Source organism: Pomacea canaliculata, linkage group LG8 (genome assembly GCF_003073045.1).
Source record: "Pomacea canaliculata isolate SZHN2017 linkage group LG8, ASM307304v1, whole genome shotgun sequence".
NCBI lineage: Eukaryota > Metazoa > Mollusca > Gastropoda > Architaenioglossa > Ampullariidae > Pomacea > Pomacea canaliculata.
Window position 1 is genome coordinate 4515225 of NC_037597.1, and position 120394 is coordinate 4635618.

The following is a 120394-nucleotide window of genomic DNA, read 5'->3' on the forward strand; positions in this document are numbered from 1 at the left end:
AAAGCACAGTTACATCTGGACTTAACAGGCCTACCACAGAGACGTTAATATTCCGAATACCACTTCTACCTACCACAGCGTTCTCATGGCAACATCTACTATTTCTAACCTACGCATCTGGTTTCGTAACATCATTTTCTCATCTCCATCTCTTCCCCAGAAGCACATTTTCCCGAGTTCCTCGACCATCTCTCACCGGAACATGGAGATGAAAGCTGAGTTTGTAAGGTGGCCAGTGACAAAATCACTGTCATGTGACCCCAGCTTTCATGCTCGTTGACCAACGGTGAACCTTCGCCACCAGTTCTGTCCATTTTTTTCACGGTTCCTCAAAGCCCCATGGGGAGTTAATCACACCAGCGCTGTCCACACTTTCCATGTATCCTCTCCCTGTATCTTTCCTCTTCTTCTGTCTTCTCTTCTCCACTTTCCTTATTGTTTGGCATTCGTGGTGTTGATTCCCTCTCCGATTTAAAACAAATGATATCACAGATGGTTGGCCTCTTCGAAAGTGAGACGTTTGCGATTTCTTTGTGGCTGTCGAACCTTTGCAGTCAGATGTTCCGAAATGTTTGTAAAGGAGACATATACCCACGGAGCTGGCGCAATCACAAAGACATTTCTCAGCGAGAAAATCGCTCTTGGTGGAGATCAGTGGCGGGCAAACAGTTGAAAATGCGCTCTGGGAGAGACAGGTTGCATCAATTCGGCATTAATGTCCTCCGCCGTCTTAACTACAAAGACAGGCTGGAAGATGTGTATGTGTGTGATGGAGGAAATGTGTATTTTTGATCACCTTTCAGAGACTGCTGGACACAGGATCTGTTTGTCATGTGAAGTATGCCTTTGCTGTGAATGTGATTTGTGAACGCTCAGGTTGTTACAGTTTCTGGGCGTGTATCTGCATGCGGTGCGTGTGTGGTGTGAGTGTGCTCTTCTTTCTCTTTTTCTTCTCTTGCTTCTGTCGTCAAGGAAGAGTTTTGATAACTGTGGCGTTAGCTTAAGAAGTGAGAGAGAAGGGTTGTCTGAGGAAGGGTTGTATAAAGGAGGACATTGACTGTATGACGCATTGTGCTATCGCCAAAAACCAAACAAAAATAAGCAGCAGCAGCAGCAGCAACAACAACAAAATACATTTAGACATCATCCCTCGTCCTCGCAAGCACAATTGAATTGCTGGACATATCATGAGAAAAAAATTTCTGTTATTTCGAACGTTTTTAAAATTTAAAGGTATAAACACTTTGAACTTTTCACCTTTTGTTTTACATGACTTTAAAGAAAGCAAATTAAATAAGGAAGAGTTTATTTTAAAGAAAACAATTTGATCAAATCTGATGTTTTGTCCATGTCAGAAGGCTTCAGAAATTTTCTGTTTTGTGTCGTTGTCGCGTCGAGAAAGTCAATGAAAATAGAAAGATTCGTTTGTTCAAGGTAGCACAGTTGGTAGACATCTTGCCTTCTGGTTACAATGGTGCCACAGCTTCAAGCATTCGTCTTCACTAGTTTTGAAACTTTATCCTCGGGCTTTTCGGCAGTCGGCTTAATTTGTTGTCAGCGACTGTTAGTATATACATTCTGGGGCCGCCTCATTTCATTTCTTAAACAACATTCCGTGAAACACGTCTCCAACATCATTCTTTGGCAGAAGTGAGCTGTATGCTTGCCAGCCCATGCTTTTGGCACAGATATCTGCGAAAAAAAAACAGTGCTAGCTGCCTGGCAAATGTCTTAAAGGCGCAAAAGTTTTCGTGAAAATGATGATTTTTCTTTTAAAAAAAAGTTTCCTGTAGAAAGCTTTCTACACAGTTTTTTTTCAGGGCTGTTCCAAATGGTTTTTAAACTTGGGAATCTCCAACCGTAGGACAGGACCATCGAGTTGTGTCTTTCGGAGCTTGGTGAGTATCCCCTCAAACTGTGTCTATCAACATGGAAATAGTTTTGTGTGAGCTGCACACCTTGTCCCTCACCTGTACAAGTGAGACACCCAGAGAATGACTGGCATCGTTACATCACAGAGCCTGGCGTCTACCATTACAAGAACAGTTGAAACTATTGGTTTTTTTTGTCCAACTTTTCTTTAACTTTTATATTTATTCTAGTAAAAAATTAAAACATTTTTCACTCTTGTATATGACGTGTGTGTGCTAAGTTTTTAATTGTTTTTTTTTTTTTTTAAATCTGTATTCTTATTTTTTTGAAACATCAGTGTTGCTTTTACGGGAAGGTGATTGATACATTGCTTTTGAAGTCTGGTTTTGTTTTCTCTCGTTTGCCCTAACCACCAACTTCACGTGCTAATGAACTGCTGAGGTCATATGACGGCGAGAAAGACATTGTATTTGATTTGCCCAACGTTGATTGGATTCCAGTGCAACTACCATTTTCTTTGAACTTAAATTGTCATGTATAAATGTGTGTACCTTGCGTGGTATAACTGGTATATAGAAGGTATGTTCCCCATAGCACAAAGAGGGATGTTGGGTCGAGATGTTTCTAAATACCTGCGGTAACGTTCAGTTAAACTACTACTTTCACTCCTTCTGTTCTCAAGAAAAATTCCTACAAACATCTGTGACGTAGGCCTGAGACAGGAAGTGTCGGTCACTGCGAGTATTTCAACACAATGAATGGTTTAGCAATGAATTAGATATCTATGAATAAGATTCAGCCATATCCATCAATGGGACAACTGGGTCATATATGTGAATGAGGCTCTTCTGTGTACACATATGACGTCACGACCAGATTGTGGGAAATAGTACCCTGTACTGAGTCTTACCCAGGCATCAGGAAAAAATGTACACCCAACTAGACCTTTGAACTTGTTTTGTTTGACTTTGGCTGGTCTCTAAGACTGAGAAGAGATAGAATCAGAGGCTTCCCAGTATGCTGCGCGTTTGCTTCCGTTGCACAGTGCCCGGATGTCGGCTTCTTCATTTCATCTGCTTCTAGTATATCCAGACACGGAGACTACGGGTTGGATGGGTCGACATACAATGGAAACGGAAACTGATGTTGGGTTCGAAAACGGGAATGGTTGTAAGCAAGGAAGCCCAAACGAGTAAACAAAAACAAAAGGCGAAAAGGCAAAAGTGCAGGGTATACTGTACACAGGGTCGTGGAATGTGCACACTTCCGACGTCAGATGGGTCAAGGATGCCGATTAGTCAAATGTCAAGTTCATGTTTCTGGTTTGTAGGCGTCAGCACATGTTGCAAGGTTCAGTGCACAGAACCCTTGACAAGCGACAGGAACAGGTGTGTCTGCCAAAAGGTGTGAAATTTACGCTGTCATCTACACTCGGAAGCAGCCTACCGCACCCCATCCACCCACTCTCTAGCTCCTTCTTTCTATTTTTTCTGATCGTCAATCTCTGTTTTTCTCTACCTGCTCATATTGAGGATATTATGTGTGAAAACCTTTTGTTTTAGAGTTCGCTCCGGTCTCTGACACCTTTCTATCTACCTTTACCAGACAGAGATAGCGAAAAAAAGAAAGAGATACACTGACAGACGCACGAATGTACGGTAAGAAGAAAGGAGGAAAGGAATAAAGAAAAAAGAAAAGAATAAGAGAAAAAAAAAAGGAAGATTCAAAGAGAAAGAAGAAAGACGTAATAGTAAAAACAACAAAGGATGACGGCAGAGGTATACACGAGTGAGCAGGTAGATAAGCCGCGCGTCGTGCCAGCACTAAATCTCAGGTCACAAGACGTGGCAAGTGACAGAGGCTCAAGGGGAGGCAAGTGACAGAGGCTCAAGGGGAGGCAAGGACAGAGGCTCAAGGGGAGGCAAGCGTGACGACAGCGCACCACATACCGCGCATCACGTGCCGCTCGAGCTGCAGCACGCTTCCTGACCTTGACTCTATTACTTTTGACGCTGCAAGAGTACATTACGTCATTCTGTGTTGGTGACGTCATTCCTTCTGTCGAACGAACCTTGTGCTGACGTCGCGTGACCCACAGCCCTGTCCGTGTACAAAAGTCATTCAAACTGTCACGTGGCAGTTGTTTCCTTTATATTTAACCTTGGTTTTCGGTGTTTGTTTACATGAAGTATCACGTGGTCATTTCGCAGACAAAAGAGAAAAGGATAATCTTTAAGGAGTGAATAAAACTTACATTTGAGAAACACCTCCAAGAAAAGACAAACGTATAGTTCAGAATAAACGCAAAAATAAAAACGGTATCTTGAGAGAATGTCGATGCCAGATATCAGATATCAGATATAAATTATAGCAAATTGTATTGAAACAGATTTTCCAATGGTGTGAAGAGACACGCTGGGTCATTAGTGTCAAAGTGTCAAATGATACAGTAAATTATTTAACACCTACATACAGCAAGGTACACGACAGTAAACCCAGACATTATTGTGACTGTCTGTGGTAAAGTTTTGTTTTAAATATACATTATTTTTTCATAAAATAAGTAAACTATAAAGCTAAACTACATCGTCCTCGTCATGTTGTCATTTTAAAATTTGGACTGACATGTAGATGTTAAATTGTTACATATTTTTAAAAAGTTTGATTTTGTCAGAGCTTTCTAGCATCAATGCTGTTAAATTACAATAGATAAGTTGATGTGTTTGGCAAAAATATGTCGGACTTCTCTATTATATTTATGTGAGATATGTTTGCCACATTCCACAGCTGGTCCATGCACAAAAAACAAATTCCAAATTTCCGAACCCACAGTCCGAACACTTCCACTGTCACAACACATCTTATGTTCCTTCCGACCATTCAATTCCCCCCCCCCTAAAAAAAAATCTCCAGTTGAAAAATGACACCAAGTCTCCACTTGAATATAACACAAAGTTTCCACTTCTAGGTAACACAAATATGTCCACTTGAAAGTAACACAAAGTTTTCACTGACACCTATGCTCTTCCTGAAGTTATTTCTAATTCAGCTCTGGTTGGTGAGCCCGATGCGGATACGATGAATAAGCGAAGATCAAACAACAAAAGTGAGAAAAAAAAACCCCACAAAAACCTGGAGAAAAAAAGTCTTTAGCTAAATGGCAAGTTCAAAACTTAACTAACATTCTTCAAACATTAAACACACGCTCACCGAACAATCAACAAAGATACACACTCACCTCAACAGATACAAATCTGTTCAGGATGTGCCCAGTCCAGTCAAGGCTAACTTCCAATTCTGTTCAGGACTTGTTAAATAACACAATTCTGGTCAGGATGTGCCCAGTCCAGTCAAGGCTAACTTTCAATTCTGTTCAGGACTTGTTAAATAACACAAATCTGGTCAGGATGTGCACAGTCCGGTCAGGACTACAACACCAAGTCGGTTCAAGACTTGTTGCAAACAAAACGTCCGGACACACTGATGACACCGAGGAGACTGTTACTTCTCCCCGCCCCCGTCAAGGAAAACTCACACAACAACATCCCAAACACTCAAACACTCTTTCCTTTGTTCTTCGAACAAAACAACCTATCAACACCAGTTGATTAAAAAAAAACAACAACAAAAAAAACAAAGCCCGGCCGGCCATCCCTGTGTGACGCGCACTCAGACAGTAATTGCTGTCTTTCAACCTCCCCCTTCCAGTTACTTTTTCCCTGTCTCCTTCCTAGCTCAAAAAAAAAAAAAAAAAAAAAAAAAACATTAAAAAATATAGCGCAGCAGGTTTGTGACATACCTCAATCTCATTTATTATTACTTTCTTTGTTTAAACGTCTGGTCAAACAGATTTCTCAAATCATGAAGTGGAGTCATGTCTGGCGTCCTGTCGGTAGAGGTTGTTGCTACTAATCCACTGAAAGACTTTGCAACTTACATATCTTGTATTATTTTAATTTTAACATAATGATTATTTAAAATTGGAACTTTTCTAGTTAAAAATAATTTTTTGTGCGTCAACACTCTTGGCCAAACAGACAACAACAACAACAAAAAAGGAAGAAAAAGAAAACAATGTCTAAACTTTTGACATAAAGGCACGAGAGTGATTAGTGTTCATGGAGTGGTGAAATACTAAATTAAGGATGAATGAAAACGGTCCAGCTGATATTTAGTCTGCATCAAACCTTTAAATGTCATGTCAACATCATCTTGTGTGATAATGTCTGTGGACTGCCACTTGTTTGGCAGTAACAAGTTGGTTATTTAACTAATAAGCTTTGTCCGTCAATGGAGAAGCAGCCAGAGACATTGGTGTGGAAGGAATGTGCCATGTCGCATTATGTAAAAAAATACTGTCATGTTTGAAATGAGTGTAATGGCGAAGCCTGCAAGGAAAAATAACTTTGGTACACGGGAAATGGCCAAAAGCAGCTTGACATGTACGATCATCGAAACACAAATCATTTCCGGTCAGTAGGTCGCGCACGATTCTCGATTGGGTATGGGAGCCCCTCACAGGGTGCAAACGTACCCACTCTTTGGTTTGAGATCATAAAGCATTCTTGTAGTGACGATCATATAATAAATCGTGCTCGAAAGGCAAGTTAATGGATGAGTTTCTCATGACAATGGCCAACATGCAAATTTCTCTGTTAGGATCAAGTTAATTATACATCTTCAGAGGTTTCTCTCAGTGATTCTTTAATTGTGTGGAGGACAAGACCACTCTACCACGCCTAGCTGGATGTTTCAGTCTACATTAACTGACTGATTACATTTGTCACACAAGGAATCAAAAGAAGAGCAAGAAGACCAAGGTTCGTAACCGCCAGGCTGGCAGCATTCTTGTCTCGGCAATATTACCAAACGGTTGTTGCTCGGCAAGAAACACATTTTTCACTCTTGACTGTAGAACAGCGCCTCCACCGTCCACAAGCGTTGAAGTGGAAACATAACAAGAATACTGTAAGCGTGGTAAATTTAATTGCTTCCGTCGTGCAGATTTTTTGAGTAATCGTTTGGAACAAAACTGATTACATCCGGGGCTGCGATTCCGTCGTCCACTCCGTCTGCCTGAGGAGGCCATGTTGTGCTGCTGAGTAATGTCCAGGGATGCGTGCCAGACTTTTGTTTGGCGTGAAGTAGCGTCAGATGTGGGGAATGATTTGTTGTCATTACGACAAGCACGATGACTCAAAGATTAACACGATTACATCCATCTGAAAGTCATCACTCAATATGTCGCGGGCTAAATATAGCAAGACATTGGGCAACGGCCCGCGCGTGCTTCATTCAGCGTTAGCGTGTGTGTGTGCGTGCGTGTGCTTTATGTGTGATGCATGTGAATAATAAAAACAACACTAATAGCAATAAGGAAAAAAACATCGAATGGTATTCATGTATTGATATAGCGTGTGTATGTAGAAAACAAAAATGTCTTCGTGCATGCTTGAGAGGATCAGAGAAAGAGAGGGTGAGGAATTACGTCTCAAATATTGGGGGGGGGCAAAAGGATATTCCTGCCCCCCCTGTATTTTCCTTGGGTGGGGCTGCCCCCGCTGCCCCCCTGGTTCCCACGCCACTGGGTTGTTGGGAGAAGGAAAGAAGAGAGCAGCTTGAAAGAAGGGTAGTGCCATGGGTACCCGGCAGCGCTGGCTATGCTGGACCCAAAACAAAGCAGCGCGCCAATCCCGTCCGCCTTCAGCTGGCATCTTAGCCAGCCTCTACCACATAATTGAGATGCGCACTTAGTCTAGGTGTTCCGCATTGCTTGTATCTGTATGTTGTTAAAGTTGGACTGTCAGGAGGAAACAAGCAATGTTTCTATTGAATCCAAACAAAGTGATAATGTCATGCACGTCGACGAACAGCTTGCGCCATGATCAATACTGAGAGTCCTGACGTCACGTTCAGTGCCGCAGACCCGCTTCCTACAACAAATACCTCTGCTATAAACCTTGCTGCCAGCTAGAAAAACTCAATCATATCAACTAATGATTTCTTTTACCGAAAATAGCCAGAAAGAAATGTGTTTCAGTTTGTTTCAGGACCACTCACTGACACGAGACTGCGTAAGTGCGGTCCGTCTCTGCGTGTTGTCAAAAGCAAAATGGCGACAGTTGTAATATTTATTTTCCTGTCTGTTGTCGGCGTTTCAGCAGTTCCAGAAGAAGGCCACTGGAGTATAGATGTTCGGCAGGTAGTCCTCCATTTATGTTTCATGATTTAATTAATTATACTACGAATTTCCGATTTTTTTTAATGACTAATTTCTGCTTTGTGACAACACGCGCAGTGAGATTCACTTAATGGTCCAAGTATTCAAAGGGTCACCAAGATGAAAAAGCAAAATTAAAATGTACATTCATAGAAGTGTTTTATTTTTCAACAACCTATCATTCTTAAAGTTCTCGAAGAGGAAAAATGTAGACATTTTTGATCGATTTGCACCAGTATAAACGAGCGAGGAAAGACTACACAACTGATGTAAAATGGTTTTTACTGTATTCTACAACAAACTTAAAAAGCCATTTTGTGCCCAGATGTGCCGTGAATGTTGTTACTCATTTTTCTCAGTTATATTGTTAGTGCATGAGTATAGATATGTTTCTCCAGAAAATGCTGATTTTTCTCAATTTGTTTCTGACATTGCTATGTCCCATTTTAACATCATTATTATAAGCACGAATGTGTGTTTTTCTGTGTGTGCACATACAAGCATGTGCAGAGAGAGTGTAAATAAGAAAAGCATGCTTTAAATAACTTTTGTATAGATGGTAATGCAAAATTTTCATTTCAGTCCCTTAGTTGTAATGAATTCACAAGAAGTTAACACTTTGAAGTTTCTTTTAATGTTAACATTTAAATGTTTATTTTGTATCCAGCTTGTGTGTGCGTATATATATTGAGAGATTTTATTTTATTTTTGTGGCAGGACAGCCCCTATGTATTTCTTCAAAAGCACATGTTTGCTCACAGTCAGATTACAGTGTCAGGTATGTGCAATAAGAGATATTTACTGATAATAGGATTATAATAATACCCAGGTTTTCCTATTCACAAAATGCAAGAGGTTTCCAGATGCGAAGAATATAGATCAGATAAAAATATATTGGGGTAGAAAACGTTCATAGTAGTTGCATTTTTTAATATTATCTTTGCCTTTAAACTTAATGTTATCTTTTTATGCATGCAAAAGTTTGTCATTGATGTTTGACGGCAGTGACAAATCTCATCATAATATAAACAATGTCTAGCTTATTACAAGATTAGCCAGGGTACCTGACTTTGTCCAAGTTACCTTTTCCTGATAATTCTTCCAGCTGTAATTTTATTGTCCAATTACAATTAATGACTTTGTTTGAGACAAACTAATTCATGCATAGTGATGGTATGATGAAAGACTCATTATCTTATTGTCCTCTAACTTGACCGGCTCACAGTTCATGTTTAGTAGACATGACTTTTTGAATGAAAGAGGATATAATTATTGTGTTGCCAGGCACTCTGGCCACCTAATCCCTTTTTCTCACTCTGTGAAACTGTTATTCTCACTTGCTGTTTGCATCCCTACTACCTCTTTCTCTTTCCCTTGCCTCACAGAAGATGTACATCAATATTTCTGTAGTCTAGCATTTTTTATTATTTGGAACCAACAGAAACGTGTAATGGATACAAAACTGTAAAAAATAAACATGCTTGTAGAATTCAATCTACCTGTAGATGAAATGAATAATCCTGCCAGATTTTGTGAAGATCATCCAGATGTACATAATATGCAACCCTCCCCCCCACCCCCCAGCTCCACAACATTTGCACAGTAAAAAAACATCAGATAATAACATAATCTATTTATTCTAACGCTTTTGCATGCATACACTATATAGCCTAAACTCTGTGGCTGCATATGTGTAAGTAAAATGACTTAAAGAAGTTTTGGAAATACAACACTTCTTTTTGTATGGCCAAAAGGTCACAGAAAAAGCATCAAGCTGCAGAAGCCTGTATCTGTGAAACGCAGCATTAGTTATCACCTTGAGTAATGTTTATTTGTTTCTACTTTTTGTGTGACTATTTAAAGTCTACTGCCATAGTCTGCATAACTCTGTAATCTTGTAGACAGGCCTCATACCTTTTAAACTTATTTAAAAAATGCACTTTTTAGATAGAATCGTTGATTTGTACTTTTCTTACGTGTCTGTTTTGTCCATCTATCTTGTTTAGTTCATTCTAAAGGGTTTTTTTTTTTTGTGCATTCCAGGGTAACTAGCTTCATCTCATCTGGGAAATTATTAAATGCCATTGTATATAGATTCAAGATTTACCGTGTTGTGCCACATGGTGATATTACAATCTGTTTATAATTGTTGAGCTTGACAGACATCATCTTAAATCTTTGGATTTTGCTATGTTGTCAGTTTCATTACCATGTGAGAAAGAAGATTTCAACATGACTTTCTCTTGGGTGCTTCGAACTGCATCTTGTACCGTTTCTTTTCAATATGATGATAAATTAAAGGTGAGTTAAGGATTGATCGCTCATCTTTCGCAATCTTCTTCTTCCATTTTTAAGATTCATGACAATAAACATTACTATGCCCCAAAATGAGGTTAACAATACAGAGATTTGAATTGTATATGTTAACTAGAAGGTATGTAGATATAACATGATGAGTTTGACCTCTCTCTGTGCATATTGTTTGTATTTTGTATCTTGAGAGAAGGAGTTAGGGGTAAGGCATCTTATTTACCCAGATTTTGAAAAACTGTCTTGCACGGAATTTAACCTTATCAAAAACTAGATAATACTTGGATTCAGGGGAGATAATTACATACAGAGAAGAGATTTGGTTTGCATGATCGTCTAGTTTATAAAATATCTGTCAAATACTGTATGTGCACTTTCATGACGATATATTTCAGTGTGTACATATTAACTTTGAATTGGTTTTTTTTTTTTTTGTTAATCTTTTTCTTATTGCTAGCAGTGCTTTAATTTATCTTTTAATGGCAAGTTTATAAATAAATACAAGGAGTGAATTTCAAATGTTCACTGAAAATGTGCTAGACAACAGCAGATCATGTTTAACAGAAGTGACCTTTAAAATCTGTACGATGGGATAGAAAATCTCTGTCTACTATGTCATATTTCCAAGATCTCTTGCCTAAGATTTTAACTTCCATCATTCTGTTCTTCAACAAATGATTTATATTTTTGAACATAGGAAGAACATGAAATTGGCTTCCAACCATATACTGATTCCAGAGATCTATATTTTTTATTCAAATGGAAGAAATATGCCTACCATAGTATACTGTTACATGAATGTTGCCATAATGGTACTTTCATCATCACTTATGGTATTTTAATTGGACCCCACTGACATCTCAGCAATTATATGTTGGAATATTTACTTAGTATTTCTAATTTTGCCTGCTTTGGTTTATTTGGTGCTTCTAACTTTGTGTGTATATCTATATTGTCTGTTGATACTGGTGCACAATTTTTATTCCTGCTTTAAATGTTGTTTTAGAAAATGTTTAAGCAGCTTGGTCTTATTTCTTTCACTGAGGTTCTCTTATAAGTATTGTTGATACTTAAAAACAACATAGGAACTACAAAAACAGCAAAAATTCTAATGATTTAGAAACTAATAGAAAGAGAAATAGATTTACTGTTAATCTGGTTTGATATATATTTGCAGGATTTTTAATATATATTTTTAATATTTATTTGCAGGAGAACATTGCCCTTTATGTGAATCGTCCATTCCTGGACTTTGATAAACCATTAGATGCTGTAAGTGTCTTAAAAAACAGTACCCAGCAGCAGTGTCAACCACATCCATTCCAGCTACCTGTGAGTAAATTTCCATAAATGTGTGCATGTATGTGCTTACATTCTTTCGCATAATATTTTGCATTAAAAAATGTACAAATGCAAGATTTGTTTCGATGTTTATTCTTGTGTTTAGTGTATTATTTTGTTGCTGGAAACATTTTTTCCTAGTTATATTCAAATCAAGTTTTCAGTGCAGTAATCGTATGGAGAAGTTAACTATAGCTTATAAGGATTGATAAAAATATTTTTGCCATGTAATGTTGCTTTAGATGTCGGTTTGTTTTTGTTTTTGTTTTTTTCTTCATAGGACCATGGACATGATGTGCCTGTCAGACTGAATGTTTCCAGTTTCTCACAGGTAGTAGCTTTGGCATGTATATGAAAATGACATGGGATTGTAAGTAAAAATATATAAATACAGGTGTATGCAAGCAGGCTAGTGTAGTTGTCCATAAATGAATCTGTTCAAATGTAAATGCGTAAATGTAGAATATTCACTTAGGGTTTATACTTCACAAGCAGTGAATTTAGCAGCTGTAAAAATCTGCACATTTGCTGGAAACTGGGGTTTCATTATCAACTGTATAGTTCTCACTGCCTCAGGCACTGAGGAGAAGAAACTAAACACAGAAGTGCACAGTAGAGCAAGCAAAATTTTCTGCATCTTTTTAATATATTTATCTGTTTACAATGCATTACTTGCAAATCTTAACACATGTAAGTCATGAGATTCATGTATATTATTGTTACAAATCTATGATTTAACAGTAAGAGACATGTTGACAAACAGGATTCTGAAGCGCTGTCACAAAAGGACAATGAATATGACTTAGAAAGCCAAGAATCTGTGGGTGGTGCTTTACTAGACAAAGAAAGGGGAAAAACTACACAACGACCTGCTGGCAGTCTGTCAACTGCAAGTTCTCCACCAGCAAGCACCTCTCCACAGCCCCTTGTGAAAGACAATTCAGAACAAGTGAAGGGTGCAAAGCAAGAAAAAGCAGCAAAGACTGTGAAACGAGCAGCAGACACAAAGCCTGAGGAGAAAAAAGTGGAGGTAAACTGCTTAGACATCTCTCCATATTTGTCATGTTATAAATGACAGTCTCACAGTTGATGTCTATGGATTTCTTTACATGCATCATATGGAACATACCTTTTAAATGTAAAATTCACTCTCACTTCAAGTGTTTCTTTTCATTTTTTCTTGTTGAAAGTCAGAAAATGGTGATGTATTTAAGGCCAAACTTTTAGCTTATGGTGGGAAAGAATAGTTCGACCCAAAGGAGGGAGGTAAGAAGAGTATACAGTGCTGGCAACCCTAGTGGTTAGTCTTCTATTCATGGTCATTCTGTGGTTATTGCTTCTATCTGGCTTGAGAAGTATCCTCACTGGATTGAATCCATTCTTTCCTTCTAGACAGTGAAAGTCTGGCCTTTAAGACATAAAAGTGTTCAAGAAATTACAGACATTTCTTCACATGAATATAACCGACAATTCATCAGTGTTAATTTTTGCAGGCACAGCTCCTGAAATCTGGTGCCAATGTAAGTTTTGTTGTTGGGTTTTTTCCCTGTATGTTACCTTTTTTTTTATTTACATTTTTAAAAAATGGAAACAATTGTTCCGTTTATGTATAAACTTCTTGGTCTGTTAGAAAAGGGGTTTATACATTAGTGGAGTTAATTTAGTGTGATAAAAGAATATTATTATACTTGTTAGCTAGTTTTCTTCAGTGTGTTTACAACAAACACACAAAAATTTATTTCCTTTGGGAGAAGATAAGAATAAGAATGAACCTCATTTTTATTTTTTTTCAGTTGGACCATCCAGTTGTAGGGAGAACATGGATTGATGGCAACTATCTTTTTGTTATCAAGCTTACTCCAGAACCAAAAGGAGCACAATTTAATGCCCTTGGTGATTATTTAATTAAATTACTTGAGCTTTAGAATAATAACTTGAAAAAACTTTTGGCTATGGTTCCTGACATATTTTAGAGCTGAAAATAAACAGTTTAATGTATAGCACCTAGAATTACTAAAAACAGCTGCATATTGTGATTATTTGTTTGATGTGTAAATTTGTTGCTTTTGTGTATGATATAGTGGAAGTACGGATGACGTGGGGTAATGGGAACTACATCTCGGCAGTAGATTATCCCCTCCTAGTATTCTATGGTGTGTTGGGGCTGCTGTACATGGTCTATGGCCTGGTCTGGCTTGTGCTTCTTGCCTGCAATTGGCGAGACCTTCTGAGAGTGCAGTTTTGGATTGGAGGAGTTATTGTGCTCGGTAAGTAACTGTTGGTGATAAAAGTTTTGTGCTTTTCTTTCCAAGGTGTTGATGTTCCAGCTTTGCTGGCTAGGGTTGTGTACTATTTTAAAAAAATTTTTTATTTAATTTAAGCTAGTTTGATTGCTTTGGTATGCAGATGACTTGAGCTCAGTATTATTTTCAGGTTTTGCTTTATTTCAGTTTTTCCCTAAAAATATTTTTGCATGGAAATCTAATTAGCTGTGTAACCTTTATGCAAGCCATTTAGCCAGAAAATGAGTACTTTTAAAATAGTTAAATTCTTTGCTCTGAGGGGTTTGAATTGTCTGTCCCACTGTCTCCTGTGTGTTTGCAGTATTAAAAATATAGATGTTAAAGATCATGATGGTGTCTACATGTCAGCCATGAAAGTGTAGGAACATCTAGATTGGAGAGATGTTTGATACATTTCAAGACCATGCCAGATGCTGAACTCTTATTGAAATAGAATGTTCAAGTTTGGTGGCTATTTCTGTTTCAGGTATGCTGGAAAAGGCAGTGTTTTTTGCTGAATATGAAAATATTAACAACACTGGTGTTTCAGGTATGTATATTGATTTTTTTTCTTACTTTGAAAATGGATCTATTCATATTTAAGACAAATGGAAAACAAAGCCATCAAAGCCTAGTACACTAGAGATGGCTGAAGTACATTGTATTCAAATATATACATGCTTACTGATAGACACAAGAAGCGCATGAAAATATTTCTGGAAGATACATGCGCTTGTGTTACTGATTACTTTCGTAATCAAATTACACCAAAGAATGGCTTTCAGGTCTTGCAATTATTATTACTTAGATTTCTAGAAAACTTGGAACATTAACTGTGCATGTGATCAGCGCGCTAAAGAGACTTTTTCAGTTATCTATATATGGCAGATAGGCATCAAAATTAACTCTTTGATTATTTATTACTAGAATAGTAATACAGGTATTTCAGAACATAGAGAAGACCAAAGATTCATAAATAATACCTCTTTCCAACCGTATATGAGAAAAACTTAAGCATTGATGACTGTCACTTAGGTCCTTACAAATGCATAAAAGGTCCTTATAAGTTTCTTACTTGGCACCATCCCTGAACCCTGGGAACCCTGTTAATAGCATCTTTGTCTGCCATAGTATATGTGTATCGATTGGTCTTACCTGTAGATCTAGTTCCCCTATAATTCTTCAGTAAAGCCTACCAATGCATGACTAAGTAAAAGCAAAAAGGACAAAAAAGCATCATGATATGGTTGTTTAATAGTATTATTTCAACACTTAAATAAATGAACTTGATAGGTGTTTAAAGTCATGGGTTATGGAATGAAAACAGACTGGTTGATCTTCCTGCTATGTCACCTCTCAGTTACAACCCCATTTTGATGGAAGCGAGTCTTAATAGGAATGTTTTACTGTATCACAATAATAGTTTTGCTAATGTCACTGCTCTTCAGCTTCATTTAATGCACCTTCTTGCAGTGCGTGGGGCAGTTATCTTTGCAGAGCTTGTGTCGTGCCTGAAGCGAACTCTGGCACGAATGCTGGTCATCATTGTCAGCTTAGGATTTGGCATAGTCAAGTAAGTGCTATTTTCTTCAGGTGTTTTTTTTCTGTATTTTGTTTTTATTTTTGTTTTAAACTTTATAGTTATTTAGAAACCAGGGAGGCTTCATAGTCTAGTGATAAGTGTGTCATAGGAGCAGAAAGTTGATGGCTAGACACCTAAATGCATATTTGTAAAGCATATTCAACATGCTGCCAGAGGATACAGCAGCTTCCAATAACTTTTCTAATATCACAGTTGACATGGTAACCTATTTTATTTCTTTTGGTCATTTTGTTTTTGAATTAAAATAAATTTTGTTTTTTCCATCTAATGCTTTCTTAAGGAAAATCTATTTGTCAGAATAAATACATTTGGCTTTCTGCAGCTTTTTTTTTTTTTCTTTAAGTATTGTCTTAGTAATTGTAGTCTTCCAGTCTCACTCTCTGACAGAACAATGTATTATTGCACCTTTTTGTGGGATACCCACTACACTGATCTGTAGGTAACTTTGCCTACTTTGTGGTTTATGGAGTGGGACATAGGTCTTCCATTAACTTAACGAGTAGGTCCCTACTTAGCAGAGTTTTACTAATGGATATGAATACAGTTCCAGCTGTTGCCTGAGACTGGGTAAGTCTTCATACCCATCAGAAACATGTACTGTTCTATCATGTGAAGACAGCAGAAAAAGTTGGGTTTTTTCCTTTTTACACGTGCTATTCCCTAAACATAAGGAAACATTTATATTTCCAAATCCTACTACCACTAGGCTTCATCTTTACCTGTTTACTTAAAAGTATTTTAGTTCACAGATTTTCAGTTTGATTCATTAAGACTTGAAAAGCTATGGCAGAAAGGATAAAGCAGTGTTTTAATAATGATGTGTCTTTTGTTAAACTGTGTGTAATACCAGTCAGATCTGTCTGAAGTAGTTTGCTTTCGTGCATAGACCAAGGCTTGGGCAAGCTTTCCACAAAGTTTTATTTGTTGGAGCCCTCTACTTTATTCTGGCAGCAATTGAAGGATGCATGCGTGCTACCTCTGTAAGTTGAAAAAAAAAAAAAAGGGTTGCGTGTATTCCATATTGCTTTTTATGTACCTTTGTCTATAGAAGTCAGAACTGATAATCACAAAATGTGTCTTTTGCGGATTTTAATGCCTTGTAATGATCTTTCTGACATCTTTGTTAGCACTAGACAGAAGTGGACATGAAATTGTTTAGAGGTTAATATAGATAATAATATAGATATATAGATAATATAAGCTGACTTTTGACTTTCAATTCAGACTAGAGCAAATTAATGTTTTTTCTATTTCTGCATTAAATTTATTTAAGGTATTTTGCAGGTGATTCATATTGTTGGTTTCTATTTCAGCCAGACATTCAGACCAAAAACCAGTATTTCTTGGCTGCAGTTCCTCTCGCCGTTGTAGATGCAGTAATTTGCTGGTGGATATCCTTATTGTACATAAATTTGTTTAGGACTGTAAGGAAAAACTTGGCCCTATAATTGGCTCTACAAATTGAGTGAAATTGAAGCTTGAAATATCTTCAGAAGTTACCTATCTGCCTTCTTTTATTTAAGTAAAGCATCCATCAAGAATATTTTAAACATGCTTTATAGTCTTTGTGTAAATCCTTGACTTAGCCACATCTTTACTAGCTTAGTACAGACCATGCGCACATTGCGGCTGCGTCGCAATGTGGTAAAGCTTTCTCTGTATCGTCACTTCACCAACACCCTCATCTTTGCTGTCTTGGGTATGTACCTCTTTATAATTCTCTATGTATGCAGTCTGCCACAGAAATAGCCAGCCAGAATGTACTTCAGTTTACTCTTGACTCTTTAAAGCTGGTTGGTTTGTTTTGTAAATACTGATTTATCTTTTAAGTGTCATTTCATGGACGTCATGTCGATTCCATATGATTGCAGTAAGGGCAGAAAAACTTGGTAAAAAGCATGTTAAAGAAAAACAGCCTAAAATGATTAACATGTATACAGGAGACCCACATTCAGGTGGTGGTTGTGTGTGTTTGGTTTTTTTTGTTTTTGTTTTTGCTGTGTTCTTCTGGTCATAGTCCAGTGGGAAGAGTTCCTCTAACGAATGGTGATTTAGCACTGTGGAAGAGCGGAACATGGGGTATGTTGAGTAAAGGGGTGATAAAAGGAAAGGGTTAAGATGGATGTGTGTAGTGGCTTGCTGCTCTGTGATGCTGCAGGTGTTGGTTACTGCTGTTAGCAAGCTCTTCCTTTTATGTTTAAAATAATACGAATTTTCACTTTTTCTCCTTTTAGCATCAGTGGGCTATATCATCTGGTTTATGACACAGCGAACAAATGGAAACTGTATGAAGGTAATCTGTATTATCTGCAGGTATCAGCTGAATACCCATTGTTTCAGAAACATTTTTTTATGTAGAACAGTTTATAGCTTAATGCACCTGTGCTATTTCTTTCTCAAATACGAGTGAGGAAACACACAGCACATTATAGATAATATAAATAATCACGTCTTTTGATGTATTGTGATTGCTATGAGTTTTGATGAATAGCTCCTTAAAGAGGAACTCAATCAAGTCTTCTCACAAAAATAATTAGAAATTGGCCTTGCTTCTTTGCATAGTCCTTTCACTGATATTTTTTATGTTAATCTTTGTGGTAGGACTGGAAACAGATGTGGGTGGATGAAGCATTTTGGCATGTTCTTTTCGTGCTTCTGTTGTTTATCATCATGTTGCTGTGGCGACCAACTGCTAACAATCAAAGGTGGATACCCAAGCTGCATTGTAGATTTCCTTTATTTATTTGTAGTAAAAAGAGCCTTGGATTTTTGGTCACGGATATATTAAAAATTGTCCACAGATTTCATGATGATTAATTCATTACCTTTCTACATTTAGAATATGCTCTCCGTCAGTTTATAGATGTGTATGCTGTATTACTCATTCTGGATCCTCAGTTATCATTTAGCAATTGTCAATATTGTAGAATACTAGAGGATGGAAATTCCAGACTAGAGGAACTTAGTTTGGACTTCAAAATCAGTTTGCTAAGAGTATGAGGATCTAGATGACATGCTTAACATATTTTTTTAAATAATTTACTAACAGACCTTTTATGCCTTCTTTAGATATGCTTTCTCCCCACTGTTGGATGCAGCAGATGATGAAGATGAAGATGATTCTGTGCTTAATGATGCTTTTGGTGAGTCTGAGATAATTGCTTGTTTTGGGTTGTTTTTTTTTTAATTCGAAGACTTTAAAGTTTATTCCGTTTGGTTATTAAAGCTTAAAATGTGTGCAATTGCCATTTCATATTTTGGCCACAGAACACTGCTTTGCTGTGCTTACTCTTTGAAGAAAGGACATTTGGGATATACAGCTGGTGGAGGAAAGGCTATAATTTTTCATATGTCTCAAGATGTTTAAATTTAACAGAACAAATTTCCTTTCATGCTTTTTTTATTCTCTTCAGAGGGCATGAAGATGCGGAGCACAAAGCAAGTAAATGGTTCTCCTAAACAACGTGATAGCAAGAAAATGGTAAATTTCTTACATCTTTGTTTACATATCTGCAAAGAAAATGAAAATAAAAATTTATTTTAAAACAGAATCAGGAATCTGAAATGAGATTTCCTTATCTACTATGTATTAAAATCTTCTGAAAACCTGCTGCAAACCATGTAGTCAGAAAATTAGGTATCGGCACACAAAATTAATTTTTTGTTAAATGAATATTTTTTGCATTCAATGATATTACTAGAAAATATAAGAAAAAAATACCATCTCTATCTTCGTTAATTTTGAAGATATTGCTGTTTAAAGTTCGGGATTTGCATCACAGCTATATTTATTTATATGTAGCATCATGAAATCTTAGAAGATCCCAAGGACTTTGCATGAGAAGTCTCTGATTTTCTACTCAAGTAACTGAAAAACTAAGTTGCAAAAAAAGACATACTGGAAAAAACATCCAAATTTGGAAAGAAAAGTTTTGCACTTGGTCATTTTGCATGAAGACATCATATTTCAAGTACTCCATTTCAAATAGTAATTTACTAAATGCACCTAAAGCATATTTTTTCAAAGTAACCACTATATACAGTTCTAATTTTTTCTACAAACTTTTAAGGTCTCTTTTGTGAAATGTCCAGCTTCCAATATTACAAAATCATCAATTTTGAAGTGGAAAATGACAAAGTTGACAGGTATTTTGCGTCATCTTTTATTGTGCTTTAGAACTGTTCAAGTTCATTAAAAAATACAGTCATAGCCATCAATCTTTGCTGATTTAATTCAATATGCATGCATCAACATCCATTGCAAAAAACTGAATGCAAGCAAGCTCTGATTCTGACCCAGCCATCAAAGCGCATTACATTGCGCACAGAAAATGGTTACTTCGTGGCTTTCTGATTTTTGTGTTGGGTACCATTTATCCCCACAAAATACATATTGTTCTCCACGTCACATAAAACAAAGACATGGACTCTGAACACATGGGAAAAAGTTTTCCTTATTGTGATTTGAAATTGATATTTCTGCTCCTGATATTCCATGAAATGAATTGTATTAAAAAGGACCAATTTTTGCACAATCACCCAACTTTCGACTAGGAAGGTGTGTGTGCCGGTACCTAATGAAATGGAGCAGATAAGCGAGCCCAATAAACTTTACGACATGAGTAAACATGGCTGCTTGTAAATGGTAAAATTAATTTTCCATATTAGGCATTGAGCACAAATATTGAATCCTCTGAAATATAAATCACTACCTTTTAACTGAATTTTTTTTTTTCCTCATTATCAGGAGGATGACCTCAAGTGGGTGGAAGAACATATTCCATCTTCAGTAGCAGACAAGTGAGTTAATATAAGTTGTCCCTTTATATTTACTGCTCTACCAACAACCCCAACCCCCCTTATTTTTTATTTTTTTAAGATATTCACATTTCCAAATTTTCTTCTCTTCATTAACTTGCAAAAGTTCTATATTGAGGAGCTACATAACTGATGAATTATAGAAATGGTTGTTGGATTAGCCAGATTGGGATATGATTAAAAGTTTATTTTCCTTTATGTACTGTTGCATTCAAGAATATTTTTACTAGTGCTGATTTTCTGGAGCTGTGCACAATCCACTTCGGTTTGTATCTTTTCTATGCGTGTTCAGTCATTTCAGTTGTTTTCCTAATTCTTTGTTATACTTCTTGTTTATTCATTGTGTTTACTATGTCAAACAAATAATTCACATTTTCAGAGCATTGCCAAGTCTTCTGGATTCTGATGAAGAAATAATGACCACCAAGTTTGAGATGTCAAAAATGGAGTAACAGATGAGGCTGACTGAAACTTTACTTGCTGATGTATAACCTGCAAAGAGGTCACCAGATCCTGGTGACTAGTGGTGCCCTACTGCCGTCTTCCTTGGATGCCATATGATCAGACTATTCTTAGCAGGGACAACTGTGTCAGCATGCAAAAAGCTACCCAAAAGAAAGCAATCTGGTGATATAGGTCAACTAAAGCAGCCATTATCAGTTTTTTTATAGTTTTTTTTTTATTGTTTATTATTGTTATGTGTAGGAAGTCCAACAGAGAGGGTGTGGGGTACTGTGTAGGCTGTAAGTTTGTGGTTTTTATTTGTGATGGTGTGCTAATGTATGCAAGCATGTGGGAAGCAATGATTGCTTTTTTTTTTTTTAAAAGAATCATCAGAGAACACTTGTGTGTAATATTTATTTTACATTATACTTATAAGGAGGGTTTGCAATCTGTGTTGCATTTAGGGGAATTCTGCAGCATGTAAACACATGTCCATATCAACACTTTATTACCCTTAATTCAGTGCTAGAGCCTTATAATCTGTTTACTCATACTAGCTTTGGGAGCTGGCGAGGCTGGAAAAGTCATGAATAACTTATGGCTGTTGCCGTCCACCAGAGTACAGGAAACATTGATAGATATCAAAGCACAACTGGATGAGTTTACACAGGTGCTGGCATAATAGGAGGGAAGATTGAGAAGAACTTTTGACACATGCTTTCTCCGTAAATGCCACTATAAATCTGCATTACAAACTACTTGTTGGGAAGTGCCAACATGAAAATTTGCAAGATTAACTGGATTGTTGGTTGGTTGATTTGTTCTCTATTGTAATGGTTGATGTAGGCTTTAACTGAATTATATTGTAGCATGAGGCATATGCTTTCTTTTCTGCTCACTCATTGAATATTCATAGTAAGTGGGACTGTTTTACAACGGGTTAGGGGAGGGAACTGAAAAGCAAATAATATGTGAACGTACATTGCTAAAATGTGTTGTCCACCTCAAAAACAAGTTAATGAAATGTGCATGTAAGTTAATACAAAGTGCAATTTTTGCAACACAGCAAGGATGAAGCCTTAACAACCATTGAATGAAACTCTTTTCTTTGTTTTGTTATTGACACTTGCATCGATAAACTAAGTATGATATAGAAGTATTTAAGAAAAGTGAAACTATGGAGTATATGTGGCAGGAACTTTGTTACTTTAAGCCATCGCATCATCATTTACATTGAGTTTGATGCATTGTATTACCCAGTTAAAAGAACAACAAGTGTTGCTAGCAGACAGCAAAGAAAGTTACTGTTATTTACTTAGTAGCAATGTGATGTTTCCATCATGTGTTGACATTTGTGACAGAAATTAAAAGCAACAGAGAGCATGACCAAAAGAAAAAATCTGGCAGGCCAGTCCAACGTTTGCTTTAGTATATTTAGTTTTAGCTAACATAGCTTTACAGAGTTGAAGGCCAATCAATGAGGTGTGCAACACCCAATTACATATTTCACAATGCTGTTGTTTAATCCACCTCCATACTACAACTTTCCACTGATTCCACTTTGATACAAATTCAGTATCAAACAGGATGTTTTGCTGTTTTGGATGTGCTTGAGATAAAGTCACAGAAATGTTGGTCAAGACATTACTTGAAATTAAACTTCCATGTCTGTTCTGTTCTCGCTGTTTATAGATGGGTATTTGTGATAGTGAGGTATTTTGTGACTGCAGTTTTATGAAAATTTTAAGCAGAAGTCTTTAGTAAATCTTCTCTTGGCAGTCTTTGGTGTCTGTTTCCACCCCTACCCCTCATCCTCAAGATTCTTAAACATTTTGAAAAAAGATGCCAAGAGGATTACATGATTGTGTAGGTAGATACTGTTCTTTTCATTTGGCATACAAGAGGAAAGGTCACTGTCATGCTAACATTTTAGGGCAGGAAATTTCAGCACCAGTTTGACCAAGGAACAAATAGCAAAGCAGTTGTGTCAGAATCTGTGATTCTTGCATGCATTCAAGCAGGAACTAGGTATCACTCATAAAAACATAAATATCCAACAGTGCTCAAGATAATATTTACTGTTTGATTTGTAAGTTGTTGATATTATCCTCCGTTCTATATGTTTCATTCATAGCGAGCAAATGGTGTTATTGTATTATTTACACTTGAACATTTGATGGTACCATTCCTGTCCCTTCATGTTATGAAGACCCAGTCCCCTATTACATATTTGATAAGTATAATTAAAAACGTTTAACCAAGGTGCTAAATTTTTTTCACATGAATGGATTCAGTTGATTGTAAATAGTGACTCCTCAAATCTGAGCAAATGTTTTTATTCCATGTTCTACAAGTCTTTAAACTTAATAATTCTGTTTTGGAAAAGAACTCATTTTCTTCAGGACTTGTTATGGTAGTATCTTAGAAGCATGCACTTGGTTATCAGATTGGCTGCATCTTTCAGGAGTTTCAGAACCTAGCCAGCCCATAGTATGCTGCTTCTAATAAATTTGATGTATTAGTGCAAAATTAATAAAACTTTTTTTGTCTCTTAACTTGCCAGCAATTTTGACTTAGGTCAACCTTTAAAACTTCTGTTACAAACAAGTGTGCCATTAGCTCCCCTCTGTCACCTATGAGGCATTTCAAATGATTGCTAAAAATATGCTGAGCTAAATTCTTCAGGGAAGAATATTTCACAAACCATTGTTTTTGTATCATTATATAGGGAAAAAAAAATAAAAGGCAGTATCTGCAGCAAGAATACAGCAACTACTCACAAGAATGTAAGTGGAGAGTGTGAGTGGTGGTTGTCAAATACTACGATCCCATTTCCTTTTGCTTGCATATGTTTTTGACTTGGGAACTGTTTGCTATTTCTCCCTGTAAATAGGTAATTATGTACATATTTTTATTATTAAAGAACTTTTTTTGTTGTTTTTAACAAGCCATGTTCTGCTGTGTATTTAATTTTCAAACTGGGATATGTCTGCTCTTGTGGCTGCATCAATAAACAACAAGAAAACTTTGCATTTGTATTGGAAGAAAGGAAGAAATGCTTCCATGTTCTCATAGCTTATCGCCCCAGAATTCATAGAAAAAATTGTATCAAGAGGAATAAAAATAGTTTAATGCATGGTCACACAATCTGTTATTCTAAAAGAACAAGTTACATAATGTGTTGTATATTATGTACACATGTCCCTCAATGGAAAATTATTTCTGCCACCCAAAGTTAAAATCTTGTATTCACTTTGAGGCAGAAAAGGATTCACAAACACTCTACGATGTTATAACTGAATCATAAATCTGTCACAGCACATAAAAACAGGCAAACCAACACTTCATATTATTTATTAAATCTGTTGCAGCACACAAAGCAAAGGCATTAATGCTGACTGCCACTTTGTATTCAAACAGCTTTTGGCAGCAATTCACAAAAGTCAGCAAAGATTAGTTTCAAATATAAGCAAATATGCACTCTGCACAATTTTTGTTTGCTTGTCTTTGTTGGGTTTTTTTTTTGTTTTTTGTATTTTGGTAAGAAAACTTAAGTTACCACTGAAGAGATCGATACAGCCTGTAGCTTTTGAAATAGAATTTTCTCTTAATTTTATCCTAATGGTAGCCTTTCAACAATGTGATTATATTATGTCATGTTGGAGAATTTGGGCCATTAAGAATGGAGTTTACAGAATGTTTTATGAAAGCACCATTCCAATGAAAAATAGAAATTACAGCTCCGATACCCATATTGCATGCTTTATTTATACTGAGTGAAAAAAAATGACGAAAACTTTTAGACCAATAGTTATGCTGTCTGTACATGCCACACTTTAGCATGGAGTACACAGTTGCACAACCTACGTCATTCTGTTAAGTCATCAGCTTATTTTGATTTTACACCACCTACTGTGAAGCACCTTGAGCATTCCCAACAGGCAGGGATGGAGCACTATATCAGCCAACTTTTACTTTATATACAGCTGAGAACCAATGCAATCTTCTCCAACGTGCTTTGTGTGCAGGTTTTTCTGTCTTTTGATCTGTCTTGTCTTATTTGCAAGCTGTGTCCATCTGTGTGTTATGTGCATTTTGTATCCGTCTTACTTTGTGTGTTAGCCTTTTTCATTTAAAATGCATCGAATCTTTTGCTAATTAGGGAAATGTGGTATACAATGTATTTTATTGTTATTATTAGTTAAATGCTATTTATGTACCTCATAGATTTTATATACATAAACAGAGATCTTCATGGTTTATGTCAAGAAATCTAAGATTATCCAGTGATTCATTTGGCAACAGTCTGGGCACCAGAAAGCATACATTGAATATTTTATGATGGTTTGATTCAGTATTGTTGGCTTTAAGCAAATGTATCTAGCAACTAAAATAAGTTGTTATGCTTGCAAAGTTTTCTGCTTTATTGATGTTTTGTGTAGCGGATAAGTACGTAGTAGAGGGGGTATGGCGGGAAGGTAGACAACCGTGGTTGACCTGGTAGTGGGCTGGATGTTATTTGGGAAGTCCTTGAGCAAATGACATAAGTTGTGAGGTCAAAATAACGTGAAGGCAAAAAGGAGACTACCAGTAGAGAGGAAGAACGCTAAGCGGCGAGTGGACGGCTGAAGACAATTTGGTGGATTTGTGGTTTTCTTCTGCACCAACTCACTGCTGCTGTATTACCGTGGGAGTAATACTGTGTATGTACTACAGTGGATGTACATCACTGGTCGTGTTTTTCTGTAGTCCGAGTCATCGCCGTGAGAGCTCTGTGGTTTGAGCAATAAGCCGTGCAAAATTCTTGGGGGCCAAGAAACTGTACCCCGACTTTGGCGAGCAGGAGCAGTGGACCTGGAGTGAGCAGGGAGGGGGCTACCCTGCCCTTCCTTACGCTGAAGCACCGACCACCACCAGGGAGGGCACCAGGACAGCCGAGACTAACCCGCCGGAGGAGGGGAGGCTTCCTCTTAGTTTCGTCTCAGCTACATCTCGTGCTACTCACCCACCTGACAGCATTCACAGCAACTTATCGGTATCGTAAAAACACTCTTTTTTCCCATTTATTGAACTATAGGAAAGAGGATTAGAGTTGACTACATAAAACCGGGGACTGGAGAGCTGCAGGGACTAGACGGGTATTAACTTGTTGGATTTCGTCAAAGACGTACATGTGTTATGTATGATGATAACACTGTGGATATAAATTGTCGGACTGCGTCAAGGATTATTATTGTAACTCTCTGATTGATGCCGTGTGGATTCCGGCAGAGTGACATGTTAAACTTTGTTGGTGTGAACGTGATGGAGTGTTGTTTCTATTGACGGGTGGATTACTGTTGATACTTTGTCCCCTTTTTAAACTTGTGTTTGATCTTAATAATTATTGGTGCCTCTAAAGGAGGGACGCCGACCCTCTAGCGACCTCTTTACTTCTTTTTGTGGAACGAATGCGCGTGTCAGCGGACGGTCCGTGACATTGGTGACCCCCGACGTGTTCACGTAATAGTCAAACGTGATGCTGTACGAGGCGAGGCAGGTTTACATACATTTATTGTTACAAGAGTTTTTATCGTGCATCTTGGGTTTTGTTTTTCTTCCCGTCTCCGATTACACGGGTCTGCCGGCGTTTATAGTTCTGCCGACAGAGAGGGCAAGTAGGACTGGTCTTGTGGAACGAATGCGCGTGTCAGCGGACGGTCCGTGACATATTGGTGACCCCCGACGTGATCACCTTAATGGTCGAGGGTGATGCTGTACGAGGCGAGGCAGGTTTACATACATTTATTGTTACAAGAGTTTTTATCGTGCATCTTGGGTTTGATCTTAATAATTATTGGTGTCTCTAAGGAGGGACGCCGACCCTCTAGCGACCTCTTTACTTCTTTTTGTGGAACGAATGCGCGTGTCCAAACGGTGCACGACATCATATTAATCGAAAGCATTTTAACATTCAATATACCTATGTGGTTTAGCGTTCTCTTTGTCAAAGATAAAGCTTGTTTGACGAGGGTGGTCAAGAGTGCCAGTAAGATCATTGGTTCTCCACAAAGACCTTTAGGTGAACTACACATCAGGGCTGTGAGGTTAAAAGCGGTCAGCATCATCACAGACCCTTCTCACCCACTACATCGCCATTTCCAAATGCTACCCTCTGGCCTTAGATGGAAGCAAGTGGTCGCCAAGAAGAGTGCCTTTGCCAAGTCATTTTTACCAACCGCAATAGCACTCTTAAACAGGTCTAACAAATATACCTAGTCTGAATGTGTGTGTGTGTAAGAGAGTAAGATCGAGGAAATGCATCTGACAATTGTGACATATGGTTAAGCATGAGTATAACTGCCTGAGTGTATGAGGTGTAATAGTAATCTCTTCAGTTTATTATTTTCAGTTGACTGTGGGAGCTCCCAGCAACAAAGGAAAATTTCTATCTCTGTTACGACCAGACATAGACAATAAAGACATATTGTATTGTATAACCGACCGAGCATCAGTTCGCATACACTACTGTGTTAACAGCTGCCTTGGATATAATTCACCGAGCCTCCGTGACATCCGTGACGACGATTCGTCGACGTGGAGATAATTCTACGATCGTCTGTTCGGCAGACTTCTGTACCGACAGTGTGTGTGTGTGGACACTGAATCATCGGACTGCTGGCATCAGATGACCTGAAAGAGCGGAGTGTCAAGTGTCGGGAGGATTATTAACTTTCTACGGACGGTAGACAGTAGGCGGTAGAAGTATTTCATCGTTTTCTTTCTCATTCCATTGCCATTTATTTTTAAAACATTAAATGTGTTAATTGTTGGCCGGACCTTTTTGTTTGAAAAAGGTTGAAGAGTGCGGCGAGCGACTTGTTACATGCAGATGTTTATACACGCTCGCATACATTTGTAACGCACTCTCCACGAAACGTTACAATTCCCATTAACTTTACAGAGTCACAGGAATTTTGTCTGTCTTGTGTTTTTGTGTTGGTAATGCGCGAACATCCTGGCTATAGCTGGGATACTTATCAACCCAGTACATCGACAGGCTCCAAGTCGGCGGGCAGTCGGTAACGGCGAAGGGGAAGAGGATGAAGAAGTGAGGATTTCACGTCGGCGGCGACGGAAAGGCAAACAGAAAGAACGACAACGCGGGCGACGAAACACCACCTCGATTCGTTTTATCTTTCAAATCTCTCCATCTTCGTCGTCTTCTGCGGGGGCTCGTCGAGTGTTGTGTGTGTGTAATACGTCGTGCGTACGCAAGCTAAGTCCTATTACAAATCGCCCGCAGACGCTTTTAGCGCGGTGCTGAGCTTTGTGCGAGTGTTTGGTAGCTTGTTGGATTTTTGGGCTCTTTGTTTATGTTTTTCTCTCTTTTAGATCGTTTTTTCTCCGTTTTTTCTTTTGACATTAATAAGCGTACATTTTGTACTGTTCCCGTGTTTGTGCATCAATTTGTGCACTGAGGAGCGGGAGCGGAGGCTGAAAGACATAATGGAGAGTATAGTGTCCTCTCGTCTAACAGGCTTGAGGGAGCCAGCTCTTCGCATTTTCGTTTTCTTCTTGGATTTGTTGTGCTTATAGTGCCTGTTGTACTTATCTGCACTTTTTCTATCCACCCAGTACATCGACAAGTACCGAGTCGGCGGGCAGTCGCAAGCGGCGAAGGCGCAGTGGCTGTGAAGGCGAAACTTGCAAAAAGATTCGGCTACGGAAATGTCAAAAGCAACAACGACAATGCGGGCGGCGAAACACCACTTCGATTCATTTTATCTTTCAAATCTCTACATCTTTTACTATTTTACCAGTCCATTGACTGTCGATCTGTCCCACTGACATCTTGATCTATGACTGTCATCAGGCAGAAGAAGGACCTGTTAATCCGCTGGACGCGCTGGCTTTAACAGCGGGTAGGTAATAGCGCCTGAAGGTTTTATTCGGGGTAAGTGAAGCGCTGGATATTAAATCCACCCCTGGCATTCCCATTAACTTTACAGAGCCACAAGAATTTTGTCTGTCCTGTGTTTTTGTGTTTGTAATACGCGGGCATCCTGGCTATAGCTGGGATACTTATCAACCCAGTACATCGACAGGTAACGAGTCGGCGCTCAGTCGCAAACTGCGAAGGAGAAGCAGCTGAAGAAGAGGATATAACGTCGGCGGCGACGGAAAGGCAAAAAGAAAGAACGACAACGCGAGCGACGAAACACCACCTCGATTCGTTTTATCTTTCAAACCTCTCCATCTTCGTCGTCTTCTGCGGGGGCTCGTCGAGTGTTGTGTGTGTGTGAGTGTGTAATACGTCGTGCGTACGCAAGCTAAGTCCTATTACAAATCGCCCGCAGACGCGTTTAGCGCGGTGCTGAGCTTTGTGCGAGTGTTTGGTAGCTTGTTGGATTGTTGGGCTCTTTGTTTATGTTTTGCTCTCTTTTAGATCCTTTTTTCTCCATTTTTTCTTTTGACATTAATAAGCGTACATTTTGTACTGTTCCCATGTTTGTGCATCAATTTGTGCACTGAGGAGCGTTGAGTTGTGACTGTGAGCGTGCTTGCGTGGGTAGGACGTGTGGCGCCCGATTGCATAATGCAACACGCCCCAGTTCTGTTCATTTTGTATATGAATCCACTTTCATCTTGCATCAAGTTTTACCATGTTTCTCATCAATCATATGCTGAAGACACACAACTGTACTGTTCCACTCCACCTGCTGGGTTACACTCTGCTACCAAGACCATAGAAACGACTTCAGAGACTGGATGGTAACAAACAAACTTAAACTCAACGATGATAAAACGGAAGGTCTGCTATGTTCGAGAAGAAATCCATCTTCACTCGTTTGTCCATCAAATCACATCAAGGTGACCGAAACGAACATCACCTTTGCGTCCTTTGTCAGGAATCTGGGATGTATTGTCACTGCAGACATGACTGTTACTAAACAAGTGACAGCTGTCTGTCAGTCTGCCTATTATGATAAACAAGTGACAGCTGTCTGTCAGTCTGCCTATTATGATAAACAAGTGACAGCTGTCTGTCAGTCTGCCTATTATGATAAACAAGTGACAGCTGTCTGTCAGTCTGCCTATTATCATAAACAAGTGACAGCTGTCTGTCAGTCTGCCTATTGTGAGCTATTCAAGATCAGCGCCATCCGTCACATTCTCTCTACGCGCGCTGCCAACACTCTTGTCTGTGTGTTTGTTTTATCCAGACCTAATTACTGTAATTCCTTGCTTGGTGTCCTGCATACCTTCTTCACAAACTCCAGAAAGTACAGAACTCCGCCACACGTCTGGTGCTTACAGCCAATGACTGTCCGACACGGGTAATGCACCCAAAAGAATTTTAATTAAAAAATGTGCCCATGACGTGGGATTCCACAACTAGGACTGACGTGACGGCTGATGTTTTGAAATGGTGCTTCCCTGTTGGGAGTCTTCATGTCAAAGACACTGAAAATCAGTACTAGACATGTGGTAGCTACATTCCTTAGGTTTCGCAATGTGTTTAGTAAAATACGGACGGCTAAGTGATTCTTGGTAACAGAACTCTTTCTGGAAAGAAAAGCCTTGAGCGTTTAAGTATTTCTTTATTGACATCGGTGCTGGGAGCGGAGGCTGAAAGAGGGAGCCAGCTCTTCGCATTTTCGTTTTCTTCTTGGATTTGTTGTGCTTGTAGTGCCTGTTGTACTTATCTGCACTTTTTCTGATGCTTCGGCATTAGGTTTGACTAAGTGTCCGTGGTTTTTATTCGTTCTTTTGTTAATTTCAACTTTCCCATCGAAATTAATCCTCTTTTGCTAACGCCATCAAGTCGTGCCTGTGATAGACTTTGCATCGGTGCCAAATAGTCATGAGTTTCAACATTGTACTGCAATTTCTGCTTTGTGATCATTTGGATTTTCTCTTGACGATTTGATCGACGTGTTTAATTATTACTCTATTCTGCTCCAGTCCATTGACTGTCGATCTGTCCCATTGACATCTTGATCTATGACTGTCATCAGGCAGAAGAAGGACGTGGCATTCCCATTAACTTTACAGAGTCACAGGAATTTTGTCTGTCCTGTGTTTTTGTGTTTGTAATGCGCGGACATCCTGGCTATAGCTGGGATACTTATCCACCCAGTACATCGACAGGTAACGAGTCGGCGGGAAGACGCAAGCGGCGAAAGCGCAGTGGCTGTGAAGGCGAAACCTGCAAAAAGATTCGGCTACGGAAATGTCAAAAGCAACAACGACAATGCGGGCGGCGAAACACCACTTCGATTCATTTTATCTTTCAAATCTCTCCATCTTTTACTATTTTACCAGTCCATTGACTGTCGATCTGTCCCATTGACATCTTGATCTATGATTGTCATCAGGCAGAAGAAGGACCTGTTAATCCGCGGGATGCGCTGGATTTAACAGCGGGTAGGTAATAGCGCCTGAAGGTTTTATTCGGGGTAAGTTAAGCGCTGGACATGAAATCCACCCCTGGCATCCATATTAACTTTACAGAGTCACAGGAATTTTGTCTGTCTTGTGTTTTTGTGTTTGTAATGTGCGGACATCCTGGCTATAGCTAGGATACTTATCAACCCAGTACATCGACAGGTAACGAGTCGGCTCTCAGTCGCAAACTGCGAAGGAGAAGCAGCTGAAGAAGAAGATGATATAGCGTCGGCGGCGACGGAAAGGCAAAAAGAAAGAACGACAACGCGAGCGCCAAAACACGACCTCGATTCGTTTTATCTTTCAAACCTCTCCATCTTCGTCGTCTTCTGCGGGGGCTCGTCGAGTGTTGTGTGTGTGTGTGAGTGTGTAATACGTCGTGCGTACGCAAGCTAAGTCCTATTACAAATCGCCCGCAGACGCGTTTAGCGCGGTGCTGAGCTTTGTGCGAGTGTTTGGTAGCTTGTTGGATTGTTGGGCTCTTTGTTTAGGTTTTGCTCTCTTTTAGATCCTTTTTTCTCCATTTTTTTCTTTTGACATTAATAAGCGTACATTTTGTACTGTTCCCATGTTTGTGCATCAATTTGTGCACTGAGGAGCGTTTGAGTTGTGACTGTGAGCGTGCTCGCGTGGGTAGGACGTGTGGCGCCCGATTGCATAACGCAACACGCCCCAGTTCTGTTCATTTTGTATATGAATCCACTTTCATCTTGCATTAAGTCTCACCATGTTTCTCATCAATCATATGCTGAAGACACAACTGTACTGTTCCACTCCACCTGCTGAGTTACACTTTGCTACCAAGACCATAGAAGCCTGTATTAACGACTTCAGAGACCGGATGGTAACAAACAAACTTAAACTCAACGATGATAAAACGGAAGACCTCCTATGTTTGAGAAGAAGAAAAATCCATCTTCACTCGTTTGTCCATCAAATCGCATCAAGATCAACGCCATCCGTCACATTCTCTCTACACGCGCTACCAACACTCTTGTCTGTGCTTTTGTTCTATCCAGACTTGATTACTGTAACTCCTCGCTTGGTGTCCTGCATACCTTGTTCACAAACTCCAGAAAGTACAGAACTTCGCTACACGTCTGGTGCTTAGAGCTAGGAAACGGGACTATGCCATCCCTCTCATTCGTTTTCTACACTGGCTACCCATCCGTTCTGGCTATCGTGTGTAGCAACGAATCCGATCGCTCTCCAGTGCAAAACAAACTACAACCACACGCGAGAACACCACAAATACACAATAAAAAAAAAAAAAGCGAAAAAAACAAAACAGATTCCTCACAGCTCAATATTGCTCCGTTCACACAACCGATTTCTTTTCCAGCTTCACCCCCTGGTGACCGCTCTTTTTTCTTTCCCTTCCAAACGTGCCAAAGCGTCAAAAAAGAAAATTGCGTCAGATTAGAGTGACGCAGCAGGCCCCTCCTCCTCTCTAGAACTAAGGCTCGGGCTGAGCCAGCATGCGACACGCGACACTGGCATCCAGTACAAACTGTCCGTGCTGTGTTTTTTGATTTCTTTGCTGGCACCTGCCTTGATTATTTCTCTGAGCTGCTCTTCCCTTGCACCTCAGCTAGACAAATCTGCACCTTGTCTGATGATCGTCTCCTTACTCTTCCTTTCATCAGAACAACAACATATGGCCACAATGTCGATTTGTAATGCGCAGGTATCCATTCCGAAGAATGCTCATTGCGCAGAAAAAAGAACAAATGAAGAACAAAAAAAGTGAACAAATATATAAAACTCTTTGGAGCCGATCCAACTGAGTAGCAGGTATACCCCACAATGCACTGTTACAATAGTCCAATCGTGATGTGATGGTGGCCACAGCAAGTGAGTTGGCAGCAGCTTGAGTCAGCATGGGCCATAGTCTACCTAAAGTCCTCAAAAAGTAGTAGGACTTAGCCACAACAGAACTGACATGGTTGCACATGGAGAGCTCTGCATCAATAAACAGCCCTAGGTCCCGTACACAGTCAGCAAAGGCTATGGAGGCATCACCGACCTGCACGGCACTAATGCCAATCTGCTCCCGTCTGGCCCTGGGGCCACACAGTAACGCTTCTGTCTTGTCGTCATTGAGTTTAAGACGATTCCTGGTCATCCACGCCTTCACCGCAACACAACAAGATTCAAGTCGTTGAAGCGCAACCCTAGCCACTGCCGGGTCGGGGGGAAACTGTTCAGAATCTGCGCACTAGGGTAACAGACAGCAACTTCGAGGCCAAAGTTCTGGTCAAATTCAATTCTATGAAGGACTAAAAGAATGTAGATTTGTTTTAAGGTTACCGGTACACTCCAAAAATTAAAATCCATATTTTAAATATCTTTAAGGGTTTTTAAATATAGAGTAACAAAATAACATAAATATAGCACTTTAAAACTGTTTTTGAGTACCTAAAGTGAAAATTGTGACTTTAATCAACGTTTTTGTTTTCAAAACGTACAAGCATTTTAAAAACAAATTTACACAATACCATAAGTCATATACCAAAGGTTTTGGATTTTTTGTAAACTAGAGGCACCGATAAGAAAACTTATGCATAAGCCATTTTGATATCTCAAGATTTCTAGGAGATATAAAAAATCAGATATGGTACCCCCCGACTCAGTGTGAATGTGGCAATTAAATATTTAGAAAAATGTTAATTTTATCAAAAGTAATGTTTATACCATATTCTCAAATTCATCACTTTGTAGCTTATGCATTTCTAAACAAAATTGCAAAATTTTACTGTTGTAGCACAAGCCAATCTTGAGAAATATGTTTTTATAGTTTATGACTGGATGTCAAAAACGACAAACAGAAATTCAAGCTTAAAGATTTAAAATAAATATATCTTGTATCGGATCATTTTTGAAAAATTTATTTCAGTGTTTATATGCTACACTTGACATCCTACTATATAATTAAAGTCTATTCTAGTATGCCAGGACTATACTTTTCATCCTATCAGCTTTTGGAAACAATTAGTTTGTGTTCTTTTCTTTGTTTTCAGTGTCAGTGTTAGAAAAATATGCCTTATGATCTGCTTGCCTAAATTAGATTAAGCAGTGTTTTACTTATATTTCATGCAAACTCATTTATTTCAATGGTCTGTTGTTTATTGTCACAGCATTGATAAGAGGTTGACATTTTTCATCACCACATAACCTAACTTATTGAAAATTCCAGCAGGTACCTGATACTTAAGCATCTGTTTAGTTTTCATTTCTAAGTAATAGGGAACAAATAGTTATAGAAAACAAATGTTTATCGGAAAACTTATATAATTTCTTTTGTCACTAAAACAGGATGAGGAAGAAGATCCAGAAATGTTTAATATAATCGTAAAATACGTGTACTTATTGTGTGAAAAAGGCCGAGGGAGGAAGGGGGCAAGGAATGAATGAAAGCATTTATGGATTCACTAAATAAAATTGTCGGTATATCGCAGTTCTCCGTTTCATTATTATAATAAAAACTTTGTAAAGCAAGTAATAGTGTTTTGTATGTATGTTTGATGTTTGTGTATGTTGCTACAGCCAGCTGGCTACAGCTAACTTGTTATAACATCAAGCTTTTAAAAGTAGCCAAAAGAAGCTGGCTACATTTTAAAAGTAGCTGGCTACGTTTTGGAAAATTGTAGCTGTAGTGTAGCTGGCTACGTTTTGAAAAAAAGTAGCTGTAGCCTAGCCGGCTACAAATTAAAAGTAGCTTGCCCTTCCCTGCTCTCGTCTCGGCATACACACATGTGCCCCTAACAAATTGAGAAAAGTCGCTGATGTTGGCACGTGTTTCCATTGCCATAGCAATATCATCAACGGCCAAATGAACAACAATGGCGGCGACGTTCTAGGCAAAATCGTTCCAATAGCGCCTATCATGCCGCTCGAATGAAGTGGGCGAAGTATAAAGCATGGCATAACGATATCTACCAATCTACATTCACCTACCGGCAAATTCTCACCATACTACGCTCAGTGAAGTGTCGCGTTTGCGCCGCAGGACGGGTTGAAATCCTCAACTGGCAAGGAAATCAACACGACTTCACCATACAGTGTACACTTTGTAGTTTTACAACAAAATTATAAAAACACGAAAAGGTATGCAAAGGCTGTGATTTTGTTGCTTTCTTGTGCAACGTCTTTGCTCTTCCATATTCTTAGATTTCTTTTAGTTACAAGTTGTATTTGTTTCTCTTAAATTTTACTTTGTTGCTGTTTTAACTGCTTGTGATTGCCTTGCTTTCTGTTTCTTTGGATTTTACTGCAACGGTTACGCTCTCCGCCATTACCTTAGATCTGATTCCTACTGCTCGTACTGTTTTCTTTTTTCTAAAACTTAGTCTCACTTTAAATTCTCACATGGCGGACCTCCACTATGTTGTATAGCCGTGAGTACCTTCTCGCACTCTCTCTTACTTCGGCGACCCTCCATTATGATACTTCCACCTTTCCAACTAATATCCTACCTCAAGACTCGACCGTCCATCAGAAAAAAAAGCGAAAGAGAGGTAGGAGAGGAGTTCAGCGCCGGCTCTAAACGACAAATGTAAATCTCCACCACTACTACACCTTAGCACCAAACGAGGTACAAATGGTGGGAAAAAGAAAGGTGACCTAAATTTTAATGTGAATTTTCCTTTGTCAAAGAGCGGGCGACTTTCAATAGAAACGAAAAATGTGACAAGTCTATGTGTTGGTCACTTAAATGTGCAGTCAGTCTGCAACAAGGCTGTGGACATTCATGATTTAGTGTTGGATAATGACTTTGATGTATTTTTCTTGTCAGAGACATGGTTAAAAGAGATAGGTGATGAGTCAGTAATCAAAGACCTTACGCCACAGGGCTATACATTTGCACAAAATCCCAGGAGTGGTAGGAGTGGGGTGGAGTTGGAGTTTTATTTAAAGTACATTTGAAATTTACCGTGTTGAAGAGACAAACACAGTACAGGTCCTTTGAGTACATAACAGCAAGACTGACATTAGCCAAGCAGACATTAGAGATCATTTGTTTGTATAGACCTCCTCCATCTAACAAGAATCAGCTTTCCGATTCTCTGTTTCATGAGGAATTTACTATGCTGCTGACAGTTTATTCACAAAGGAGAAGATTCTTATTTTGGGGGATGTAAATTTTCACTTTGATAGACCTCAAGATAGTGATGTGAAGCGGTTGATTGAATGGATACCTGCGCCTTACAAATAGACATCATCATCATCATATAAAATGACGCAAGGGAAGGGACCGGAGGAATTCTGGGGAATAACGTTCGAGGAAAGGAACGGGTCGGGAGTTAACTGGTTATAACGAGTTGGTAGGACAACCCTGCTACATTGTTTTCGTGGGTTAGATTTACAGGCACGTGTTTGTAATTATAATTATTTTTTAGATTGTTAAATAACATAAATATATTTTAGACTTTATGGCTGTCAGAATCTTAAATATATATATAATCAAGAACGTTCACTCGCGCAAATCTTCGCACGTATTTTTGTTTGTGCCATATATAGATAAATAGAGCAAAATTAATTGAGTCAGTCTCTCTCTCTCTTTTCTTCTTCAGTTACAGATTTTCAGGTTTCATCAAAAGTTGTCAAGGTACTAGTATCCAGATTTTAAATATTCATCGATCAGCAAATAAATAAAAGTTGGCTTGTATAGCTCTTTATCCTCCCCTTTGGACAAGCTAAGGTGCTTCACGAATGACAGGTGTTATGACGTATAAATAAGATGACGTCAGAACAAAATGACGGCACTCCACGCCAAAGGGTGGCGTCTACACACAGCACGAAAACAATGGTTAGTCCTATCAGCAACGGCATTAGGCTTGGGATTAATACAAGTTCTCTTCAGCAGTCAAAGGGCTACAATCCTAGAGAGTTTTTTTTAGGCAATGTGGTCTTAATAAAATTGAAAGGTGGAAAGAAACAGAATTCAGGCAGTTGCTATACTTTGTAGTGGTATTGTAGCTTTCAAAGAAACATCTCACGGCTTTTGTGTTATCCTTTTCTTCTTTTTTATAGACATATATTACCTAGCAAGTTAGACTTTTGGCAAACTTATGCTGCTTATGCTCATAGTCGTTTATGTATGTTTGAATGTATGAATATACAAAGATATATAGCCCAGGATTTTTAACATAAAATGTTCATGGTCATCTTGCTAACATTTGTGCATTTATAGTTGCCGGTACAATAGCAGTAACACCGAGTCAGATCATCGTGTATCAAACTCCACAAAGGGTGGTATATGCTACATCAACCACCCGTGCAACACTTGGGGATCGAACCATCTTCAACTTCCAACAACCTGCCACCGTCATCTCCATAACACAGCCAGGAGTGGTTAGTTGGTTTTTCATCTGTTAGCATAAGTGCACCTAATATAGACACAGATTCATCTTTGCGTCCATACAGACCTGCTTGTCCATGCATGCTTACACATATTTGCAGTTGTCTAATTCTGAGTCAGTTGAAAGAAATGAGTAATTGCACTTTCGAGATCACTTTTGAAATATATTCACACTAAGAAGTTTTGAACATTCGGGGTGCACTGAAACTTTTCACCAAACAAATTTCTACAATTTCCACACAAAAATTATTTTTCAATATATTCCTGCAAAAAATTAATACGATCTGAAGTCATCTGACGGGCGTCATGGTACTTCGTCCCGAAATCCCGGAAACTTTGATCATAATTACTTTTATCTAATAGATAACGAAAGTCGTGCGTAAAAAAATGGTTGTCCGAACGTTACTTTTAAATAATTGCTGAGAATATTTACAGCAATATATAATCGTGATGACCTGTGTTCCGTGTCGACTTTTTACACACATAAAAACCAGAAGAGCAGTTAGCTTTTAACTACATTTAAGGACACTTCATGCACATATTTTCAACAAATACAGCACACACACACAAAAAAAAAATAAATAAATCCAAGAAAAGAAGCAGAAAACTTACCTGGTTGTATACTTCGCGAAGCAGAAAGTTTCCTCTGTCCATCCACCAGAAGAAGGTTCTTTATTTTTCACGGTTGATAATTGCAGCTGTCGGTTTCTGTGACCCATAAAGTCGTGTGTAAAAAACAAGTGCATGGTTGTCTGAAAGCTAATTTTATGAAATATCTGCTAATGATCTCAGAAACATAGACAAATTTACAGCAGTTATTTACATTTTGCTTGAAACGGAATTTGTCCAGTCGTGATGACCGTTGTAATAGGACGAACGTACGTACACTTACCTCGCACACGTACGACGTATTATAAACACAAAACGACGAAGCCACGCAGATGAAGATGATGATGAGATTTGTAGTTGATGTAGAAGCCGGATAAACGTAGAAGCTTGGAGAAATGGTAGGAAGAAGATGGCGGAGGAAGACCGTTATGTTGTCGCTGCTCACTCGGCCGTAGAACTCTGCTTTCTTCAGGCAGCGCAAAGCAGACGATCAGTTTTGACGTCATTTCAAGGCTATTTTTATCCACACCTCTTTCGCTGATTCGCGCGGAGCTTGACGTCATTCCCATTGAATGACATCATGGGTTAAAATTTTCTTCACGTAAGCAAAAAATGTTTTTTCCATTTAGCCTTTGTATAAAATAAGCTAAGTAATTTAAAAGAATTAATAGTAATAAAGTAAGATATCAAAGGAGAGTGGAAGGTGAATATGTACAAAAGTGGTGGTTAAAACAGGTATGTACAGGTGTCCTAGAGTTGGGGAGTATCTCTAGAGACCTCATCTAGTTTTCATGCATGTATTTTGGTAATTGGCCTCAAAGCAGTTCAGGGAGTTCAATTGTTCAAGATGGAGAGGAAGGCTATTCCACAGCACACCCCTTGTTTCAGACTTGATTTGAAAAGGTATATTTTAGGGATGGGAATATTAAATTTTAGAGAAGTTCCAGCATTATTTTAGGAAAGTACTATAGGGTTCATCTGTACCTGTTTACTTAAAGTATTCAAGTTGACAGATGTTTAGCTGGATTCATTAAGACTAGGATATGTTGACCAATTTTATAATGCGGGCTTTCAATTTCTTTTTTAGGAAGTTTGAAAAACAAAGAAGCATGTAAACTTTCATGAAAGTTTAATAAGGTAACATTTGACTTTCAATTCAGACTAGAGCAAATTAATGTTTTTATTTCTGCATTAAATTTATTTATGGTATTTTGCAGGTGATTCATATTGTTGGTTTCTATTTCATTCCTGACATTTAGACCAAAAACCAATATTTCTTGGCCGCAGTTTCTGCAATTACTGCAGTAATTTTCTGGTGGATATCCTTAGCCTAGATAAATTTGTTTAGGACTTCAAGAAGAAACTTTGTAAAAATGAAGAGAGGCCTTTAGAAGCGTTAACTGATCAGTGAGTGGTATAACTGGCACTATAAATTAAGTAAAATTGAAACTGGAGATATCTTCAGCCATCTGCCTTCTTTTATTTAAATAAAGCATCCATCATAATGGTAGCCAGTTAATACGTTTGTTTCTGATGTACAGTTAAATAGACATTTTGCTTAGGTAAAGAATATTTTAAACATGTTTTACATTCTTTGTGTAAATCCTTGACTTTACTAACTAAATACAGACCATGCACACATTGCCTCTTTGTTGCAATGTGGTGAAGCTTTCCCTTCACCAACACCCTCTTCTTCGCTGTGTTGGGTATGTACCTCTTTAGAATTCTCTCTATATATGTAGTTTGCCACAAAATAGCCAGCCATCTGGTTTATGACACAGTGAATGGACACTGTATAAAGGTAATGATCTGTATTACCTGCAGGTATTGAATGCATGTTGTTTTAGAACAATTTAGTAGCATCTGAACAGTGGATAGCCCTGAAAAAAATTAAGAATATCTTCACAATTACGATTAATGCTGATGTGGATGGATTTGATGAACTTCTGCACTTGACATCTTTTGTTAGGGATGTTTGTATGAAACTGATATTGATTTATTAACATATTTGCAAATATGCTTGTGCATTTTCTTTCAGGAGGGTATTGTATGTGCAAAAAAAGTAATTTTGTGCAGTAACCTCTCAAGTGAGAGACTGTTATTTGATTTTCAATGGCAGGAGGGCAGCAGATTATTACCATACCTGTTCCTTTCTCACTTGTTAATTCCCAATAGGTAAGTTGTTAAAACACCAACATGACGCTTTTGTATGCTGCACATATATAAATAATAGAGCTATGAGGCTGTGACAAGATTGTGTGCTTGACATCTTTTTCTGAGGGGTGTTTGTAATATAATCTTACCGTTTCAAGTATATAAAAATAAGTTGGTAGCATCTGAACATACAGCCTTTCTCTGAATATAAATCTTACCTTTTCAAAATATGTAGGAAATATCTGAATAATCAGTGCAGTGTTTGCTTGACATTTTTTTGTGAAGGTGTGCAGATAGAACACAGTAATTTTGTGCTGTAACCTCTCAGAACATCTCAAGTGAGAGAATGTTATTTGACTTTCATTGGCAGGAGTGCAGCAGATTACTATGTGAGTATAACCTAATTCTAAACAGGTAAGCTCTCAAAACACCAAGATTCCATATAAACGGTTTGTATATTCAGACTATTAGAAGTACCATTTTTTGTTATGTTCATATCAAGAGATTTATTTGTATTAAATGTATTACAAGCTTATTTTGTTTGGTTATTAAAGCTTAAAATGCGTGCAATTGCCATTTCATATTTGGGCCACAAAACACAGCTTTGCTATACTTACAATCATCTTTGAAGAGTTTGGTAGAACATTTGGGATATGCTGGCAGTGGGGGAGAGGCTATTAGTTTTTATATTGTCTCAAGATGTGTAAATTTAACAGAGAACAAATTTTCTGTCATTTTTTTTATTCCCCTCCAGAGGGTATGAAGATATGGAGCATAAAGCAAAGTCAATGGTTCTCCTAAACAACGTATTAGCAAGAAAATGGTAAATTTCTGACACCTTTTTCTGCATAGCCACAAAGAACACAAGAATAAAAATTGTATTTTAAAATATTATGTAATCTGGAATCTGAAAAGAGATTGCCTTACCTTTATATTAAATCTTCTAAAACATAAATGCTGACTCTGCCATTTTATTCAAACAACTTTTGGCAAAAATTCACAGAAGTCAGCAAATACTGTTAGCAAAGTTTAGTTTCAAATATAAGCAAATAATTATGCACTCTGCTCAGACAATTTTTGTTTGCTTGTTTTGGGTTTTTGTTTTGTTTTATAAGAAAACTTTAGCTACCACTGAAGAGATTAATATAACCTGTAGTTTCTGAAATAGAATTTTATCTTATTGGTAGCCTTTTAACTAAGTAATTATTTTATATCATATCGGAAAATTTGGGCCATTATAAATGGAGTTTGCACAATTCCAAAGAAAGAAAATGCTGATACTCATATTGCAAGCTTCATTTACACTAAATCATACCAAGCCAAAAAAAAAAATTACACAGTTTTAGACCAAATAAAGAGATGCAAATGTAAGAAAGCCTGTGTGACCTTGCCTAACTAATGAAGGAGCAGAGACTCTAAACTCATGCCTTTTGAGATCAGATCTGCCTTCTTGTCTCTTCACAGATCTGCTTCCTGCATCTGATTGTGGATCACTGTTCTTCGAATGTTCTTTTGGAGGAGCATCCACACCAGCATTCAAATTTCCGGTGGTGTTGCCTTTAATCTCATCATGCTCTCCATGATCTGTCTTCAGCTCTTCCTTGAACTCTGCACTTTCCAGTTTCGCCATTTTATGTGGTCTGGTTTCACTACCATTACCGGTAACTTTAGCATTTCCAAAATCCACTTCTTGCAGGTGAATAGTTTGCACTGAATATGGTTGTGCCAGGCACTCAACGGTTATCAAGTCTTCAAACCCATGTTCCCGAAGAGTGTCACAGGTACGCTGAACTTGCTCGATGCACGGTGAAAAAGTGCAAATGCGGCCACCTGTAACAAGAGACAAAAATTCTGTACAATGCTGGCTTCTGACCAGTCTCTGGGATGGAAATAACAAAATGCAAGGAAACACTGCTTCTAAACTTATTAATCTCAGCCACTAAAATAAAAGATATATATATATACAAACACAGATTTTGACTTTAAAGCAAAGTTGAATCTGACACTGAGTTTTCTTGTTCTCCTTAGATTATTTTGCTTTACAGAATTTAAATTGAATTGTTTGGTTGTATGGTGCCTTCCATTTTTCTGTCCAGTTTTCTATTCTTTTTGCTGAATGATCATTTTGCCCATCCTGTTCATTTTTTATTCTTTTCAAGAGGTGCCACTCTCCACCATGACACAGATTCTTGATCACAGCTCTACTTTTCTCTTTATAAAGCCAAATTTAAGTTTTATTATCTACTCTAGTTTTTAATACCTTTTAGTTCTATTCAACAGTTCCATCTAAATTATCTTCATAACTTAGATCTTGGTTATTATTACTCTGATAAATTTGTTCTAAGCCTCCTGCCTGTGTAGTCAACACTCAGTTTGTCACCATTTTTCCGGTTCTGTGACTTATAATGTTGAACAAAGAAAACAGACTTATTTTCTAGTGTCTGGAGATGGACAGCAGCATGATCCCCCGCCAGTTGTTGCACTGAGAAAGGTCTCCTTTCTTTGGTAACTTGACCAGGTAGTCTAGTTTCCAGTCTGTTGGTACTAGCTCTTGTTCCCAGATCTTGTGTAGGAGGGGCTGTAAAATTTTTGTTGCTGTTGTTTCTGGGTCTGCCTTTAGTGCTTCTGGGGGTATGTCATTCTGGCCTGCTGCTTTGCCACTTTTTATGCTTTTGATAGCTTTGATGAATTTGTAACCTCATTGTGTCATCAGTAAGAATGTAGAATAGATTAATAAAGATTTGTGTCAACAGAGCTGAAATCACCAGAAGACTGCTGGCATCGATGCAATCTCAAAGCAGAGGAAAACTGCATGAAAACTACACAAATTAGTATTGCTAAATTACTTTCACTTCTCAAATCTTTGACATGACTGTAATTGCTCTTTAAGATGAATAAAGTTTTACGTAATTTAAATATTCATATTGCACTCCACAAACCATGATACTGATTTTTGTGCTGTATACTGGACATTGTACACTGAAGTGATAGTTGAAGTAAGTTTTTAAAAAATATATGACCAGCATACTGGTATCTACAGCTTATGCCAACATTAGCATACCTGTTTGCAACACCTGTTTAGCACTTTTGACACATTCCCATGGTGATGGAAGATCTAAGAACACAGCATCTGCTGCACAATCCAAAGGAAAGCCCTTGTCACACACATCATGATGTTTCACTGTTACAAAGTTGCTCAAGCCATGATGTTCAAATTCTTTCTGAACTGCTGAACACCTTTCTGCATGAAACTCATATGTGTAAAGATGGCCAGTGGGCATCACACTTCTTATTAACGCATGAGACAAGGATCCACTGCCAGTCCCTATGAAACGGATACAAAATTTGAAGAAGCATTTTCATAAATCTGTTTGTCAAAGTCCATCGATTTAATAATCTGTGAGCAAAGCAAATTTAAATGTAATAATAAAACAGCAGAAGATACCATTTATTTCTTATTAATGCAAGCTGCTGATAAAAATGAAAGGAGGTTAAAAGGCATTCCTATGTGTCCTATAACTGTTATCTCTGAATCCTGCGCTTTAATAATTTAAGAATAATTGCGTCGTAGTGACAAACTCACCAGCCTCGACCACTACAGAACCAGGTCTCAAATGAAGCTGTAGAATAATGAGGCTGATATCAGTGGAATAGAGAATTTGAGTCCTGTGAGGAAGAGCTAGAGTCCACAATTCCGCTGTAGGTTGAAGAGGATGTAACCATCCTTTCGGGCACTGTATTTTCCGACCGTAAGGTGTGTTCATTAAATTGTCGTGCCTGATGGCGCCGTATTTAGTTTGATCTACCCGGCCACGAGTTAATCGTATGGGCAAGATATTATCGTATCCCAGATGGAGGAGCACCGTATCCCCTTCTTCCATATTTTTCTTACTCTTTGTGAAACTCATGATGCCAAAATTACAAACAACCGACTATCAAAAGATTGTATTTTCACTCCAGCGTGCTTTTCTGTGGCCGGAAGCGAAAGTTGCGAAGGGAGACACCTCTTGTCGGCTTGTGTCGCGTTGTATCCCTTTACCCGCAAATGCGCAAATATCTACAGTCGTCATAATTCCTAACCCCGTTTTCCCCTTGCTACAGAACTGGGTCAGAAATAGGTTGAAGTTTTTAAAAAAAATTTATTTACAGCATTTTTTTAATCCGAGCGAATGAAAAAAAAAAAAAAAAAAGAGTAAATGTCTACGGAAAGTTATCGGATGACAAGATCAGTATATATATATATACGCGTATTAAATTAAGTATAACTTTTCTTTGTACGTGTTGTAAAGCCAATTAAACGATGTGTAGTAACGGATCGAAAGTAACATTTTCATAAACAACAAACAATTAGAGCAAACAAAAGCACAAAAACGTTATTGCATTATCGGTATATTGACCATTGCACAAAATCTGGATTTCGCAACAATTATCCCTTAATATAGTCAAATTTCATGTTGCAATCCTTATAGAAGCTTAATTATCTGTTGATGTGAGCTATTGCACAGAACTGATATTTTAGTGATGCTTTGTTTGGACTTTCTTTTATATCATGAGGTAAAAGTCGTCCCTTAAACTTTTTTTTTTTTTTTGAGGTGGGGGGGGGGGTGAAATTAATTAGAGATCTCACTTTTCTCGGCGCCAACTTGCATGCGAAGGCGATGCCATAGATATATGCTCTTCCTCGATCGTTGGTTTACCTTCCCCAAACCGCTTTTTCATAACGAGTGAGCCGGTGCGCGCCTTTGCCGTTCCAGTACAAATTTTCTCTATACGCGTCGCGAATCTTAAACTATTAATTACTATCTATACACTGAACGGCAAGCAAAATTTTCACCAACAGCAACAATTAACAAGTATCTAGTGTAATACTGTAGTAACCATGCATATGTGGTTACAACATGAACAGCGACAGAAATAATGATTATAACAACGACGACAAAGAAGAATTAACTTTCAATGGCACCTGCATGATCGCCTTTGCACGGTGTCCATGCTATTTTGTACATGCACGGGCCACTGTCATGTAAATGACGAATGACAAGTATTGCCTCTTTTAAAAGCCAGTGAAGCTGGGTATTGAAACCATGCAGGTTGCGTGGCTCAGTTGTCTGGCATTCTATGTGTGTCACTTTGTTTTCGTTCATGATGTCTTTGATTGATGGTCAAGAGCCCATATTTGGCCTTGGAAACCTTATATAGGACAAGGCACCCGAAACTAAACTTTGTAGCTCTTTCCTGGTAGCTCCGCCCCATGACGTCACAGCAATATGTACACGCTTTGTGTATTTGTGGATAAAATATAAATAAATTCATCATTTTAGAAGAAAAAATTTAAACAGCCTCTTAATTCTTGTCACACAGTACAGGTGGGATTATGAACAACAAGAGAATTTAATAATAAAACCTCATACTCAGGGAAGATCGATAGCTATATGTGCCTACAGAAGTATAGTATATATCGGTTTGAACAATATTACAAACAAAAATAGTAAGTAGAGAGTACAGTATAATGAACCTATGATACAAATGCGACGTGTGGTCATTATTATTCTTTCAATCAAATCACGAACTAATATCCATTAAAGCGACTACTGGGAGAGTGCGCGTGTGTTTAATTTTTTGGGGTTGGGGAGGTAATTAAGTTGGCGATGCGTGTTTTTTAACGAGGAAATGTTTCGTTCTGCGGTTGATTCTGTTACATGTTTCTTTTTTCTTACCCAACAGCCTTTTGTAGAGTGTTGTTACTCCAAAGTTTTGACAGAGTATGTGTTTGTGTTGCATTGTTTGGTTGCGTCTGACATTTTCCCACGAAGGTCAAAAACTGTCAATCAATGTAAATAAGGGTCACGCACAACCTCATTCGGAACGCCATTTCTCCAAACATGGCTCGCACCATGGAAGGAAATATCACGGTATTCCTGCGCCTGCATTTTGAAACTGGCGATGTTTGTACTGTAAAGTTCAGTTTGGTGGAAAATAACTCATTTATTTCTAAAATTCCATAACGACTCAATACCATTATGAAATATCATGAAACGAGCATCTCTGTTGTAGATCTATGTTTCATGCGGCCGAATATATCTAATCGTAGCACACGGTTCCCGTGTAAGGCAGAAGTCACGTAAAATAAGGTAGTAACTCTTGGATATTTTCCTTTGGCGATAAGAATGCAGACAAGTAACCATTCCGGTGCAGTTACTACAGTTTCCGATTTGAACAGCGCCACAGGTTTGAATGGATGCTCCGGTTTTGCTACTGCAAATGGGCCCGGAGTGACACACGTTCCGCCTGATAACTTCATCTTCGAGCAAGTGGACCCCACGCGTTCAGACGGAGATGATGACTCTGACAGCGAACTGCCCACTGGCCACTGCGGCCAGGGACAACAGTCCACGCCCACCTCTGGCCTCAAGCCTGGAAAAAAGACAAAGGGTAGAGTCAAGATTAAAATGGAGTTTATTGAGAACAAGTTGAGGCGATACACAACCTTCAGTAAACGTAAGACTGGAATCATGAAGAAGGTAAGTAAACTGTTGTTAGGCGCAAATATTTTTACTTACAGTGCTCGGTTATTGTTTTCAGCTTATTTACACTTAATTGTAAATCTAAAAAGATAACTTCAAATCATATGCCCAGTATTCAGCTAGTAGGTTTATCTGAATTTACATAGATACATAGAGTTTGCATCAAGATAGGAAAGTAATGGATCATATACATAAAGGTATAAAAAGACAAAATAAGTTAGATCCCTTTTTGAGAGGGGTTCTGCTATTCCATATTTCAAATCAAAAACCATTCAATGCCTTTTTCTATTCTAGTACAGTAGCATTTACAAAATTACATTAACAAAAATTAATCAGTCTATATTGTCTGTATAAGGCACAAGTCCAAAACAGAAATTTTTCTTTAGCTCACATGAACATTTAGAGGACATGTTGCAGGTTAATACACATATGCACATGCACAGACACACCTCACTTCCCCAAACACATAGCACCCACTAACCAAAATAGTGCTAAAATACAACAAAATAACCCCAAGAGACAGAATAATCTTAAGAGTGTTTCTCATTAAGGATGGTGATGGCTGCCGGCATGAAGGATCTTTGGTGTGCATTTCTTTGTGCAAGTGACACTTTGTATCACCTGCCAGAAATTAGTACTTGAAAGTTGGGTTGAGAGGGTGGGTAAGGTCTGCAATAATGTGATTCTCCATCTTCTGACATCATGGAGATACATATCAGAGAGCAAGTTTTTTGGGGGTGTTTTTTGTTGGTTTTTTTTTTTTTTTTTGAAAATTATCTTGCTTGCCTGGTTGAGAACTCTGGCCAGCCTTTCCTTGTCTTTGATGAGTATGTGGCTGTACCAGTGCTTATTTATACATAGTTTACATGACCACAAAATAGATCTATCCTTGACTGTGCCAAGGGTCTTAACTCTGGCATCCTTCTGCATCTGCTGACTGTTGATGTCCTGTGATGGGGAGAGGTGCTTGGTGCCATCTCTTCCCTCACATCCTATATCAAAGGCCATCACCTCTGTTTTTTAATATTCTGCTCCAAAAAGCTATGTTCAAACCATTCCTCTAGCTCCTCAGTGCAGGCAAGGTACTGTGACAGGGACTGTTTATTCTTGAGATAGGCCACTAGGGCTATATTGTCACACGTTTTAGAGTAGCATTGTTAAAAGTGAGCTTATTAGTGTACACAGGGAACAAGATGGAGGGAAGCACCACACCCTAGGGGGATTCCCACATTGAGGATCTGCTTGTCTGACAGAATCATTCACTGAGAAATTCACTCAAAATTTTGCTGAGAATGTTGTCATAGGATTATTTATTCTCCTGCATGTAATAAGATATTAGCCACACTCTATTTTGCATCATGCTAGGCTTATTTCACATTTAACATATTCTAGTATTTTCAACCCAAACAGTACATCTATTCTTAAATTTTGTTGTTGCAAGGATGTCTGTGCACTTAATTGCTTCATAGTGCTGTTGTATGATTAATGATATTAATGATATATATGTATTTTTTTGGTCATGGTAATTTTGCATCATATTGTTATGGTACTTTTCCATATGTTATGAGCATGAGTGTATTTAATAAGTTATTATATAGGGACCATGTATATTTTCACAATTCTGTGATATCCCCATGCCCATGCTAATCTTAGTTGCCATGACATTTACCATCAGCACCACCAGTGCTAGTTTGCAGATCATGAGACTTAAACAGAAGTCTTCAGTATGTTAAACAAAAACTTTTGCAAGAGTGACCAGGTAGTAAACTTCTTTAACTGATGTCTAAGACTGGAAGATTATTACACTCTTTCTCAAATGAAGAGAGCAAGATGTTTTTCAGTTAATGTTATGTCAGAAGGTTATACATCTAGAAATAAAATAAAACTAAGAGACCAAGAATAAATTTGATCCTTGCTCATTTCCAGTAAACCATAACCATTTTTAGAATTTTGAATAATAGGTTATTTGTAAATAATCAAAGAAAATAGTCTTGTAGGGCAGAAATGTTAGTAAACTGCATGGTAACTATAAAATATTCCAGCTGTTCTTACATTCCATTTGCCTTGTATTTCAACAGGCTTATGAGTTGTCAACACTGACTGGTACACAAGTGATGCTGCTTGTAGCTAGTGAGACAGGACATGTGTACACATTTGCTACACGCAAGCTGCAGCCAATGATCACCAAGTGACAGTGGAAAAGCACTCATACAGACCTGTCTGAATTCTCCGGACCCTCCACCAGGCTCCTCTGCCCATACTACACAGGAGCAGCGCATGAACCCTTCAGGCTTTGAGGAAACGGAGTTAACGTACAGTGTTGGAGAAGATGACAGCAAGGTGTGCCATATGTTTCTTACAAAAATCAGTACTTTTGCTTTTTTGGGGCTTTTAATTTTTTTTATTAAGAGCAAACTCTTATGGACACTTTTAGTCCAGGCCTTGACCTTTGATTATGATACCCAGGTATGCACAAATTTGAAATATTAAAAAAAAAATCAAAAGCTGTAAACATGACAAAAAGATGTATCAAAATTATAATTAAAATTCAAAGTTAGGAGGAAAAACCAATTTCTGTCACATTCCATCTTGAAATAGCACTTTCCTGTAAAAACTGTGTTTCCAAAATGAAAATTTTGATCCAGGCTTACAACTGATGATTACTGCCTTGTTTCATCCTGTTTTTAATGGATTTGAATAATCACACATGGTGAAAAATTGCTAGCTGTCGTCATGTATGCACTTGTGTCACCATCACCGTTCAAACAAAAGGTAATTGTGGAAAAGTTCAAATCTTCAAATTAGCATCATCCTGTTCCCATGTTAAGAGATGTAGCCCTATTCAAATGCTATTCACCTAGCTAAATACCAAAACTTTTGGATATAACACACACAGGTGGGCCTGAACTTAATACTTGCTGAAGAAGCCCAGATTTGAAGAGTTAATATGTGCCAGCATAATTTTGTTTCAGTGTAGCAGTGCTATTCCTAATGTTACATCTTGTAGAAATTAAATGATGTTTGATCTGTTTGTCTTTACATCTCTTGCAGTTATTTTTTCATGCAGTTGTCAAAAGTATTTGAAGCTGTGTAATTATCAGGGCAGAGTTTAAAAAACCCTTTGCAAGTACTTTAGTCACACAGTAGAAATAGCTAGAGAGCTATTATCTGAAGTGGGTATGCCCAATTTTTAAGGTTTTCTGTTTTCTTAACACATCCAAGTGGTGCTATTTAATTTGGTATCAGCTGGCTCTGGGCATTCAATGTCCCCTCACTCCATAGGACTAAAAATTGTAATTCTGTCATTAACTTTTTAAAATATCTATTTTTGTTTATCTCTTGAAGGAAATCTATAATTCATGCTCTCACAATTTCCGTCATTACCCTTTGATCACAAGGACTAATAATCATTCTGGTCCACTATGGTAAACACTCCCTATCCCCTTTTATACCATCTCATTGTGTATTTCATTTTTTTAATAGACCTGTATCATGTTCGCTGCCTAACTGAGCTGTGGCAAAGGCCACACTAAACATTGGCAGTTATGGGACCTACTTATTGGCTTATTGGTGATGTGATCTGCTTATAATTTCCTGAAGGGATTAATAAAGTTGTTTTGTATTTGTATTTTATTTGATTAAGTCTCATATACTTGCTGCAGCTTTTGTATCATCTGCAACACAAAAAGTAGGATTCAGATAGTTATTTACCAAGCAAGAGGCTGTCACATTAAGCATGCATGGTATGACTTGAATACCTCTGTGCTGACAGTTGATGACAGGGAATGGAGTGATTAAAAAAGCACATTTATGTTTCAGATGGCCACAGCTACCCTGCAGTCATCTCTGGACTCTCAGAGTCAGACTCCACCTGCCACGGTGAGTTGCCCATCACTGCAGTGCTCTTCACTGCAGCTTATACTGCTGCATCAAGATCTTACAGACCAACCCGGATGATTTGCGCTTTATGCAGATATCGGTAGATATCAGAGGTATAAATGTAACCTGTAAATTTCAGCCTCCAAAACCCATAGGTGCAGTCTTTTCACATCCAAATAATCTGAAATGTCGCTCATTCTCTCTTTGTGTTTAGTGTTGACTGCTGGCAACATTGAGAATGCTGCACTAGCATGATGTAGTACACTGTTAGCGGCGCTCATTGATCGCAGGTGCGAATCATGTACTTTGCTAGCGAATAATTAATTGATGGTTGGGTTTTGGAGGCTGAAATTTACAGATTACGTTTATATCACCATCTTCTTCTTGTTCCTAATCACACCCAATGGAGTATAGTACCGCAACTACACCACACAAACTTGTGTTGTCTTTGCGGTTTCTGTAGCAGAGGTCTTTTGTGGGTGGTGTTGCTAGCCCCATGCCCAACCCTCCTCCTTCATCCTGGCTTGGGTCCAGCAGGTTATCCGGGGGTTGCCAGGTGGAGTTTTATATCACCTATATCTACCAATATCTTCACAAAAACAAAAAAACAACAACACACAAACCATTCGGGTTGGTCTTTAACAATAGCATTAGCACCTCTGTTGGGTGTTACTAGCTTCATTCTGAGTTCTTATATTTCATGATTTACAAATTGGGTTCCAGTGCTTATCCTTATTTTTCTCACACTTTATGCAACTGTTACTTTGCTACAATTAGCAAAACTGAATAGAAGATTTGGTAGTTGGAGTATTTTACAGATTGTTTCCTGTATAGTGATGTTGACATTCTTACCTGTTGTTTGGTATACAACCTACATTTATCCCTTAGGCTGTGAGCATTATTTCAATATTATAGCATGTAACTTACCTACTTGGTGTGCTCTGTGGGACAGAAAGTTTCCTCTGCCCACCCACCAGAAATGGGTTCCTGATTTTTCAGGGGAGATAATGGCTACAGGAGGAGAGGGTTGGCTCCAACTTTCATGTGTTGTGTCCTTGACACAGTCTATGATGCTATGTACACTACCTTTACAGCTACTTGTCTCTGGAATCCTATGGTTTTACCTTAGGGACTGGTAGCAGCCTAATGTTACCTGTCATATTATTTGTTCCAACATATAAGCTGTCATAAGAAAATTGCATGCATTTTAAAAGCTTTATTGTTGGAATCTTTCCAGCATGTTCCTGTTTATACTGTTCAGCAGCAAGCAGTGGGCGGATCATCCTCTGCTAGTCATGTTGTTCCTATATCCACGACAGTTCCACAGCTAACTGCCTACGCAAGCCAGCCCATCACAGTTGCAGCACCACCTGTGGTAACAGCTCCTGCAACAGGTGAAAGTGGAGGAGGAGGTGGTGGTGGCAAAGTGACAGGCATTCCTCTCCAGCTCCCTGGCCTTATATTGCAGACAGGTGTGCATGTGTGTCTGCATGCATCGTTCTTTATTTTTCCTAACTGTCGAATGGGATTGTTATTTATATATGTTGCCTTAGTATTGCTTCTGTCTAGAAAATTGCAACAAGAAAGGATCTGTGACCTAAAAACATTGTTCTGCCATTGTTCTCAGAACTTCTAAGATGATATTTATCATGGGTGTATTCAAAGTTGGATACATCTACTTCTTTAGTATTGCATTCTGTTGTGCAAGGGTATGTTTGTCATACATTTGGGGGCGGCTCGGTGGCGCAACAGTTAGCGACCGTCACAATACAGTGAAGGTTGGCTGTCCTGGGTTCAGATCTTGTCTCAGGCACACTGTTCTCTCTCTGCTTGTGGCATCTGTTTACAGAGCTTGCTGCCTTGCCTTGAAATAGTCTCTTAGTTGCTGGCTCAGCGTAAAACACCAATTTCCCTCCCCTTTGTTGTACTTTTGGGGCACAAGTATAATGTATAGTTTTGAACATTTATTGAATGTCACTATCCTGCTCTCAAAGTTCTTAAACATCTGAACACTGTAATATGGTTGAAAACTTCAAGGTTTATAATAAATGCAGTGCTTTAGATAGGGAAGAGTTTAAATCATGACAAAGGAAAACATACACTGTTGATTCTTTATAGCATTGTTATTATGAGCATCTTTTTTTCTGATAATTGTGAAAATAGTTGTTAACAGTTGCATGTGAATGTGGCTTGCTTATGTTTTCATGTGCATGTTCATTCATGCACTGTTTTTTGTTGGGGTGTAGGAAGTGGGCAGCCCTTGACCTTTTCACCTGGACAGCTTAGTGTTTCCACTTCCACCACACAGCCACAGACAGTTTATCGTACAGTATCAGGTCAGCTGGTCACTGCCATGACAAGTGAGTGACAGTACCACCCATTCAATTTCTTTTTTAAGCATTTCTATCTTTGAGAAGAATAAGTGTTTATAAATAAAAATTCATAAGGCATTTTTCACCAGTTGAAATAAGTAAATTTAATGAAAGAAAAAATATTCAGAAAAAATATTCACAAATTGCCTGAACATGCAGTTTGGGTAAACTGTCAGTTGTTCACAACAATGTAATGATGCCAGAGATTGTAAAGATCAAGACAGCAGCTATGCTCGCTTTCTTTATCTTGGAATTCATTGTCCAGTTTAAAGAAGCCCGTTAATGTAAGGATTGGATAAGTTGGCTAGAATCATGACATTAAAAATAAAATTATGTTGCGTCTGCGTAAAATGAGTGGGCCGTAGGTTGGGCACCCCCGTATTATGTCATCAGCTTATTTTGATTTTACATCTCCTACCATGAAGCACCTTTCGCTTTCCTGACAGCTATATCAGCTAACTTTTACTTTACTTTATATAAAGCTGAGAACCCATTCTTCTCAGACATGCTTTGTATGTGGGTTTCACTGTCTTGTTTCTCCAATGATCTGCCTATCTTGTTTGCAAACTGTATCTATCTGTGTGTTATGTGCCATTTGTGTCCGTCTTACTTTGTGTGTTAGCCATTCTCATGTAAAACATATTGAACCTTCTGCTAACTGGGGAAATGTGCTATATAAATACTTATTATTATTATTAGTTGAATGCTGTTTACGTACTTTATAGATTATATATATATAAACAGAGATCTTGATGATTTGTCAGGAAAATTAGGTTTATTCGGTGATTCATTTGGCAACAGTCTGGCTTCCTCAAAGCATACATACATCCAATATTTTAAGGTGACTTGATTCTGTATTGTTGGTTTTAAGCAAATGTATCTAACAACTAAAATAAGTTGTTGTTATGCTTGCAAAGTTTTCTGCTTTATTGGTGTTTATTTGAATACCTTATCTCATTCAGTCATTTTATCTGTTCCTTTTTTTTTTTTAACTTTTAGATCAGCCCATTACAACAGCTGCATCTGAAACCTCATCAGTAGCGACTCCCTCAACACTTAGCTTTTTATCCAGTAAGTCTATGGTTGTGTATAGGTGTAACTGTGTATTCTTCAAACCTGGTTACCTGTATGATTTTGGCATATTTCCTATGATTTGGGAATGGCTAGAATGCCAGTGCATTTTTAAAACAAAAAACCTCTAAAACATTAATTCTCTCAAAAATACTATTTTATACATATGCATTGATAGGTGCTGGTACAACAGCAGTAACACCAAGTCAGATCATCATGTATCAAACTCCACAAGGGGTGGTATATGCTACACCAACGCCCAGTGCAACACTTGGGGATCGAACCATCTTCAACTTCCAGCAACCTGCCACCGCCATCTCCATACCACAGTCAGAGAGTGGTTAGTTGGTTTTTCACCTCTTAGCACAAGTGCACCAAATATAGACATAGATTCATCCTTACATCCATACAAACCTGCTTGTCCATGCATGTTTACACATATATTTGCAGTTGTCCCTTGAAAGAAATGAGTAATGGCACTTTCACTTTAGGATCTATATAAATTTTGTGCGAAGAAACAAATTATATTTTTTGATGCAGGGAAGTTGGCAAATATTTATGTTTTTATAAACTCTGAATAATGTGGGCAAATAATGATGTTTCTATAAACTCTGAATGATGTAGACATTAGCCTTACTTCAGGGCTGCACACTTTCACAAGATTATTTTCCGATCAATCGTAATAAGTCCACTGTCAGTCAGTAGCAGTTTTGATGTGGGTTGTACAGATTGCAGTAGATGTATAACATAGAAGGTGTTTTACCTGATCAGACTGGAATGATAGGAAGAAATGGAAGGAGAGAGTATTCAACGTGCAGAAAGATGCATGCATGAAGGTGTGCTGTGTGTGCAGATAGAACAGAGAGAGTAATTTTGTGCAGTAACCCCTCAGATCATCTCAAGTAAGAGACTGTTATTTGATTTTCATTGGCAGGAGGACAGCAGATTATTACCATACCTGTTCCTGTCTCACTTGCTAATTCTCAACAGGTAAGCTCTCAAAACACCGACGTGACCTTTTTGCATGCTGTTAATATTATATATCCTTCAGCAGTAAGACCCGCATCTTCAACACCAATGTGAAGGCAGTCCTACTGTATGGTTCTGAAACCTGGTGAGGGACAAATGCCATCAACAACAAGCTCCAGACCTTTATCAACCGATGCCTACGCCATATTCTGAGAATAAGATGACCTGAAAAGATCTCCAACAGCAGACTGTGGAAAAGAACTAACCAGAATGCCACTAGTCAAGACATCAAAAAGTGCAAATGGGGCTGGATAGGACACACCCTGTGCAAACTAGCTGACACCATTGCCAAACAGGCACTTGAATGGAACCCTCAGGGGAAGAGGAGAGTTGGAAGACCAAAGCAGACTTGGAAAAGAACAGTAGAGAGCTAGGCAAAGGACATGGGAACCACATAGGCACAACTGAAGGGAGCCGCCCAAAACCAGGTCCACTGGCGATTTGTTGTTGCAGCCCTATGCTCCTCCAGGTAGCAATATATCCTTCAGGGGCAGTAGGATTGGATTTCAGTGAGACTGTATTAGAGAGATTTAGCCAGCCAGCATGTGTGTTAAATCTGGAACTACGTTTGCATGACAGTATTATGTTATTGGCCAAATTTATGAATAGTGAGAAGCATATCATTTTTTACAAAAAATATACTTTAAACATCTCATGACAGCAAAAGATCTTATGTATGCAGCAGATCAGTTTTGAATTTGGTAAGAGTTTGGGTGACATTTTGGAGGGTTGAATAATCGTGTCAGAGCTTTTTCGGGGTTGACTACTTGCCTGTTTACTTTGTTTGGTCTGGGATACATGATCTTTAATTTCTTATTGATGTTGTTTTGCATACTAGAGTGGATGCCAGGAAGTGCTCGTGACAGTGAAATGGGTGTAGCTGTTGTTGGCGTGTTTAATGTTATTGGTGAAGCAGATGCTGAAACCACATGGTTTAATACTTTGAGGGTTTGCTAGCATAGTTTCAGCATAGAAAAGCACTACTTGTACAATTACTGACTTTATTTCTTAATTTGTTTTAGGAGTGTAGGTCTTAGTACTGTTAATTTGTATATTTTGGCAGCAGTGGTGAAACAAAGACATGGGACATAGAGAAAATTGTTTTCATTAAAAAGCTTATTTTGATCAAAGATTTTTGTTTGCAGGTGCTGCAGCTGTCAACTGTACCTCCAGGGGAGACAATAATGTCAGATATGTCGGGACATGTTACACCATCAAAGAAATCAAGAAAGTGAAAGTTGTAGATACAGCTAATGACTATATGCAATCTTGGAGGTGAAAGGATGGAAATATTTCATATGTTGTTACTTTTGGTGCCAAAGAGAAGGGGTACAGTGGAAAGAGTGGTTTAGTAAATATAAAACAGTTGAAGAGTTCAAAACAAAGGTGGTCTGTTTCTGTGCTGTCATTTGTAGGCAGTGTACAGAACCTTTCAGGATATAAAATATTTGCAGCCACCTTAAACAGTGATCTTTGTTAGCTCCAAGAAGGCTGTAATTGTGTCTACAGCTGTTCTTAACTGCAGCAGCAGCATCTCGTGCATATCACAGGACTGACACAAACCTGGAATGTGAGAAAACATGAGAATACAAACTCGCGGATTAGGTAATGATGAAAGCGTGTGTGCTGTGGTTGAGTCTGAACCCTTTGTGTAGATGGCACCATGGTGATGTAGGCTGCATGTAGATGCGGGTTTTTTTCTAAAGTGCTTCTCTTCTTTGACTGAAACTTTAGCAAATTGTGGTTTTGGTTTTGTTCTAGATTTGAAAGATGCAAATACAGGCGGTCCTCAAGTTACGTCAGCCCCGAGTTACAATGTTTCGTGGTTACGACACATCTCCCATTTACTGTATAAAGCCTTGTTTCGACTTACAGTGGTTTTGCATTGTAAACGTCGTAACGCCAACTTCGTGTTTGGTGTGCATTTCATTTCATTATTAAACATATTTTACATATGTTTTTTGATAATTACTGTGTTAGGATAGGATAATTGCTTACAGTATGTTATTTACGTACACTATGAGCGTATGTTCCGACTTACATCGAAAATCGATTTACGACGCGACGTAGGAACAAAACATCGTAAGTCGAGGACCGCCTGTACAATCCTCGCAGAAATGGTAGAGCAGTGGCCCTTGAAGAAAAACCTGTCAGTGAAATATATGTTGTGGGGTTAAAACCAATATGAAAAGTGCTTCAACAGTTTCATTAATGATGCATCTTGTTTATTCCCTGAATCATTAACAGATGGTTCATTGTAATCTTAGGGACAGAGTGTCCCAGAAGCTTATAGCAGAACTAAGCCAGAAGCTTGAAAATGTACATTGCAGACCAATGTGGTTTTCAGGGATTGTATTAAAGCAGGTATTTTCAGAAAAAAAAAACAAAAACAGGTAAGTCTGAACACCTATTCACAAGATACTGAAAACCTGCAAAATCCTATAAATTTGGAAACAAAAAAGCCACCCCCACCAAAAAAAAAAAAAAAACAAAGAAAAAAAAAACTACAGAGTCCTTTGCACAAATGAAATATATTTGTTGCTCAAGTAAACGATTTGGCCATCAACAGAATTGCTCTGATTTTGTTGAATGCAATTTTCATAGCCCCCCCCTTTTTTTTTTTTTGACAGCAGGTGATGTAGATACAGGATATCAGTCTGAAATGATGTTTTCACATTTGTGTGGCTTGAAGCTTTGTAGTGGGGACTGCAGTTATGTTTCGGTATTACAGACTTATTGTGAAGCTGTATCATATTGAGATCATGGTATACCATGGCAGCATAATGTATTTGGAACTGTTGTTTTTGTGGTCAGTACTATAAGTAATGTGCAAATCTGAGTTCAAAGATGTACATATCCATATATTATGCAGGCACACACACATTTCACGCTTAAACTCAAAACTGTTTCCATCTGGACTAAGAGTTGTATCATTACTTGTGTTGTTTGATGTACATAATTGGGACTGGCATTTTCCTTCTAGTTGTGGACTAACTATAAAAAGGTAGAAGACTGCACTTGCAGTGCCCGTAGATTTTAAAGCAAATCATATTTTAGTTAATGTACAGTTGTGCCTTGCCATTGATGTTTTTCGTTAGACAGATGCAAGCATGTGGTGAATTTTAACTGTGCTGAAAAGTCCAACATTGTGTGATAATATATAAATATAATGTACAAATTTGAATAAGGACATAGGACAGTTGATTTTTGTATACTCTTTTAATCAACAAAATATTTTGATTGCATTCTTGGTCAAATGTTTAGTAAATATGTCTATAGTAATCTCGCAATGCTGGACCCTTAGTTTCAAGGGGATGTACAAAACAACTATTTTTATACATTTTTAACTGAAACGTCTGACTGTAAAAATTCATAAGCCAGTGCACTTTAAGTATCTTTTCATGCTGATTATGGCAGCAAGCTATTTAAAACCCATCACTTATGCCATTAAAAGAAAAAAATTGATACAGAGGGTAAATATGGAGGGTTTCTGTGTACCCAAATATAGAAGGGGTGAGATATTCTTGTGCAGAGAGTTTTCAAGAATTATAAAGCCGATGTTTTCATCTCCATTTGTGTCTTGCATTTTTTTGTATGCCCACATCTTCCAGATGAAATTTTCTAGTGCAGACATTTTGGAGAGTGTTGCAACTACCATGCTTAGAAGCATCTGATTTCTCTGGTTTCTAGTAACTGTCATCCTAAGCAATCACAGCAGGACACTTTTAGTCTGTAGCATGTGCTACAGGGTTTTTTTTTTCAAAAGGAGTCAGTGAAAAGCTAGCAAAATGCCAAACCTGCTTTTGTACTGTGTGTTTCCTCCTCATTTAACCATTCATATTTTTAAACTATAATTGAGAGGCAGAGATAAGAAACAGTCAGGTAAAATGAACATAAATATATATATTGATAAAATAAATTTGTCTTGTTTAAAATTTCTTCCACTCAAGTAAAAAAAAAAATGGAAAAGCATGTTAATTGTAGCTCGCGAAACCTAACTAAACCATAGAAATAAGGGATGAACCCCAAAACTGACAAAGAGTGTTAAGAAAAATAGATTTGTTTCCTTAAGTCTGGTGGGAAAAGAAAAGAACTGCTTGTACCAGCTGGTCATTATCTAGAAACCCTGTATCTGAAAAATTGTATTCATGTTTGTAAAGTAAGTTTCAGTGGCAGCTGTTATTTTTTGCATATAATAATTATTCACAGACTTTCCATTTTATAAACAAAGCTACATGGTAAAATTTGTTTTCACGAAGATGTCTAGCATGACTGATTTCTATCACTGCATACCATTGCCTAATTCCAACAAGAGATACCCTTTTATAATACTAACAGCTTTAACTGGACAAGCTCAGTGCACACTGTGGCTGTCACAGAGCTACTTCACAGTTCCACCTCGTACTCAGTGAGTTAACTAGACAACTAGACAATGCCCTGCAGCAGCTGCATTTTAAAGAAGTACCAGCTACGTTCAATTCACATTCTACTGTGCAAATCTGTTTTGTAAACATGATAACACTGAGACTAAAAAAACTCACTTCTTACAAAGGCTTCAAAAATACCAAAAGCAATTTTAAAATACAAATTGACACAATATAAGTTCTTTGTCATAAGTTTCTAACCTTTACAGATAATAAAAAAATAATAGTGGTAATTATATCACAATGTTGTCTGGACAGCCCGTCTTTCTCAACTATCAGCTGGCTGGCAATCACACGGTCCATCTGTAAAAACTATCCATCTATATGCATATGGAATGTACATCAGGCTGAACTTATAGTGCATAGTCTGCTTCTACAAGCTAAATGTAAATTCTGGAGAAAAAAAAAATGTTGTCAAAGGGCAGATACTTTTATAAGACATCGTAATGGGTGATATTCAGTCATGTTAGCGGTAACTAAAGACATGACTTGTTATATCCTCACAGCTTTGAGTCTAATGGAAAACCTTTTCATCACAAAAATAAAAATATTAATATGATCTCCCTTTATAGCAAGTTCTTGCAAAACCTATACCAGTAACTATCAAACAAAATGTCAAAAATACATAAAATAGTAAAAACAAACTTGAGGTCTGCGATCCCACATATTCAAATGCTTGTGAAAATAATCTGCATTACATAAAACATGTATTAAACAATTACACAGTGCAACATAATAAGACTTCAAGTCTAATCTTCATGATAATGCCTTGGTTGAATACAGCACCAATCTTTTTTAGCCAGATATCATTGATTTAGTTAAATCTGTGTGGTCTCAAATGAGGGGGACTTCCCTCAACACTCCCAGTCCAAACTAGACATCAAAGATCACTTACAACAGTACTGTAAATCCCTGTGCCATTTTCTAACTGGCAGAACATTGTAAAATCTACTGGCAGCTTTACCTGAGAAGACATATGTCAGAGTAGGTGATGGAAGAACGCAGTAAGGCACTGTAGGTCTTGCATACAGTTAAAAGTACATGAGAGGCAATGTTAAAATATATATAAATATAAGACAGTTCTTGTTTTTACTAATTGCAATTTTTACACCTATAGAATTCAAACTGGACTTGTGCCACTGTAAAAGTTCTTCTCTAGCACCTGCCACCTACAGACAACCTTTTTATCAGTGATTATGGAAAGTTAAACAATGATGGTTTCAAATAAACTTGGTCTAGCTAAATAATAATTTTTGTAAATCACAATTCAAGATTTTCTACAATCCACATTTTCTGAACTAAAAATGCCCCTGGGCTTATAGCCATTAAATAAAATGTTCAAATTTCAATGAACATTCATCTCCCCACTCCCTCTTTTTTTTTTTTTTTTTTGCTTGAAATGATAATTGAGCTTTAGTCACATTAGGATTTATCATTGTTTTATCACTAGGCAAAAAAATGGTTTAGAAAGAAATCATTTAATAAGTAGCACCCCAATGTCTCTACCTGCCACATCAACATATTGCACTAGTAACAAAGTATAAATTTTATTTTTGACCCACAAAGTTCAGCAGCAAAACATTAAAATATACTTCTATGTTCTACCAAATCAGATTTAAAACATTCAGTTAACTGCTAAATTTTTTTTTGAGGATGTGGGAGGAAGGAGAGGTAATTGTAAAGCAGAATTCAGAAATCTCTGAGGGAATCAACATCATAACAAAATCATAGAGATGAAACCAAACTGCCACCAATTTCTTAATAATATAGGTTGTGGAAAACAATGCACATAACTGTTTTTAGCAACTTGTTTTCAGATCAACAATAAAAACACCCATTTACCACATAAAAGTCCGAACAAAAGTATGTTTTAAATTCCCACACCCACTTGATAATTTTTAGCAATCAAGCAGCAGTGATAGAATATTAATAATCCTCAGACTTGAATAAACTCTAAAGACACGAACTGGTGTACACTTCATGTACACACATTACCCAGTGAACAACTATAAATAACAATAACGTATTTTAACATACAAATCATTATGCTGAAATGACACTGAATCACACAAACATGAAAACAATGATCACAGACTTCCTTCGTTAGTTCCATACTGGGAACAGTAGGCATGCTCTGCACAATGTTACTATGCAGTCCTCAACTCTCCAGAAGAGAGGGAGGATATCATAATCTCTTGTAAACACTCTATAAAGTGTCAGTTAGGCTGACATTTCTTAATTTCTGACATTTCCAGATAAAATGAATTAAACTGATTATTTACTTTCCTGTTGGTAAGAAAATGCATGAAAATTCAACACACCTTTGCAATTTGGGTTGTGCCACAGCAATGAATTGTGGTATACAATGTCTTATTATTATGTAACTTCTTGCGACTACTTTCAAAAAAATGAACACAGCTTAAAAGTAACTCCCAGTTTCGGAACAATCTGTATGTAACCAAACATTTGCCATAAAAAGTTTACTTACAGATAAAAAAAAACTAAAAGGTATGTGATTTTTTTTCTAATTTTAAAGATATTTATACCTGTCAGTATTTTATTTTTTAATATTTGTATTGGATTGAGAAAAAAATCATTACTCCGGAGTAATAAAATATATGCAACCTGACCAATAACCCCTTCCACTCTGACATCAAAAACTGTAACAACTACTTCTTACGACATCCAATATTTTCAGGCTCAAGGTGGAGCAGATTTGCTAGAAAAACACGGAAAATGCGGCTGAAATCACCAATAAGATCAAAGTCTAGATGATCAGCATCATCTGTCATCTTGTGCCAAACTGATGGAAAAGGAGTAGATATTAGATGCAGAACATCAACACCTGTAGACAGAAGAAATCCACATTTTTCTTGATTTTTTTTTCCATTCTGCAGACATTGAAATGTTGATTGTTTATTAAACATTTGTCTTACCAAGCATCATACACCTTTTACAAATGCAAGACCTCCTTTGTATCTCCTCTGACCAGATTAAGATAATAACATTTTAGACAGCATGCAGGCAGTTGATGCACAGTGATACTGCCTTGTACTGTTGCTGGATGTTGGTGCATGAGGAATTTTGGAATGTTTTCAAGGGAAGGTTATTCATGACCGGCATGCTTCATTATTTAAAAATTTTTTGATCCTAGAGTTATTCTTGTAACTATATGGTATCTTCTTTTTCTTGTTCCTATTCGCCCCCAGTGGAGCATAGGGCCACAACCACACCCCGCCATCGGACCCAGTTCTGGGCGTCCCTTTCCAGTTGGGACCATGTCATGCCAGCTGTCTCTGCCTCTCTGTGGACATCTCCTCCACATCTGTCTGGGGGACTGATCTCCACGTCTGTCAGGGAACTATATGGTATGCCATAGACTTTTTGAAGGCTAAGCATGCATATATTTTATTATTATCATTGAAGCATTGTTTTAAAAGACACAATACTTATCTCTGGACTGTTTGGGCTAAACCTCAAACACTGGGAAATACACAGATCTCTGTTTTGCTGAATGAAGAATGTGCACTTGTAGTGTGCTGTCTCTGTGACAATAGCCATCTGTAGTGAACACACAAACCTACCTCTTTTTAGAAAAGGAATGTGGTCATCTTCTACTCCACCAGCTGCACGCATACTGGTAAAAATACGCTGCGAACGGCGGTTTGACAACATCGCATTATCACTCAAGTGTTTTTCTGCCGAAGAAAGCAAGCAAGTGCATCATGCAAGCGTTTACCATGGATTGATATTTAATGCAAATGTTTTAGTTCTCTGAAGAGTGGGAAGCCAATTTTTATTTTAAAAATGCCTGAAGAATAAAGCAATTTGATAAACATAAACCCTGGTCAACTGGTGCTAGGCTATGTTGCTATCAACTTCTGAAGAAACTATGGAAAGCCTTAAACTGCAGCATGTATGCTGGCAAATAAAACTGCAACTAATGGTAATAGTATTAGGTAAGCCTACATACATTGTTTCAATTATCATTGAGGAAATAGCTAAGACTAAACCTATCACTATTTCAATACTTGTAGATAAATGGATAAATGACTGACCTGAATAACCTTTTCCATAACAAAATTCGGTGTTTTAAAAAAAAAAAAAAAAAAAAACCCAGACCACGTCTGTGGCCCTCTCAGTGCTTGAACTCTAGACAACTGCCAAGTTCGCCTAATGGTAGAACTAGTTCTATATCTTACAAAAAGAATAGTTTTTTATGTTTTTATGTTATGTACCTCTTTGAAGAGAAGAAATGGAATGAAAACTTATCACAAGGAATGCAACTTTTTAAACCTCTGTATGGTATGTTAGGTGTGTGTGTTGGCATGGTGATTTTAACCCTCTTACGGCCACGATTGTGGCTTTGCTGGCAGAGTACAATGAGCCACGAACATGGCAATGCTCACATGACCCAAGAATAGTAAACTGTCAATTTCTTGGATTACTGCTGTCACCAGAGTGAAAGTAGGCAATTTTTTTTATTACTTTTATTGCAAAGTTAAAATCTTCTCCTTTCCAAAAATTTATGTTTCTTGGTCTAATGTTTACCTGAGAATAGTAAAGTATAAAAACAAACATCACCCACTGTTGTCTTTGGTGTCTTAAGTTATCCACCATTGTTTCATTGCGCAATTGTATTTTTATGCTGTGCTAAGAGGGTTAAGAAATTTACTGGTGGACTCACTTGTTGTGCTCTGAGCCTACTGATTTGACACAAAGCAGGTGTCCCACCCCCAATTTCAACATACCTGGCTCTAGACACCAGACAATTTTGATAAATGTCCTCACCTATCTTCATCAGAAGTTCATACAGGCTGTTGGTGGAAGAGAAGTGGCTGATGAAACGTGTATCTGATGTACCAATTAGGTCCAAGAGAATGAATTCCCGCTGCAAGAAACATGTGACAGTACTGAAAACTTGAAGCATGCCCCAGACTATTATCATAACCCATAAGTTAGGAAGATACTATTATCTTATTAAAAAGAAAATTGCGAAATGGCATACAGGAGCTTCTTGCTTCACTCATTTCAATCTCCTCTTATTCTTACTAATTTACTTCTGTTTACCCCAAATTTCTTTGAAAGAAGATTAATAAAACCTTAAAAAAAATCTTTTGACAGCTCAAATTTATTATATATTTTAATTTTTTAAACAAGAACTTGTGAAAATAGTGTTACTAATTTTTTTTTTAAAATAAATTTTTAGCACTTTGGTAACAACACAGTCCATGGTTGATACACTAAAAAATAATGTGTAACAAAAACTAATGCATTAGCAGCTAGACTGATTTAGCAGCGCTACTCACAACAGGGCTAAGAAGGGAGTGCTCCTCCCATTTGGCTGCAAGATGCCGTGCTCCATACAGAGAATCAGTTGCTGTCCACTGCTGAAAAGCTTCCTCTCCATCAAAAAACACCAGCTGCAGAGCCAAGTCTTCACCCTGCACGGTATTTACCAGGAACAGTCAAAACAATGTGCAGAAAATACCCCACATGAACATTACTTCTTTACACCAATCAACAAAATGCTAGTTCATTTTCTAACCTTTTCGTTCACTTTTTTAATCTATTGATTAGTTGTCAATAGTTGTGATTACAGTCTATTGTCTAGTCTGCCTGCTCGCATTCCTCTGCAGATTTATGATACTCTCTATCTTTACTGTTTGTTCCCTGATCCCTCTTTGTGTCTTCTATGTTTGTCTTTTATTACTTGTCTACATGGTTGTTTCTCCTTCCGTCCTTCCTATGCTGTCCGTGTCTCCTTCTTGTCTCAAGCACTAGGAGAATGCTCCTTCGTGAGAATGATCATGCGTTATATAAATATCACACATTTTTATTATTATCATTATAAAGAGATAATGACACCTATGATGTATAGGTTGATTGGTTATACATATTTAAAAATAATATAAATACTAGATTTCCATGATTTGGTTATGAACAGCAAGAAAATAATATGCAGAATTTATGGGTGATCCCAGTGATTTTAAACTTACAGCTAAAGCTCCAAAGTTCTTCAGTATTCATGAAAGGGAAGCTAACAATGTAACGTGAATAATGCCTGCTACTCATGTCACATAACTACTCACTGCACTGTTTCCTTTGGACCTTTACGCAGAAGACAATCCAGCTGCTTTACAGTCTCTATAAGAATGGCACAGGGAACAGCAGAATCGGTTGCACCAATGAAATCTTGCCCTTCCATTGTTTTAAAATCTTTAGAGTCATAATGGCACGCCAGCACAATGCGCCGTGCTCGGTTAACATCCTGAGTTGCAATTACATTGGTGAATTTTTTCCGTCCAAAGGGTGTATCATCTTCAAAAGTGTCTTCTTCAATTTTCCATCCCAAGTTTTTCATTTGTGTCACAATATGCTAAAATATGAAACAACAGCAAAAATGAGAAAGACGCATTTTAAAATAGTATGACAATGACTTTTGTCATTGGTGAGAAATTACAGACCACCAGATGCACCAAACAAGTAATCTTAGAAGACTTTAATACATTATACATACGCTGATCCATTTACACAATTCTAATGTAGAACAACTTGGTACCATTACCCTATATCACTAATGTTGATGCAGTAATGCTAGTTTGTGTTTACTTAAGTGATCATCACAAAAAAAAAAAAAAAGGCAAACAAATACTTGGGATAGGTATCTGAATATTTCTGCAAATGTCATTATATGTCTAAGTTAGTGTCTGATAGCCTCCTACTAAGTCAGCTGTTAATTTTTTTCATTATAGGCATGATCACGACAATAAACTTAAACTATTCTTACCTCTTTCACCAACGTATTGTTGTCTGTGCCAGAGACACGAGGAATTAACATTGGATTTAACCGCTCTTCACGAAACCCTTTCATGTCCTCCATCTGAACTGTGAGATATTTCAGTGCCTCCTTTTTGGAAATCCATCGAGTTGGTCTTCCTTGCCCTTTCTGATAAAAGAAATTTTGTTTTAAACAAATACAAATACTGAACTCCACTTTGGACTGATGTATTTGCTAAGTATTCCTTTAAGGGTTTGTTTAAAGAGAAAAAAACTTGTAAAATGTGCAGCGTAAGAAGCCATTCCTGGGATTTTGTTTCTTTAATTTGTAGTATATGCTTGGTCAGTCTGCAGCAAAGTTTGTTTCCTTAATAATAATAAATATGTGGTTTATATAGAACATGATCAAGTTTATGAAAAAGCATGCTCTCAGTCCTTGAGATTAGAATGTGAGACATGCACATCACATGAAGAATGTAAAGAGAATGCAATCATGCAGACAAGTAACAATTAAAAGTAAAACAGAAGACAAAAGTAGTAACAAGGGTACAAACAGTAAGGATTGCATGTCATAAAGTAACAGAGGAAGATGAGCAAGTAGACTAGTAATAAATTTTAAAAAGTGAAAAGAAAGGGTTAGAAAAGGAACTAGCATTTTGTGGATTGATATGAAAGAAATTGATAGGGGGTAAATGGCAGATATGGACCGAGAGAGGGTTCCACTGTTTTGCAACACTGTAACTTAAAATTCACAAGTTTCAGTAAGGCTCACCTAGTTGTTGAAAGGTCTAAATTACATTTATATTATTATTGAGTTCTTTATAACACCTGACACATTTATTTCCAAATATATACCTGATATTATATACTATGTAAGGGGCAAAGTTGTGGGCACTAATGTTTTAAAAGAATTATGGTGGCAGATTAAAAAAAATTCAGTAAAGCAAACTCCTGTGCTGTTTATTAAAAATTAATAATATTTTTTTTAAACTGACAGTGATAAATAGAAGATTAAAATATTTGTGGGTTCCTACAATTTTAAATCACATTTATGATTTATTCAGAAGCATAGTAAATAGGTGGAAGGGAGTGGAAAAAAAAAACTATTGATAAACAGCCCATGTGGTTTACAAAATTAGATCACATCAAGCAAAATTCTGTACATGTAATACAGTCTGAGTCTATACAACAGCAAGCACAGGACTACCACAGCTGTATTGTGCATAAGGGTGTAGCATCAGCTAATGAATTGTAACGGATCAACGGGCACATTTGAGGTTTTGTACAACCAGCTATGCTGAGTTCAAAAATGTATAGCAGAGAAATCTGCAATGAGCAGAACACCTCCCTTTTTCTGTCCCCAAAAAAGCAAAAATCTAATTTTTTAAACGTTTCCCTTTTTGTTGCTTTCCTATTGACTTCATCGTCATCTCCAAGAATCAACATTTTCCTGATGGGCCCAGCGTGCATTCCGTTGCACTATGGGCCATGTTATATTCCTGCAGGCTGATGATAGCAAAATCTGCTGGTTAATTTGTTGAAGTGCTTTGGTTCATCAGTGCATCTTGGGCAACACTTAATGCTAAACCATGTAGGTCCATAGCAAGTAGACAATAAAGTGTGTCAGGGATTACAGTTTGTTACTAGGCTGCACTGTTGCCACATATCTTGCTAGCAGTTGTGAACCATCTTGCCATGGACATGCGCCCAGGCTTTTTCTGCTGTAAATTGTCACGGATGCTTCCACTTCTAATAGCTGTGATCATTTTGTACAGGTATGCTTGGTCATCACTAAGTTCGCCGACTTCTATTTCTGGAAGAGGATCACAGTTGGCAATGAGTCGAAATCAGAAAGTGGCAATAATGCGCAATTAGTCAATGCATTTCCAATTGGTCTCTTCCACATATCGGTCTGCCTTCAAAGCAATGGTTGATACTGGTACATATTTCCTGTCCTGTTGTTGTTGTACCAATTAGCATTTTTCCTGTGGTTCTCTGGTCCATAAAAAACTGACACCTTCGCTTGTGATACTTTCATATTACATATGCATGTACCAAGATCCTCACATTAGCAGGCAGCAATGTCAAACAGTTGATGTAGAGTTTCCATGAAATTTAGTCTTTACAGTCTCCTTGCCATGCTTTGATGCTTGTGCTTCTTCATCCATTAATTACTTTGAGCTTGCCTTTCTTGATTGGTTGTGACGGAATTTCAGCAATGAGTCCACAGTTGTATCAGCGTCTGAGAAACTTGGGAAACAATGTCCTTATTGCTGGTGTGTTTGCTGTCCTTTAGAGACATAAAATAACATCCAGCGTGCAAATGAGTTGGAAGTTCAGCCAAGAGATGTTCTAACAATAGACTACCATAGATAGTATAGCTAAAAGCCGACCTTGTCTTTAGGCTACTCATGATATTGTTGTACAACTACTTAACAGTTTTACTATCATTTTATTTGTCCACAATAGTTGTACCATACTGTTCTATTCAGTTACTTAATATATCTACCTGTACAAGCACGACTGCGTCACTATAGTATGACCCTCACTGTCAAACAAGATGTGCTTATACACTACACGGGCATAAGTCGAAGGTTCCAGAAGGAACTAGGTGTAGCTCGAACGTTCTACAACAGTCTAGGCTGACGTAGCAATGGCGTAATTATTTCTAATCTTGTTTACATAGTTACCTCATCAAACCGTGAGCTTGTTGTATGTGCAACGCCCCTTATTAATATTGTGGCTAATGCGCTGAGCTGAGTGGTAATAGTATATCATGTCATCAATAAACATCTCCAACCAAGAAGTATCCATTCCGTAAATTTAAAAAAATATGTAGATAATGCAGAAAATAATCATAAGTACAAAACATTTCAAGTCAAAATAGAAGATCAACATTCTGACTGAAGGACATTTCTTGTGAAAATAGGGAGGTGTCCTGCTATCACAGAGCAAAATCTTTTTCGTATTTGCAGGGCAGTGATTTGTACAAAACCTCAAATGTGCGTCAAAGTCGCTGACATCACTACATCCTATAACGTGCATCCTGTATCTCAGATCACTGTCTGCACGGCGTATGGGTGTAACCAAACTCACACAGTCTCGCTCGTTCTTGATAAACCTATTAAAAATTACAGAATTTCGAGAGAAAAAAAACGTTTCATGTTCTTACTGTTTTGCCTTGAGTACAAGCTACTAACAGAAGTATTAGAGTCCAGCCTAAGCCTTGCATCTTTCTCAGCTGACAACCCTGCAAGGGAGATGATTTCAACCACCGTCGTCAAAAATCACGTTGCGGAAGTGACGTCAGAGAGAAATGTAAACAAACAGGAAGAATGATTGTGTGTCAACAGCAGGTATCTGTAAAAACAATTGTGTCGGACTCACAACTTCCCTTTGATTCAAATCACTCTTATTTCAATGAAGCTAAGGTATAACTTTCTTATAAATAGTCGATAGTCATTACGACAATGGCGTACCGGCAGGCGTCTGTCGTCTGCTTAATCCAATCGAACACATTAACCACAAATATCACTATACGTGTTTTAACCGATGCAAAATAAATAAATAAAATACCTTTATTTATCACCTGGTTTATTAACGGCACACAACTCCACACACGCTGCTAATCTAAACCGATACAAGAAAACTAAACTCTCCCTATCACCCGGTACGTTAAAGGCAGTTCATTAACAGCATCCACACCAGCTGCTAATATAAGTCGACACAATCATATCCTTAACAAATAATTATTTCATTAAAGGCAGTTAATTAACGGCACACAACTCCACGCTTCGCTCCTGTAAACAATAGATCATACCCGAGTACGATCGCTTCTCCTCTGTTTCATAGGATCACAAACTTAATTGTATTATATATATACGTCCGTGGATGGACCGACCTGTGACATGCTACGTACGTTAGTCGATGAGAAATCGTGTAGATAATTGAAGATGCTCACAGTGAAAGAATGCTGTAAGCTACCCCACGCACGTACACCCGATCCCTTTTGCATACCATCACTTGTGGCTGTGCAGTGGCAGCATCTGTGAAGTTTTAGGTGATCATCCACACACCGCAAATACAAGTCACGACATAATTGTCTTTCAACCGCTCTCTCCATAAAGCAAGAAATGGGGCTTAATGCACTCTTGTTTTGTAGTTTTTTTTTCATTCCTTAAATATGTCTTGTATCATGTCAAGTTTTTCCTGTGGGTGCATATACTTCTTGGATGATGGGGAGAGTGGTGTCTGCACCTACCATACTTGAATCTTACTGTTACAGATAATCATTTTGATTATACACAACGCATCAGTCAGTTATAAAATATGGTTTGCAGATTAGGATAAGAGCTGTCTCTTTCAAGACTTTTGTTACCAGGAGCTAAATTTTAAGTCAGAAAGGGAGGTTTTTAAATTAGAATAAAACTACAGTGTTGTTCTTCAGAACGCGTGGATATTGGCATTTTAAAAATGTAAATCAATATACGGTGGAAAATATACTGAAAGTAAACTTCACAGCCAAAAAAAAAAAAAAACAACCATCGTGAATAACATAATCTAATAATTTGTAAAACTTGTTTTGAAAATGGAATGTTTTAAAGGACGCCACGGGATAAAGACTGCATTTTTTTCTGATGTTTCAGTTCTATAGACAGCTCTCACATGCGCCATTTCAAAGGTCTCTCTCACACACACATGCAAAAGTAATAATTTCAATTTGCCTGTGTGGAAAGCAGTGATAGTCGGCCATTTTCACACTGATAAATGAGAAAATTTTTATGCAGGTGGCATGGCAGCAAACGAATTAGTCATAGACCCGATATGTATAGAGATACGCTATACACAACTCTGACTAGATGAAGATATCGAAGTAGCAGATGAAGCAGATGGCGAAGAACTGTTATGGTTAGGATGAGTCTATGTTCGTTAAATTTTGCAAAGTGCAGCTGACCATTAGTAACCAGCTTTCCACAGATGCCGTGTAATGTAGCAACAATTGAAAGAAAACAGCAGATTTTTCATTTCAGAAGAATTTACGGGTGCAACATTTTAGTCTGGCCTCTCCCCCGACAGACCTGTCCGGCTTGGTTACACCTGCCAGGAGGACAACATAGCTTTGTGGGTCTGGTAAGACACCACACCACTACAAGGTAAGTTGCACCAGCTGGTGGTGGAGCTTCATAGCATTTAAACAGGGTTAGGGTTAGGGTTAGGGATGGGATAATAGAAAGCAGGAAGATACCTTTCGTGAGTTCGATGTCTAGAATAAAGTTATTGTCTAGGCATGGACCACGCATGCTTAACAGTGAAGGTTGGCTGCCCTGAGTTCATTTCTCGTCTCGGGCACGTTGTTCTTTCTCTGCACGTGGCATCTGTTTACAGGGCTGGCTGCTTGCCGTGATATAGCCTTAGCTGCTGACACGGCGTAAAACACCAATTCCCCCCCCCCCTCCACGCATGCTTATAAATATTCCTTGCCCCTCTGCATATCATCTGCACAATAAAAATAAGCTGTGGACAACAGTCAACATGCACATGACGATCAGGTTTCCTTGAGACGGACATTAACTGTCGTCCACAGCTTGTTTTTATTGTGTAGACTGTAAATGATAACCAGAGCGGTAATGAAGTTTGCCTGAAACCCGTCTTGTCTTGCAGTGACTCAGGGGACAGTCGGCATGGGAGTGTCCACGTTGCAAACAACAACAGCAATAAGAATAATAGTTTATAAAAGCAAAATAAATGCATAAATTATGGAAAAGAAATCCCGTAGACAGAAGAATTGTTTGTGCAGCCTTGTTACACGTTTCACTCTCCAAGATTTAGAACTTACATCTGCAATTGTCATCGAGGAAGTCACTAGAAATAACAGATCAAGAATGTTCAGGATAAACCTCTGCAAAAACAAGCCGTAGATAGTTTTTGCTGCATCGGGTCATCAAGCAGTTTTGCCACATTGCACAAGATTCATCTCGTTATCGATGTGCACAAACAAGAAACTGGCCTCCAAAATCAAAATTAATGAGAAAAATGACAAACAAATCCAAACAAATTCGGGAGCTAGTCCTCTCAAGCCGGTCAGATTGGGGTGGTGGTGGAATGATGTTTGAACGTGAATGATATACCGTCCTTCTGATGGGTTCACGATGAATAACTTCCTCAGATGGGAGATGGGTTAATTGCTGCTGATGACGATCGAGTTTCTCTTCACCTGTCGTGGTTGTCCGACTTGTCCCCCTAGGGCCCTATCCAGGGGTAGGGAACGTTCCAAATTATTTGATCCGGACACCCAAGGCAATCGCAGATTTCAGTAACCATAGCAACGTAAATTTCTATTAAGCGGATCATATTCATAACGCAAATTTTGAGGAACAAGCAAGGAAGGTCCATTACGGGATAGACACGTAGTTTCGTCGGTTGCCCGCAGCCTGTATGACAATTTTGGAGAATGGTACCTGAATGTGATCTTCACCCCGAGCAAGGATATAGACCACCTCCAGTTTGATGTCGGCTGTTGATACGTGTACCTTTCTTCCACCATGTCGACTCACAAAAAAAAAGAAAAAGATCGACATTGCTGTGTACCTTACTGAACAGTTCAGGTTCACAAATGTTTAACATTATCCTTTTCAGGATTTCCAAAGAATAAGAAAGAGTGCATGTTTGTATTTTGCGGTTGTATTTCGTGTGTGCGAGTGTCTGAAATTGTCATCCTCTTCTAATTATTTTCGTTTGCTGCACAGTAAGAGTATAAGTGGAAAGAATTGAGAGTGGAGCAATAGAATTTACAATGGTTGCCTTTCAGCGCCCCGAGGATAAAAGATATTTGTCGTATGTAATTGCAGGTGATGCGGATGTAGGTTTGGAATGTCCACCAACTACTCTTTAGAGAAGGTTATTCTGGTCATCTTCAAAGTACCTTCTGGTTAACCCCAGTTAGTGTATTTCTGTGAACGTTTTGGCATAATTTGATATTTTGTAATGCAACAAAGAAGAATAAATCTGAAACAGTGGAATTAAAGTTAGTTCCAGACGAGATGCCAGATTTTATTTGGAAGCTGAAACGATTGGAGAGAAGCTTGATGGTGACAAAGGGGAAAGTGAACGGTTAGCATTAAACTCCATGAAGCATACTGCTCAAAACCGAACAGTCATCGTAACAGTTTTCACGAAGTGTTATCCAAAACAGAACAGTTAACTCATCTACTTCCCAGCTGCTGACGTCCACACAACAGTGTTTTCTCATTGTTGGGGCCATCCGATAGGAGCTGGTTGAACATGCGCGCGTGTGTGTGTGGATGGTAAGAGATACCAGGCACAAGCATCTGCCATTATCTTCCATCGTTGATGCAATTTTTGTGTGGGTGCACTTTGCAACCACGCGTTAATATATAAGAAAAAAAGTTAAAAAAAACACTCTTCTATAAGAAGTCGTTTGTGCTTATATCAAGGCCGCAGAGTAGACAAATGCAGCACTATGGTAAGGAGAGAAAATTATTTTTAAGTATGAAGGAGATGACTTTGCCAAAGTCTAGTGCTTGTAACTAAAACCACGTTACTCAAATGTGATGTACAATGCCCATCATCTTGTCGTGCTCACCAACAAACATGGACCGTGGGGCCGCTATTGTAGATGGTAAATGGGCCTTGTGTTACAGGTGTGAATTGTTGCCCATTTGTAAAAGTACGAACATTGCACCCAAACACAGATGTACTTTTTGTCAGTCACCAGGGGAGTACACTGAATACATTTGAATACGGTCATCCTTTATGAGTAAAGAAAGATATAGAGAGATAAAGACAGACGAAAGCAATAAAAATAAAGTTTTAAAATCCAGTTGTATTTGTGTTGTATCATTTCCGCTGTTCATCATTTTTCTCCCCTATTTTTTTCTTTATTTTATGGAGAATACATTCAATCGTCAGCCCTAACCCTGACAGTATGTTCCGTTGCAAACCGGCTTTTGCTATTAACTGCCGCTCTGAAGAAGTATAGTAACTTTTTTTTTAAAGGAAATAGTTGCGGTTCAAGTTCTATAGGCGTACCACATACTCTGCCACATTTATCTCTTACTACCTGTAGACACCAGTGAAAATATATGATTTTAACATGAAAAAAGACTGGCTAAAGATTTAGTTTACCATTGCTAACACTCATTGGCAATTTCACTATTATAATTTTAACATTTTCATATTTCAGCATTTGTTCCTTTGCTGAGAAAAGACAATAAGAAACAAGAGACCTGGATTTATTTGCAAAAGATAAACAACTTCATCCTCACATTTCTGTGAAACAATCTTATAGCACAAGTAATTGTTACATGCACTTCACACGTGCAATAAAAAAAATACATGATTACATTTTACCATCAACAAACTTGTTTTTTATACAATAATGGTCTTAACAAGACATATACAAAACACTTACAATGTTTGGCCATCTTATTTTTCAGAGTAATGTTCTCCTCACCTCCACAAAAGCACCTGAGTGCTCAGGTTTTATCTGTTGATCTTGCTTTCTTCCTCTCCATCACCATCAGTAGTCAGGCATTTTTCCACATTACTCAGGCGGGTATTCATCATCACAATCAGGTGCTGAATCTTAAAGCACTTTTCTGCAAGCTCGAAGAGTAAGGGGGGATCACTGCAATTCCATTTTGTCCCTGCACTGCCAAACCGATAGCCAGTCACCCCTGCAACATCAATCGTAAAGTTGCCACGCAGGTAGTCTAGCTGCTGTGGTGTAGTCACATAGTATCGTCCAATCTGAAACAGGATTTTACACTTTAAAAGCTTTTGTTTTACAACAGATACAGACCTATGGAGCCTACACTACAGGATATAGTTTATTAAAAACTCTACAAAAACTGAGGAATATTACCTTTTAAATGGATGGACAGATGAACTATTGTTTTAGTTGTTAATATAAAAGTATAAATTGTTTTCAAATAACATGGACTTGATTAATTTAGCACAAAAGATTACTTCTCAAATTCAATATAAAAAAAAATACAAGCCTACAAGCATAATCAAACACAGAAAGTGGTCAAAACCATAACACGATGAATGTCCTTGTATTCTCTTATTACAGTCTTGTTTCTTCCACTTGCTTATCTAGCACAGTTTTTGATATTAATACATTTTATTTACATCATCTACACAATGACACAAGAGATTAGTCTTTCTGGTTGAATCAAGTACCTTTTTTTTGCAACGTCGACAGCTGAGAAGGTAATAAGCACTGCCTGCATCATGAACACTGCCAGAGTGATGAAGCACTTCCCCACGGCTCACATTGTCAGTTACAGCACTCAGTGTAAATGCCTGGAAATATCAGTACTCATACCAGTGAGCAGAATTCTATCAATGACACATACCAGTGTTCAGCTGGTATGCACACTACATAATTTATTTGAAATAACAAAGTAAGACCGCAAGAAGAAAAAAAAATGAATTGAATAAGGATATTCCTCTGTACTTAACAAAAAGCTTTCTTGCGGAACTGGAACTTACTTAATTTACTCTTTTGCACTATTAGTGCCAAATGATAATTAATAGTAACATATGATCAAAAAATGCAAAATATGGTCGTTTAAGTTAGCAGCTAATAGAATACAATAGATATTTTGTTGCATTTGCTGGTTCCAGTGGTATAATAACTTTTGTCTGAGAGGTACAGTCTGCAGTTTAGTTTCAAACCAAATAGATGTTTATAAGCTCATAATAGAACATTGACAGATCATAATAAATGAACGCTTATTTATTTATTTATTTTGGTGGTCAGTTTCTGTACTTGTACACTTTCCTAACATTCGACACATCGTCTATTCCACAACACACTGTACTGAATTTAATGTACACTCTAATCTGAGTCTAATGGCTCGTATGTTCTTGGCATACCTCCAGAGCTTCGCAAGCTGCAAGCCAATAAGTAGAGTCCCCCAAGATGGAATGGCAAGATTCACATTGGAACACGATCATCGACTCCGCTAGCACCGCTTCAAAATCGAATCCAGAAGTTTCTACTTCTCTGGTCATGGAAGCACTTTCTGCCATTCGTCGTACCAAAGATGCGTTGTACAACCTTTCCTCCTTAATAATTAAAGAAACGTGAAAACATAAAATAAAAGGTCTACTGTCGTTTAAAATAAAGACAAAACAATTCCCCTACTCACTATATGTCACTATACTCACACTGGTTATAGTAGTTTTCCAGTGGAAGCGACGAGGTGAGAACTCGCTCACGTTAGTAAGACTAGACTAGCGACTGAAAAGTTCTCCAATTCAAAGTAAAGAACGCTGTAAATTCTTTACTTATGATGGCAGGCTACAAAATTAGTCTAAATTACAGCTGAGAATGAGAGATATGCTCGTAAACCTGTAGTTATTGTTGTTTATTAATCCTTACGGCTGTCATTTGATTTGTCATTGAGAGTGATTTCCCCTGCGCGTGGAGATGAAGTCTTGGCGCCAAATATTTTTTGTATTTTCTTCCGTGACAGACACCAATGGGTCGCTCATAACACATTTTGCTCAAGAATGCCTAGCGCAGAAGTTACTCTTCAGTTTGCTAAGCTAACCAAGACATTTACACGCCAAAGAAAGCTTAAAAATAAAGTTTCCTGATGCTATGGGGTATTAACGAGAACGTACATTTGAATAAAATGAAGGTCTCTTATAATTAATACTATTGATGCAGTATTAACAGACTTACTTTTTGTCACAGCTGAGAAATGCTTCAATGGATAAAAAGTCTGACATGCAAGTCTTAGAGCATTCTAGAGGCAAAAAGACATAAGCATCAACAATCAAATGAGCAAACAGTAGAACACATTGATAACCAGTAAGAGAAATTAATCTCCATTGACAGTATACCCATGCACTATAATCGTCAAACCATGAGACAACTCGTGGCCAGAAATTGAACCCGTCGAACCATATTTGTACGATCTGCCAGCAAATATATGCAACATGCCAGTCATTGCAATAAAGGTGAAAGAGTATAGTAGGTTTTAGTAGATTAATTACTTTTGGCTTGTATTTACATATCCTACCTTTCTTGCTTATGTGTATGTGTTAGGAGGTATTATATATATGCAGATACATGGGGAGGTTTACTTATATATAAACAGATATGACACTGTGTGTGTCGGTCGGGGGGAAGGTTTACATATATATATATAAGCAAATATGAGTATATGCGTGTTTAGTGGGGGTAGCATATATGTGTATGTGGGGAGATTTACATATATAAGCAGATATGTGTGTGTTGGGGGTATCAAATATACATATATAAGTAGATATGAGTGTGTGTGATGGTGGGGGGAGTACATATAAGGCTGTGTGGGTGGGTGGGGGGTTACACATGTATGCGTAAGCAGATGTGTTTGTGAGGGGAGTATTATATATATGCAGGATATGAGTAGGTGTTTGTGTTGGGGGAGGTTTATATATGTGTGTGCATGTGGCTTGTGTATATATATATAAGCATCAATGAGTATGTGTGTAAGAGGGAGGGGGAATTTTATATATATATATGCAGATATATGTATAAGTAAGAATGTATGTGTGTATATATATATATCTGTATTTAGGTAAGAATGAAAAGAGGGCAGAAACATCCCCTCCAAAACTTTTCGCTTGTTTACGTGTGTTTATATACTTTGATTTATTTGATTACACATGCAGTGATGCGATTTGCATTAAAGGGCTAGAAGAAGGAAAGAACAAGTGAAGTAGGCAAAACTTAGCTTTTAATGTATAAACCGTTACAAACTGACCAGTGAATATGTGTAGGTGTGAGCGACGGAGATTGCATATAAGATATACAGTAATGTGTGTGAGTATATGTATATTTTGAATATCTCAATACCCTTGAAAGGGTGAAAAAAATATTCTTGAATCATAAGCTTCAGAAACTGATGACACTGAAAAACATGAACTAAGTGCATGGATTAAGATGTAAGGAATGAACCAAGTAGTGCTACATTACACAAAATATTTCTTCAAGAATTCTTAAGTAAAAGGTTATAAAATCAAATGCCCACAAGTACAAGCACTGGTTAAACATGCCATATACTGTGCTTGTCTGCCCATGATAGGAACAGTTTGAACACTATTGCCCATGTTAGTTATAAGATCATTGGTGTCAAGCAGAGGAATTTGGGTTTTTGTTGCATTTGGTAACTTGTCAGGAAATTGGCATTTACTCAATATCTGAACATGTCGCTGCAGGAGACTTGTTTTATTAAATTCAGGCAAACCTGCTATGCCAAAAGTGCAGAAGCAATATATATATACACAAAATAATTTCCTTTATCATTTCAGCTGCTGAATAGTAAGTGAAAGGTGTGTGTGTGAAGGGTATGGTCCTAGATGTAGGAAACTAGGAATTTGCTTATCAAGCCATGCATTCTTTTACAATGTACCACTTTAATTGTTTTGTAACTGAGCACTTGTTTGTAATTTATCAGACTTAAAATTAACCTCTAGTATTATTATAATAATGCTTGTCATTTGTCAATGACATTATATTTTGTGTTCGAATCATCATATTCAGTGAATGTATAAAGCAGCTTTCAACATATACTACAATGTTGCCCTCTCCAAATGACACTCTATGTGTTTAGCATGTGTGTAGACGCTTTGTAAATGCAATGAACTCCTGAACCAACGGGAGGAGTTAGATGTGTGTATACTAAATAGTCACTTGCTTTCAATTGTTAAATAATGCGTCATCTGGGTTATCAGTGTAATGATGTAACAAATTTAATACAACCTTTGACTGAACACAGGCTATACTTGTAAATATTTACATTTCAAGGCTCTTCATTTGTCTTTGCATTCAGGGCACTTCTATGTGCCAACCCACATGCAGACATTCACCTTTTGCGTGTTGACTCCTCATGAAATTTTTTTTTAGGTTGTCACTGTGATTACCAAATAAAACACGGTGCTTGAGGGAGATCTCCATAAGCAATTAATGTCGAAGCGCTGAAGTTAGCCTTGCCCACATGTTTATTTATTGAACATTTTAAACTTTAGCACATTTAATATAGTCGCAAGATACAACTCGCTTTGGTAGTTGACGTCGCAAACCAGTCTACTCTCTGACAAATCCTTTCGCCAGCCCCTTTGTTTATTTCCTTATTTTCTTTGTGTCCACTAGTATCTACGCAAACACACCAAGGTGAGAGATCGCTGCCTCACACTGTGAGTTACTTGACTCGACTACAATAGGGTCATTTACCTAGCATTGAGACAATGACTTGCTAATTAAGTAGGTGAGACATCGGAGACGACAGCTCGATGTAAGGAAAGAAGGATCGAGGTTACGATAGTAAGTAGTTAGCCTTCCTTTACTTCAACTGAAAAGCCATCGGGCTGCAAGTCGCGAAGAGCTAGTGGAGGGCGACTAGCGCTCGGTACATGCGGAATCCGAATAGACCGTAAGCGCGTCTAGGTCTCGACTAGCACTCCGCGAGTAGCAGGTAAACGGAGTTGTCCTCATTCGATTTACATGCATACGGGGCCCAGATGGCCACGCTTTGTAAAGACAGCAACGGACGAAGGTCACAGGCTCTCATAACAGTAGGGAGGAAATTAGACACTGGCATGGCACAGGCTTTGAAGAGCAGTCGGAGCCGGCATCGTCTGTTCACCCATTTCAAGCAGGCCGAGCTGCGAGAGTACCTGTATGTCTTTCTCACCATGTCCCCAAGCCTAGGCTCCAACTTCCACGCATAAAGGCAGTGAGGTGGAAGAGTTTTACGATGTGGTGTAAAAGGTAATAAAGGCAGCACTGAGGAAAGACATTCTAGTCATACTTGTGACTGGCGCACCAAGATCAGCTCAAACGCTTTCCAACAATGGCAACTCACTATAGTCAATACCTACTATTCCCACAAGGAGTCTAGAATGGCAACTTGGATCTCTACAGATGATTTGGTCCATAACCTCATCCTGCTACCATAGTTTCGAATCAAGCAGCAAAGAAAAGCTAAACACAGGTCAAAATCAGGTGCTGAAGAAAACTAAGGTGCGCAGGTCAAAAACATAAGGATCTTACACGTTGCTCGCTATCCTTTTACCCTTTCACTTTGGGACAGAGATGTGGTGACGACAGTCACAAGTTGGGGGTACCGAGAAGCGAGCTAGAGGATGTCAGCTTCTGATCTTAAAGATATAAAAGTGTACATTTGGGCTAAGGCTAGCGAGCGAAAGTTTGTGTTTAACTGCAGTGGAATCAATGAAGCATTGTGATAGGAACAACAATTTGTGGGTTATGAATTATTGTCTTGTTATTTTTCCACTGTAGTCTTCTGTTCCTCCCTTTCCGTTCTATGACCCTTAGCTATTCAATTTGTCCTCTATGTAACAAAGGCAAGTGGCTCACAGCACATCGAAATAAAGGAGTGGGGGGTGGGCAGCCATTTATGTCAGGAGGCGAGGTGTCCAGTTACACTCTTATTCTTTCTTCTACTCTTTGCTTTTTATTCTTGAATGGAGAGGCGTCTCCCATTATGGCCTGCGTGGTGGATATCGTGGAAACTGAATCCCAGTGCTTCATCTTTAAAACTGCATGAAACAATTTATGTCATCAGGTGTTTGTGTGCAAAAGAACTATTTTATATTTTAACACTAATTACATGAGGCTGGAAATATAGGCCATCAATCAATTTTATCCAAAATAGAACACTTTCTTTGGCCTATTGTTAGTTGACTAACAATAAGGTCCCACTGACCCCTTTCAACATACACATGACATCTAGCAAGAAGATGAAAGAAAAAATCAACAAGATAGTCAAAAAGTCTAATATGTGAAAACATTTAAATGACATGAGGCTTGTTATACATGCAATACAAAGCATGTGTTATGCTCGCCTTTCCATGCATGCATACACATGAAAAACACCCACAAAACAAAATCTGACTGAAATCATATTTTTCCTTTTCACAGATATGATGTGTTGACTGTCAATGTTTAGCTGTAACAAAATTAAAACAGTAATGATTACTGAGTGATCCAATTTAAACATGCTCTCTCTCACTCACATACACATATAACAACATGCATCAGTTCATCACAAATATTGGTGACCAGATTTAAAAAGTAAATACCATTTTTATATAGGATCCAAATAACAACAAAATAAATATCTGCTGTTAACAATAGAGTATATTTTTGTGCTAGAGGAAAATCCCAGCTATACTCTTTCATAAAATGACAACTCTTCACGATGTCATTGCTGGGGAACACATATCTCCCAGTAGAAATGGCAAAACCAGTGCTAGCCATGTCCTTTATCTACAGATTATGTTAAATGTGTATACAGCTTTCATAGTAAAAACCTCTGAGGTTATTCATGAATAAAAGGGGCACATATGACCTTTATGACATACTCTTTGAAGGAGTCGCCCATGTAAAAGAAAACTTGGGACTTTTTTTTTGTTATCAAACTATAATTTTTTGCAATCACAGGCACCAGGCCAATGCAAGATGTACTGAAAAACAGTAGCAGGAAACATACATGAATAACATCGGGCAGCATCTCAAAGTTGGCAGCCAGGCTTGCATCCATGTCTGTCACAAGGATCAATTATTTGTTTTTCTAGCAGTTCAATTCAAAGTGGAAGATCTGCTAGAAAGATGCGCAGTATACGTGCTAGGTTGTCAATAAGTGTGAAGTCAAGTGCCCGTATATTGTCATAGACTGTGTGCCACACTGATGGGAAAGGTGAGGAAATGAGATGAACAATGGGGACCCCTGTAATGCAGACAGAAAATAAAACTGTTAATCGCAAAATATGAAATATAAAGTATGCATTTCCTGATTGCATTATCTGGCAAGCTGAAAAGAGCTATAATGCTGTGCTCTGTATTTTGTTAAAAAGCTTTACAATATAACCATATCTTTTAAAATGCAACCTGCATGCTTAATTGGGTTTAATTGTAAAACAGAACTGTTTTGGATGTAAGTAACATAATTACCAAATTTTCCTCTTGTTGTGCACACATAAACACAAAACATTTTGTTGTTGTTGTTGTTGAAAGACTGCATATTCATGCTCCCATTCATGCACAGATTACAGATCAATGGCTATTTGAAAGCAAACCTAAAGAATACTTACTGCGTTCAAGGAAAGGTATATGATCATCCTCCACACCTCCCCGAGCACGTCTGTTGGTGAAGATGGGTCGATTACGTTGAGTGGGGTTTAGATAACCATGCTGCTGCAGGCATTGCTCTGAAAAATAAACTTAAATGCTGACCAGAGCTGGTTCTATACACAGACATGACAAGCGTTTCCCCCCAAAAAACCTAATATTTTTAAAGGCTGACCCAAGCCAAATATAAAACATTTCTGACAAGTTAGCAGAATACATCTAGCCGTCAACAGTCTGTTACACAGCTGTGCTGAGAAATTTTTAATAATAATTTTAAGAAAAGCACAGACTTAAAATTCTGACTACCGATGTGACAGAGCTTATAACCAAAAGAAAGAAAACACACTCTCACCAGATAGGCAACTTTTAAAAAACTTAAATAAATGTGGATATTGTATACGGTGCTTATCAAGCTTTTGTAGCTACAGACAAATAGAAGTTTAAAAAGAAAGAATTATAATTGGTCATACCAATGTTCCTGAGTTTGTAGTAAGAAGATGCTGTTTGAGCAAACTGAAGATCGAAAGAGGTGTCTGGTGTTCCAATGAGGTCCATCAGTATCATCTGTTCCTGTGACAAAAGTAAACAATTTTACAGCTCTGTACTTTGTTGCAAGCTAGTGTCTATAAATGCTACAAATTCAATATCTATTTATACATTTCAATGCATTATTGCTTTATATTCACAGCAGTTCAACTAATTTTCTAGTCTCATCGACTGCCAAAGCCCAATACATGTAAACTCAAATGGGTGCATGCATTCTACAATGCTACTTACAATAGTCTGAATGTAGGTAAGGCCTAAATTATTAGGATCTGGAGTGTCAGCCCACTTGGCAGCCAGATGTTTGGAACCATAAAGCGAGTCATATTGTGACCAAGTCATCAAGGCCTCCTCCCCATCAAAGAACACAAACTGAAGTGTCAGATCCTGAAACATGCCAGCTGTATGTAAGAAACACCATCAACTGCAGTGTCAGCTTCTGAAACATCACAGTTGTCACAAGAACCACCAAGGGCAACGCAAATTGGTCTTAGCTCCTGAAACATGATAACTGTCACATGAGCCATCAGTCATTACACATAAGCATATCCTGCATTTTACAAAAACAAGATTTGTTTCACAAAAGATCTGGGAATAACTGTCTCTATGCCAAATGTGCTTGTGTGTGCATATATATGTATTTACATGGCTATTGGATTGGTGCATATATCAATAAATAAATATATAAAAGTCCCAGGATAGCCTTGCCCCATACTCGTAAACTGAATCAATAATTTTGCCAACTATGTTCTTTTTGACTTTTTTTCAGAAGGAAGCACTCACATTTATGATTTGGGAATGTGGGCTTAGAAAGACAGGTGTACAATATGACTTACTGAGTTTGATTCTTTTGTAGACCTAAAGTGATTCTGCATTCTTAATGCAGTTTCTAGCATCAAAGCACAGGGCACAGCAGAGTCTGTGGCACCAATGAAAACCATGTTGTTATACAGCTTGGAATCATAGTGACAAGCAAGAACAATTCTTCGTGATTTGCTTGGGTCAAGTGTTGCAATTACATTGGTAAAGCGACGAGTGCCAAAGGGTGTTTGCTGCTGAAAGCTGTCTTCCTCTACAGTCCATCCCACACTGGACATCCATGTAGTGATATGCTATGTGAAAGAGACATTTTTCCTCATTGCCATACATATATATATATTATCGGCAATGTGTAAAAACCGGCATTCTATAAAATACCTAAGCAATGTATACAATGCTGGAAATGACGTCAAAGTATAAAATACATCATATTACATACATTTCCTAGGCATTCTATATAATACCTAAATGGCAAACTGGCAGAAAATACCTCTTTGATCTGCTGCTACTGCTCAGTCCACAGGAAGTGGCCTAGGAAATTTGAGGTGTATGGGCAGGACTAAGTGCCAAAATAATAAATGAAAATTAAATGCAATACAAAATGCCATTACAGTCTTCTGTGCTGCAACAAATAGTAAGTAATGACACTTCTGATTCCTTTGTTCTCTCAGTAAACCTGTGTCTCATTTTGTATTTCCTCTTTCATTTTTAGACAGTTTGTTACTAAAGACCTTTCCAATCTGGGCATTTCACACTTGGACTATTGCAATGCCTAGGAAAAGTATATAACAATGCAGATATTTCATACCTTGCCTGAAAACGACAAGGATTATTACACTGTCTAGGTATTCTATAGAATGCCGTTTTTTCATTGGCAGTAAGACACACACACATATATAAAAAAATGTAATTTATAAACAACAAAAGGCATAAAAAAATATTTAACATCTATAAATATATTATCTTAATGTATATATATCAGCATAACATAGGGCTTCCTGAAATATTTGATTATACTATAGAATATTATTTGTAGACTGAAAACTAAACGAGGCATTTTCCAAAAATAACTTAACACATATATTTTTATCCCAAGATTGTATTTTACACATCCCAAAGGAAGGAATCTCACATTTCGGACTGTAGTACTCCCAGGAGTATCAGGCACACGGGGTTGAAGAAAAGGTCGAAGAGCATACTCTCGAAACTGACCCCGACGTGACAGTCCTACTGCCAAATCTCCAAGGTTGTTCCTCACGACATTTGATTCTATAGATCTGCAGCTGTCCCTCTGAATTCACACACACACACAAAATTTGTTTTTATATTACCTTCCTATTTGGATTTTTTTTTTTTAATCACAGTGAGGAAACCTATGACGTTTTGCAGTGTAATTGTGTTTATTGATAAGTAAATCAGCTCAGTTAATGATGATCAAATACCATGTCACACTGCTACCAGAATCCATTTAGAAAGTTTCAAAATAAATGCACAAATGTAGTTGATTCTCACAATACTTAATAAGCAGCAAACATTAAACTCTTAATTCTCATTATGTGAGTAAATAACTCTGTCTCATGTATGACAAAAATGACTGTGGTTCTAGCCTTCCCTGCTGAGGCCACCATAAGGCGAAAAGGGAGTAACAAAACAAAAAAGTTTAATAATTAACCAGATTTGTACGTCAATGTTAAAAAAGAACTATATAAAGTCTATGAAAGCTTCACTATTAAATAATATGCTTTTATCTTATTGATTTACAGCCCTGTTTCTTAAAAAAAAACCTCCTTTTTTCACTTGCAGAAGTTTAATGGCTTCAAAAGTAAGTCTACCATAATTTAGTCTTCCACCATGACAACAGCAACAATAATAGAATTTGAGCTTATTTCTTTGTTTGGAGGTGAAATATATGCAAAGTTCCACACAGCATGGCATAACAATGTGGAGTGCTCACCCACCTAGTGAATATATTATCATCTTTTTTCATATGACTCCTAGACTGAAAAACTCTTTTATTTATCTTGAAGTTGTAATCCAAATCCTGCCTGATCTTTACTATTGCCACTCATTATATAAATATATAACATCATTAAAAAATTGATAATAAGTTTAACCAGTTATTAAAGGCCTTAATGAATAATAAGTTTAACCACACTGTAATAATACATAATAACAATGAAAGCCTAACTGTAGTTAGAACAACAAAAATTTTTCTTTGGTATTTTTGTGTTTTGCTTTGTTTTTGTTATAAAGCAACTATCAGTATTTTTATGTCATGTTTTTGTGCAAATGTCACTTATAACACAGTAAAAACGAACACTGGGATAAATTATTCTATGAATTATTAAATTATAAGAACTCTCTTCTGCATGAATTTCTCTGAAACAAGGGTAAGTCATAAATATGGTATTGTGGATGTTTTTCATAATGAAGCATTACCTGCTTTTCCTCTATATACAATTCGTCCTATTTTTTTTTTAAATCAAAGATTTTGTAAATAATCTTTGACTGATATCCATAAATCTGGTAAAATTATAGTTTGTACTGCAGGGCTTCTGCTTACGCAAAAAATTGCGTACAGTACGCATTAAAAGTTCGGAGGACCCCTTCAATTTTCGTCAATAGGGTCCCTTTCAAATTTGGGCTAAGAACAGGGACCTCTTAAAAATCTGAAGAACGGGTCCCTGGGACCCCAAAGAATTTAGCCTTAGCAGAAGCCCTGAGTACTTATACAAGACAACGGTTTGTATGGACTGTAAGATGTTCATGCACCTGTTGTGCTCAAATATACACCTGAGCTCTTTTTACAGGATACTTATTATTCATGATTATCTTATCAATCGCTTGTCTTCTTCACTCTAAGCGACGACTGGCCTGGAAAGTTATTAATCAGCGGTTAACTCTGGTGAGTGGAGTGTTACCAGTGTATCAATGGTCCTAGTTAGTAATGAAGGCAGGAGTATTATGAGCATGCCTACCTGCGCCAGGATCTGTCCCCGAGTCCAGCACAGCAAAAGCAGACACAACCACTCTGCTAACGGTGCTGCACCGTGCATTTCTCGTCCTTCTCCTCCCCACTCCCCACATCAACTGTCCACATCGCACGAGTCGGAGAAGCGTCCACTCCCTCGCCTACACCATTGCTGTGCATCCACCCTCCATGCTTCTCGCGCAGGAAAGGCGAGGATCGCATGATTGGCTGACTGGAAATTAATTTGGCCAATCGTGTTTCAGATAAAGTGGCACTGTCTTCATAAAACCTTTTCTTACACGCTGGAGAGTTCTTATATGGCCGTCATCTTGTCAAAGTTCATCTCTCACAGTTCTGCTGACAGGCCTCTGTGGTCAGTTGTTTCAAGATGCTCTCCTACGGTCTTTTTTTTATTGTTATGGTCGTGTGCGTTTTCCTTCCCTCTATCCTTCAGGGCCGACGAAAGCCAGCCCGTGGCCCCGGGCAGACATTTCCGGGTTGATTGAAGACAGTATAAGGTTGCATGTGGGATATCACATGGAGTCGTCACAGATTTGAATACAATTATTGGAGGTAGCAGTAACTCTAGTAGTGGTGAAGCCTACATTTTATAGAGTTCCTTGAAGTTTTTGTTTTCATCGTACTGCCTTTTCGCTTTTGTTTAAAAGAAAAAAAAAAAATGACCAAGACCCGGTTGCATTGCTCGGGCGCAAGGCCTTAGTCGGGACGTAGCAGGGGTATAGTACCCGACTAAATTTACGACCGTTGCATTGCTCCCGACTAGGCGAAGTTTAGTCCGCAGCTCGGGCGTAACTTTAGTCCAACCAGGGGGTTGGCGTAGCTGCCGACTAGCAAGTGACTAACTGACGAGCGTCCACAGCAACTCGGTTTTGGTTTATAAATTTTACAGAAGAAACGTAGGACGACGATGTGAAACTTGTTTTTGGTAGATGAAAGTTATATACTTTTACAAAATGGACTTTAAACTTGATAATCGTTATCGCGAACTATAACAAAATACGACGAAAGCGAGCCTTCGGAGTCACGTTTTCGATTCTATTCTTCGCGATGTATTCAAACAGTTTCAGGAGATACGATCAACGCGCATAAGTTGACAGTTTCTCGAACAATTCACAATTCTAAGGCTCTTTACAAATCGTCTAAATAAATCAAATACCTAGCCAGAGGGATGAAAAAAAAAAAAAAAAAACAGAAATCATAATTTTACGCAATAGCTGGATTTCCAAGCGTTTGGGTGCGTAAATGACATCCATGTAAAAATACAGGACCATCTGAGCACGAAAGTGAATTTGTAAATAAAAAAGGTTATCATTCAATAAATGTACAGCTAGTTTGTGATAGTGGCATAAATACAATTAACTGTGTTGTTAAGTATTCTGGAAATAGTCATGACACCAGGATTTTGACCGAGTCAAAGCTGTACCGAGCTTATGAAGTACATCCTTGATTAGTCACGGGATAAACTCAAGAAAGAATTGAAGATGCAACAGTGTGCTGAAAACACACCTTCCTTGCCTTTTAAAGAAACATCAAGGTATGTCATACTAAATTATATTGGAGTCATAAGTTTTGGAAACAATATTTTTACATTATATTTGAATATTAGGTACACATGAAGGAAGAGAAAATTATAGTAACTGCCTTATGTTTTTTTTTCAAGTTAGTGTCTTACATGTTAATAAATTAATATATTATATTTTGCACAAATAACAAAGAGCGGAAAGTAATGGACATGTTTGAATGTGTTCACATGTGTCTCTTCAGTAAAACTTTTGCATGTATAACACATGCACACCTTTCAAGCCATGTTTCCCCTAAAGAAATAAAATAACATATATTTATGCACTTACATCTAAGCTTTTTCTCATGTATACTGTTCAGTTTTGTTATTAATTTGGTTACTATCATTTTCTAGGTTTAGCAGTTGTTGTGTGCCCATGTCATTTGTATAAAGATGCAGAATATATGATTCCTTTTTGCCTATTTGCAGGTACAGTCCAAAGAGAGCTATAGTTATCATCATGGCATGCATAGTATTGCACAAGTATAGTATGCATTCTGTATGATGAGCATGATGATAATCGTGATGTTGAACTTTATGGAGGTCAACAAGCCTTAAGTGCAAGAACAAAGCAAGAATCCCTTATTCACAGATCCTTCTCCTAGAGCTCTAATATTTGATGGTAAAGTACAATTTATTTGTATGCAGAATTTCAAAGTTAGAATTAAGACATGTCTTTTTCATCAGATTAAGCAAAACTTGTGATCAGCATAAGTCCTCCTAGAGGTTTAAGATAAAGGCTGGATGAATAACAGCCTCAAACATGCACTGTGTTTGTCATATATGTAGACCAGCCAGCCTTGTCAGTAATTTTAGAAGCTTTTGTATAAAGATGTCCTGGTGAAAGTTCATAAAGAGTTTCAAATATGCGACACAGGACTAGTTTTAAATAATGATTACCCTGTATTTGGTTAATGGTATAGGAAGGTGTGATTACTGTGGGGAGGGATGTGTGGAGGTCAAATGTCCCATCACCATGAAAGGTAGAAACAAAAGTGCTGATGATTTTGGATGGTGAACATCCCCAAACAGTGGGAGCTTTAAACTAAGCACAACACCTAGTTATTTTACCCAGGTACAGCTTCAAATGTTCCTAACTGGAACTTATGATTTTCTTGTATGGTCACCACCCTCACTCATTATTACTAATACAGTGTATGTTTCCCTGATTCTGGAATGTTGCAGCACAGAGGGACTCTCATTTCCACAAGTGTTGCAGCAGGGACCAGATGATGGAAGTCATATGATTCTTTGCGACACTCTCCCTATCAGGGCTTACAATGAAGAGGGTACCAACTGGGAAAAAGATGTGCTTCTAAAAAGTGGTTTAAATTTGTATGAAGCCAGATAATTCAAGCAATTTTCTCTTTTTATAATATTTTTTTACAGTAAAAGAGCTTCTTTCAATGAAAATAGTTTTGTCTTAGTTTTAAATATCTGTGTGGCTCAATAAGCATACATTGTAGGTTTTCGAGCCTACATGTAAATACTGTAGTTCTTAGCGTTTACAGGTGTATATTACAGATTTTAGTGTGCACATGTTTTTTTCCCTCTGTTGGACCACCCCTTTGCCATGGTCAAGTGGCATGCTTGTCTCAATGACCCCCAGAAATATGCCGACAGGAGCACTAGCTCCTGGCATGGTCACCCATTTTGGAGAGCTCAAAAGTGGTTCACTGGTCCTCTAGTTTAAAGGGGATGGGCAATGGACTAACAATTCATTCATATAAAAGCATATGATTACTGAAACTGGCAACATCCCAACAAACTGTGGGACAAGTCTGAGATGGCAATTACAAGATTGCGTACTGAAAATATTTCATTTATAATACACAATATGCAAAAAACAGATATACATGAACTACAATTATGTTTGTACCTGGATTCACCTTTCAACTGAACAATTTTCATTATCACCTGAATAAAGTAGAGAGGGAGCACTTGAACTGTTATTGAATAGTCCTGAGCTCATTTCAATAGGGGAGAGAGCAGTAACATTACATTCCTCGCTTGCTGCCGACTAGAATGAAAACCAATACATAGTGTACGGCAGAATTTACTTTTAATGATTGCAAAAAAAAAAAGATTTTATATATATCCCGTTTGTCAACTCCTTTTTCAAGACAAGGATTTAGGATTCTTGCACTTTCTTTTTTTATTCCCTCAAAAAATATGTGCATTTTAACATGTTAGAATGTTGGTACCATGCAGCATAACAGACATACATGTTGCACTCAATTCATCAACCAATACATGAATGCTGACTAATAGTGACATGATCTAATACACATTCAGCTATGAGGACTTAAGACTGAAAAGTTTAATGAATCAACACAAAAAAGAACTACAGCTAGTAAGTTCCAACTAATTACAATAATATATAAAGTAAAATAAAAATTACATTAATATTTAAGAACTATTAATGTTGTTTAAAAAACTGCCATGATTCATGATACTGGCTATGAATAGAGAAGAATGATCAATTAACAGAGCGTTTAAATATTTTTTAGTAACTGATGTGTTCAACGCCATTGAAACTTGGATTAATAATGCAAAATTTGTAAAGCACATACCCTCCTAAGGAGCTTGCTCTTAGCTCTTAAGAACAAGAACCAAACATGGACAACATATGCGAGGAACAGGAAAACAAATAACATATGAACTATAAAAGAATACACAACAGTACTAACAAAGAATAAATTCAAATACAGAAAACAAAGAGGAACTAAATAACAAGAGCTGAGAGTAACATGTTATTGCAAAATATCATGATTATGCAACCCAAACATAATTTAGGATTGCATCCATCCACTCTGCAATCTGAGGTTGAGGACTTCATTTTGTACAGGGACATTTTACATTGTGGACATTGTTTATCACTCGCGGAGCATTTCTTCATTGCCTGAAAATAACAAATTGCAATCTGTGTCAGCCAGAGCGATACTTTATTTTCCAAATTGATTCCACCTATCAAAAAAACTATTTTTATGCATTACTTTTGTGGTTGTTTACATGCAAAAAACTTAAAACAGTTTATTTACCTCATGCATTGATCGTTCTGCCGACGACTGGGCACACACCGTCCTCGCCACATCTTTCCGCTGCTTCTTTTAGTTGCAGTCCGTTCGAAATTTTGACAAGAGCAATGTCTGATTTGCAGCGACTGTCACTATTAATCCATAGACGTTTTATTTTTCAATTTGTCTTTCACTTTTGCATCTGACATTTTCGAGATTAGAGTGATCTCCCGCGTGAAAATTTCGTTTCGCGGTGGAAACCCGTGAAGGTTTTTGTAAAACCCTTAGTCCGTAGCTACTAGTTCGGACGTGGCTAGTCGCGAGCCTAGTCCAGAGCAGTGCAACCGGCGTAAGTGAGGAGACTAGCTAGTCGGGTATAAGGGGGTTTAGTCGGGACTAGCAGGGGACTAGCTACGCCCGAGCAATGCAACCGGGTCCAGGATCGGGCCCCCTCTTGCCGCTGGCCTGGGTATACCATCCCTTCCTGCCCCTCCCTCTCATCAGGCTGGTACCCTCTTTTGGAAAGGTAATTGTGGGTGGGTGGGGGGAAAGAGAAGTTAAGAGTAATGCTGATGCTTCATACGATGGATATGCAACATATGCGAATTAAAAAGTTTAGATTTCTACCAAAAATAGTTAATTTACACCCCGGCCACCCCCAACTGCACATAGACACTCTTCTGTGGTTCTGCCCTTTCCTGCTACAGAATGAGTGAGTTTGTTTTTTTTAACACGTAATAATTTGCATTATGTTTGTTCTGATCTTTGCCTTCGTGTACGGGGTATTCAGGTGCATCGATCGCTCCTCCATGGGCTGGAGACGCGCTGTAAAAGTGCGGCATAATCGTAGTCGTCAATGTTATATCGTCGTCGATTGCTGTTGTTGAATCTAGGCTAAGATATACAGTGTGGACCCAGCGTGTACAAGAAGCATAGCAAAGCAGCTGGAAATAAAATGCCAGTGTCTAAGATGTTTTGTTTCCCTGCAGAATATCTTAAATGCAAGTCTGTGTGGAGATTATATTAAATGTCGCCATCTCTTAATTCCCAGCGCTGTTTCCTTGCAGACAACCATAATGCTCTAATGAATAATTTAGGGGTATAAAGGGGAAGTTATAAGATGGGGGGAAGTAATCCCGATAATTTACTGGCACGAGTGGGATGCCGAGTGAGGGTGGGGGTATATTATCTCGGGGATCAATGGCTGGGAATGATGAAACGTCCATGGAGTTTAACGATTGTCTTTCCCAGATGTAAGGAAGACTGTGAGTGATGGCGCGGCGAATGACCGAGGCTATGCTAACATGGACCAGAGAAATCACGATGACTTCTGAAATAAATTACAGACAAGCAGACCGATGGACGGTTTAGGTACGGACGGATAGACAGGAATCAATGCATGAAAGGGGGCACATATATACAGGTGGAGGCCAAACAGCACAGTGATGTCCTAAAGGTATAATTAAACCTTGTAATTAATATTTTAACCTCATACACCTGAGGGTTCCCGCTAACCTTGAACAGTCATAGACCTCGACTTCTTTCCCGTCATCTTGAAGTTAGCGTAGTCGATACTTGAAGGTCTGCTTTAGCTGTAGTCTGTTTGCAATTTGCTGATTTACGCTCAAACATGGTACATCTAGACTAGTGGGTGTCGATTCAATCTCTTTCAATAGACGCGAGAAAGGAAACACGAGAATATCAGTGGTTGTCTTTGTTGTTCGCCTTCATTCGAGGGCGCAAAGGACAATGACTCCTGATCTTGTGATGGCAGCGGTGTGTGGGAGAGAACACAAAAATTACATATAGCGGGTGCGCGCGCGTGTGGGTGTGTGTAAACTACAGTGACCCGTGGTCTGGTAAAGTCCAGTGACATCTGTCGAGGTAAAATACTTTTTCTGGTATTTAGACTTAGTGAGGTAAACTACTAGGTGAGGTAAAACAGTTATTCTCGGGGTTGTGAAATACCGGCATACCCGGTCTGTTGCTAGTTTAGTCATATCTGGTGAGATAAAGTTAGTCATCCTTGATCAAAATGCTGTTCCTTATTCTGATATCCCTCCAGTGGCACCAGTGTGCATGATTTGTCGTGCCTGAGAATAATCTGTCGGGAAAAGACCACCTGTCGACTAACTTCCGCTTTTCATTAGGGAACTTATAGGTCACGATTTTGCTTAAAATTTGTTGCTGAGAAATTACCTGACGGGGACAGGGATAATCTAGCTTTTCAGTCATAATGACCTTTTACGTTAATACCTGCATGACTGAGCCAGTAGATAAAGAAGTAAATAAGAAAGAAAGATGGCTTATTACAAAAGCGGTTGAATTATTTTAGAATAGTCAATTGTACCGTTCAGCTTAAACTTGCAGTGAAGCATCAAAACTGTTTCGGTTGGGAACTCGCCCACGCAAAACCACCTACTAGCTGCTTTCCTTCATAGAAGTTGCTCTGCACTTCACCGACATATAAATCGAGTGGCTGTCTGGGAGAAGCACTACTACACAGCCAGACATGACCACTGTCCCGTCTTGGCGCCAGCCATACAGTGGTGATGACAAAGAGGCCGCACCTGCTGATTAAAGATCCGGCATCGGCAAGATGGCGACATTTTACACGGTTGTCCCTCCCCCACTGCATTCATTCCTCCCTCTTCCCCTTCCCCACATTACAACGATTTTCTTCTCAGTCCTCTTCTCCTTTACACCTGACTCCGAGGAAGCGACCCCTGGAGTTTCGGTGCCTTTGTAACCTTGTACCATCCTTTGTCGGCTAGCAGATTAAGAACATGGAAACGATCAGACCATGTTCTTTGATGTCAGAGCCTTTGGGAATGAGAAAGGTAATGCGTATGCCATATTTTTATGTGTAATCTGTATGCCAGAAAACGAAATGATCGTGTAAGCTCGACTAGTCATAGGTGTAATTGAAATATGTTTATTCAAAATCATCTCAAAATGACTCTCTCTCTCTATATATATATCGTGTATCTGTCAGTCAGAAAGTGCATACAAAATGAACAAAAAAAAAAAAAAACCCAAAAAAACAAAACAAAAACAACAACTGAAAAGCTTTTACATGTTCAAAACAAATAACGGGGCTTGAATTTAATTCCAACTCAATCGCAGAGTGCGATCTAGGTCGTGCTGCTGCGCATTATAAATACCTATTATTTTTTATCAAATCAGTTTTGTACGACAACAGAATATTTAAGGCTGACATCGTCATCAAAACGACTGTTTATTGCCCGGAGATGATCGTGATAATAATAGTGTTGTTACTATTCTAACATCATCAAGTAGTTTGGGTGAGAATAGATGGGGAGATTCAGATAAAAACAAGCAAACAAACAAGGTTAAAGGGAAACAGACTATAAAATAAAAATTGGTCGATTCATCCTGTACTTTGGTTGCTAGGGTTACTTAGGATGGGGGGTGAGGCGGCAGAGATAACAATCCCCGGCAAGGATAATGTTTCAAATATTGGACGGGTGATGGACACGGCCCGCTTAACGTTGTTTGTACCGCCCACAGCAGTCGATCCATCATCTCCCCCTCCCCACTCACTCACCCACACACACAGTAGGTGGCAAGACTTGTCCCTGGTCCCCATAGCCACGCCGCCATGTCATAATTTGTGCACAAACACTAAGTGGACATCGTATCCCACTATTTGAAATGTTGAGTTGTTGGGTTTTGCCTGTTTATCTCAGTTCACAGACTAGTCACAAGAGAATACAGAATCCTGATTTCTCATATAAATTCAGGTCCAGTTAAACTGTTAAAGGAATACCATAACATGGCTTTCTTGCACTAGGTACTCCTAGGTGACTTTGGAATTAATAATAAATATCAAGAAAAGTATATAGAAAAAATAGATTGTTTTCATCCTGATTTCAATTATACAAAGATTTTTGTTCTACAGCTCACATCGCTTTCATGAATGTTTTTTAATATTTTAATTTACTTTCAATTTTATATTTGAAACTGAAAATGAATAAGATTACAATTTTGAACGGCCAGTACATCAACAATTAACTACTGAAAACTTAGAAAGCATTATCTGGAACACTAACAACGAACCGCTCTATTTTTTCCCCAAGACAACCACGTATTGAAATATATTAGTAATATAACTTCAAAACTAGGATTTCAAGCAAAATGTCACTTCTCTAAACTATCACACTTGTCTAAGAAACGTTCAAAAGCGAAAGATCGTTTAGGAAAGGATGTAACTCTGGTTTTAATTAAGCGACAAAAATGGATATTGCTTCATCTATGGCTTTTTCAGATGTCCATACTTTGTTCCATAACATTTCAGACTGACATCAAAGTATGTTGTGTGATCTTCTGATGTACTTTTTCTTTTATAAAACGAAAGATTCTAATCAACATGAAATTCCTTCAGGATGCATTCTGAATAAGCCTTGAGACCTGGGCACTCTGATAAAGATGTCACGTGCTGTCTCTCTTCTTATTCCATCGTCACACCTGGCAACAAGTCTTGCCCTCTTCAGCTGCTGCTTCCACTGGTTTGTCCAGCAGCTTCTCTCACAACTACATCTGTACAAATTTCTCGCAATGTCTTCACTGGTGTGGCTTAGCTTTCTCACCGTGATATGACCATTGGTGCTGACACGGTGATAAACAACATACTACTTCTGTTGTTTGTGGAAGGCATACAGTGTCTGGTGCTTATGCATTGCTTCATTCATAGGCCCTGGCTATTCATCAATTTTCTCAGCAAGCCATTCCGCAGTTTTTGTAATTGTGCCGCCGGAATAGGGAAAGACTGGTGATGAAAAAAAAAAAACCCGCCTTGACTTCCTCATATGGAAGTTCATCTGTCCAAAGATTTCTTCACTTAGCTTGTTGACAAGAGGGCAGTGCTTAAAGGGCAACATCAACTCTCAGTGAAAATCTCTGGAAATAGAGCATAAAGTATCATAAAAACATATGCCGGAGGCATTTCTTGACGAAAATGCACGAGAAATATTATATCAATCTTTGTTTCTTAATGACACATTTGTCGAGTAAACAGGAACTGATGATGGGGTGGTATTTCTAAAACTAGCCTCGTCTACATCACAATCACACTCACTAGCTTGGAGTATCTACTTTCACTATAATCATTATAATCAAACTCTGTGTGTGTGTCAATAATAAATAATTATTTTGTTTAATGTTACAATTACTGCGTTTGGAATATAAGAGACCGATTACTGAGTTTGTTTTTTTTTACATTTTTTATTGTGATCATTAGTCCGCGATCTCTCTTTCTGATGTCCGTTATTTTGCTAGTGGCAGGTGTACATAATAGATAATGTACTTGTCTTCGTGCCACATTAGCCTCAAGCTTCGTGTGTTCAACCGTAAATTAATGTCTTTTGGCAGACGAACTAACCACTTTGGTCCAGACTTCAGTGATGGTCACATGGTCCCAACACGGGGGGTCTCCTGTCTCTGTGCAGCGCAGACTTAACGAGGTGCCAGACTTGCACTAAAGCATCCCACTCCAGCATCCATCCCCCAACCCACCTCTTTCCTCGCCCCGCGCATGCCAAGTGCTCGTATATCATAGCACCAGTCGGAGTTCACAAAACATCAGGCCACACTTGTTAAGATAAATTGAGCATCTGTCCTGGGTACACGACATGGCACAAACAGGAATCTCTTCTTCTGCCATTAGGGTCATTTAAGAAAGTGGCTGTTACCGTATCTCAGGTCATCTAAGAAAACGGCAATATTTACAAGCTAAACAGTCTATTATTCCTCTCTTCTATCTTCCGCCCTCCCCCACTCTCTCTACGCTGTTCTTTCGCTGCACGTGGCATCTGTTTACAGGGCTGGCTGCTTGCCGTAATATAGCCTCAGTTGCTGACACGGCGTAAAACAACAATTCCCCCCCCCACTCTCGCTGAAAGTGGTCTTATTTATCATTGGATTTTATGCACTGTGGTTCTATGATACATAATGATTGACAGATGTTTACACCCTTTCTGGAGTTATGCTCTAGGAGAAATGAAGAATCTCTCTCTCTCACACACACACGCACAAATACAGAGTTTAAAGGATCAATAACACATCATTTATGAATGTTTGCTAAAGATCCGACAGTTATACTCAGTTACCCATTTCAATAATATGTACAAAATTTCAGAAAACCGTAAGCCTCTTCCTGAGGGAGGGGGACATTTCTGACTAGATATTGGAAGGAAGCAAAGCGTTAAGACGAGAAACTTAAATCACAGAACTTGTTTTCTCTCCTGAAATAAATAAACAAACAAATATCGTGGGAGGCAGAAAAAGATGGAGAGGGTTAAAAAAAGAACTAGAATTGCAACAGTTCACAAAGGAGTGTTAAATGACAGATAATCAGCCTCATTCTGGAATGTATAACCCTGCGCGGTCAACATGGGGGTGGACTTTGCCAAAGCGGTCTCATTTTAGTAACAACCCCACAAAATAACAAAAAGAGAAGAAAGGGAGGGACAAAAAAGGACGAGTGAAGTTATCCAGAAGGTGATAAACACTGACTGCTGGGCTCGGCGTGAGTGCACAGTGCGTGAAACGTCACAACTCGCGTGGCACTCCCGAGGGTTCCTTTCTCTGGCACCACTCCCCCGGTCACACTCCGGTCGCACACGCCTGCAATTTCACACTTATTTTGAGGACGGACCAGGGGCCAAGCAGCACCGAGGTGTAATCCATCGATTTTCTCAGAATTCTTCGAGTGTCTGGAATAGAAAGCGGCCTTCAGTTCCATGCTGATTGCAATCGTCAAAGTCGCGCTGCCAGAAAATGTCGTTAGTGGCGGTAGCCTCTTTCTCTCTCCTTTCTCCGAAGAGTTAAGTCCATCGATTTCTGAGACTCTTGAGAGTCGTGGCATTGAAATCTGTGCCCCAACCGTGGATTCATTCGTTGTCACAGTCGCGATTTTGTCATTTTTCCGTCTTCTTAATTTTTTTCTTCTTCTTCACCATCACCCTTCTAAAAAGCAACATTTTTGGTCTACTTATATGATTTTAAATCGAGGTCACACACCAGGCATAAGTGTAACTATCAATGAGCTGAATGGACCTAAAGGTCAAGAGCCCGACTCCAACGCACGCCTCCAGCAGGTTATAAAGAACAGCAATTATTAATCGTGGAAAAAGCTTTTAAATTCTAGAATTGGTTAACAACCATCGACAGTAAGATAACATTTCGCGGCGGAGAGAAAGAGTCCGTCAGTCATGTCCTTTACCTGGAAACTGGACGTTGGGGGAGGGGAATGGGGAGAACTTGGCCAGACGATGACAGTGCCCGCTACTCCCGCATGTCGTGCGATAGTGAGCAGGTTCGTAACCCAGTTCTTCCGCTGACCACCACATCGTCCAGAACCCTCCATATTACCTTGAAAGACAGTCTTCGACAGAGTATCATACTGGGTCACGTGGCCAACCAGACCAGCTTACGTTGCTTTATTGTTGGAAGAAAGGGATCCTGGCATCCGACGAGTGTGGCGACCATTCCTTGTACAAAGTCATTGATTTTGTTGTGTGTACAAAATCAGGAGCAGTGTCCTCGGGCACTTGTTCCCAGATGCCGAGATTCTCTTCTCCCTATCGGCAAGCAGAGTTCACGGTTTGCAACCGTAAAGCAGGATCGGTACCACGAGACTTGTACAGATTGTACTTTGTAGTAAACCTGATATTATGATGCATCAGAACCTCTCCTTCCTCGCCATTGTCGTGGTGGCAGTCACGATTCGGATGTGGATATCTGTCATGGAGCGGCCGTCCTTGGCGAGGGTAGCTCTCAATTAAGTTGTTTACCTTCTCGAGCTGTGTTCCGAAGATATCTTCCATGCCGTTGTGACTACAGCTTTCTTCTTGTCACCAATGGTCTCCATTCCATTTGAATTGTCTGTCAGTCTGTCAGTAAGGTCTTGCAGTTCTGTGTTAGTGCGTGCTGTCAGATCGATGTTGTGTGAAAAGCGTAGGTTGAAAATCGGTATTCCTCCGATGGAAATGGAAGAGTTATGGTCGTGGTGAAGTTTTTTCGCATCACATTCTCCACCCCCCCCCCCAAAAAAAAAGAAAGGAAAGAAAAAAAGATTGGTTGAACAGCACACGTGATAAGGGCCTTTAACGGACGCCTACTGTCTTATGAAAAAAAAGCTCCCATTTGGTTATCCAGCAGTCTGGCGCTCTTTGAACTCTTCGATTACTTGGACGAGACCATCTTCGATGTTGAATTTTCGCATCACATGCCATAGCTTCTGACTATATCAGAAGCATTTCAAAGTCTTTGTCGTTGTGACAGTTTCGCTGATGCTGAAAATGCTTCGATATACGAGAGAAGAATGTCCAGTTGGATCTGGGATTTAAAAAAAAAAAAAAATCTTGGCTTTAAATTCTCGCTTAATATGGATGAGATTGGTAATTTAAACGTTCAAGACAAAATACAAGAAGTGAAATTTTTTTAAAAGTCCACACCGTTTACCAGCTGATTACTCTTCCAGACCCACCCCTTCCCCGCCATTGGAACGGATACACAAGGAAATATTTTTATTTGTTTGAAATGGAAAACCATCAAAACATTAAAAAATTAAAAAATAAACTAGGATTAAAAATGTTGAATCTTAATTCATTTATTGCGACACTCAACACAAGGCAGACACATTTCTTCACCAGCATTCACTCTCTTCCTTACCCACAACCCCAACCCTTCATCATCCCATTTCAAATGCCCCTAGCTCCTCAGTTCCTGCAAGTCTTTACATCGGACACGTGATCTGCAGACGCAGAGCAAAACATAGACCCCTTCTCCACCCCCCGCACATGGCACTAGGCAACACTGGCAGACCGCAGTTTTCCTTTCTTTTACCCATTCCCCCCGTTTTTATTTTACACCAGCAGGGTTTCCGGCGTCGCCCGGTCATTTCGTCCTGCGAATGCCTCCAACTGTGATTTTATTGTCAACTTTCGATTTGTCTTTGAGTCAAGGGTCATCAGTAAATGACAGACATGGCTTCAGTGTAGTGACTTGTACCCTCGCTGCACCTTTATTGAGGTTGACAGTTCGACTGGGGCAACGGAAATGGAGGAAGGGAGGACGCACGGCGGTTCGACAAGATAAACAATGAGATGTGCTTGATGGACGTCCGGTGGTTTTGCCCACGAAACACATCAAACGGTGGACAGGAGAGACAAGGGAAGGAGACAGACATCGACGCCCACTTGTAGTGAGTGGGGGAACGGGGGAAAAAGCTGTTAATTGTCGTTAGGGGTAATAACAGTTGCCCCCAAGCGATTTGCTCGCTTCCCACCCTGATCTCTCCCGCCCCCTTCTCTCTGTCATCGGTATTAAATCCCACGTATGTTCTGCGTAGTTAGAGGTGGGTCGCAACTGACCTTGGGAAGTGGATTTTATTCGTGGGTTAGCAACATCTTATAACGGGAGGGTGGTGGTAAACACCAATGATAAAAATGTTTAGGAGCAGCGGTACACCAACCAAACCTGGACTGCGAGCTTGGTGGAGGTGGCAGGAATATTGCCGTCAAGGTTGGGAGGATCGGGAAAATTGAGTGGATTTGCAAGCTAGCGGACCGAGCGAAAACAAACAAGGCCCGTCACACTCTGCTTCGTGAGATTGATAATCTCCCCTATCATCACATCGATCGTTACTTCTGTGAACAGCCATCCTGTTCATTGTGGTAAACTGAGCGAGCGTCCGAAAGATCGTTCAAGAGCGGAGAGCTGTGCATGTAATCATTTTTAATGTAACACGTGTGTAAAAGGTATACCACGTGATGCCTTGTCACGTGATGTGCACGTAATATTTTAAATGTAGTGTAATGTGTAACCGAGTGGCAGGGGGGTGTGTGGACTGACGACAACAGTCCAACACTCAAACCAAAAGCAGGAACCGTCAGCAGGTGCACAAGTCTTTAATGCACGAGCGAAACAACGGCCACACTGCGTCGCTTGTCTTCGCGCCTTCTCTTTTTTTTTCGAACTTCTGTCGTCTGCTCCTTTTTGTCGTCACCTTATCTTGACGTCACCTTATCTTGACGTCACATCACCTTACGTCATTTGCTCAAGGATTAGATTTGAGATCTGCGTATCGTCAGGGTTAACCCAGACTTTTATTTATTAATTGTTTTTACGTTCGTCGAAGTGACGCCGGCGGATAGAAACAGTTTTGATTCTCAAATTTCAGATCGTCACGTGACCTCCAAAATGCGACCAGGAATGCTGTCACTTGTCATCGCCGTCATCATTGCGGCACTTGCATGTGAAGATAATGCCCACGTGGTTAAACGAAAAATTCGAGAACTGTGGCGGAAGACAAAGTTCACCCAGGGAGCAGACATGTTTTCTGGCTTCAACGCAGGCGGAATCATAGGACGGCACGCCTTCTCCGTCGTGCCAGACCCTGCTGGAGGACCAGACCAAGTACTGCGAGTGTTCTTCCCTAACGGTAGCTACTCTCGTGCCTCCCCGGTCGGGGTGGTGCAGTTTTACGCATGGCCCACGGGCCCCCAGTCGGCCCTGATGTTCAGCTATGACGTCTACTTCAGCAACGACTTCGACTTTGTCAGAGGAGGCAAGCTACCTGGTTTGTGGGGTGGACGAACAAACACTTGTAGTGCACTCCGGCGTGCAGTCGGATGTTTCTCCACCCGCTTCATGTGGCGGTCGTTCGGAGCAGGAGAGGTTTATGCCTATCTACCCGAAAAGTCGGCGTGGTCACTGGGCCGTGGCAAGTGGTATTTCCGGAAAGGACAATGGCAAAACATCGCCCAGTACATCCACCTCAACACTCCAGGCTCCAAGGACGGTTACATCAAGGTTTTCATGAACAGGGAGCAAGTTTTCAACGTCACCGACGTCACCTTCCGCACCGACTACACCGTCAACATCAGCGGCATTTTCTTCTCCACTTTCTTTGGCGGCAAAGACCCCTACTGGGCAGCCACCCGTGACAGTTACATCTACTTCAAGAACTTCGTGCTGTCCACCGGAGATGAGGCTCCCCTCATTCTCTCATGAGCAGGTGTTTTGTGACGTCATCATTTCACGAGCAGGTGTTTTGTGACGTCATCATTTCATGAGCAGGTGTTTGTTGTTTATTCACAGCTCACAACGTCAACAACCGGAATGATTTGCTTTACAATATAGTCCAACACTCAAACCAAAAGGGCAGGAACCGTCAGCGGGTGCACAACTCTACATTTACGAATAACGTGAATTGTACGTGACAAGTGGTAATGTCACGTGGTGCAGCGATGCACAGAGATTCGGCGTCAATCAGCTCAACCACCAAGAAAGCGGTTGCATGCCAGCTGTGATTTTCTAACAGAGTAAGATCTTAATGTCAGGGAAGGCATTCCAAGACGAGCTGCAACTATCGGTCTCAAGACAACCACTCAGTCACACCTACTAGCAGCACTTAGCTCGTGGTGGTCTCAAACATTAACGGCTCGTCTACACGGCAGCTGTGGTTGATTGAGTGAGACCAAGGAAACCACCTTCCATGGAGTCAATAGGTAATTGAGAGTCTGGTGTGTGTGAGCGCACGTCTCTGTCGATTTGTGAGTAGAGTTCACTTCAGTCTTTGTGGAGTAAGTTTCGTCAGTCCATCACTTTTATTGCGGGTGATTAACTGGCTTAATTAGGGACCACCATCGCCTCACCGCCATTCTTGTGAAGGTGATAGAACGAATTGCATGGTAGCTAGAGAAGCAGCCTTTTCAGACTATTGCCAACAGCCATTCATCTGAGCGAAAATTCAATTCAAATTCAAATTCAAGCCCCCCAATCTCTCCCACACCCCAGCGAAGTAATTTTCTCCTCTATTAGCCCGTCGCACGAGCCAGCAAGTGAAATTGAATCAAGGCGGGGAAATAAGGAAGGAACATTGTCCTCCAATATTTTTCACAAACGTGATGCGACTAATTAAAACCGGCGTTGTGATCGATAATGCTGCTGACGAATGGAGGAAAAAGGCTGGGAAACTGTTTCTTATTTCTTTACAACTGTTCGCTAGCTTTGTTTCGAGCACAGGGCTCTGACAGCATCCACTGCACTTCAGTGAATGCGACGACGAACCTCTTGGTCTGTAGCTGCAGTTGCTACCACCATCTTGTTCTGTCACTGCCATGGCCGAGCCTGGTCTACCCTCCCCCTCACCTTCCCCATCCAACACACCTGCGGACCAACCGACTCAGACGTCATCTTCATCAGGTATCGATCAGCCGACGAGACCTGGCGGTGTAGCGGTTTCAACTCTCCGTTGCATCCACCTTTTCGATCTGACACTGCGCATGCGCAGGCTGAAACCGATATGCAGGCGCAGGTGAGGTAGAAACATGAATCGGTTTTAAGATCTGAAGAGGTGTCTGTGGCACCAAGATTTCTTTCACATGCTGCGATCTGTATTTAATTATTCATTCGTTGTGTGGACAATTCTGTTATCAGTGTCCACTGTATATTTTAGAATCGCTGCTGCAGTGTATTTCTCACCTTTGAGATGAGAGAGAGGTGTTAGAGACAGAGCTTACATGCACAAACTTTGTACTTGTCTCACATACTCTGCATCCAAAATCATTTGCTAAATGTCTGTTCCGACATTAAATTTTTGGGGAAATATTTTTTTCTCAAAGGAGAATCGAAACGCTGAGGCCGTTAGGGAAGGGGAAGGGGAGAAGGGGCCGGGCAAGTGTGGCCAAAGGTTGCCATCAGTGTGTCTCTTAATAAATAAACCGGCGCCGATGAAGGCCATTAAGATGAGCGCCGGATACTTGCCGCTGGTCCTGTTATTTTCTTTTTTATGGAAATGGGCTGAGAGTAAGATCCGGCCTTCCTAACGGTGTCATGAATACAGACAGATGGGAAAGATATTACGGGGAGTGATGTCTCTACACGGGATGAAATGGCTCTGGCCTAATCCAATGAATATTGTCCAAACCTTTTGCTAAAATGGTAAACATAAATAAAATCATCAATTGAAATCAGTTTTGTAATATTTAGTCTTCAAATTATAATGATTAATACAAATTACATTTTAAAAAATGTAGTGGTGATTATGTGTCTGTTTCCAAGCACAGGGTCTCGTTACGCTTCAGAGGTAAAGCTAACCCTGGAATAACCCTATATATATATTTAAAAGAAACAAGCATGACCTTTAGAACCACTGTAGTTAAAAATATAGAGCTAACAGTCACACAATTTAAACAGAGAAATATCAAATATTATCTCTAAATCGCACTTTGTTTACCGAGGAAAAAGGACACAAGAAGAAGATTCAATAATGAGAGAGAGAGAGAGAGAGAGTGTGTGTGCACTGATTATAGGGCCTCTTGAAGCTGTTGAGACAGACAACCGGTGCTCTTATCAAACCTCTCTACAAACCTCCAGCTCTTGGTGGCATCCATTTTGTTTACCACAAAGTTCTTTCGTGGGTGATGGGAAGGGTAAGTGTGGGTTGGGTGTGTGGGTGGGTGTGTGTGTGTGTGGGGTGGGGTGTGTGTGGTTGAGGTGTGTGTGTGTGGGGGGGAGTCCCTCACGTCCGGCGTCTCCCTCCTCTGAGAGCAAAGAACCTTCACCTTCCCCTTTATCATCGTCAGCAACTCCCAGAGAGAGAGGCGGACCTCACCATGACACGATGCAGACGATAGGATGTACGAGGTCGGCCAACGATAACACGGGCGGATTGGCGAGCTGGATCAATAGTTTGCAAGTTGATTTGAACTCTCCACCTACACTTTGTTCACTGATGTCGGAGGATGCTAAGGGAACAGATGGACACTTTCAGGAGGTTAAAGGGCAATGCGGCTGGAAACTCGACTGCCGCGAAAAAATGCTTAAGACAGCCGCTGCTAAATGATGGTCCAATGTGGATACACGATGAACTATTGTGGCTAAATGAAGAGCTACTGTAGCTAAATGATAGCCTAGTAGTGTTAAACCACCGCTGTGTGTTGCTAATTGATGGCTATTTGTGTTAAATGAGGTTAAATGATAGCAAACTGAAGGCCTTGGGTTGATCAAAGATGGTCCATTGTTACATTAGAAACAAACAATCTCGAATTAAACGTTTCCCAAACAGTTACGAGGAAGGATAAGACTAATAAAGCAGTTAAACCAAGACTTGTTAACGTGGCTAAATAATAGTTAATGATGGCGATGTAGTCGACAAAGTGGAGTGACAGATCATTTTACACAATAGAGTTGACTGCTGGTCGGAGGACCAAGCCTAAATATGTCATGTCCTCCTTAAATAGGGGGTAGGGGGGCATGTCAGATCGGGGGAGGGTTCAGGTCGTTTATACTCGGGTCATTTAAATCAATACCCTTTGGGAGAGGGGATGGGAGAGAGGGGGTGTTGGTGATGCACGTGCTGCTGGTGTTTTGCACTGAGGCCACTCGAGGGCAAAGGCAGAGAGCACCTTTCAAGAAGTCTTTCTTTGTGTGATAGGAACCTAGAAGTGCATACAGATTTATTGAGGTATAAGCCAGTGACAGGTGAAATCGCTTAAGTGAACCATGATCTGCTCAGGCCGCAGTTTATTGATCAACAGGCTGGATGGCTGGATGGCTGGGAGGCAGGCTGCATCATCCATTCAGCAAATGTTGGCATTTGACGAACTAGAGCTCAGCCAGTCTTAGATTGTAGACATTCTTAATGTCATCCTTGAAGGATCATCCCTGGAATAGAGCTACCTCCGACCTCGACACATGGGGACTCAACGATTCTGGAAAACTTAAATAGCTTCTCTACTCTTTAGAAAAAGTTATTGACTGAAAAACTCAAGATGATGACCAGGAAAAAAAATCAAACAACAATGTTTATTTTAAAGAAAAAAAATCATTCTCTCGCATTTCCGCCTCTCAAGCCCTAGTCTGAAAGCCTGTAGCAAATATGGCAGAGAGGAAAGAATGGCAGAATGGGGGGAGCCGGTCGTGACCTCACAATGTTCCGACCAGGTCATTTCCGTTGTGAGAGGCGTCGATGAGCTGCGCTTACTTAATCAATGATCCAAGGTGGGTTGAGTTACAGCTCAGCACCAGTTCTGTCCTCGGTGACTGCTTCGCCTCTCAGAATCCCCAATTATCATCAGAAATCTTTTTTTGTGGGCGGAGAATCTGAGCGACAACTATAAATGGTCGGTGACCTTTGACCTTTGCGTCCAAACAATCACGCGCATGATCACCATCTCAGCCTTTACTACAATGAGCGTTACTCGATCCCGTTTATTATGACATGCCACAGAGATTAACCAGTCACACGGAACAATATTTCCATGAGATTTAGTCAGCAAGAGGCCACAATCCCTTAACGAACTCGCCGCCCTCGTCAGGAATAAAAATAAAACATGAATGAAAGAAGAGCTAACGGTCCTTTCGCTTGAGTAGCGTTGCTATTTATAGCCGAAAGACCTGTAATGGCATGCCTCTACTGTTCTCAATCGAAGATCGACTGTTAAGGCTGTAATGAATCAAAGTCTAGTTAGATGCACACTTTTTTTTCTGATGACCAGGTAAAAACTCAGTACCAGAAGAACGTCCACCCGGATTCAGCAGGAGGGTAGGTAGCCTGTGAGGGGGTGGACGAGGAATTAACAAGGGTGCAATGCAAAACAACGATTTATTATTTTAATTTTAGAGAGAAACTCTTGTGAAATCTAGAAACTATTCTAGCTTGACAAACAACCTTTCGTGTTCATCGGCGTCTGAGAAACTACAAACGAGAAAATCCTTTTTGCTAACACGACGCGAGTTCTGCGGTCGTCTTCGACCACCATGTGCTGCGACGAAAATTCTTTGCGTGCAAAATGTTGCCATCTGAGAGCTAATGGAGGCACTTTGATCATCGGTCAGAAGGAAAAATCATTGATGTGTTCAACGATAACCCAAACAGACAAACGGAGGAAGGGAAATGGAGTGTGTGTGGGAAGGAATGACTGCATGACATGCGGCTCATGCAAGGTTTTCCCTTGTGGCTTCCATCGTGAAAGGTAATCTTCGAGTCTCCATTTCTGCGAGGTTGCTGGAAGGGAGGGGGAGGGCGCTGAAGGAGTGGGTGTAGTGAATGGCGGAAAATAGGCGCAGGCGTGGTGGCTCACGCGCCAGTTTACAAGACAAATTTGCACACCATGGCAAGTAATCATTCCGCGGCGGCTAAATACACTGTGCTGCAGCTAAATACACTGTGCTGCAGCTAATCACACTGTGCAACAGCTAATCACACTGTGCGACAGCTAATCACACAGCACTGCAGCTAATCACACTGTGCTGCAGCTAATGACACTATGTGGGGAGGTAGTGACAGAGCAGCAGATATCTACAAGCTGTAGTACTCACCCACACTTCATAGGCAGGTAAACACACTACGCTGACACTAAATACACTGTGGCAGCACTTAATGACACTACACGCTAATCACTTTGTTTATTACTTACTCGCACTGTCAGGGACTGTGTACTGGCGAAGATTAAACCTTGAGGGCTAACAGTTCCTGTTCCCACCACAGCAGCAGACGAATCGCGCTGACGCAGACACACGTGTACGACGCCATCTTGAAACTGATGATAACGCAGTTTTTACCTCCATCACCACGAGAGTTCACTTGATCTCCCGCTTCATGTTAATGGTGAAACCGGAACGACTCGACCAGGGGCCTCTTAGAAATCCAGGCAAAAATTTGTCCAGAGATATGATGTCTGGGGTTGGAGAAAGACATTTACATATTGTGCTAACACTGAGAGGGGAGGTCACTCTCTGGGTCCTTGACATGGTAATACAATGACCCTCCGACTTCTCAGTCTGCAATTTGTAGACGCCGACCTCGTTCTTTGTGCGCTTTCCTCCGCCTGGGACTAATTAAGTGTGACAGAAACTAATAGCAAAAATAACACAGAGACTGTGAAGAAAGCAACTAACTACCAACATCGATATCGTCTTCAACTCTCGCGTAGGCAGCGACAAAAACTCTCGTGTGGGCAACATCTGTTCTCAGACGACAACGAACACCAAAGATATTTTGCTCGGGTCATCACTTTGTGGTCCATCTCTCTCTCCTCTCATGTCTGTTGTCTAAAAAAGAGAATCTCCTTAGCATCTGAGCCTGCTCCTGATGATAAAATAGTGACAGCCAAAAGGTTACAGCCCCTGTGGGACCCCGGGGTATGTTTGCCTAGCAAGCATTGTAAGAATAGGGTCCCTGCCATCCAGCCAGGCATGTCGTAAGAGGCGACTAAGGTGGACACCTCACCTAGAGGTAAAATAGGTTGTGGTAGGGCTAACAACCCCACCATGTAAAAAAAATCATGTTACAGAAACTAAAACCAGAGAACTCGTCACAGATGGCGAAGGTAATGAAGCACACCAGGAGACTGGACTAATGACGGACGACAGCCAAACCCGAAAGGGAGCTGGCGCCCCGACAGCGGATTTACTGAAGCCGAGGCAAAAGTTAAGGGTGGGGTGCTGGAACGTCCAGACCTTGTACCAGACTGGCAGGATGCTCCAATTAGTCAAGGAGTTTGACAACTACAACTTGGACATCCTGGGAGTCAGTGAGGTCAGATGGACCGGCACGGGAAAGAGGAGACTAGCGTCAGGACATACCATCTTGTTCTCAGGAAGATCAGACGCTCAGCACTCTGAAGGAGTAGCTCTACTCCTCAACAAGAAAACGGAAAAGGCACTGCTGGAATGGAAGCCTTATGGACCCAGGCTTTTGAGAGCAAGATTCCATTCAAAGTACACCAAGCTGACAGTGCTAGCTTGCTATGCACCAACAAATGACTCTGAGGCAGAAGACAAGGATGCTTTTTACGATCAGATCCAGGCAGCCTCAGAAAGCGTTCCAGCCCACGACATGTTGCTCATCATCGGCGATCTCATGCCAAGGTGGGAAGTGACAACACCTGCAGGGAGCATGTCATGGGCAAACATGGAATCGGAACCATCAATGACAACGGAGAGAGACTGGCAGACTTTTGTGAAGAAAACAACCTACTGATTGGAGGCACACTCTTCCCACACCAAAAGACATCCACAAGGCAACATGGACATCACCAGATGGGATCACAAAGAACCAGATAGACCATGTCATCATCAACCGAAAATGGAGGAGCTCACTTCAAGATGTTAGAGCCTACAGAGGAGCAGACATTGCAGTGACCACACTCTTGTGATAGCCACAGTTTCTCTGAAGCTGCGTCGATCACGAGGAAACAGGCACGTCAGCAGAGAGTGGACTCCGGCAAACTAAAAATCCAGCCACCGAAGGGCCTTTGCTATGGAAGTAAAGAACAGGTTCCAGGCACTAGGAGACCAACAAGAGATGACCTTAGACGACTTCAATCGAGTCTTACAGGAATCAGGAGAGAAAATACTGGGCTTCCAACGGAAAAAGAAAGAACAGTGGATCAGAGAAGAGACATGGAAGAAGATAGAAGAGAGGAAGTCAGCCAAACAAAGAATCAACAGCACCAGATCTGAACGCCTGAAGGAACAACTCAGACAAAGATATACAAAACTAAACAAAGAGGTAAAGAGGATGGCAAGAACCGACAAAAGAGACCATATAGAGAAACTGGCAGATGAAGCAGAAAATGCAGCAAGTAAAAATGACCTGAAGACACTGTACAAGATAAACAAACAGCTAAACAACGGGTTTAAGAACAGTGATGTGCCAGTGAAAGACGTGAACGGTAATGTCATCGAGGGAGAGGCACAAAAACTACAGCGCTGGAGGGAACATTTTGAGTCGGTTCTGAACAGACCAGAGCCCCCTCAGCTTGCAGACATCCAGCCAGCAGCTATAGACCTTGACATCTGCACAGACCCACCAAGCCTGGAAGAAGTGACAGCAGCAGTCAAGACAATGAAGAGCGGCAAAGCACCAGGGGCAGATGGAATAACAGCAGAGATGTTGAAAGCAGATGTGAATGTGACAGCTCCCAAGCTGACTGAAATCTTCAGGCAAATTTGGGAATCAGGGCAGGTCCCTGTTGCGTGGAAGACAGGGCTCATCTTCAAGTTACCCAAGAAAGGAGATCTTGGAGACTGCAATAATTGGAGGGGCATAACACTTCTTTCCCTCACCAGCAAGGTCTTCAGCAAGATTGTTTTGTCAAGACTGACGGCAACTCTTGAGAAAGACCTCCGACCACAGCAAGCAGGATTTCGCCCTGGGCGATCCTGCTCCGAACACATCTTCATTCTGCGACAGATTCTGGAGCAGAGCAACGAATGGAACACACCGCTGTACATCAATTTCATCGACCTGGAGAAGGCTTTTGACAGCATCCACCGCGAGTCCTTATGGAAGATCCTGAGGCATTACGGAGTCCCTGCAAAACTTGTTCAGGTCATTGCAATGCTGTACAGCGATTTCAAATCCCAGGTTGTCTGTGACACGGAGCTCACAGACCCCTTCAACGTCAGTACCGGGGTGAAGCAGGGCTGCATTCTGTCGCCGTTCCTCTTCATCCTGGCCATGGACTGGATCATGAAGACTTCCACCGACAGTGAGAGGAGAGGGATCAGATGGACCATGACTATGACAGCAACAACAACACTGGAAGACTTAGACTTTGCTGATGACATTGCTCTGCTGTCACACCGCCACCAAGACATGCAGGAAAAAACAAAGGCCTTCTCAGAAACAGCTGGAAACCTTGGCTTGAAGGTCAGCACAAAGAAAACGAAAAGTATGAGAGTGAACGCCAGAGTCCAAGACAGCATCAAACTAAATGGAGAAGAGATTGAGGAAGTTGACAGTTTCTCCTATCTTGGGTCCAAAATGTCAGACACCGGGGATGCGGAGGTGGAGATTCGAGCCCGACTGGCGAAAGCCAGCCAGGCCTTCGCCTCACTCAGGAGCACATGGAAGGCAAAAAAACATCAGCCAGAAGATCAAGCTGAGAATCTTCAAGTCAAATGTGATCAGCACCCTCCTTTACGGATCAGAATCTTGGAAGATGACCAAAACCATCAGTAACAAGCTTGACGTCTTCCAAAACAGATGCCTCAGGCGCATACTTAACATCTTTTGGCCAACACCATCACCAACGAAAGAACTCCACCGAAGAACTGAAACCGAGTCCATCACCACGCAGGTTCAACGAAGGCGTTGGCGATGGATTGGACATGTGCTCCGCCAGCAGACAGCAGACCTTTCCAGAGTCGCCCTACGATGGACTCCAGACGGCCGAAGAAAACGAGGCCGCCCAAAGGAAACTTGGAGAAGAACAGTGGAAAGGGAGATGAAGGGAAAGGGCTGGACATGGGGTCACCTAGAGCGGGTTTCAGCCGATCGACATCGGTGGCGGACTCTGGTTGAGGCCTTATGTGCAACCTGATGCACGAAGAGGAATAGATAGAAAAGGTTACAGGTAGCGACTCATTCCAATGAACTAAAAAACGCGAGACAGCCCAGTAAGATTAGTGCCTCTTTGATATATGATTTTTTACATAATACAGTATACTTTATTATATTTTTATTTCTCTGTATAAATATACATAATGTCTAGCAAGTGAATATTGCAGGTTAGAGGGAGGAAGAGATGTTATATTAATGTTAATAATGTAAGTAAATAAGATGAAGGACCCAGTAGCAGGTGTGCTTTCAGATTTTCTCCCTGGTGCGGGTCTGTGAACATAATACACGTTCTAAAGATATGTTATTCTGAACATCTTGTGATGGTCTGAAGATCGAGCTGTTCTAAATATGTTCTGAAGATGTTTTAAGATGATGTGTGTGAACATAATGTGGTCTACGCATTTGTAACCTCACAGTTTGGAGGAAGGGTGGAGCAGACGGTGGCAGGGTACTTTCAGACACTGCACAACGACACACGACCTGTACAAAGCGCCACCACAAGATGGTGGCACCACAGGGGCTCACAAAAGATAAGTTGGGGTCAGCAAAAAGCACTTTGTCACTCTCTGCCCAGACAAGAGAAGGACAGAAGAATAATGGCCGGTGATAACGAGAGACAACCATTTAAAATTCCTGCATTTTATTGGTGGGGAAGAGAATGAGCAAATAGAGATCGAAAGAGACAGAGGATGAGGTGTGTGTAAGTGTGGCGGTTGGAGGGCGATGGAGATGGAGGAGGGCCATCGACCGACAATGTTCAAGCTGTTTTCGTGAGGCAGCGTGAGAACAGAGTTGCCGTTCCCCTGAAGAACTCTTCACCCCCACCTCTCCTTTTAATTCATCACGGGCACGCCACGCAACCTCGTCCAGCAAGACCACCGGAGGAGCTGCAACAACGGCAACAACGGCAACAACACGCAAGCACTTCACCCACGTAATCCGTCACGAACACGACAGTTCTTTTGCATGCCGGCTACGTAGGCGCGTGCGAGATGGAGCAGGCGAGGTAATCCGGGACAGTGATCTCCCCTGGCCTCGCGCCATCCCTGGAGGATGGGGACTGGAGGGGAGTGGGGTGGGTGGGCAGCACGCGACTGAACTGTTCGTGCTTCATTAACAAAGGATGCCTAGGTCTTCCTACTTTAACTTCTTTCTTCGTCCTTTATTAGTTCTTACCTCCTTCACCACACACCCGACACACCCACCCACGTACCTACCTATAAAATCAATCAATCAATCAATCAATCAATCAATCAATCAATCAATCAATCAATCAATCAATCTCTTTTACGTCCACTAGTGTTGGTCGTCTCCGTTCGTGTGTGTGGTCAAGATCCGGTTGGGCCTGGATTTGAATTCTGCTGACTGCCGTGTTTTATAACGACTTTCTTGCGTGCTTCGTCGGGTCAGTGAACCTACCCGCATGTACCGCTACCGACAGCTGAGCTTAACCGAATTAATAATAATAAAAGTACCCCACCCCTTCATGCAAGAGCTGCCGCGCTTCAGCAGCAACATGAAAACTGAGGAAGAAGCAGGCGGTCACGTGATTTGGACATGCCTCATACCAGAAGGGAGTGGCTCGGAATGGCCAGTACAATCTCTTCCATAAAATCTTCGGATGTTCTGTCTGGTTTGAAATTTTCGAAGTTATCCCCACCCCTCACCTCCAACTTTTGCTTCTTTACCATCTCCTCCCTGAAAATATTTAGATGCTGATTCTGATGCAAGATGTCAGAAGCTGCAAGAGGAGTTTAAGGCTCTAACCTCCCCACGTCCTGGAACAATTTTTTTGAAATTCGTATCTGTTGGATTTGTTATTGCAACTGATTTCTATGACTGACGCAGGATTGGGACTGACATGGGATGAGACAAGGCACGAATGTCGTGCCTCTGGAGTAACATCTTGGTTATCTGTGTGGAAGCCTCTTATCACACGTGACCGCGGGCAACGGGGACTTCCTGACAGGAAGACATGGCTAAGGATTTGCGATAAAGACCAACCCGTCATGTCTCTAGGGAGTGAAACAAGTCTCTGCCGGTTCTGTAGTTTATCTTCAGACTACAAATCACAGAGTCCCAGAATAGCCTTATCAGCGAGTTATTTGATCAGATGATCTACTCCAAGCAATGTCATAAATGTTGCTATAGTTAGAACTAAGCAATGTCGATTGTTATCTCGGGTGCAGAGTACGAAGTAACTATCATCTTAAAGGACAACATGAGCGCTCAGCAAAAATCGCTGAAAACAGCATAATAAAATATCACAAAAACATATTCCGGTGGTATTTTATGACGAAAAAACGCGAGAAATATAATGATTATTTTTTTTCTTAATCACACCTGGATTTGTCGAGAATGCATGAAGTGACAAAGGAGTAGTATTTGGACCTTTACATTTTTTTTAACTTCAAATAAACTTCTAAATAGAGTTCAAATCTGTAGGGCTGTGTTCCAAAATCAACGTATCATTTTCTGTGCAGAAGAAAAAATATTGTACTCGTCTTGTCCTTTAAACATCATTAATCACTGGTCACATTAATCTGGTCACTAAAAGAAAATGAGACCGAACATTTTTTTTTCTTTTTTTGCTAAACAAAGGCTATCATTACTTAAGCGTCCAAGGTTTAATAAAATCTGGCAGAAATTTATCTTTCTCTGGATAATTTCTTATTGACACGACCTGTAAGTAAAAATTAAGTCAGTATGATAAATAGCACGTGGAATTAAAACCTTATGAATAAAGCAGTGTTGTGATGGATATTGGAGATATGGATGTTACGTGTGTGTGTTAAGATAAAAACTATGCAAATCCATACCTTCTACCGATTTTGAAAGATGATCCATTTCGTCGTTTCTGTTATTGCTTTGTGTGCCAGAGAATTTTTATTGTAATGTTTCTTTTCTCAATTATAAGATGTTTCCAATGGTTAAAAAAAAGAGGAAAAATATCTGCTAGGCAGATAAATGACGTTTCTTTTGAGTGACAGAAAGACGAAGGACGGCTGGTAGACGCGCAGTATTTCGCTCCTCTCCCCCACTGTTCCTATCTGATCTGGTCCGCGAGCGCACATAGCGCAGACAGCCGGTCAGGTAAAGTGTCCTTGCTTTTAGACCTATCACTTGCTAGTAGAGAGCTGCACACGAGTTTTAATATGAAAAGGGGATCCAAATGTATTAGTAAGAGAGATGCTACTGGTAGTATTGCAAGATTAATCCGTCAGATAAGGAAAAAATTGTGTGTTAGTTAACACCTCAAAAGTCGTTGTCATCTAAGTGACCCTTTGACCTTTTTTTTCTTTATCTTCACGCGATGCGCCCCTGTGCTGTATGCAGGAAGACATTAACGCCTTCTGCAAAGAAACATGGCGCCCAACACCGGAAACGGAAACGATGGTAGCCTTACAGGGGACGCCATTAGCCGTCACGCTGCCGGCGCAAAATCAAGTTGACGTTCTTGACTGTGGGCGGTCACCACTGACCGGATGTCTGCTGCGGAAATCACACACGTCTCTCTCTGTGACCTCTCCCCTCTCTCACTGCAGAAAACTTCCACAAAACTCTTGTTCAGTCGACTGTTGACTACGCTTTCTCTCTGTTGGACTCTGGTACTGGGCTTTCCTGACTTCTCTTACAAGTGTTCAAAGGAGAACCATTAGAGCAATAATGCAGTCTAAGGTTCTAACATTTCCAGAACTCTTTCCACTGACAAACTACAACAAAAGCATTTAAAAAAAGGAAACTGTCCTCTAAACTCTGCTTTCTTTCTAAAAAAAACAAAACAAACAACCCAACAACAACAACAACAAAACAAACAAAAAACAAAAACAAAAACCAACAACAACAAAAAAACAAAACAAAACACGAACGTCTCTGATATCTTCATTTTAAGAACTGCCAAGGGGAAAGAGAGAAGGGAGGAGAGAGAGAAAACATGTGATTCTGCAAGCAACACAGATTGAAAAAGGATAGCATAATTTTTATTACTCGAACAGGTCTTTCAGACAACAACAGATTTTAACATATCAATATAATTGTATTTTTGAAAAAGAAATGTGTCATTGAAAGTAACATTGGCATTGACTAGGGAAATTAATATCAATTTTAATTCTGAAAAGGCTCTTCTTGCGGGTTTTCTTATGTTACCTTCACGTCTAGTTATCGGTAATGGAGGTACACAATGCTATCTTCCCCTGGGACCTCTTCGATGTTATTTTTGGATGAGCATGGACACATCGTGAACAGAAAATTACCGCACGGCCACGAAATAACAGCATAAAAATGGCGGAGAGGTCAAAGGCCACAGCACAATATTCTATCACGATAAATCAGTACTTCGTTACACTGCATGAGATTCTTAACAGCCTGCAGGCTGGCAGTTTCTAGGGACCTCAGTTTCTAATCGAGACACAAAAATCAAATATTCAACGACATGGATCTTTTTCTACCGCTCTCGTAAATAAAGAATTCTCATTGTCTCTCTTTCGTGCGCACGCACGTGTGGGTGTGTGTGTGTGAGAGAGAGAGAGCTTGTCACCACACCCACCTACCTCGGTCATGCTCTCACTTCTCTGTGGAGGCCAAACGATTAGAGACAATAAATTCAGCTGTGGCGGCCCCTGAGGTGAGATGGTGAGTGTGGGTCTTCACCTGTTTACCTGGCTGGCTTCTCTGCCACGATGTACAGCCTCGAAATAACATTATAAAGAAATGGTCGAGAGCTCAAAGACCACAGCACAATATTTATTCTATCATTATAAATCACTTCTTACACATCACGAGACTCTTAACAGCCTTCAGGCTGACATTTTCGATGAACCCCAGTTTGTGATCTCGGCGCAAACATCAAAGAGTCAATGATACTCTCTTGCAACCTTTGACATCAAGGACGGTCTTTCTCAATGAGCCTACAACGAGCTTCAGTTCTAATTACTTGAACATGCTCTCGGACAGTTTACATCCATTGGGGTTAATCTACGGGTGGCCACAAAAATGTAATCTAATTAAAGAAGAAGGGCACGGCGAGGCCAGCGTGTGGTAGGGTCGCTTAAAGGCCAACCCGACTCAAAAATGAAATTAGGCTCCAACTGTTAGCCAGATTTACACAAAAATTTGCGATTTTTTAAAAGCAGACGTGCTCTAAATTCATTTTTTTATACTGAAGGTTGTAGCCAGTGCTGGAGATTCTAACTTTGATAAGCAGGCGTTGTCCAATCAACAATCCGATTTTTGTGGTAAAGTGGAAAGAGAAAAAGTCACGTACCTCAGTCAAGAGAATGAGATTTTTATCTCTGTCCAAAACCGAGGCGAGAACTGCGATGTTCAAAAGCTTGTATCTGGTAAACGGATTAGAATTTGTCACAGATGCTCTGATGGATTCTTACATTCATCCAGACATTTACTCTTTTTTGCTTAAAAAAACCCCTAACAAACTGCACACGTGTCCTACAGACCCTTAATTAATTATAGAATAAAAAAGGCAAGCTCGCAGTCTTAAATTCCCGATAAAAAACAAAAACAAATAAAAATTTAAATTTAAAAAAAAAAACCTGACAAAACTTGCCCACGTAACCAAGTAACGGTGGCCACTTTTAACTCAGAATTACAAAATCCAATTCAACATGCACGCTTCTAAATGTCACTTAACGCAATTATCCAAGTACACTCATAATGAATTAAATAGTGTTAGCTTATCTCGTTGGCTAGTCAGCCAGAGCTGGAGGACATGAGCTGTTTGTGAGTTGTGACACGTACTCATACTCACGGTGTGTCACAACTCTCGAATGCTCCAAGCTCGAGGCTTTACTCTCCATTTAGACGACAGTTGCTGCACATGCAAGAAGCTGATACGCCATTAATAGGTCCTCAATATTTTTAGAGTTCTCTCTCTCTCACAGGCAGCTGCTCGCCTGACAAGTGGAGTGAGAGTTCTGTCATTCAGCTCATATACAGCACTTTGATGACTGAGATAAGACTCACTTCGATTTTGAATTTTTACACCACGTGCCATAGCCTTTCGTGCCAGACTCCGTCAAAAGCATTTTTAAAGTCCATGACGTTGTGAACGAGGTCCAGCTGATGCAGAAGATGTTTCGCTATGATGATGCGACAGTTGAAGATTAAAGCCAGCTTGCTTTTTTACAGTTCCTTTCATGCAATTCTGGATTACTTAAGCATGAATTTACTTAATCACACTATGTAATAAATAAAATGCATCATGTTTTTATTTCTTCCTCGCTTGTGAGATTAATTCGGTCTGCACTTTTGACGGTGAGTGGAAATTAGATACTCCGATCTCACCACAGATGCAAATATCACCTTCAATCTTGAGTTGTTCATCGAACCTTCTACATGTTGTATCAAGCCAGTTGTGACATCTGTGTGCAGTCGAAACAAAGTAATGTAGCAGCAGTCTTGCATTCAAGTCAGACTGCAACTGTGTTGTATCCAAGCAAGTAACATCACACCTTTGTTGCAGCACACAATTAAGTGCCAGCACGGGCCTCGAGGACGACGACCTTCCATTAATCGATAATTGTATTTTTCCAGTCTATAATAGTATACTTACAATTCAATTATCAATGTATTTACATTTTATTTAATAACTTATTATAGACAGCGAACGTCAGGAAAAGTGCAAACAAATGTCGGCAGGAAATATGGGAATGAGTGTCTTTTTTTGTCGTTATTATCAATCACCTGCTTCATGCATAAAGCGGATGTAACAAACACCTTGCGCAGAGATGTGCGCAGTCATTGCATTCTCGTTTTTACTGCAGCTTATTGTCTGCGAGCTGACAACTGCTATCGATAATTTAAATAAATAAAATCTCCACCCACCCCCTGTTTCCCCAAAAAAAAATACCCCCCCCCCCAAAAAAAAAACAGCAACAACAACAACAACAACAAAAAAAAAAAAAAAAAAAAAAAACCTCCCAAATTTACCGTTAAAAATGCGTATTCATTGGTGTTTCTTTTGATTAAAAAAAATTCAAAGCATTCCGTTTCTTTTTCGTCTTTCTACAGAAAACCTAGCCCCCAGCCACCCACACCATCCTCCGTGCTTTGCTGACGGCAAGAATCTATTTGAAGTCCTTCTTCTTCTTCATTAGAAGATGTCTTCTGGCACTCTGAACACTGACCGACTCGGGGGACCGTTGCCAGGGAGGTTAAGCCGGGCTGACGCAGATGCCGACAAAAGCTTAAGGAGACCGCGAATCATCAGCCAGTCCATCCTTCTCTTCCTCTGCTCGATTTCTGGCTGAAATTAAAAAGAGAACCAGTTCCTTAAGTCCAGACCATGTCACATTGTATCGAGCTGATGATAATTTATGGCGAGCGGTCGAAGACTTGCATCAGGTCAGCGGGATAAGATTATTGATTTTCTTCATTTTCAAGTGAGAACAATGATGATGCTAAGCTTTCCTCCTCCACTCACAATGATTCTCTCACTCTGTGTGTGTGCGCGCGCGCGCAGGTGGATAGGTCGGTCGTGGGGTGAGTGTTGCTATGGACAAGAAAAGCACCACCACCCCGGGGAAAGAGGAGAAGAAGAGACGGTAGATGCGATTGTTAAAGGACTGACTGCCAACACAAATCAAGCTTAAGGACAGACATTCAACAGCTGCCTCCATCAGCCATGCCAAGTCATCTTTCAGGCTGGACTAACACTAACCCTCGACATGCTTCAGTGATCTCAACACAACGTTGATCACATCATCTTCCGCAAGGCTGACCATATCACAAATATCCAAGATACCTTGAGCTGCTTAAACATTTTTAATCAGTCCATCGCTTCTGCATCAACCAGTTCTGGACACCACTTCTTGTCCTTCTTTGGTCATAGATGTTTTCATTTCACTTTTAGAACTTTCAAACCTGGTTTTAAGATATACCTTGTTCCTAGCTACTCCGGTGGTTCCCCGACTCCTTTCTTTTTAGTCATTTATTCATTCCCTTTCCCCCAACCTTCTGTTTTCATAGCTTGCTTCCCTACTTCCCATGATGCATTTTTTGTTCCGGAGCGTTGAGCTTACTGCTAAGCAGGAAAATAAGTTAGAATAATAATCGAAGCGAGAAAACTTAAAAAAAAAAGGAATGAACCAAAGAGCGAAGTAGCTTGTGCTCTCCCATAACTTCATCTGGTGTACGTCCCAGAGATAGAGAAGTGAATGCAAGGGACACTTTTGTAAAAGTTGGTGTTTGTAGAGTGCATTGACCCTGGCTTTAGTATACTGCGCTATACACTTCTTTTCATCTTCATCGTTACATCTCCTACCCAGACATCTCGTCTGCCCTGCCATCTCCGGCCTACGCGTGTGACTGATCAGCCATCTCACCGCGACAAATGGCCGCGACACCAGCCGCCTCGGGCTTCGCACTGTCCT

At 39.4% G+C, this 120394-nt stretch overlaps 7 protein-coding genes and 4 long non-coding RNA genes across 16 annotated transcripts; 5 read left to right on the forward strand and 6 right to left on the reverse strand.

The window, feature by feature from the left end:
- Nucleotides 1–7844: 7844 nt before the first annotated feature.
- On the forward strand, nucleotides 7845–23918 carry LOC112570269 (transmembrane protein 87A-like). The gene is made up of 20 exons (XM_025248650.1): nucleotides 7845–8074; nucleotides 8810–8870; nucleotides 10293–10393; nucleotides 11615–11734; nucleotides 12024–12074; nucleotides 12507–12773; nucleotides 13237–13263; nucleotides 13537–13636; nucleotides 13825–14010; nucleotides 14513–14575; nucleotides 15499–15598; nucleotides 16515–16608; nucleotides 16942–17019; nucleotides 17219–17327; nucleotides 17863–17921; nucleotides 18230–18333; nucleotides 18698–18771; nucleotides 19042–19109; nucleotides 20376–20428; nucleotides 20826–23918. The coding sequence occupies exons 1-20, from the start codon at nucleotides 7985–7987 to the stop codon at nucleotides 20896–20898; spliced, it is 1878 nt and encodes a 625-aa protein (XP_025104435.1). The 5' UTR covers nucleotides 7845–7984; the 3' UTR covers nucleotides 20899–23918.
- Nucleotides 23919–37211: 13293 nt separating this feature from the next.
- LOC112570701 lies at nucleotides 37212–38772 on the reverse strand. The gene is made up of 3 exons (XR_003100683.1): nucleotides 38575–38772; nucleotides 38295–38390; nucleotides 37212–37692 (listed from the first exon to the last, which is right to left on the reverse strand). It is a non-coding gene; the product is annotated as an uncharacterized LOC112570701 (long non-coding RNA).
- Nucleotides 38773–39309: 537 nt separating this feature from the next.
- On the forward strand, nucleotides 39310–41777 carry LOC112570973. Of its 2 annotated transcripts, XR_003100730.1 has the most exons (4): nucleotides 39310–39997; nucleotides 40330–40466; nucleotides 40731–40834; nucleotides 41200–41777. It is a non-coding gene; the product is annotated as an uncharacterized LOC112570973 (long non-coding RNA). The 2 variants fall into 2 exon arrangements; XR_003100729.1 differs by having other exon boundaries at nucleotides 39310–40466.
- LOC112570972 (tRNA (adenine(58)-N(1))-methyltransferase catalytic subunit TRMT61A-like) lies at nucleotides 41170–44460 on the reverse strand. The gene is made up of 3 exons (XM_025249733.1): nucleotides 44029–44460; nucleotides 43507–43770; nucleotides 41170–42275 (listed from the first exon to the last, which is right to left on the reverse strand). Exons 1-3 carry the CDS (start codon nucleotides 44351–44353, stop codon nucleotides 41788–41790), a joined length of 1077 nt encoding a protein of 358 aa, XP_025105518.1. The 5' UTR covers nucleotides 44354–44460; the 3' UTR covers nucleotides 41170–41787.
- Nucleotides 44461–46301: 1841 nt separating this feature from the next.
- Nucleotides 46302–58890, forward strand: LOC112570082 (serum response factor-like). Its single transcript, XM_025248301.1, is given in 10 exon segments — nucleotides 46302–46966; nucleotides 49048–49155; nucleotides 49157–49309; nucleotides 50789–50848; nucleotides 52086–52320; nucleotides 53095–53208; nucleotides 54220–54291; nucleotides 54470–54631; nucleotides 55226–55281; nucleotides 56466–58890. Coding segments are annotated over 10 exon segments (1404 nt in total). The 5' UTR covers nucleotides 46302–46612; the 3' UTR covers nucleotides 56556–58890.
- LOC112570310 (glutaminyl-peptide cyclotransferase-like) lies at nucleotides 58521–69854 on the reverse strand. Its single transcript, XM_025248695.1, has 8 exons — nucleotides 69697–69854; nucleotides 66535–66693; nucleotides 65837–66123; nucleotides 65526–65538; nucleotides 65054–65188; nucleotides 64536–64635; nucleotides 63329–63442; nucleotides 58521–62589 (listed from the first exon to the last, which is right to left on the reverse strand). Exons 1-8 carry the CDS (start codon nucleotides 69754–69756, stop codon nucleotides 62414–62416), a joined length of 1044 nt encoding a protein of 347 aa, XP_025104480.1. The 5' UTR covers nucleotides 69757–69854; the 3' UTR covers nucleotides 58521–62413.
- LOC112570083 lies at nucleotides 67468–69132 on the reverse strand. Its single transcript, XR_003100584.1, has 2 exons — nucleotides 69034–69132; nucleotides 67468–68814 (listed from the first exon to the last, which is right to left on the reverse strand). It is a non-coding gene; the product is annotated as an uncharacterized LOC112570083 (long non-coding RNA).
- Nucleotides 69855–74759: 4905 nt separating the features above from the next.
- Nucleotides 74760–77716, reverse strand: LOC112570716 (protein Mis18-alpha-like). Of its 4 annotated transcripts, none has more exons than XM_025249298.1 (4): nucleotides 77242–77716; nucleotides 76428–76618; nucleotides 75729–75851; nucleotides 74760–75293 (listed from the first exon to the last, which is right to left on the reverse strand). In XM_025249298.1, exons 2-4 carry the CDS (start codon nucleotides 76581–76583, stop codon nucleotides 75027–75029), a joined length of 546 nt encoding a protein of 181 aa, XP_025105083.1. In that variant the 5' UTR covers nucleotides 76584–76618; nucleotides 77242–77716; the 3' UTR covers nucleotides 74760–75026. The 4 variants fall into 4 exon arrangements, with proteins under 4 accessions (XP_025105083.1, XP_025105082.1, XP_025105081.1 ...); XM_025249297.1 differs by lacking the exon at nucleotides 77242–77716 and adding an exon at nucleotides 76906–77208 and having other exon boundaries at nucleotides 76428–76619; XM_025249296.1 differs by lacking the exon at nucleotides 77242–77716 and adding an exon at nucleotides 76722–77207 and having other exon boundaries at nucleotides 76428–76619.
- A 3608-nt stretch (nucleotides 77717–81324) lies between these two features.
- Nucleotides 81325–87245, reverse strand: LOC112570715 (glutaminyl-peptide cyclotransferase-like). 2 transcript variants are annotated; one of them, XR_003100685.1, is made up of 8 exons: nucleotides 87036–87245; nucleotides 85190–85348; nucleotides 84075–84350; nucleotides 83473–83625; nucleotides 83166–83265; nucleotides 82659–82775; nucleotides 82058–82294; nucleotides 81325–81514 (listed from the first exon to the last, which is right to left on the reverse strand). XR_003100685.1 is itself a non-coding variant. In XM_025249294.1 (7 exons), exons 1-7 carry the CDS (start codon nucleotides 87111–87113, stop codon nucleotides 82152–82154), a joined length of 1026 nt encoding a protein of 341 aa, XP_025105079.1. In that variant the 5' UTR covers nucleotides 87114–87245; the 3' UTR covers nucleotides 81450–82151. The 2 variants fall into 2 exon arrangements, 1 of the variants encoding a protein (XP_025105079.1); XM_025249294.1 differs by having other exon boundaries at nucleotides 81450–82294.
- A 1816-nt stretch (nucleotides 87246–89061) lies between these two features.
- On the forward strand, nucleotides 89062–90018 carry LOC112570718. Its single transcript, XR_003100686.1, has 2 exons — nucleotides 89062–89232; nucleotides 89796–90018. It is a non-coding gene; the product is annotated as an uncharacterized LOC112570718 (long non-coding RNA).
- An 11759-nt stretch (nucleotides 90019–101777) lies between these two features.
- On the forward strand, nucleotides 101778–104678 carry LOC112571014. Its single transcript, XM_025249790.1, has one exon. It carries the CDS (start codon nucleotides 101852–101854, stop codon nucleotides 102662–102664), a length of 813 nt encoding a protein of 270 aa, XP_025105575.1. The 5' UTR covers nucleotides 101778–101851; the 3' UTR covers nucleotides 102665–104678.
- Nucleotides 104679–120394: the final 15716 nt, after the last annotated feature.

What these genes read in the sequence shown, in the direction of transcription:
- LOC112570269 (XM_025248650.1), top strand. Translation starts at nt 7,985, where the DNA reads ATGGCGACAGTTGTAATATTTATTTTCCTGTCTGTTGTCGGCGTTTCA. An exon ending in TAACAACACTGGTGTTTCAG is followed by an intron (nt 14,576 to 15,498) that starts GTATGTATATTG and finishes ACCTTCTTGCAG; the next exon opens with TGCGTGGGGCAGTTATCTTT. An exon ending in AACGTGATAGCAAGAAAATG is followed by an intron (nt 19,110 to 20,375) that starts GTAAATTTCTTA and finishes CCTCATTATCAG; the next exon opens with GAGGATGACCTCAAGTGGGT.
- LOC112570972 (XM_025249733.1), bottom strand. Translation starts at nt 44,353, where the DNA reads ATGAGTTTCACAAAGAGTAAGAAAAATATGGAAGAAGGGGATACGGTG. An exon ending in TTCTGTAGTGGTCGAGGCTG is followed by an intron (nt 43,771 to 44,028) that starts GTGAGTTTGTCA and finishes TCCGTTTCATAG; the next exon opens with GGACTGGCAGTGGATCCTTG. An exon ending in TAAACAGGTGTTGCAAACAG is followed by an intron (nt 42,276 to 43,506) that starts GTATGCTAATGT and finishes CTCTTGTTACAG; the next exon opens with GTGGCCGCATTTGCACTTTT.
- LOC112570310 (XM_025248695.1), bottom strand. Translation starts at nt 69,756, where the DNA reads ATGCAAGGCTTAGGCTGGACTCTAATACTTCTGTTAGTAGCTTGTACT. An exon ending in ACAATACGTTGGTGAAAGAG is followed by an intron (nt 66,124 to 66,534) that starts GTAAGAATAGTT and finishes TTCATATTTTAG; the next exon opens with CATATTGTGACACAAATGAA. An exon ending in TGAACTTCTGATGAAGATAG is followed by an intron (nt 63,443 to 64,535) that starts GTGAGGACATTT and finishes TTTCTTCGGCAG; the next exon opens with AAAAACACTTGAGTGATAAT.
- LOC112570716 (XM_025249295.1), bottom strand. Translation starts at nt 76,956, where the DNA reads ATGACAAATCAAATGACAGCC. An exon ending in TGACAAATCAAATGACAGCC is followed by an intron (nt 76,620 to 76,935) that starts GTAAGGATTAAT and finishes TTAATTATTAAG; the next exon opens with GAGGAAAGGTTGTACAACGC. An exon ending in CAGCTTGCGAAGCTCTGGAG is followed by an intron (nt 75,852 to 76,427) that starts GTATGCCAAGAA and finishes TGATATTTCCAG; the next exon opens with GCATTTACACTGAGTGCTGT.
- LOC112570715 (XM_025249294.1), bottom strand. Translation starts at nt 87,113, where the DNA reads ATGCACGGTGCAGCACCGTTAGCAGAGTGGTTGTGTCTGCTTTTGCTG. An exon ending in CTACAAACTCAGGAACATTG is followed by an intron (nt 82,776 to 83,165) that starts GTATGACCAATT and finishes TTTATTTTTCAG; the next exon opens with AGCAATGCCTGCAGCAGCAT. An exon ending in TATACCTTTCCTTGAACGCA is followed by an intron (nt 82,295 to 82,658) that starts GTAAGTATTCTT and finishes TCTGCATTACAG; the next exon opens with GGGTCCCCATTGTTCATCTC.
- LOC112571014 (XM_025249790.1), top strand. Translation starts at nt 101,852, where the DNA reads ATGCGACCAGGAATGCTGTCACTTGTCATCGCCGTCATCATTGCGGCA.